This window comes from Pogona vitticeps, chromosome 6 (genome assembly GCF_051106095.1).
Source record: "Pogona vitticeps strain Pit_001003342236 chromosome 6, PviZW2.1, whole genome shotgun sequence".
NCBI classification, from domain to species: Eukaryota; Metazoa; Chordata; class Lepidosauria; order Squamata; family Agamidae; genus Pogona; species Pogona vitticeps.
Window position 1 is genome coordinate 106,415,606 of NC_135788.1, and position 123,196 is coordinate 106,538,801.

The 123,196-nt window shown below is 43.8% G+C and overlaps 8 protein-coding genes and 1 long non-coding RNA gene across 22 annotated transcripts; 4 read left to right on the top strand and 5 right to left on the bottom strand.

Annotated features, from left to right (window-relative positions):
- Window positions 1–527: 527 nt before the first annotated feature.
- LOC110078534 (uncharacterized) lies at window positions 528–9,110 on the bottom strand. Of its 2 annotated transcripts, none has more exons than XM_020792821.3 (7): window positions 8,973–9,110; window positions 8,699–8,832; window positions 8,253–8,310; window positions 8,033–8,171; window positions 3,924–6,409; window positions 3,648–3,841; window positions 528–3,532 (listed from the first exon to the last, which is right to left on the bottom strand). In XM_020792821.3, exons 1-7 carry the CDS (start codon window positions 9,015–9,017, stop codon window positions 3,469–3,471), a joined length of 3,120 nt encoding a protein of 1,039 aa, XP_020648480.3. In that variant the 5' UTR covers window positions 9,018–9,110; the 3' UTR covers window positions 528–3,468. The 2 variants fall into 2 exon arrangements, with proteins under 2 accessions (XP_020648480.3, XP_020648479.3); XM_020792820.3 differs by having other exon boundaries at window positions 8,033–8,186; window positions 8,973–9,097.
- Window positions 9,111–13,543: 4,433 nt separating this feature from the next.
- Window positions 13,544–25,184, top strand: CLN3 (CLN3 lysosomal/endosomal transmembrane protein, battenin). 3 transcript variants are annotated; one of them, XM_020792852.3, is made up of 16 exons: window positions 13,544–13,664; window positions 13,794–13,879; window positions 13,967–14,051; window positions 15,054–15,156; window positions 15,941–15,994; window positions 16,083–16,162; window positions 17,434–17,519; window positions 18,279–18,351; window positions 19,904–20,047; window positions 20,375–20,505; window positions 20,980–21,029; window positions 21,741–21,809; window positions 21,904–21,959; window positions 22,411–22,504; window positions 23,094–23,234; window positions 24,493–25,184. In XM_020792852.3, the coding sequence occupies exons 2-16, from the start codon at window positions 13,831–13,833 to the stop codon at window positions 24,610–24,612; spliced, it is 1,335 nt and encodes a 444-aa protein (XP_020648511.3). In that variant the 5' UTR covers window positions 13,544–13,664; window positions 13,794–13,830; the 3' UTR covers window positions 24,613–25,184. The 3 variants fall into 3 exon arrangements, with proteins under 3 accessions (XP_020648511.3, XP_020648512.3, XP_020648513.3); XM_020792853.3 differs by having other exon boundaries at window positions 13,568–13,606; XM_020792854.3 differs by adding an exon at window positions 14,800–14,921 and having other exon boundaries at window positions 13,576–13,879.
- Window positions 24,799–27,653, bottom strand: LOC144583378 (uncharacterized). Its single transcript, XR_013537120.1, has 2 exons — window positions 25,397–27,653; window positions 24,799–25,297 (listed from the first exon to the last, which is right to left on the bottom strand). It is a non-coding gene; the product is annotated as an uncharacterized LOC144583378 (long non-coding RNA).
- Window positions 27,654–29,522: 1,869 nt separating this feature from the next.
- Window positions 29,523–45,423, top strand: LOC110078502 (eukaryotic translation initiation factor 3 subunit C). 6 transcript variants are annotated; one of them, XM_020792767.3, is made up of 21 exons: window positions 29,523–29,661; window positions 31,320–31,464; window positions 31,845–31,910; window positions 32,144–32,333; window positions 34,208–34,333; window positions 34,854–34,908; window positions 35,016–35,125; window positions 35,468–35,598; window positions 36,961–37,117; window positions 37,260–37,363; window positions 38,602–38,743; window positions 38,917–39,042; window positions 39,378–39,471; window positions 39,648–39,835; window positions 40,590–40,814; window positions 41,783–42,146; window positions 42,939–43,098; window positions 43,581–43,646; window positions 43,982–44,069; window positions 44,503–44,665; window positions 45,240–45,423. In XM_020792767.3, exons 2-21 carry the CDS (start codon window positions 31,364–31,366, stop codon window positions 45,323–45,325), a joined length of 2,742 nt encoding a protein of 913 aa, XP_020648426.1. In that variant the 5' UTR covers window positions 29,523–29,661; window positions 31,320–31,363; the 3' UTR covers window positions 45,326–45,423. The 6 variants fall into 6 exon arrangements, with proteins under 6 accessions (XP_020648426.1, XP_020648427.1, XP_078233115.1 ...); XM_020792768.3 differs by having other exon boundaries at window positions 29,533–29,661; window positions 35,471–35,598; XM_078376989.1 differs by having other exon boundaries at window positions 29,649–29,891.
- Window positions 45,424–50,082: 4,659 nt separating this feature from the next.
- Window positions 50,083–60,727, top strand: PRODH2 (proline dehydrogenase 2). The gene is made up of 10 exons (XM_020792681.3): window positions 50,083–50,920; window positions 52,047–52,240; window positions 53,906–54,026; window positions 55,637–55,720; window positions 56,024–56,104; window positions 56,256–56,402; window positions 56,587–56,753; window positions 58,438–58,548; window positions 60,085–60,173; window positions 60,321–60,727. Exons 1-10 carry the CDS (start codon window positions 50,684–50,686, stop codon window positions 60,488–60,490), a joined length of 1,401 nt encoding a protein of 466 aa, XP_020648340.3. The 5' UTR covers window positions 50,083–50,683; the 3' UTR covers window positions 60,491–60,727.
- Window positions 60,728–63,202: 2,475 nt separating this feature from the next.
- CABP5 (calcium binding protein 5) lies at window positions 63,203–76,002 on the bottom strand. Its single transcript, XM_020792676.3, has 6 exons — window positions 75,022–76,002; window positions 73,358–73,388; window positions 71,745–71,888; window positions 69,567–69,676; window positions 67,752–67,899; window positions 63,203–63,595 (listed from the first exon to the last, which is right to left on the bottom strand). The coding sequence occupies exons 1-6, from the start codon at window positions 75,082–75,084 to the stop codon at window positions 63,570–63,572; spliced, it is 522 nt and encodes a 173-aa protein (XP_020648335.1). The 5' UTR covers window positions 75,085–76,002; the 3' UTR covers window positions 63,203–63,569.
- A 2,968-nt stretch (window positions 76,003–78,970) lies between these two features.
- On the top strand, window positions 78,971–89,627 carry LOC110078576 (protein tipD). Its single transcript, XM_020792882.3, has 10 exons — window positions 78,971–79,211; window positions 80,046–80,130; window positions 81,364–81,499; window positions 82,536–82,725; window positions 82,844–82,952; window positions 84,713–84,744; window positions 84,912–85,011; window positions 85,346–85,411; window positions 86,425–86,517; window positions 87,902–89,627. Exons 1-10 carry the CDS (start codon window positions 79,087–79,089, stop codon window positions 88,022–88,024), a joined length of 1,059 nt encoding a protein of 352 aa, XP_020648541.3. The 5' UTR covers window positions 78,971–79,086; the 3' UTR covers window positions 88,025–89,627.
- Window positions 89,334–104,013, bottom strand: LOC110078575 (ADP-ribosylhydrolase ARH1). Of its 2 annotated transcripts, none has more exons than XM_073004532.2 (8): window positions 103,996–104,013; window positions 101,750–101,979; window positions 100,266–100,364; window positions 99,078–99,183; window positions 98,909–98,988; window positions 97,410–97,593; window positions 89,740–89,954; window positions 89,334–89,626 (listed from the first exon to the last, which is right to left on the bottom strand). In XM_073004532.2, the coding sequence occupies exons 2-8, from the start codon at window positions 101,940–101,942 to the stop codon at window positions 89,463–89,465; spliced, it is 1,041 nt and encodes a 346-aa protein (XP_072860633.2). In that variant the 5' UTR covers window positions 101,943–101,979; window positions 103,996–104,013; the 3' UTR covers window positions 89,334–89,462. The 2 variants fall into 2 exon arrangements, with proteins under 2 accessions (XP_072860633.2, XP_020648539.3); XM_020792880.3 differs by lacking the exon at window positions 103,996–104,013 and adding an exon at window positions 103,679–103,835.
- A 2,972-nt stretch (window positions 104,014–106,985) lies between these two features.
- On the bottom strand, window positions 106,986–120,340 carry LAT (linker for activation of T cells). Of its 5 annotated transcripts, none has more exons than XM_073004534.2 (14): window positions 120,226–120,340; window positions 116,107–116,321; window positions 115,912–115,939; window positions 115,376–115,428; window positions 113,770–113,812; window positions 112,700–112,762; window positions 112,302–112,348; window positions 111,893–111,919; window positions 111,595–111,643; window positions 110,706–110,764; window positions 110,169–110,222; window positions 107,656–107,709; window positions 107,436–107,503; window positions 106,986–107,277 (listed from the first exon to the last, which is right to left on the bottom strand). In XM_073004534.2, the coding sequence occupies exons 2-14, from the start codon at window positions 116,213–116,215 to the stop codon at window positions 107,239–107,241; spliced, it is 693 nt and encodes a 230-aa protein (XP_072860635.2). In that variant the 5' UTR covers window positions 116,216–116,321; window positions 120,226–120,340; the 3' UTR covers window positions 106,986–107,238. The 5 variants fall into 5 exon arrangements, with proteins under 5 accessions (XP_072860635.2, XP_072860634.2, XP_072860636.1 ...); XM_073004533.2 differs by having other exon boundaries at window positions 107,436–107,546; XM_073004535.2 differs by lacking the exon at window positions 112,700–112,762 and having other exon boundaries at window positions 107,436–107,546.
- Between the last annotated feature and the right edge of the window lie 2,856 nt (window positions 120,341–123,196).

Consider the following 123,196-nt stretch of genomic DNA (forward strand, 5'->3'; position numbering starts at 1 on the left):
TTTTTTTTATAAGAACAGATCCTCTTTATACAGGTCACTAGCCTTGCCTGTAGGGCTTCAGTGTGGCCACAAATGAACAGTGACTCTGTGATACTCACCGTCCTTTTCTGGTTGTACAGTGTAGTGGAAGATCAGTAGTAAAGGGCAAGGATTTGGCACAAAACCTGGTCAGGCATCATCTTCTGTTGTGGCACTCTGATTACAGAATGCCCTACCCTTGGGGGCAGGACAGATGCTGATGTTGGCCTCATTTTGGCTAACTTCCAAACTGGCCTCTTTACCAAAACCTGCGGTGTGGCAAACATAGCCTGACCAGATTTTAGATTTCTATTGAAAATATACAGTGTATGATATTTAAAATTGCTTTAAAGTATTTTAAATCACCTAGAGTTTTTTTTTGTGTTCTGCCCTGAGACCCTTGGACATAAGGTTGTAAATATTTCAGAAAATAAACTTTTATGCCTTTGGTGAACTTAGAGGGAAGAACTCCTGACGACCCTCCAATGACATGGATTGACAATGACTGCTTTTATTTTATCCATTTATTGAGAATATTTCAATGCTGATTTTCAGCTGAAGCTTTCAAGAAAAAGCAAGAACAGATTATATTAAGATAACGATTTTTAAACTCGCAATAAATTTAACATCACAGGCTGCATGGCAAGAGTATCTGAAAGCCAAACTAAAAGTAGCAAATGTCAACAATAAAATTGACATAACAGAAATAAAATGTTATCACAAAGTGGGCACTGACCCAGTGCCCCTAAGGAGATCATTCCCCAGTTAGGATGTCACACCATAAAGTTATTCTGCTTTGCCACCACCTACAAGACATCTGGATGTTAACTAAAGAACCTCTGATACAGACTGGAAGGAATTTAGCAAGAAGGCCAGTTATTTGTAATTTATGAATATTTCTTATTTATGAAGATCAGTATTGCTTATCTGAAATATCTCATTTATACATACAGTACTTATTTGTTCAACTGAAAGGCACAGTGTTCAACTGACACTTGACAGCAGAAGTTGCCGAAGGCTCACTTGAGGTCAATATGGCATTTGGATATGTGGATTGGGCCAAATGGCACATCACTCCTCCCCTCAAGTCAAGCACTCCTATTTAGACCACACCAGCCCACACCAAAAGGGCTTGTGCAGTCGCACAGTAAAGTTGCTAGCTGGCCAGAAAACCTCCAGAGGCAGCATTCATGCCATAAAAATAAACATGACTGCCCACTGGTGTCTGGATGTGACATGGTTGGTATAAGAGCACTACTATGGTGGCCACCTAAGAAACTGACATCACTAACTCAGATATGTAATATGCATACTGTATACATTGCTACCAATCCCATTTGTTTAGCAGAGAGTTCTGGTCACACAAGCCTAGATCAAAAACAGTGGAGTGGAAAATCTGGGGTGGGGGGGATGATATAATAGAGACTATATAGTAAGCATGAAACATTTGGCTCTTAAAAAATAAATGTTTAGGCAAGAAGTGGGACATCCACATAAGTAGATAAGCCTGTTTAACCTATTGATTATCACATGGAACCCTTTGTTAAAGAGCAGGAATTCACCAAGCTGTGAAGAAAGGAGGCAAGTTGAAAATGAGGGCAGGAAGGCTTAAATTGCCCTCTCTAGGTCATAAATCCTGCTTAGGAAATACAGTCCATATCTTGCTGTTATTAATGAGCACATGAGCTTGGAAAAGTTAACACTGGCCATTGTAGCTGGGGAACTGTAATTAATAACAATAATTTTAAAAATGACTACCAAGCTCTATCATGTACTTTTTGCTCTGTTCTGTCTTTCTCATTCATTCATTCATTCATTCATTCATTCATTCATTCATTCATTCATTCATTCATTCATTCATTCATTCATATGTCACCTTTCTCCCAGGATTGGAATTCAAGACGACTTATAAACTTGGATTTGCAAATGTTACAACAGAATAAAATACTGTACTATCACTAGGAACCGTTTGGCCAGGGGATGAATGAAATGAAAAATGGGGCAGAGGGAAATGAGGAAAAGATCTGTGCTTGGAAATCCAAGGGGGGAAAAAGCTCCTTTGGTTTGGACATTATTTAGCAAGTTACCGTGGAAATTTCAGGATTTCCTAGTTGAGAGAGGCATGCTGGAAACAATGTGTTCAAACAAGCAAAGAGACCAAACTGTCTCAGACACCCTGCAAGTGTTCATTATGCGTGTGATTTTCCCTCTTTGTTTCTTCAACACTTTTGCTATCTTTTTTCTCACTCATGCAGGCCGATTAAGAAAAAGACACAATACTTTCACTATACCTGTTAACTTGCAAGTATAAAGAACCCTCCATCAGCCATAGAACCGATTTGCAGGTTGTTTCTTTGGGGGGTGGAGAGGTTGCCTTAAAACACAACTGGAGTACCAGCATATCCAAAGCATTACTAAGATTTTTCAGGGCTCTCATCCCTTTAAATAGTAGCTTCCTTTCTTGTAAAGTAAACCATGCCTTCCTCTTCACTTACTTCATTTCTGGATTCCTGAATTCTAACCTTCTTGCAGGAGCCTTCGGTCTCTTAAAATTGCTTTGCAGATAGTGTAACTGCTCATTGCCTTTTAAAAAGGTAAAGGTTCCCCTTGACAATTTTTGTCCAGTCATGTTTGACTCTAGGGGGCAGTGCTCATCCCCGTTTCCAAGCCATAGAGCCAGCGTTTTGTCCGAAGACAATCTTCCGTGGTCACATGGCCAGTGCGACTTAGACACGGAACGCTGTTACCTTCCCACCGAGGTGGTCCCTATTTATCTACTTGCATTTGCATGCTTTCGAACCGCTAGGTTGGCGGGAGCTGGGACAAGCGACGGGTGCTCATTCCGTCATGTGGATTCGAAGTTAAAAAACTGACCAGAAATTTGCAAGTGTGATAATTAAAATAAATGTACAATTGTTTTTTAGATGTAACTAAAAGGAGGAAAGTACGAATTAAAGCGTTGTGGGGTCTCAGCATAAAGAAAGGTAATTGATGTAACTAAGGGACAAATCAAGAATGCCACAAAAAGCAACTTATCAGATATATTAAAAGAGAAAGACAAGAAAGGCTCAAATAATAAAAGGAATAGAGGAAGACCTTTGCCGAATAAGAATTCTTTCTGAGAAAACATACAGCAGAAACTTGCCCATGAGGCAAACATTACTGGATTTTCACAGGTAAGAGAGTGATATTAAGCTCTGGAATGAATGTTTTAATTACACTTCCAGATGTTTATAGAAAAGCAATGCCTTAGCATTGCTACAGAACTCTCCTGTCAAAATCACCTTTGATATCAATGTCATGGTAGTATACTTTGCACTAGAATCTCTTCCATCCCATCTGTGGAAAATTTTATGTGCTTCACTTGGCTCCCACAATCTTTGTCAAGGCAGTCTGACTCAAGATAGAGCGTGTATGTTCTTTACCCCAGAAACACCTCTGAATTTGTGGTTACTGGGGTTTGCGTAGGCGTATCTGCAGTTCTGCCATCATGTTGGGGTGCATAGGTCCAAACCTGAAGAGGCAGAAAGAATGTGCAGAGTGAGACAAAAAGCAGGTCATGGATCCCAATTTCTTCCTGTTTCCCCCTCAGTTCCTAGCAGGCAGTTGGACAGAACATTCATATTTACCCAGAATGCCTCAGGATTGGCCTGCTTGTTGCTTGTGCTGGAGGTGGAGGTGGAGTGTCCTCAACGCTTTGCATCTCCTGGGGTGAGCTCTCAGTGGGCGATCTCACTTTTTTCATGCTAGGTGCCCGTCGGATGGAGCTCTTACGACGCAGCAGCACCCGTTCCTTCTGAGCACTTGTATCCAGGGGTGCGACCTACAGAACAGAAGTGGGTTGGATGAGGGCAACATCTTGACTCCCACCATGTTGCCCTGCTTTCCTTCTTTGTTATGCTTACCTTGGTTGGGAAAACTCTAGTCTCTGCCAGGTGGTCTTCTTCAAGGGAAGGACTGTATGTCACAGGTTCAGGTTGTGGACTCCTCTCAGCCTTTTCTGGGTCTCTTGTAATTTCACCCAGCGCTTCTTCATCAAGGCCATGAGCTTCTGCCAGTCTCTCCAACTCTTCCCTTTGTTCAGTCTCCAGAATGGCATCTCCTGTTTGCTTCTCCTCTTCTTCTCCTTTAATGTCTACCCTATTTCTCTCAGATTCCTCTATTTCCTCCCCTTGGTGTCCTTCTAGTTCTTCTGCCCCTTCCAATTCTCCCTGGTCATCTTCTCTGAGGTCTGCTACTTCTTTTGGCTTCCTGTCCTGATCTTCCAATGACCCCATTTCCTCTACCTCCTGCTGGTGGTTCCTTCCAACTTCCTCTCCTTCTACCACCTCATTTTGTTCTCTTTCAACCTTTGCCTCAGAAAACATCACTTGCTGGACTGTCTCCTTCACTGCCACCCCTTCTTTGTCTTCTGCCTCAGCTTCTTGTTCCTCTCTCTTTTCAGCCTCCAACTGTGGGTTCTCCGTTATTTTGGTTGGCTCCTCCAGCTCTCCACGCTGAAATCCTTCAGACCCTGTTGCCCCCTCTAGCCCGCTCTGCTGTTCCTCTAGAAACTGCCACTGGTACGGCTCCTCTTGCTGAACCTCCATATTTGATGACAATCCCTCCTGCTCCTGCCCCACTTCGCTCCCTTCTGGCTCTTCTGCTTTTTCTTCAAGCTCCCACTGATGGCATTTTGCAATCTCATGTTCCCCTTCCATGTCCTCCTGCCACCCCACCTCAGTCTCTGCCTCACTCCACCCTGCTTGCTGAAGTCCTTCTTTCTCTACAATCACATCTGGCTCCTCCTGGTAGATCTTTTCAGCCTCGGCTTCTTCTTTCTCTGCTTCCTCCGGCTCCAACTGCTTGCTCTCCACCATTCTGTCCCAGCCCTCCATCACTCCATGCTGAAGTCCTCCATTCCATGCTGCCCCCTCTAGCCTTCTCTGCTCTTCCTCAAGAAGCTGTGAGCCACCCTGAACCCCTCCGTCCCACGTGGCTTCCTCTGGCCCTTTCTCCCGACAGACTGTGGTTCCTTCTGCATCTTTTACATCCCACTGATGGTCCCTCCCAACCACTTTTTCTTCTTCTAACTCCATCTCCTCCTCCATCTCTGCTCCACATAGTCTTGTTTGCTGAAATCCTTCTTTCTCTGCTGCAATATTGGGCTGTCCCTGCCAGCCTTCATCTGCCTCCACGATTTCCCGTTGCTTCTCTTCAGCCTCAAACTGCAGGTTCTCCACTGCTTTGGCTGCCTGCTCTAGTTCTTTATTCTGCAGCCCCTCTGTCCATGCTGCCTCCTGTAGACTTCCATGCAGTTCTTCTGTAAACTGTGCCCGAACTGCTGCCTCTTCCTGAACCCCTTCCTTCCACGAAGTGCCCTCCAGCTGTCTCTTCCATCTGCTGGTCTCTCCTACTTCTTCTAATTCCCTGCCGGTCTTCCACTGATGGCTCCTTTGCCATGGCTTGCCTTCACCCTCCAACGCCTCTGGAATCTCTGCTCTGCCTGGCATTGCTTGCTCACTTCCTTCTTTTATTGCCAACATATCTAATTCCTCCTGCTGGCCCTTTGTAGCCTCTACTAGTTCTTTTTCTTCCATCTTTGACTCTAATTCTTGGCTCCCCACCATTTCGTCTGCTACTTCCAGCACCTCATGCTGAACGCCCTCCAGCCATACTGCCTTCTCTGCCCCTCCATGACATTGCTCTACAAATGGGACCCAATCTACTGCTCCCTCCTGACCCCCCTTGTTGCACACTGCTTTCTCTACTTCTCTTTCCTCCAATCTGCTAGCCTCTCCTATTTCTGGTTTTTCTTTTGCCTCCCACTGATGACTTCTCCCTGTCTCCTTTTCCTCTTCTAGTGCCTCCTCCTGGTCTCCCAGAGTCCCTACATTATCCAGTATGGCCTGTTGAATGTCTTCTTTCACTACCACCATGTCAGGCTGCTCTTTAATGATTTCTTCTTCCTGATATTTCTCAGATTTCAAGTGCTGGTCTTCCATCATTTTGCCTACCTCCTCATGATGAAATCTTCCAGGCTGTTCTGTCTTCCCTCGCTCTCTCTCCTGTTCCCCTAAAAACTGTGCCAAGTTTGAGGACTCTTTCCAAACCTCCTCATTCCACAAATTTTCCTTCAGCTCTCTTTCCTGACCCACATTGGTCCCTCCTTCCTCACTCAGTTCTCCATGCTGTTTGCCTCCAGCCAATGGTCCAGCTAGTTCCCACTTTGTATCTGCCACCTCTGCTTGTACTTCTTTCTCAGGTGCATCTGCCCAGATAGTTCTTCCTGCATCCCATGGATGGATCCCCTGAGTCAGGGCTGACCCCTTCAGGTCTGTCTCTTTGACGCTGCCAGTCACTGTTGTTGTGACCATTTCTTCTTGGGCATCAGCTGGGATCCGGCATGTCTCTGTGGAGGAGAAACAGGAGGGGAAAAATGGAATAGATCTTGGCACCACCTTGAATAGACCCAATCTTGTCTGTTCTTATAATTCCCCACATCTCAGACCCAGGCTGTAATTATTACATTCAGAAATGCCTGTAGGGAATTCACAGCAACTACTGTTGCTGCACATGACACAAGCCCTACTGTGGTTTAAAAATGGTGCCAATGCACATCTTTGTAAACTGCATCAAAGCTTCCATCATTGGCTGACCAGTGCTGGAAAGCCTTCCAGCTACTGACAGAACCAGGGTCACATCAGCTAGTTCTTGCTAACTCAACATGCAACAGAAATTGAGTTGCTGGAGCTGTCCTTCAGGCAAAGACAGTGTTGCTGCCTGGTCACTTGCCAGCTGGTGACAATATTGGAGATGGTGGGGGTGGAGCGCCACTTTTACTGGATATAAAGCAGGTAAACTGCTCCCCTGACCCCATGTGCTCTGAGTCGTGGTGGGAAGCCTCTCAGCACAGGCCGGCCAATGGGCTAGTGGCTGGTCCTCATCCTGCTTTTCAGATAACCTGCATTAAAAAGGGGTACCAGGGATACTGGGAATCTCCAGGCAAGGCAAGGAAGAAATCTAGACTCAAACCCTGAAGGGCTGCTGCCAGTCAGAGTTGACAATATTAGACTAGATGGACGAATGGTTTGATTCAGAATAATACTGCTTCAATTTCCCATGTTTTCCACATTTTAGCATCCTATAGAATTTACTCACATGCTTTCCTACAGATTTTCTGTGCTCCTCCTCATGAAACAACCCACCTATTTATTGGTAAATATTTGACACTGTCATTCCTTTGAAAGTTCAAGATCTCTAAAAAATTCAAATTAACTATGTAAAACTCAGATAAAATGCAAGTATAAAAAAGGGGAGTACAAAAAAGCTGCCATAACACAGTAGCAGGGAAACAGAAGGACTATTTAAAGTTCTAACATCATTATAGATTTTTTCCCCCAAAAAGCTACAAGAAGACATTAGCACACATTTACAAGTAGGCACAAGCAGATAAATCCAGAGGTATAAATATATGTGTCTCATGCTTACCCACGAACCTTTAGTCACAATTACAATGGGCCAAACATCATCTAGTCCCAACTTCAAAACCTTCTCAAGTGGCAGAAACTACCGCAGAAATATAGGGAGAAACTAAGATGGAGGTGACTTTTTTATATGCAGAGTGCCTGACATTCACAACTGCATAATCACAGTCACTTGCAACACATTTCAAGACACAGACAGAGTAAGTATGGGGGACCTCTGGTCCATGGCTGAAAACCACTCCACCAGCCTTCTCAATCTAGCATACAGTGTCTTCTTCTCCTCTGCAAAACCCCTGATCCCTTGCAGAAAGGAGAAGACCCAGGACAGCTGCTCTCACCTGAGCCGCCACCTCAAGGAGCATTCTTGGGGTAATGGTTAGTTGGTGTCACTCCCTCATAGCATTTGCCCATGACAAAGGAACTGGAGTTGGTGGGAAGCAAATCCCAACTGAAACGTCCATTAAAAACAACTAGGTAGCAACCAGATCCCCTTAATCATCACCATCCCCCACAGTGTTTTGTAAGTACATTCTATAACCTTCCATCACCTGAGGGCTTCTCCTTTGACTCTTCCCATCCCTCATATCTGGAGGACAATTTGGCAAGTTCAAGAATGGACTCGGTAGATTGAGTTCCATGGACAGCTGCTTCTGGTGTTACCTGGATCTCCAAGTCAGGTGGGATCTCCTGAAAAGGAAAAGCCTTAATAAAAGAGAGATGGCACACAGATGGGTCTTTCAGCTCCACTTCCTCCCCTCCAACACCTACCTTTGTGGCAAGTGGACCTTCAAAGATCTCCAGATGTTCCCTTGGAGAAATATCTGTGCTGGAAAGAGTTGGAGAATGGGAAAGGATGAGACCAATTATGTAACAATTGTGTGACATCCAGTCAATTCTGATTTATGGTGACCCTTTTCACAGTTTTCTAAGTAGTTAGTACTCAGAAGTAGTTTTACCATTCCCTTTTTCTAAGACATCCTGGGACTGTGCAGCTCGCCCAAAGCCACACAAGCTGGCTTTACTCCCAGGAAAAGCAGTGGGGAATTGGGCTCCAAGCCTTTGGCTTTACAGCCAGATGCCTAGCTCACGGAGCGATCCAGCCAGTGAATGCAACTATAGAGGTAGATTATTGGGCTTCAGAGGCAGAATCAAAATGAAAGCAAAGCAAATCTCCCAGTGTTAACAGCTCCGCAACATCAGATTAAATGTTTTACCCGTTGCATGTTGTCTCAACTTCACAGTCAGGACAGCTGCCTTCATGCCTTCTCTCCCTCGCATCTCTTGAATCTTCTGCTCCTGGATGAGGATCATCTCCAAGGAGGTAGGTGGTGAAGGAGGAAGCAAAACTCTGAGGGTGAAGTAGAGAGGACGAAACATTGAAAACAGAGTAATGAGCTAGGAATCCAGCTGACTTCCTCTGGAAAAACCATGGGCCCTGGATCCCACTCAAGCTAGACTGACAACCCAGAGAAAGGGGTTTTTGCTAACCACTGCCTGTTGCAGAGCCCCGAGCAGCCGTTGAAGGTACTCCATCAGACGCTGGGATCAGGTGGAGATAAGGTAAAAAAACAGCAGCTTCCCCTTTCTCCCCAGGGAGGGAAGTAAACATCATCACAACTTTTCACCACATGCTCCTCCTCTTCCTTGCAGTCATAGCCACGGTCCATTCTGGCTTTACACAACTGCAAAAGCAGCGACAGCTCACCACAAAGCGGACGGAAACAAGAAGCCTTTGGACAGTCAGGCAGCGTCAACTATTGGCTGAGTCAGCCTCAAATGAGAGGAGTGCAAAACCATCCCCAAAACAACATCAGTCGCGCTATTGAAACCACTGAAATGTCCCTCAGAAGCTTTTTTGTTGTTGTTGTGCCAGCAGGGTCTCTTCAGATTAATTTGTTTCTGTTTCCTGGAAATATCATGGCAACTTCATCTGAAATCTACGCTGGCCTGTGATGAACTCTGACTGAAAACCCACCTACAAGCAAAGGACAGAATCTGTTGTGGACTTCAGGGTCAAGTTTGGCCTAACTGGGAAACCCAGCACGGCTTTGGGGGTCACAGTTTTCTATTCTGCACAGAACTATTTATTATTATCATGTTCTTTACTCTCAAAATGGGGACGCTGAAGGCAGTTAACAGCCATAATAATTTTTAATGGCTTAGTTTGAAAAAAAGGCAGAGGTCAAAATAAGCAAAACTGTGCATTGTACACTGAAGAAATACAATTTCATGCACAAATTGTCTCGGCTGTGAATCCATCCAGTTAAATGGTGCTGGCTTTTTTTAAAATGTTTTTTCAACAGAAGCATATGTAGAACTCACAAGTTCAAGATTTCTCAGATGTTCAGTACTTGGAAAAGTTACCTTTTGTGGATGGCAATTCTCCAAATTGGGTATATACACTTGCAACTGAGTATGTGGACACAATATTCTCAGAGTAAACGTTGCCCTTTCACTTTTTTCTAGACATTTCCTTTTGGGTCACACAGCACATCACCCATGGATCATAGAACACTGAAGAACGGAAAACAGAAATCTTGACCATATCCTTTGCAATTATGGAGAAAGTTTTGACAAAACTGCTGAGCCGGAAAAAAATGGAAAAACTTAAGATCATAATATTCCCCACCTTAAATCTGGGAATGAATTACAAAAGTAGAATAATAGCCATACAAAGCAAAAGCGTGCTGCTTATATACCGCCCCATAGCGCTTCAAGCACTCTCTGGGTGGTTTACAAGTTAATTATGCAGGCTACACATTGCCCCCCCCACCCAGCAAGCTGGGTACTCATTTTACCGACCTCAGAAGGATAGAAGGCTGAGTCAACCTTGAGCCGGCTACCTGGGATTGAACCCCAGGTCGTGAGCACAGTTTTGGCTGCAGTACAGCGATTTAACCACTGCGCCACGAGGCTCACAGTAATCTATTTTGATGAACAGTGTCATTGAAGCGACCAACATAAATTTGACCAAATTCCGGGAGGCAGTGGAAAACAGGCGGGCCTGGCGTGCTCTGGTCCACGGGGTCATGAGGAGTCCGACACGACTTAACAACTAAACAACAACAAATCTATTCCATAGGAAAACAGTATGGTATAATATGCCCCATAGGAAAAGTGTCCAGAGGTCAAGGTAGACGTTAATTTAATTTCTCAACATTGTGAAGAGAGCTACTTCATGATATGGCAAATTAAATACTTTCTCAGCTCCACAGAGGGGCTGAGGAAGTTTTTTAAAAGATAAGGGTGTATTAGAGCTGGTAATATGTATATTTCATGGCTGAGTGAGAACTTGAACCCAAGTCTCTTGAATCCTAATCTAACACTCTAATCATTACACCACAGCGATTGTGACATTGGCAGTGGGTCACAGGCACGAGCATGGAGACAAGACTGGGGGAGCACAGTCCATAAAGTGGGAAACGAAACAAGGTACAGTATTACTAAGAGAACAAAACTGACTTATATTTTGAATATAATATATTCTCAATATAATTATAGTCACAGGACAAACTACTGAATGTCTGCAGACTTACCAATGAAATTATGTCCAACTTACGGTGCAATCAGACACTATGAAAGGAGTGTGGCAGATCACAGGGTTTGGTACGCCTGTCAAATATCCAGGCAAAGCAGCGGATTGGACTTGATGGCCTTCCAGCGCAATTATTCTAATACTGTATACAAATTAGTCCATGACTCTATGATTGCACTGGAAAGGGTTGCTTTGCTGGGAATAATCTCCCTTAAAGTGTCCTTTCTATTCCATGTATATTGTTTGAACTTCGGGATATAGATCATACTGGACTACACCACAAGCGGTCCATAATGTGAGATATTTCCTTGTGTGATCACATCCTGAGGGTGCGATTGCACTGGAAAGCCAAATTGGAGCTATTCAGCTTTGCTGCGATTTGATTTACAGCCTGTTACTCTGTTTCACCAAAAATAAGACCTAACCTGAAAATAAGCCCTAGTACGATTTTTCAGGATGCTTGCAATATAAGCCCTACCCCAAAAATAAGCCCCAGTTAAGTGAAACCCTGCCCTCCACCATTGTGCAGCTATGAAAAGAAGATGACATTACTGTATTTGAATAAATGTACAGTAGATTGCTGTTGAGGGGTAAGCGATGACAAACCTAGACAGCATCTTAAAAAGCTGACAAAGGTCTGCATCGTCAAAGCTATGGTTTTTCCAGCAGCGATGTATGGAAGTGAGAAATGAACCATAAAGAAGGCTGTCCGCCAAAGAATTGATGCTTTTGAATTGTGATACTGAAGGAGACTCTTGAGAGTCCCCTGGACTGCAAGGAGAACAAACCTATCCATTCTGAAGGAAATCTACCCCGAGTGCTCACTGGAAGGACAGATCCTGAAGATGAAGCTCCAATACTTTGGCCATCTCATGAGAAGATTCAATGGAAAAGACCCTGATGTTGGGAAAGTGTGAAGGCAGGAGGAGAAGGGGATAACAGAGGACGAGATGGATGGACAGTGTCATCGAAGCTACCAACATGAATTTGACCAAACTCCGGGAGGCACTTAGATTAGTGCTCTAATTCTGATGTTCTTATTAGAATTCATATGTTGTTCTGTTGATCTTATTGCTTGGCTGTCACTGGATTAAGCTTGTTAATATTATTCCATTACTTGTCTGACCTCAGTATCACAAATTACTCCCTTTGCTGAAAATTGTGTAAGAGGAACAGCCAGCAGATGGCCATTTCAAAAGAACAATGTGTTCTTGTTGAGCTGCAGAAGATGAAATGACATGTAGGCATTCAAAAAGACATCCTGGCTGGTCAGACCCAAGACCGTTTTCCAGCCTGATCCATCAATAGCCCTTGGCTGACAAAACAAGTTCTAGAACTCACTGCATTCTCAAGAGTGGTGTGTGTACGTGTACACGGAATCTCCATGTCCCTTTACATATGGGTCATTATACTCACTAGGGGAGAGTCTTCCATTTTATTTTTTTATTAAAAACAAATTTAACTTGTCTTTCTCCTTAGAAAGGACCCAATGTGGCTTACAACAATCCAAAGACCATATTTAAGTTAGTAGCAATCATACAATACTAAAAGGATCTATGAATACAATACCAGAAAGCGTAAGCAAGGCCAAATTCCATTCAAAGCAGTAAAGTACAACAATGCATTATAAAGACTCCACTTGGCGGCTCAGGGAAAGCTTGCCAGAAGAGAAAGAAAGGTCTTCACCTTTTCTTCCACTGTTCTGCAGATGGATGTGTGGTGATCTTTATACTGTAAATAAGCAGCAAGGAGGCGCTTATTTATAAATATACTGTAAGCACAGAGACAGGCACTCTGTATTACAGTGGATGCTTTTTCCACAATTCAAGGCTGCGCATCAAGACAGAGAGGCAAAGATACTGCTTTCTTACCACAGAATCCTACATGTATCAGGGAAATGCACGCACAGAGAGGCATAAATGCACACAACACGGGCTGTGTGCACAAATTGTGGTAACTCGGGGCAATGCAGCGCCTCTCCCTGCCCCACCCGGAGGAAAATGTCTGTGGATACTCCGGTTTGGGTTGGTACTCTTGCCCTCAATAAAATCAACTCACTGCTAAGTTTTGACACTTTTCTGCTCTGCACAGTCTTCGGGGGTTAGTTGTGATTGTTTTATCATGTTTCTGCTGGTTTATTTTGTGGAGGTTCCCCCGCCCCGCCCCCGCTGCTACGGATATTATCATGATGATGTTTATTGTAAGCTTATTTGAGTTTTTACTTGCATGTTTAAAACCTCGTTAGCTGCTCTGGATGGCCAACAGGCTCAGAGAAATCAGGCAAAAGTTTCAAAATAAAATAGATAACAAGGAAAATTTCCGATGGGTTTTAATTTAAAGGCATAACTTTTAAACAGCTGTCGGCGTGTAGCTGTCAACCGTTTGAAGCAAAGCGCGCTCAAGTTACTGGATACAACAGGATATACATCGGGGACGGGAAAAGGATATTAGAGGGTCACATAAGGGAGGGCACTGGCAGCAAAGAAACGGCGTCAAACCAGGAAGCATCGTCACGTGGGGACCTGCAAGGTCACATGACTCCCGTTTCAGGAAGACGCGTTTGGCTCTCGGTTTGCAAGGAGAGGAGGTGGCATTTCCAGTTGTGCTTTAAAAGGATAGAACAAACCCTTAGGAAGGGGAATTATGTATGTGGGAAAGAGAGAGAGTAGAAGACAGAGACGTATTATCCCAGTGTGGTTATGAAGCTTCTGGGATTTCTTTTTTGCTCATCCCGACCCTCCGCTATTTTTAATTACTGTATCATTATTATTTAGGTAGTCTTCCTCAGTACCCCGTCCTCTCCTGTCTCCGATGGGGCCTATATGGGGTGGATGGCAGGGCATCTCGTCTGATCCTGAAGGTGAGATCTGCCTCCCCTTTCAAGTCCCCTCTCCTTCTATGTCCCCTCCATTTTATTGACCTTGCTTCTCTTCCAAAATAAAAACAGGAGAAGATGAAGATGTACCCCGTTCTGTGGAGCCAGCTACCAACCCGGATGCCTGCAGCCTTCGAAGGAACAATTTGGGCTTCTGGTGAGATCCCTTTTGCTTTATTTCCATTGTTTTCCTCAAGGTGCTGCTGCTGGCATGAAAGACAATTCTCTAGGATTATCTGATTTCTGTTGGGTTCTTCCTGTCACTGTTACAACATGAAGTCACTCTTTCTATCCTTTGTGCATGACTTCTTTTGCCTTAGGCTGAATGCACTCAATTAGATTTATATTTAATTTTCTAGGCTTTCTGCTTTTTGCAATTGCCACCTTTAATATATATTCCTTTCCAACATATCAGAACTCTCTGGTGCTGCTTACTTACAGCCTTGCTTGTTTTATCTCTCACACACTGTTTGCTTGGGTGCTGGAGGACTTTGGGTATGGGAATGATATTGTAAAGAAACTGTGGTCCAAAGTGATGACCCTGCATCCTTGGCATGTGGCTGGACTCCCAAGTCTTACCATCCCTGGCCATCATTCATGCTGGCTGAGACTGATGAGAGTAGAAGTCAATCAATCTGTGGATCACAGATTCCCCACCCATGGTCTAAAGCATCTGTGGTCTTTAGCCCTCCAGATATTGATTAATAGCCATTGGCCAGACTTTGGAATAAAAACTGAACATCCTAAGGGTCCTGTGTACCCCAGCTGTTGTCTAAAGAAAGGGTGGACAAAACACAGCCAATTCAACTTCTAAATAGATCATTGGGTTTACTGGCATGGTTTAGCACCCTCAGATACTGAATGTTCAAAACTCAAATGAACATCTGATTTTGTTCTTATTTTAGGGGGGATTTTTGGCAGTCTGTGCAACTCCAGAAGATCCCAGGGCCAGAAAAGTAGCTGTCAGACACACCAAATCTTCCCACCCCTTGTGGCAGTACACCTGGTCCTTGGCAAAGTGATGGAAGTAGGAGTCTGATTGGTTTCTGAGTGGGAAAACTGAGAGCTTGGGAATCGGGGGCTTTACATGCACCCATTTCAGCTGCAGTATAGAAAATGTTTTAAAAATGAATCAGATGCCATTGCTTTCATGTCACAGGTTACTGGGACTCTGCAACAATTTTGCTTATGTGGTTATGCTGAGCGCTGCCCATGACATTCTCAGCCATCAGAAGGTGCCTGCTGGCAATGGGACTGGACCGGTGAGTGTGCGGAGCAAAAAAAAAGCAGACATGCGCAGCTGTGTCTGTTGTGCAAAAGGGGACAAAAAAACAAGTGGAGATTAGGAAATGTGTCTCACCCTGCAAAAGAACGTGTAAACAAAATGCACTTGCTTAGAAGTGGGGAGTGTTGCACACCTGGATCTGAGGAGTTCTCAAGGAGAAAAGGAAAGCCATAGCTGAAAGGTGAAAATGCAGTTCGGTGAGGGTGCAACTGGCTGTGCAGAGGGTGGCACAAGCACTGGGACCTGCTTAGTCTGTGGATATTTGATAGGCCCACCGAACCCTGCAGAAAGAGTGCATTTCAACTGAGCATTAGGAAACTTACTAATGGTAAGAAAAATTGGCAAGGGAGTGAGTTATATGGTGGGGGCAGAGGCTGTCTCTTGCTGGAGGTCTTCAAATAGAGGCTAGGAAGCTTTTGGGATGGAAAACAGTCACTCTGGATTTCTTTCGCCAGGCAGGAAGATGGACTAGTTGCCATTTAAAGTCCTCTCGGACTCTGTGCTTCCTGGATGGTGATCCTCCCTGCTTCTTTTTATACTGGAAAAAATGTCCCTAAGTTCAAGGATAGAATGAATAAAAAGCAAGTAAAGTCACAATCGGTTTATCCTAAAGACACCAGGATGTATGACAAAATGAGTTGTACTCTCACACAAAAGATTATTGCATGGAGAAATCATTAAATAGTTGGTAAGACAGAATGAGTGGTGGTGTCCTCTCCAACATCTAATCTTTGGTTTCTGGTGTCTGATTCCTCCCACAGGTGCCCCACGGTGCTAATGATTCTCGCTATGACTGCAACCCCATTTCTACAGGGGTAGGTACGGGGGGGGGGGCAATGGGAATATGTTTGATAATTTGACACTGACTCTTATTCACCATTGTCTCTTTGGTGTGCCCTACAGGCCGTGCTGTTAGCTGACATTCTGCCCACTCTTCTGATCAAATTCAGCGCTCCTTTTTGTATCCATTTGTTCCCATATGGGTGAGTTGGCAAAGTTCACAAGAAGTAATGATGGCTCTGGACTGAACTCTTTTGAAATGTAGCAAGCAATAATTCATTTACATAGACCTGTAATTTGACATACACACCCCAAAAATGTATACTCCATAGAGAAGACAACTAAGGTTCCATCTCCCCTGCAAACTTGTGATCTTTCTGATAATGTATTTCTTTTAAAAAAGAACATTTTATTCAGAGCAGCAGGAAAGCAGAGCTGGGATGTAGCTAACTTAACATGTTATATTGTTGCTTTAAATATATCATTTTTGGGTAACAAGTAATATAATAAGTAGTCACTGAATTGAGTTTAGATATAACAAGTGATACCCAAGTTATTTCTAAGTTACTTAGAATTGTCAGGTAACACCTAACTATCTTCAAAAGCTACTTTTCAATGCATTTTAAGATATCTTAAGAGAATTTTTAAAGGAAACGTTCATGTTTTATGCCACTGTCTTATCAAAGCTAAGTGGCAAGGTAAGTACAGTATTCTTTGGCTTTTTGGCTTTCATATTTTTTGTAAATATTTCCAAGGTGCAATATCAGGACATTCCACTAGGGAACCAGAGGAGTATTTCCTCATTTTTTCTGGCCTGTTTGTCTAGACGGGCAATGGCGAACCTATGGCACGCGTGCCACAGCTGGAACACTCTGTGGGCATGTGAGCCATAAGTCGCCATCGAGAAATACCTGTCCTCTGATCCTGAATTTTGGCATTCCCCTCTGCTGGTGCAGTGGTCCAGCGGAGGGGTGCAATGGCGGCCATCACTGTTGTAGCCCGATGGGGGATTGGAGGACCAGTAAATATTTATCTGTTAATACCGTACCTAGGAGAAAAAAACCAAGCATTTAACCCTTGCAGTGCGGGGGCAATTGTTTTTAAATAAGTTGATTTTGTGTTGCAGTTTGGTCACTCGGGCTCAAAAAGGTTCGCCATCACTGGTATAGACAGTGGAACTTGTTGAAAAGAGGCAGTGCAACAAATTAGGGGTAGTCTTGGAATAACTGCCAGGGAATAATGATCAATAGTTCTTTACAAAACTGTAATGTTCCAAGCTCCAGGGGAAAAAAGGGGTCTAAAAGGAATCGTGCTTCTGTAATAGAGTTAGTAGCCATTCCTTACTCTCCATCTAGAGTGCCTGGTTATTAAGAGACATTCAGTTGCTGTGAGGAAGGGGAGAATATTCGTTGTCATGAGGGAGTTACTGCCGGTGGTAATTCCAAATTGTTTTGTTTTACTCCTCATCTCACAGCTTGCGTGTGGCCATCTGCGTCCTCACAGCTTGGGGCAGTTTCTTGCTAGTGGCCTTCTCAACAAGCACAGCCCAAAGTATGGCAGGTAGGTGCTATCCATGTTGGGAATTTATGAGGGAACAGATAGTCATTGTTGTCATCATCATCTTAGAACTGCTGAGTTGGAAGAGACCAAATGGATCATTGAGTCCAGCCCCTGTCAAGGAGGCACAGTGGGGAATCGAACTCCCAACTTCTGGCTCCCTAGCCAGAGACCTAAACCACTGATCTATCCAGCAGTTCTCCAGATGCAAGGCAGTTGCCCCCCCCACCTTTATATGGTGTCCTCTTAACTGCTGGTTTTAGAAAGCTGTAGTGGGTGGGGACATGATTTGACAAAAAGGGAGCAGGGACTCGGGGAAGAGGTGTGTGTATTTCATGAAGACCTCAGACATTTCTCTCGACCATGATTTGAACACATGCAAGTTTAGATCCAAACTATGTTAATGGAACCTTGGTTCCCTCAAAATCAGTGCGGCAAATCAGTCATGACGTGACTTGAGACCCATTGATTTTTGGTAGGCCTCGGGTGCAGCTTAGCTAACATCTGAATGGAAACCAATCTCTAACCTTAGAATCATCCCCTTTCGAAGCAAACTTAACATTAAGTAGCACTTATAATTGACCAACAATTAGTACTTCAGATAGGATTAGCTTCTCTCACCCTGAGGAAGTTGCTCTCTGTAAAATTCCATCTTTTATACAGTCCATAAAACACTACATTTCTGGCTCATGTAATGTTCAGTAGCACAAGAGAACAGACCGTAGTTGGATGATGAGATTTGTTTCCTTCCCGTTGCCATAGGTGTCGTGCTGGCCAGTATCTCATCTGGCTTGGGTGAAATAACGTTCCTGGCACTCACATCTTTCTTTGACAGGTAACAAAAAGGGGGAGAGTTTGTAAAGCTGTCGCTTGGGTTGGATGGTGCTTCACGTTTGCTCAGAGAATAAGGTCTGTGGCTTTTCAGACTGTTGCTGAACTTTATGGAGGCAAAACCTTGCTGTTTGTCTCAGCAATGCTCATCTGGGTAACTGCTTTTAATGAGAAAGGCAAACATTGTTTTTCCCAGAACAATGACTGTCATTGTGTCTTTCACTTAAAAAAAGTAGTAGCAGAAGCAGTTCTGCAAGTTTTCAGCTTACTCTGTTGACTCTGGGAAAGGTAGATCCTGTGGTTGAAATCCTGCTGCTTAGTGTGGCAAATCACAACTGAATAGTGGGCCCGCTGAATCTGTGACGATTTTGGAATCAACTCCTCTCCAAGTCCCTTTTGTTCAGTAGACCTACTCTTGTTGCTAAGCAGCAGGATTTTAGCCTATATGTAAGAAGGTGCTAATGCTGTGTTGTGTTACCAAAGAATCTCCCTGTGCAATCCACAGAGCGGTTGTACAACATTTTTAAATTTATTGTACTGAATCCAGATATAATTGTATGCACAGTAGCCTTGTTGATTTGGGGGGGGGGAGTCTGTGTTTAACTAAACCTAAGTCTACCCATTTTGTTTGTCTGCCTGTTTTCATAAAGATGGATGTTTCTCTAATACATGCAGCATTTCAAATAACAGTGACGGGCAGTCAGCTAGCCAAATTAATGCAGTGAAAGACAAGGCTGATCCATTATTGAAATTTTTTTGTCATATACCACATCACAGATCACGGCACAGATCAGGGTTGCTTGTGATGGAGTTGATGTGAAGGAGAGAGGCACCATCTCTTGAGTAAAAAAAATAATAACAACAGGATAGAGACTATTTGTCTCACAGCTTGGAAATACTTTTTGTTTGTTTGTTTTGGCAGCAACTCCCAAAATTCTCCCAACTGCACAGCCACTGATTTATTTCATTTTATTAATTTCATTACTTTATATACCACCTCATCGGTGCGAGGCACTATTCTGGGCAGTTAACAGTCGATAAAATCAAATACGTAATAAGGAAAGGACCAGTGAAAATCCTGAAGACAAAAGTCAAATCATGTCACGTTTAAAAACCAGGATTGTGTAACATATCATAATAAAATGGCAGGGCAAGAGGTGAAGAAGCTATTTTGTCTAGAGATTCTAGAGGTTGTATCCCAAGAAGTGATTTTTCCAAACAGTAACGGAGACAGTAGATGGTTTTTGTAGGTTTTTGGGCTGTTTGGCTGTGTTCTGAAGCTTTTTCTTCCCAACGTTTCGCTAGCCTCTGTGGCTGGCATCTTCAGAGGACAGGAGTTAGAACTCTGTCTGTGTTCTGGTGTAGTGTGTGGGATAGCTGCATATTTGTAGCTGTAGGATCAGATTTTTGTCCTTTTCAGGAGATTGGGTGATTATGGTGATCAGGGTGTTTTTTTTTTTGTTATGAGTGTATTGTTGTGATAAGGAGTGGGGAGATGGTCTGTCACTGTGACTGATGGCAGCAGAACTCACATTTTTTGCTTTTCTCTCCTCTAGCACGGTGGTGTCTGCGTGGTCCTCTGGGACAGGAGGGGCTGGCCTGATCGGCGCCCTTTCCTACCTGGGGCTGACAGAGGCAGGCTTGAGCCCTCGACACACCCTCCTCATCATGATGGTTGTTCCTGTGATCATGCAGGCCAGGTGAGCTTTGAAAGCAGGAGGGGAGGGAGTGGGCTTAGTGGTGGTATGGATGGATGTGAGTGAAAAAGAGGAGCAGCGATTGCCAGGGACACAAGGGGGTGAGGTAGGCCGTCAAATTCTGGGGGATCTCATTCAAAAAAACACACACCTCCACACTTCTCAAGGACAATAATCTCAGAGAGCCCCATGTCCCTGATTAGAAGAAGGCATTTCCATTTGAGAGACATTAGGTACCTGCCTAAAGCAGTCAACCTCTTTTGTATATTGTGTTATTCCACAATACAGCAGTCCCTTTGACCACTCCCCCCCCCACTTCATTCTCTGTAGCTATTGCTTCCTGTTGGCTCCACCTCCTCATGCCCCCCGCTGCGGCTGGAGTACTTCCACACAGAAGTCTCAGCAGGCCTCTTCCATGTCTCAGGAGCCACTCCTGGGGCGGGAAAGCACACCCCGGAACAGTAAGTGATCCTTATGAATTTCAGTAGTGAGATCCTTTGCCTGGATTAGTGTAAAAACATTGAGCTTTGATCCCTCAGCAGACGAAATCCTCTAATAGCAACCTGGATGCATCCGAGGGAACAACCATTTACCTATAAAGAAACTTTTTAGCTAAAGATTTACATTCCTGCTTCTTTACCAGTGATGCCCTCTGCTGATGCCGAGGAAAGAAGGAGAATTTTAAGAAAAGCCACGCTGGATTAGACCAAAGGGCTGTGTAGTCGAGCACTCTGTTCACACAGGAGTCTGTCAGTTGTCCATGGGAAGGGCACCAGCAGAATAAGTCTGCCTTGTGTTCCCCAACAACCAATGTGCAGTTTTGTCATTGTGTATTCATTTCTGTAACATTTCACAGTGTGCCAAATGCTGATAAGCCAATTGATAATTGTTTTCTTTATCCTTTCTTATTTTAAACCATTTGCTCCCACCTCCAGACACAAAAAGCTGTCGTCTGAGTTTGCAAGAAAAGGGGAAGGTGGTCAAGGTAAGCATCATGCACAAAATACATGTTTCCAGGGAGAAAATGGAACAGGTTGGGGGGATGGATTTAAAGGTGTCTTTACTTTAGAGTGTGTGAGATGGAGTCCAGTGCTTGATTGTTAACTTAAAAAATGGAGGCAGATAGGACATAAAAATAATGAAAAAAGCCACAAAAACAAAGAATTGAACTCGACCACTTCTCTTGGGTATTTAGAGAAACGTTTTTACAAACTGCCAACTCTTTTATTTGATTTGATTTTGCTCAATGCGTTTTGAAGTATGAGGCCTTTTCTCAACAGCATTCTATAACCAACTACAAAGAATAAATGGCCAGAAGGAAAGGTTCTGACTGAGTGCCATCACTCTGTAGTGAAGGTGATCTGAACATTCCCAGAAAAACTCTTTTAATAACTATTATGACTGCTCCTGCTTTCATATGTTCTACAGCTTTGGACTTGCACTGGGAGCAGATAAAACTCTTTGTGATTGTTGCATGAGATATTTCTTCCCTAAAAAAGAATTATCTCTAGTGTTCATACACCATTGCCTTCAGAGGAAAAAAGTATTGCCCATGTTGGGAAACAGGCATAAAAAGCACAGTTTCAAGGGCTGTATTTCTTGAGGTGAAAATGTATCTCATTTCTTCTGTAGTGTCATGGTTTCATGTAAACATGTGGCCTTTGTAGGATGTGCTGACACCATTTCTCTCCCTCAGGGTCTACTGAAATATCTGATCCCTCTAGCGATAGTGTATTTTGCAGAATATTTTATCAACCAAGGGCTGGTGAGTGGGAAGGGTGCAGAGATGGCTTTGGTGATCATTCCTTTAGCCTTTCCCCCCTTAACCCTTTCTTTTCTCTCCATTCTCCTCCCCTCAGTTTGAGCTGCTGTATTTCCGAACAGCATCTTTCGGTCATGCCCAACAATATCGCTGGTGAGTATGTGGGCTGGGCAGACAATAAAAAGGAGGCTTCGCACTGCATTTGAGCTGAGTAAGCATTGGTAGGCTAGAAAAGAAAAGAACTGGGATCCTAAATGATCCCTGCATTTCTCTATCTGAAGGGCGGGCCTCCCTTTCTACCCCAAAGACTTAAATCATTGCCTAATAAATCTTTGTGAACTCCATGGCGGGAGTGTACAGAGCCAGACAGAAAATAATTATATCAAAGTATCAGTCTTAAAAAAAAACCCACTCAAATCACTTGCTGACAGTAATTAAGCCTTAGGAGAACTGTTCTGCCTTTTAGAATAGAAGAGACCCCATATAATTGCTTAAAAATAAATAACGGTGTTGTGCAGAAGGGAATGTGGCTCATTTGGGGGTATGGGAGGTAGATTGTGATCCTCAGGCATGAGATTCCCTACCCTCCCTCTGTCTCCTGCAGGTACCAGATGTTGTACCAGGCTGGTGTTTTTATCTCGCGTTCGTCTGCCAGCTGCATACGGATCCGGCAGATCTGGCTCCTTGCAGTGCTTCAGGTAAAACGTTCCCTTCTCACACAACCTCTCTGCCCATAGGTTATTTCTTCCTGCCTTTCTGGGATGCATAATTCCCCCTCTGCACATGATAAGCTCTATCCTTTTATCCAGGCTGCCTGGCCTTTCCTCTCTCCACGTGTCCTCTGCTATTGAAGGAAGGAGGACCATGCTGTATATGAAGTTAGACCATTGCTTCATGTGGCAGCTTTACAATCTGAGATCCTTTTAACTACAGATACTGAGAACTGAATTTGGGACCTGGGCATTTCTTCAGTAGTGGAAGCAGCGGGATACTGGACTGTGGCTTAGTGGGTCCAAGAACTGGAACTTTTTGCTTAATAGGGAAAACTGTGTCATTTACCATTCTCTTTTAAGCTTCCCAGTTCTTTCTAAGCTTAACTACATCCCTTGCCCAGGAAGTGAAGGAAATATCAATTTTATTATCAGTAATAAATTATAGTGAATTATTTCTACTGTAACACAAAGTACTTTGAAGTGGTTTGGTTCTGAACAGGCAATTAAGACACATTAGCACTGCAAAAGACCTGTTTCTTTCATTGTCACTAACTGCCTTCTTCTCTCCTCTTAGTGCCTGAACATGGTATTCCTCTTGTTTGCGGTGAGCTACATGTTTTTACCCAGCATCTACTTGGTTTTTGCTCTGATACTCTACGAGGGTTTACTAGGAGGAGCCAGCTACGTGAATACCTTCCACTGTGTTAGTGCAGAGGTGAGCCTGTGAGGGGAAACTAGAGAGAGAAGAGAATGTGAAATGTATTAATATACTATCTGTAAGGACAGGGCTGTAATTGAATGCTTGAGTGAGTACAGGAAGGTATCTTGGTATTTTTGAAGGAAATAAAATACAGTGGTGCCTCGCTTAGCGATGTTAATCCATTCCAGGAAAAACGTTGCTAAGGGATTTCGTCACTAAGCGATTTTTAAAAGCCCACAGAAACACATTTTCGGTGCCTCTAAAGCAAGGCAAAACAGCGGTCGGCATTTTGTTTTTCCGGTGGCCATTTTGGAACCGCCGATCAGCTGTGCAAAAACGGGGGCTTTGCGATGATCGCTTCTTCGGGATCATCGCAAAGCCCCCGCCAATCAGCTGTGCGAAAATGGGAGCTTGATCGGAAAATTCACTTTGCGATGATCGCGGGGAAGCGATAATTGCAAACACCCCATTTTTGCACAGCTGATCGCGGGGCCTTTGCAATGATCACTTCCCCGCGATCATCACAAAGTGAATTTTCCCCATAGGGGCCATCGCAAAGCAATCGCTCTTGCGATGGCAAAAAGTCCATCGCAAAGCGATTTCGTCGTAAAACAGAGTGATCGCTATGCGAGGCACCACTGTATGGGTCCAAATATTTGGGGTTCAAATTCCCAGAATCCTTGACTGTCAGGCATTCTGGGAACTGAAAGCCAATAGGTGAAATCATTAAATGCCATAGACTCAGAAATGAGGCACATTCTCACTTTCCCAGGGAAGGTCAAAACAGGGCCTGTTGATGAGTATGAATTCTTAGGCCCAATACATGACATTTATTTATTTATGCTGGAGTAGCAGAGGATGCTCTCCACTCACTCAGGCCAAGGTATGTAATCTACTCTGAGCCAGCTAAAATATTATTGTGTAGAAGACACACATTTCCCCCAATACCACTGCCCATTTCTGGCGATAAAAACACAATAAAATACTCCTTGATGTCCAGAATCTGCTGCATGAAGTGGCCATGTAACTCTGGACTACTTATTGCTTTCATGGCCAGCTTGTTAGTCTGCAGTGATATGTCAACAGTGCTGAAGATTTATTTATTTAAACACAGCACCACATTTTGTGTGTCTGTGTACCACACCAGTAGTGTGTTATGCTCAGAATAGTATCTGGTGGATCACATGCTGCTTGAGGAGGAGTTAGGAAGTAAAAGTCTATGTAAGAAGATAATTACTGTTTAATTTAAATTTTTGTCTTCCCTGAAATACAGAGCCAGCCAGAGCACCGAGAGTTTGCTATGGGAGTGGCCTGTGTAGCCGACACATTCGGTATCTCGCTTTCAGGTGCCATTGCCATTCCTGTCCATGACTACTTCTGTCGACTCCCTTGAGGTCTGCATTCCAGAGGGACCAAGGGATGCATTAATATGTGACCATTCTGTTCTGAGTGGTCCAGCATCTGATATCAAGGAGGGGAGAAAAACAAGACTTTTTGCATATACCCTCCTGTGACTGTGAAGCAGAAAGGAGGCAGATCTGAGATTCAGCCTTTGATTTTAATTTCCCTGCCATTTTCATTTTGGGGATCCTTCTGTTTTAACTGAACTTTGGTGGGTGTCTTCTTTTGCATGTTACATGGGGCTGAGGTGGCAGAATCACAGCACATAAAATTACACTTGAATAGGGAATCATGTTAAACGGTTTTCAGAAGAGAAGTATTTTAATACTGCACGTGTGACTTGCAGGACATATTGTTATAGTGGGAAGGGAATGCACAATAGTATTTGGCATGAGGATCCACATAACCTTAAGAGATATCAAGTGTAGGTATCATTCATTGGTGACTATAATGGGAGGCAAGGAAACGGATTTAGGTCAGACATGTATCCAATCATGGAAAGGGGGAAACAATTTTGCAGTGTGGTCAATATCTGTCTCAAACAATAAACCAGCCTTTGGAAGAGTGATTGTCTCTCATTAAAGTATTGCCACTTGTCAAACAAACAAATGGGATATAGGCTGTAAGCTTGAGTTTGAAGATCTAATTTGCTGCTCGAAGTCACTGATTAAAGAACTCTAACTCCGGGAGGCAGTAGAAGACAGGAGGGCCTGGCGTGCTCTGGTCCATGGGGTCACGAAGAGTCGGACACGACTAAACGACTAAACACACAACACACAGTTGGCAACTAGAGTTAATGATGGCAATTGGAAGGGAGCAAAACAACTTTCAAACATTTGAAAAACTTCTGAATTGATTAATTCCACAATGATCCATCATGGTCATAGACATGCTCACATCTTGAATAGATCTCTCTTTATTCAAGTCTTTGCTTCTGTGCAGCAAAGGAGACACCCTGGTTTTAGCTCCCAGACTTTACAGTGTTTTGATAAACAATACAGTGGACCCTCAACTTACTGATGGCTCGACTTACAGACTTTTCGAGTTACAGACTTCTCTGGCCGCAAAATTTAGGTTTGACTTGCAGCCTGAGAATCGACCTACAGACCAGAAAAAAACCAAAATGGAACAAAAAGGAACAAAAACAGCCAGTTATGGATTAATCGGTTTTCAATGCATTGTAGGTCAATGGAGACTCGACCTACAGACTTTTCGACCTGCAGCCACCGTTCCAATACGGATTAATTCCGTAAGTAGAGGGTCCACTGTACGGGACAATTGATGAGATGCTCACTTTTTTTTATTCTCATCTCTTTGCCTTACATCTATTTTTGTTCCGTTTCTGCATTATTCCATGAATTGTCATTACTATGTGTGTGTATTTTTGTTCTTTTGGAAAAAGCAATAAAAAGCTTTTTAAAAATAAAGATGAACTTCCTAAGGGCAAATTGCTATTCAACAGAGGAACAAACTACCTCAGGTGATTCTTGGCTTGCCATTTCTGAAGATTCTGTCCTTTTACAATCCTCATAGAGACCCAAATCCAGATGTTGGTGTTTTGTTTTTTTGTTTTTTTTTTTACATTACAACTCCAATAACCCCACACTATGTTGGTTTGGGATGCTGGGACCTGTAGTAAAAAAGTAACATTTCCAAGTTCTGGCACAGGAGTGGAGTAGATGGCCTCCAAGATTTACTCTAGCCCTAAAATTCAGTGACTTGTACTGTATGGTGCCAAGGTTTTTGTTGTTTAGTCATTTAGTCGTGTCCAAATCTTCGTGACCCCATGGACCAGAGCACGCCATGCCCTCCTGTCTCCCACTGCCTCCCGGAGCTGGGTCAAATTCATGTTGGTAGCTTCAGTGACACTGTCCAACCATCTCATCCTCTGTCGTCCCCTTCTCCTCTTGCCCTCACACTTTCCCAACATCAGGGGCTTTTCCAGGGGGTCTTCTCATGAGATGGCCGAAGTACTGGAGCCTCAGCTTCAGGATCTGTCCTTCTAGTGAGCACTAAGGGTTGATTTCCTTTAGAATGGATAGGTTTGTTCTCCTTGCAGTCCAGGGGATTCTCAGGAGTCTCCTCCAGCACCACAATTCAAAAGCATCAATTCTTCGGTGGTCAGCCTTTTTTATAGTCCAGTTCTCACTTCCATACATCACTACAGGAAAAACCATAGCTTTGACTATGCGGACTTTTGTTGGCAAGGTGATGTTTGTGCTTTTTAAGATGCTGTCGAGGTTTGTCATCGCTTTCCTCCCAAGAAGCAGGTGTCTTTTAATTTTGTGGCTGCTGTCACCATCTGCAGTGATCATGGAGCCCAAGAAAGTAAAATCTGTCACTGCCTCCATATCTTCCCCTTCTATTTGCCAGGAGGCAATGGGACCAGTGGTCATGATCTTAGTTTTTTTGATGTTGAGCTTAAGACCATTTTTGGCGCTCGCCTCTTTCACCTTCATTAAGAGGTTCTTTAATTCCTCCTCACTTTCTGTCATCAGAGTGTTATCATCTTCATATCGGAGGTTGTTGATACTTCTGGAAATCTTAATTCTGGCTTGGGATTCCTCCAGTCTGCCCTTTTGCATGATGTATTCTGCATACTGAATACACTGAATACGCTTATATTATTGATATTATATTGGGAAGCTTTGGGAATTTCATCTCCTTAAGAACATAAGAATGTATAGGAAGAGCCCAGGCCAAGGGCCCATCTAGTCCAGTTTCCTGTATCTCACAGGGGCCCTACCAGATGCCTCTGGCAGCACATGAGACAACTAGATACCTGCCTCCTGATACCGTCCCCTGCAGTTGGTATTTGGCGGTACCTTCCTTTTAAGCCTGGAGATTATACATCCCCATCATGGCTTGTAACCTCCGATGGACTTTTCCTCCAGGAATCTGTCCAATCCCTTTTAAAGGCATCTAGGCCAGATGCCATCACTACATCCTATGGCAAGGAGTTCCACAGACTAACAACACGCTGGGTCAAGAAATACTTTCTTTGCTCTCTTTTCACTCTCCCAACACTCAATTGGAATGGATGTCCCCTGCTTCTGGTATTGTGTGAGAGGGAAAAGAGCTTCCCTCTAGCCACTTCATTCATCTTCTGCATAATTTTATAGTGTATTCCCCTTGTGTCAGTAGGTGTGTGAGTTCACTGGCTGTCACTTGATTTCAGCATTTTGGTAAGGAAGCAATTTGTACAGGTATGCATAATACACTACATACGTACAAATTCTGACATGGGGAGGGAACTGAAAAACATGGTTTCTGAATCAGAAAGCACAGTCGGAACCCCATATCTGCGGGGGATTGGTTACAAGCCCCCCCACGGATGCTGAAAACTGTGGATAATAGTGAGCACTCCAATAATAAGTAGCGGGATACATTTATAGGCCACTAATAAAAATATTTTAAAAAATCATGCAAAATGCAAGTTTTTGTGGGTGAATCACATGATCAGAGGGATTGTTGACATCATCTTCAGGACTCAGCCAATCCCGAGGGTGCTAGTGCTGCTGCGTGGGAACCCAATCCCTTTTCTTGTTGAGGTCTTGGTGACCTCACAGATCCCCACCTCTCTGCTGGCAGATAAAAGGGGCTTGCTGGGAAGGGCAAGAGACCAGAGGGCAGTCCAGCAGAGAGAGCCGGGGTGGCTGCTGCAAGGGACCCAGCCCTTCTGCCCAAGGCAAGTTCTCTCACCAAAGCAGATGAACTTGTTAAGTGGGCTGGTGAGTTAACACCTCGAGGCTGGCAGAGATCTGTGGCTTGAAGCTGGCTGATGTTGGCGGAGGACCCGGGGGAAGTCGGTGGACGTTGGCAGACAGAAGCTGGTGGAATCTGCTTGCGGATGGAAAAGACGAACAGGTGGATATTCCTGGTGGAAACCAGTGGATGTTGGCAGGCGGAACTTTGGGCTCAAGTTGCCAGAACATTGGTTGGTGGATACGTCGGGGTTGAAGCTGGTTGACAGCAGCAAACGACCTTGCCCCTTAGTTTGTTTTTTCTCTCTCTTTCTCTTGCAGGGCCTGAGGATTCCTCTTCCCCAAAGGGATGCGAGTGACCAGAAGTCAGGCGTCCTGCTGCAGCTGAATCAGGCTGTTGTCTCCGCTGAAGATACCAGTTTAGCCTCTTTTCCAAACCCAATAAAAGTATTTTTCTGGAATGGCTTTGAAGTGTTGTCTTGTTTGTCAGGGGCTGTCACGGGATTATCTTCCCCATCCCTTCATTATATCTGGTGTATGAAATTAAGAGAATAATCTTGTTCATACTGAACAACTGCTAGTCAGAAATATTTGCCTATGGATTACAAATTACCCAGAGATATACCAGTAAAGCAAGGAGAAGTTGGAAGTTTGATTCCCAACTTGTGTCTCTTTGACAGTGCATTAAATAACAGTTTCCTAAATCTAGGGCACAAGGTAGAAGCACACATGCCTCTGGCAACATCTGGAGATTGGGATGTCTTAATGAATTTCCATTGAAAGAGAATTTCAGTTGTCGTAGAGGTCCCAGCAATGTCAACTAGGGCAAGAGACTGATATGGTACGTGTTCATAATTATTTCACAAGTACTTAATTTTGTTATAAATTCAATTAGCGTCGCTTGTGTGACAAGGGATATTGATAACTCAGTGGGTAACCCAAAACGTGTAAATTTTAAATTTGCGGCTGCAGTGGTGAATATGCATATTGATACATATTTTCACAGGAAATAATTCTGGGGGAAAAAGTCAGCCAAAGGTGGCGCCCTCTCTGGACAGCAGAGAAAAGAACTGCACACACTTTTGCCAGGGAAAACTGGACACAGTAAAAACCAAGTTTGAACTGTCTTTAAAAAATGTTGCCGCTCTGTCCCTTAGGAACTCTATGCTAAAAAAAAATCCTCCCGGCATCACGGACCGGAAGTAGTCATCAGAAGGGCGACGGCGTACATGTGACTCTTTTCCTCTAAGGGTAGGCGCGGTGATGAAAGGCTTTGCGCGTGCGCTTTGAGTGCGTGAGGCGACGCTGCGCTTCTTTTATTTCCAGGGCCGGTCCCGGTGAGCGCGTGTAAAGGGGATGATTGCTGGGTCGGCGGGGGAGTTCTAAGGCTAATAGGCTTTTGGGAGGGAGTGAATGTAAGGAGTTGACAGGAATAGGTGGAATTAAAAGGGGGGGGTAATAAGTTTCTGGTCTTCTTTCACTGGGGGATCTAATCAGAAGAGTGTTGTCTCTACGGTTGTGTCTTTATTTGATCGATCCAAATAATCGGATTTTTTTTTAAAAAAACGTAGGTTTTATTCAAAGTTACAAATTTGTGGGTGTCTCTGTTTAGGAGCCTTACTTCATGTTTTGCTCTACAGCTGTGTTGGACTACAGTGGCCATCATACACTGCTTCCTGCCTGGGGGGTGGGAGTTGTAGTCAGTCACATCTGGAGAACCTCTGGTCAAGAGAGAGTAAGGTGGCAGGTCATACTGTAATTCAGATATCAAGAATGCTTAAAGCTGACTAGTTCTTTCCCTGTTTGTCCCAGTGCTGCCCAAATTGCATCATCTCCTCGTTTATGTAGTATTATCCGTATGTGTGGTACTTTGTAGAGTAACAGGTCACTGGCTTCAGGAACATACAATTTAAAATTCAGCACAGGGGACAAGAGAGAAGGAGCATGTGGTGGCATAAACAGTGAGGTAATATGTGGCTGTTTCAGGATTTGAAAAGGAGATGTAGAAAACCAGCTATGTTTAAATTGTATATGCTGCAGTAGATAGAGCAGCTCTTCCCAAGCTAGTGCCTTCTTGACATCTTTGGCTAGAACTCCTGCTATGTGTCAGGAGCTTGTAGTGTAGTTCATTGCATCTGGAAGTCACCAAGGTCTTAATTGTTGAATTAGATTCTTTACTATAAATTGGAGTGGCCTGAATTAATCTTTGCACTCTGCCTTGAAGCCTGCTGGATGACACTGGACCAATCACATCATCTTAGCCCAGCATAATTTCATTGTGAGGATTTAAAGGTTTAATTGAAAGGAATTAAGTAAATTAGTCTGTTTTGACCAGTCTTCTACGGCAGTCTCCAGGTCTGAGCTCCTTGAAAGAAGGATTTGATGAAAACGTAAATAAATTAATTTTGGTCTGTTTTATTATTTGACAGAATAACTATAAAAAGGCAGACACATTTACTCCACAGTCTGTCACGCAAGAAGCATTTCAGGAGTGGGGAACTGGTAGCTCTCCAGATGTTGCTAGACTCCCATTAAAGCCTACAAATCCCCTAACCTTGCATTGCAAGGAAAGGAGGTAGATGAAGAGAATGCAGAAAGCAAGTAAATTTGACTCAGTTATGTGTACTCAGTGTGGTGCAGTGGATAGATCAATGGACTAGAACTTCAGAGGCCTGGGTTCAAAGCCGTGCTCAGCCATGGAAACTCCCTGGGGTAGTAGAATGGGTAAAACCACTCCTTAAATGCCCTAAGAGGACCTTGAAAGCTCTCTTAGGGTTGCTATAAGTAGGTTTTGACTTGATAGCATACAACAACATTTACATAGGTTTAGTTTCATTGTGGCATGAGGATAAAAGGACTGTAGCAATGTTGATATCAAAGCAAAAATTTGCTGATATGCAAACATGAGTGTTCAAATGAACAGATGTAGATTTATATAGATTTAAAATAGTTGTTAAACCTGCTGGGTATTTGAATTGTTATTCTCACCACCTAGGATCCAGAGTGGTGGGCAACTGAAGATCGAGAGCCCCCACCATCATGTCGCGGTTTTTTACTACTGGCTCAGACAGTGAGTCAGAGTCATCACTCTCTGGAGATGAGTTGGTGGCCAAACCTGTTGGAGGCAACTATGGGAAACAGTAAGTATGGCCAGTGGGGAAAATTAGAAATAAACTAGATAAAAGGTGTTATAGTGTTTACATGGGTATATGTGTGTGTGTGTACACACACAGGTCCATGCAGAAAACCATTCTCTGGATAATTCTCTCATAACATTGGTCAGGACATAAACTATGCCTCAGAGGGTTTTTCTTTCCTTTCCTTCTAATCCAGTTGAAGGCAAAGTAGATGCTCTCCATATGCTATGTACTATAACTCCCATAACTTCCAGACAGCATAGCCGGCAATTGAGAATGATGTGACTGGTAATTTCGCACCAGAACCCAAACCATGTTTTGCCTATCATTGCTAGAATCATTGATGCAGGGATCCATTGTCTCTTTCTCTCCCTTTCCCATAGGCCTCTATTGCTGAGTGAAGATGAGGAAGATACAAAGAGAGTTGTACGCAGTGCAAAGGACAAAAGGTAATGATGCAGGGGCTTTATTCACAGAGGAAGAGGACATCCCTGGTTTCCAGAGGGTTGGTCCAGGACTCTTTCTCATGAAGTGCCTGCAAATCATCCTATCATGTTCAGCAGCATTTCACTGGCTGCATTTCATTGGCTTTCATGGCACAGTGTCCTGGAGGGCCTGTCGCCTTTACTGTTGAGTGATCCAGATATATGTACAATATATTACCCTTTTCCCCCTGTCCCAGGTTTGAAGAACTTACCAACTTAATCAAAACAATCCGGAATGCCATGAAGATCCGGGATGTCACCAAATGCCTGGAGGAATTTGAATTGCTGGGCAAGGCTTATGGGAAAGCCAAAAGCATTGTCGACAAGGAAGGGGTGCCCCGCTTCTACATCCGTATCCTAGCAGATCTTGAGGATTATCTCAATGAGGTATTGATGGGCAAACAGAGGGCTGATGATTCTAAAAGCTGAAATATATGCAGTATTTCCTTACCAAACCTAGATTTACAATATTATTTTGAAGAGTAACATTTATTATTTCTAACCTAGTTACCAAATACAAATGTGCTTCTGGTATATTTATGAAATGGACTGTGCAATCCCTCATATGTTGACTTAAGCTTTAGATCTGTTAAATATTTCCTGCATTTGGTAGGTTTGCAGCTTCAAAAGCTCCTTCAAAGCTTTAAAGGGATTACTATTTTAAAAAAGCTGTAGATCAGAGTGAGGAACTATCGGGTGTGGGGGCCAGTTTCTCTCCCTCCCATTCTAAGGGGACATTACCATCATCAAGCTTGTCATGGTTGCAGCTGAAATCAGCTACATTGTCAGTAAGGTCAAATGGTGACAAATAGTTCTGTAGCCTCTTCCCCCACATCATAGAGCCCTGCTGGACTGCCTGGTGGAGGAGACCTTGTGTTCTGGAAGGGAAGAGAGAATAAACATGGTGCAAAATCCATCAATATGGAGGGTGCTGTTTATTCCATTCCTCTCAAAATGATTTATTATTTGTTGTCCATTTAAGACATTTTTATTTCCCTGCATCAAGGAGGCTTACAAACCAGATTTAAACTGTATGTAGTAAAATAACTGTAAATTATACTCAGTATACTAATATTCAAGACAAGTGCACATACACACACAAACGCCACAAAAACTAGAAGTAACAGTCCAATAACATTTGGCTCCCACAAAGTCATTTGAGTAAATCCACTGTTCCTAGCTTCGGCTCATTGGTGCTGCCATCTGGCCAAAAATCAGGTAACTAGTGGCAGTGAAAGAAATGGTCTCTCCGACCCCCACCTCTGAATTCATGGCTGCTTAATTGGGACTAAGTTTTGTCCTAATTCTTGTTCTCCGTGGAGAAGGAGCTGTCCAGGAATGGGCCAATTTCCACTCTTGCTGAGGCAGGAAAAGAGGGGTGGGCAATCTCCATAGGTCCAAAAGCATCCCGTGCACATAGAAATATACACAGCATATTAATGTGCTGATTCTTGTGCCCTACCTATCCCAAGAATATTTTTCTTTAAGAAAGACTTTTTTGAACATTGCAGAAGCCCCTCCCACATCCTCTGGTCCCCAGTGTATGTGTATTTGTTGTGTATACATGCACAAACATGGATGGGTGGAAGGGCTGGGAGTAGGTGAAATATAGCAAAATTGCCTCTTCTGCCAAGAGCACAGGGAATCTTTTTGAGCAGTTACAAAAAACACTTCGTAATTAGGAGTGGCTGCAGTTTGGCCTCTGTGTCTTTGATTCATATTTCTTCCATCCGTGGATCATATTGTCAGTGTCCTGTTGAGCGTTCAGTTAGCAAAATGTCCTGCTGGCATATTAATGCCAGATTGTACTACTAGTACAGTACAAATGTTGCTGTTGTCAAGCAAGGGGGGGGGTTTGAGGAAATAACTGCACGCACAACAGCAGTCCTTGTGCAAGTGGCCCAGTGCCAGTGACTCAAAAAGCCTGCTGGCCTCTATCTCTATAATATACACTCTTTAGCTTATCCCTCAGTTCTTTCCTCTGCCTTAGTGCCAAAAAGCTGTGCTACAGGTTCCAGCGATTTTAATCCACTGCTCTGGCTGCTGCATGTTGCTGGCCTCTTCTACAACATCTCTGTAGTGAAAGACATGGAAATCAGTCAGAAAGGGACTGACTGGATGCAAGGATTTTGCCAGAGAACCAAATGGCTTTGCTGCATAGGTTCTCCTTGCACAGTTTCCAGACAGGTTGTTGTGGTTTATGGAGTGAATAGCCACACACCATATTTAATTCTACCTGCTTTTTCACCTTTTTGTCTTAGCTGTGGGAGGACAAAGAAGGCAAAAAGAAGATGAACAAGAACAATGCCAAAGCCCTGAGCACCCTCCGTCAGAAGATCCGAAAGTACAACCGGGATTATGAGACCCAGATCACAGGCTATCGCCAGGTATTAGACTGCCACGGGATGGAGGGCAAAGACAGCAACATTTACATGAAGGCAGGACACAATCTTAAAAGCAGGTGCAGAACTGATGCACTTTAAATGGCTTGAAAGCAGCAGGTGACCAAGAACTGATTATGGCTTTTCCAAAGCGTATCAAAATAATGGAATAGTCTGACCTTGTGCTTGAGTTTTACAGGTTGGTGAGGGAGGACTCTGTTATGTATACTTTTGGCTGTTGCATATGAAGAAGGAACTCCAGAACAGCTTAAACTTAGAACTGTTTCATATAAGACTGGCTGTTTGGAGTTTGATAGTTAATAGTCAGCACTTTGAGAAAAAAAATTGGCAGCTAATGTGACGATGGGTGCAATGTGATCAACAATACACACAAGGAAGCCTTCTTTACCAGTTCCATTTTCTTACAGTCTCCAAGGGCTGCCCCATGAAAAGTTTGTTGCTGTGCTTGATGGCAAGAAGCAGCACTATGCATATCTCACATCACAGTATGTTTTTTTCCTCTCAGAACCCTGAGCAGTCAGCTGATGAAGATGAGGACAAGAAAAGTGATGATTCAGAGGGTGAGTAACAGTATAGGTGCAGTGGTATATTTCTTTTCTGGGGGTGCCTTTGGGGTTTGTTTTTGTTTTTGGTGTATAAAATCTCCAGAAAGGCTTTCTGTTTTCAGGATCCTCCTCTTCAGATGATGATGATGATGAAGGAATGAGTGCTGCCGCTTTCCTGAAGAAAAAGGAAGGGGCAATTGAGGGACGTGGCAAGTTCCTCAAAAAGGTGGAGGTGAGAGCTGCAGGAAGGTGTGACATGGCACCCCTCTCCTCACTGTCTCCGCTGTCGTTCCCAGTGCATCTCCCTTACTGGTGGCTGGAAAAATTTTGGTGACCGGCAGCTTAAAGATTCATGGCTTAGTTGAAGGGGCAGAAAACCAAGCATTGGTGATGGGTGGAATAGATTGGAAAATTCTTCCCAGAAGCCTTGAAAGCAATGCCAGATGTAAAAGTGGTAACCACATATTTTCACCGCTCCGTAGCCCTTCACTTGTTTGCTACTCTCCCTGTGGATGTGCATGAACTTGTCATGTGGTTTGCTATGTACAGAGGGTTTTTAAAAACTCTTCTTTAGCAGGATGAAGATGAGGAAGAGGAGGACTCTGATGATGACGAAGACTGGGGCTCATCAGGTTCAGAATCAGATTCAGAATCAGATGAAGATGAGGGCAAATACACGTCCTTGGCCTCGAAATTTCTTAAGAAGTAAGGAGACAGCCTCTCTTGAACAGAATAGGGGGGGGGAGCTCAGAATTTAGCTTTGTACCCATATCTGCGGAATCAGGATTCACTGATTCACTTATTCATGTATAATATTTGTGAGTATCAAAAATACAGTGGTGCCTCGACTTATGACCATAATCCGTTCCAGAAGATGGTCGTAACTCAAAATGGTTGTAATCTGAAGCGCAATTTCCCATTGAAATGCATTGGAATGCAATTAATCCATTCCAGAAGGGAACCCCCCCCCCAAAAAAAAACATTGCAAGCCCCATAGGAATGCGCTGGAGCGGCAAAATACAAAAAACCCAACCAAAAATAAATAATGGAGCAAGCCCTGAAGGTACTGGGCCTTAGAAAAAAAAAACCAAACCAAAAATAAACAGCAGAGCAAGCCCCATCAGAAGGCACTGGGGCTGCAAAAAAATCACCAAAAAACAAAAACAACACAGCACAGAAACGTGGCTGCTTTCCTAAGCCCCGCGGGGCTTTGCAAGTGGGTAAAGCAGCCATGAAAGGGCTTCAGGATCAAAGGGCTGCGATTATGCAGCCCTTTCACAGCTGCTTTACCCGACGGGAGCCTTTCCTTCCTTTTTGCTAAGTCCCGTGGCTTCACAAAAGGCAGGGAAAACGGTGGTCAAAGGGAACCCTTTGATCCCCGCTTTTCCCGTCCTTTTGCTAAGTTCCATGGCTTAGCAAAATGAATGCAAAAGCAGGGATCAAATTTTCTAATTTGTCGTTAGAAAAGGGAGGTCGTACATTGGGTCATCTTATAAACAGAAATTTACGGTATAGTAGCATTCACTATAATCTAAAATTCTAGTGATGCCATCCAAAAGAGTAGCATTTCCAAACTCTGTTTCTGGGTTTGAATTACGACTATTTTTGCTGTAGTCACTCTAAAAATGTAGTGCCAGATTGCAACAGATACTGTGCTGTGCTAGTGATCTTTTTTGGCCTAGAGATAGTCATCAACATTGAAAGGACTTTCTGGGGCTTTGGCTGTAATGGAGAATGGAATTTCAAATGTGATGACTGCCATTTCTTGTCTAGGTGCACCTGTTGGGTCATTCTTTGGGGCTTGGCCCATTTATCCAATGTTTGGAAGCAATGCTATTTGAAGAAGTAGATAGATCTTAAGGGGGGAGGCTGATTGGTTTGCTTGGTGAAGTCTCTATAGTGTGCATTTTGGATTTGGTGATTGCATGGACTTGGTTCTGATAATTCATTTTCTTAAAGCCAGAGTCTCTTGGTACAGGGCTTGAGCAGGTAGGTTTTGGTGGTTGAGCTAGCTGAGGAATCCTGGGCTGGAAAAATGATGTACTTGTTTTATACTCCCCCAACAAGACCTGGCACTGAAGAAGAAAAAAGGGTCATGGAGAAGAAACGAGAAGAGAAGGCAAAGAAGAAGCAGGACCGCAAGTCCAAGAGATACGAAGATGATGAAGAAGACAACGAGGGCGGCGAGTGGGAGAAGGTCAAGGGTGGCGTCCCGCTGGTCAAGGTGAGGCACAGTCCTTGTTCCCAGCAGCCAGGTAGTACCCTGGCAGGGATGTGGAATGAATTGGATGATGCCACAATCTTTTTTTCTTGTCCCCTTTCCCCAAATGTGGCTGGAGCCTAGTTAAGCCCTTCTGTGCTTGCAGGAAAAACCCAAGATGTTCACTAAAGGCACAGAGATCAACCATGCTGTGGTCGTGAAGAAGCTGAATGAGATCTTGCAGGCCCGTGGAAAGAAGGGCACGGATCGGTGAGACTTGAGAGAATGGGCTGGTTGGAGGGGAGGTTACTTGGGAGCCCTTGACCGACTGCAGGTTGTCTTTGAACTCTGTGTGGCTGCGTTACTGCCAAGCAAAGGCAAATCTAAAGAGTCTCTGTAATACTCTCCAGTTTGCTGGCAAGGTGACTAAATCTCTCTTGTTTGCCTCTTGATGAATTCAGGCTTTTGTTTATTACTTACATTTCTATCCTGCTTTTCCTCTAAAGAGCTTGAAACCAAGTATGTGGATCTCCTCAACCCCATGTTAGCCTCAGACCAAGTCTGGGGTTCGTCAGGCTGATTGACGATGGCCAACCCAAAGTCAACCAAGGAGGTTTATGACTCTGCGGGGCCTAGAAAGGGAATATCCTGAGTCCTAGTCTTTCACTCTTAACTGCTACACAACACTGGTTCTCCACTGGTTCTTCAGTGTAAAAGGAACAAGCCTTGGTGACCCTCAGGTTCATTCTCTTACCTCTGTTTCTCAGCAGAAATGAGGAGGGAATAGAAAGCCTTTTCTTCTACTTTAGAATGATTGTACCTTGTCCTGTCATCCAAACTGAAGGAGTCCAACAAACCGTCCTAGCTAATCTGAATTGACCATTGTCTGAAATAGGACTTCGAAGCAATGAACTAGGAAGCTGGCTTGTTGCAACAAGCCATAGTTGGCACGGAACTTAGTTTGCTCTTTCCTGGTCTAAAGATGCGTTCTGCCTTCCATTATGGTAATGTGAGCGCTGCTGGCATTCTGACACCAAGCACAAAAGGAAATAAACCATTGACCCAAAGTGTTAGGAAGGCTTAGCGTGTCTGTAGAAGAACGGGTTTGATTGAACTGTTTTGTATTTTTATTGTACTCTGAATTTAAGGCATTAAAAATGGGTGCTTCCTTCATCTTATTTCAGCAATATGAAACGGGAAAGACTATTAGATGAAGTTAGACTTCCTGTGGATAGGTCATTCTCATCATCTGCTACTATAGCCTTGTAACTGATGAAACAAAGAACTGAATTGGCACTTCTGTCTGTAGAGTGTGTGACTTTCCACTGGGTTAAAGGTGGCTGCATCATGTGTTTTCAGACCATGCCATGTTGTTTCATGTTTCACATTGTTCTGCTGCTGGATAATTTCTAGGAAAATGGCGGCAGGGGGGTGCAAAAGAATTTTGGTCCTCACTCCTGTCTCTCCTAACACCTTCCCGCTGATCTTCTCCATTCCTTCCACACCAGGGCAGCACAGATTGATCTTCTGCAGCTTCTGGTTGGAATTGCGGCAGAGAATAATTTGGGTGTTGCCATGGATGTCAAAATCAAGTTCAACATTGTTGCTTCGTTGTATGATTATAACCCCAATCTGGCTACATACATGAAGGTAAGGAACTGTCACACAGAGAAAGGTGTCTCTGTGTGTGTGTCTGTGTGTACTATTTTTTTGTCAGCCAGATATTCCCTGCCCCTGCGGAAACTCATGGTGTGACCATGGGAGATCAGCAGCTTCCTTCCCTGAATCTCACTGGCTTCCTGTTTGCTTCATCCCCTGTACAGCCAGAGATGTGGCAGAAATGCCTGGAATGCATTGATGAGCTTCTGGACATCCTCTTTGCTCAGCCCAACATTTTCATTGGTGAGAACATTGCGGAGGACTCTGAGAACCTGTCCAACAGCGAACAGGTGAGTGTTCTGGATCCTTGTGGTCTTCGGGTAAGCCACTGCAGTCGCTTTTCTGTTCTTAAAGTTCACTTCAAAATCTACAGGTGGGAGGTTAAATGCTTTATGAAGTTGGAGTGGTGGAGAGGAATGTTACTCTATGTTTTTTCTGCTTTCCTTTCCCATTTTGTCATTCCCCAGATGCATTTGACCCGTCATCCCCAGTCAATGGCATTAAAGATTGTCCTGATGGGAGTTGTAGTCTCTGCAACAGGTGGGGGGGGGGTCAGGCTGGGGGAAATTTCTGTGCCCAGTGGTTTTTCACCCCCATTTGTCCCTTTGTGTCTTATCGCGGCCAGCCCTACCGCATACGTGGTTGCATCCTGACCCTCGTGGAACGGATGGATGAGGAGTTCACCAAGATCATGCAGAACACAGATCCCCATTCCCAAGGTAAATATGTGTGTGTGTGTGTGTGTATCATGAGAAAAGGAATCTTGGAGGCAAAAGCAGAAGAGGAATTTGGGTTAGGACTACAGTGAATGGAGGCAAAGAGTTAGTGTAGAGTACCCAGTGTGTTTTAATTTTTTGCCTTGACAAACACTTTGTGCTTGTTTTTTTCCCATCAGAGTATGTGGACCACTTGAAGGATGAGGGCCGAGTATGCAAAATCATCAACCGAGTACAGACCTACCTGCAGGACAAGGGGACCACAGAGGAGATCTGTCGTATCTACTTGCGCTGCATCCTCCACACCTACTATAAGTTTGACTACAAGGCTCACCAGCGCCAGCAGGGGCCAGCAGGAGACAGCAAGGTAGGCCAAGCTCTGCGTCAGTGAACGACCATCCCGCCCTCCGGTCCCACTCCATCGGGAACTGGATGGCCTGGCAACTGACCCTTCCAACACAAGACACTAGGGATTGAACCCGGGAGCTGCAGAGAAAGCACTTGCTCTATTGCTACAATGCAGGTCCCTGGATGACGTTGGGACAGTGTCTTGTCTGCCTTGATAATATTTTGACAAGCTGGGAGAGCACGGAGGGGTTAGTCTTGGAAGAAATGGATGTTGTACAGATGCCAGGGGATGAACACCAGTAATATTTGGGCTTGGCTGTATTTTTAGCCTAGTGGCCTTTGGTTGAGCAATTACAGCCTCCTCCAGAAGATACTGGATACTGATGGAAAAGAATCCTTCATAGAGAAGAGTCATTTCTTGTTGTTGACCTGTAGTTTCCAGCATTCTTTGGTCAAGATAACAATAACTGAGCAGATTTATAACTGGCTTTGGTTTGCATTGTAAGAGATGCCTTTAGTATTGACCTAATTGAAGAAAGCAGCAACAGTGGAGGAGTGGTTGATATACAGAAACCATCCTTCCTCATCCAGATGCCTTTCAGGTGTGCTGGATTATAAGATCTGTCATTGAATTCTCTGTGGACTGGGATGATGCCAGTCCTAATAATCCTCTGGAGGGTGCCTGATTGGGGAAAGAGGCATTGTGGAAATAACACTTGCCTAGGAGGGAGCATCCCTTCTCTCCTTACATTGCGTCATCTGTTTGCCCACAGTCCGAGCAAGACCAAGCGGAGAATGAAGCTGAGGACTCAGCGGTGCTGATGGAGCGTCTCTGCAAGTTCATCTATGCCAGGGACCGGACAGACAGAATCCGAACCTGCGCCATCCTCTGCCACATCTACCACCATGCCTTGCATGACCGCTGGTACCAGGCTCGAGATCTGATGCTGATGAGTCACCTGCAGGACAACATCCAGCACGCAGATCCTCCAGTGCAGGTTAGAGAGCGAGACCCGGACTGGACGGGAGTTTGGCAGCTTAGGTGGAGCTTGGAAAAAGAAGCAGTCCTCCAGGAGCGTTGAGTTAGTGGTTCATAGTGGATGCACAGAAGCCTGTATGAATTAAGTGGTTTGAAATGGAAGACAGCCCCAGCCCTGCTACCTGTGGACCATGTGCCTCTCTGGTGGGCCCCACCACAGCCATCCTTTGTGGTTGATGAGGCTTCCTTTTCTGATCTCAAGCTGCCTCCTGCTTCCCTTTCAAGAAGCAGGGTGAAATTACATACACTGTGCTGTTCACAATTGCTGGGAGAAACAAAGCACAAGCACAGAAAGCCGGTGTGGGTGGGGACAATATGGGGTGTTTGGGGAAGTCGTGAATAGAGAGCAGAGTTGAAAAAGTGAGTGGCTTAGTACAGATAGGAAGGGGCGCTGCTGGCGCTGGCCTGACTGTGAGGGAGGCTGAGGCTGTCTGAGGCAGAGACACTGGAGAGCTGTAGTGAGAGCCCCTTAAGCATTCTTCCCAAGCCCCTGCTGTTTCTTCTCTGTTAGGGTTAGGACAGAGCGGTGTTTGCCACTCAGTCTTTCCTGTCCTCCCAAAACTCACTTGGTTGTCCATGAGGGCAGTGGGAGGATGCAGTCTCCTCATCGCCATCGAGTGACATTCAGCTGCCTGCCCAGTGCATTTCTGAATGTGGCCTGGCAAGGCTACCCTCTTGTCCTTGGCCTCCGGCAGCAAAAGATCATAGGCTGGCTGTGGAGCAGATAACATTGCCTTTTTTGGGAATTTTGTGTCTGGCCATTCTGTATGAGAAAGAAACTATGGCAGGAAATATGTAGTTTAAGTGATTTCCTTGGTCTTGCTTGGAGACTTCTGGGGCAGAAGGCAGATTGTTGCAGAGTGGGGGGGATGAGGGAGGTGCAGTGCTGGTGCATCCCAACCAACTTAAACCTCTTGGCTTTTTTAGATTCTGTACAACCGGACGATGGTGCAGCTAGGAATCTGTGCTTTCCGCCAGGGCATGATTAAGGATGCCCACAATGCCCTCCTGGACATCCAGTCAAGTGGGCGAGCCAAGGAGCTGCTAGGGCAGGGCCTGCTCATGCGCAGCATGCAGGAGCGCAACCAGGAGCAGGAGAAGATCGAGAAGCGCCGCCAGGTCCCCTTCCACATGCACATCAACCTGGAGCTTCTGGAGTGTGTCTACCTGGTGTCCGCCATGTTGTTGGAAATCCCCTACATGGCTGCCCATGAGTTTGATGCCCGTCGGCGCATGATCAGCAAGCAGTTCCACCATCAGCTTCGTGTAGGCGAGCGCCAGCCACTACTTGGTGAGCAGTCCTGGAATATCTTGGTTTTAGTCACTGCAGTGCAGTTCTGACCATTATCCGTATGCAAAGCTCCTACTACTGGGGTCTTTCAAAAGTCTTAGACTACAACTCCCATAGTCCCCAGCCACTCGCTAGTTTGAAACACCTTTTTAAATGTTGCCATTCATCTTATTGAGGAGGTTTTTAAATGCTGTTTTTAGCAAGTACTTCAGGTGGCAGTCTTTGTAGAAACATTGTCTCCTGTATTTGAAAAGTTTGTGAGAGGAGGGACTTTTATTCTCTTTTTAATAATAATAATTACTATAAATATTGTCAGAAATGCCAGACACAGTCAATCAAAATTGTAAAAACATTGACTGGTATCATATAACAGATACAAGTTTTAACCAAAAATCTTAAGTTTCTCTTAAATATCAGCGTAGTATGTATGCTGTTCTTAATGCTGTGTGAAATTTCTTGATATTGTTCCCAAAGCCCCAGTGACTATGGGGACCACTGAAAGTGTATTTCATCCAAGAAGAAGAAGAAGAAGAAGAAGAAGAAGAAGAAATTGTTGTTGTTGTTATTGTTGTTGTTGTTTGCTGGAAGGGGGAAGCCCTTTGGCAAAAGTTACTTCTAATTTTAAGTTCATGAAGTTCATGGACTGTGACATTTTCAGAATACCATTATGCAGTTTCTATACATGTGCAAGGACCTTGAAGGACCTTCAGTTAGCCTGGCTAATTGAAAGCCTTTTCATCAAAAACACTTTCCTGTCTGATAGTCCCTGTTTTGCTTTTCCTCTTGCTTCAGGCCCTCCGGAATCAATGAGGGAGCACGTGGTAGCAGCATCCAAAGCTATGAAGATGGGTGACTGGAAAACCTGTCACCGTTTCATTGTCAATGAAAAAATGAACGGGAAAGTCTGGGATCTGTTCCCGGAGGCTGACAAAGTCCGCGGCATGCTTGTCCGGTCAGTTGCTAGAATTGTGATGGAGGCGTTTGAATCCTTCTATACCTACTCCTTCAACAGGGAACTAAGAACTGGGTTATAAAAGATAATTGTCCTCAGAAAAGTAGCAAGAAGGAAACATGGGAAGAGCTTGTTAAAATAGGAAGTGTCTCCTGGTCCCTCTTGCTGAGGATTTCCCACTTTGGTGATCCTTGGCTCTTGATCACAAATCGTCTTTAATGGGAGATGCTTGTCTTTTGAGAAGACAAACCCACTGTATACAAGCCACTGACGTAAGATTCCCCCTTGGGGTCTCTTTAAAATAAGAGGATGGAACACAGGTGGAGTGTGCATGTCAGAGGTGCATGGGGAGACCAGGGTGACAAGGAGCTTGGAGTTGTTTGGGGACCAGCAGCCTAATTCAGGTCATCTAAGGAGCTAACCCCATAGCTTTTTTGACATCATACTAATGGCTGCTTTTTTCCATGGTTTTCTCGCCACAGGAAGATCCAGGAGGAGTCTCTCCGGACCTATCTTTTCACTTACAGCAGTGTCTATGACTCCATCAGGTATGGTTGGGGGTGGGGGGACAGAAGAAAACAGTCGGGTCTCTGACTCTAGTGCTCAAGAACGGGAGCATTGGCAGCCTCTTGTCCAAAGTGTGGGGTCTGTTTGGTTTTATCGATGTGACTGAAAATGCCTTGGGGGTGCGTAGGCAGTGTGCATCAGTATGTTCTCCCTAACAGTCTATCCCTTGCGTTAGCGTGCCTTTAATTTGGTACCTAATAGCACAGACTTTGTCTACAGGGCAGGCTACAGATGTACCAGCTCATTGTAGCTAAATCTTACCAACTTTGCTTTTTCTCCTTTCTTTTCCTGAAAAAAAAAATGTCTGTTTGTGCAGCATGGAAATATTGTCTGATATGTTTGAGCTGGACCTGCCCACAGTGCACAGCATCATTAGCAAGATGATCATCAATGAAGAACTCATGGTGAGACTTTTTAATGTATTTGTTCAGATGGTGATGGCTAGTGAAGGTAAAAATAGGGAACTTTGCCGTTTTTGGGCTACATCTCTTAGAATGCCCATTGAACTTGTAGTTCAAAAAATTACTTTTCCCATCTCTTAGTGGAAGTGACAGAGAGGGAGGGAAAAAAAGAGACAAAAACATAATAGATTGCTCTTGGAGAAACCATCTCAGAGAATAGGGGCCTGGGGGTTGTCTGTGGTCTTGCTTCCTCAGCAGTCTCAGCAAGACAGAAGTATGGAAATGCTGAAGCGCTCTCAGGTTTGAGAAAATCGAGAGGCTATTTGGTAGGAGCGCAAGACGACATCTTTTTTTTCTGCTGAAGAGGTTTTGAGCAGGCATAGCGGAGTCTCCCTTGCTTGCGTGTGTCTGAGCATTTCCAATCTCACCTCCCCAGGCCTCCTTAGATCAGCCAACCCAGACGGTCGTGATGCATCGGACAGAGCCCACAGCCCAGCAGAACCTGGCGCTTCAGCTGGCCGAGAAGCTGGGCAGCCTGGTGGAAAACAACGAGAGGGTCTTTGACCAGAAACAAGGCACCTATGGGGGTTACTTCCGGGGTAAGCTGGCATTCTAAATAACTGTCTTTAAGCACAGGGTTGTTTTTTTCCTGCTTCCTTTTATGTTTTTTTCCCCTATGTTTTTAGCTGCTTAGAGCATAGATACATTGTGGAGAGACAAGTGTGGGTACTGCTTATACGGTATTCACATATTGCACTTCTGATTGAAATTGATGAGGAAAGTTCTAGCCCTCATGATGCCTCAACAAAAATCTGGACGTGTTTTTTGAGCACTTTACATTGATGAAAAGTGCCTTCCCTGGCTCAATTGCAAGGTTCAGATTTCTAGCTCCAACGTTTAGTCTTGTATTCAGGATTCATAATCCTTTCTCCCCTTTTATATTTCTGCCAAGCAAAAAATAGGCGGACTGCGCTGAAGAATTATGTCCTGTTTGGGGGCGGGGGTGGGGAAGGTCCATAGTAGCCACTCAACCCACATTTACCTTGGCATCCTTGTGCTGGTCCCATTTTCCTCCAAGCTACCCACCAAACCCATTTCTGACAGGTTTTGCTGGCACCCTTTTGGCTCCTAGCTGGTTTCCTTCTCATCCCCTATATCTATCTCACTTTACAGACCAGAAGGATGGCTATCGTAAGAACGAAGGAGGCTACTTGCGGCGTGGAGGGTATCGGCAGCAAGAGCGACAGAGTAACTATTGACCCTCACTGCTGTATTTGGAGTTTTCTCATAGGGAGATTATCTTATTCCAGTTACCATGTTTCCAACCCACTGAATAAAGATTTTGTTGGAGCCCTGACTGTGTGTGGTGTTTTGGAGGCAAGGCTGGGGTGTGGACGATAAGGAGTGAAAGAAGAATTTCTCACGCATCTGTTGTCTCCCCAGCCTCATAGCAACCTATCAGTTCCTGAACAGGCAATGTAGGTGACAAGGAAATGTGGATGCATGGACAGTATGAGCTCAAATAAGGGTGGATGGCTCAGTGAGTTAGGTATCTGGTTGCAGAATCTGAAACTCGAGAGTTTAATTCTCCACTGTTGTGTCCAAGATGAAGAGATCCAGCCTATATAGCCTTGGTCAAGCTGCACAGTTTCAGAGCACCCCACACACATGGTTTACTGTGTCTGAGTGCTGTACGCCTAGAAAACTCTGGAAAGGGTTGGAATCATTACATACAACATGACAATATGTAACTACGGTAATTAACTAAGAGGAGAGAACCTATGCCCCCCCCAGCTGTTGTTGAATGCCAGTTCTCGTTGTTGTTTAGTCGTTAAGTTATGTCCGACTCTTCGTGACCCCATGGACCAGAGCACACTAGGCCCTCCTGTCTTCCACTGCCTCCTGGAGCTGGGTCAGATTCATTCTGGTAGCTTCGATGACACTGTCCTTCCATCTCGTCCTCTGTCGTTCCCTCTTGCCTTCACACTTTCCCAACATCAGAGTCTTTTTCAGGGAGTCTTTTCTTCTCATGAGATGGCCAAAGTATTGAAGCCTCTGCTTCAGGATCTGTCCTTCCAGTTCTTGTTAGTCCCAGCCAAACTGGCTGTTGTTGAGGTATGTTTGGAGTAGACATTCATCAACACCTGAAGGGCTGGAAGTACCACTTCCTGAGCGAAAATTTTCTAGGTGAAGTTTCAGTTTGACTGAAAACAGACTTACAGATACAAGAAGCCAAGAAGTGTAGATGCACCCTCCATAAGTATGAGAGAGTTTATTAGAGACAAAACAGACTTGTATTTGTATCCTTTAAAAGAAACACTCCTCTTTAAGAAAGAGACCTGGTACTGACATCCGCCATGATTTGGAGGATGCTCATATGACTTTCTGCACTATCCACAACATATTGGTGCACTGCCTGATGAAGATCAGTGTACATGGAAAGCTAGCTCTAGCCAGTATGTCAAGATGTGAAATTTCTGGGCATAACAAGTATGGCAGTGGCAATGCATTATGGGAGTTGTGTTCCAAAACATCCAGAAGACCAAGGATCCCCCACGACTCATTTCTTTGTATATTTAGCAGGTGTCTCAAAGGAGCCTTTCTGTCCAGAGCAAATACTCTCCTCAAAACCAACTGCATTGTTATAAAATGATTTCCAAATTGGAAGTAGCCATGCTGGTCTGTAACAATTTCGTGGCACATGAAATGCTAATACATTTTATTTGAGGTGATGTTTTTGTGGGTAGGTGCTCATTACACCAAAGGAAGCTCATTTGTCTTTGAAGTGACAAGTCTTAATGGTTATAGAATGTGGAGCAATTTCATTTATTTGCCATAATAATATGCTACTCATTGGCCCACAGAATGTGGGAAAACTGCTGCTACGTGAAAATAATTAGGGCTTTAGAAAGTATTTTAACCTTTACACCACGGTATTTTCTGAGTCACAAGTCTGATAAGTGTAGGCTATTCTGCTTACAACGACCTCTTGTGGGTTAGGGGGTTACTTGTCATTGCTCTGCTCACCTCAGAGGTAACTGAACTCCCTGACATGAGTGGAGAACCCCTCCTAGTCATAATTTTTTGCAATATTTTCCCTCACAGTGAAGCTGGATGGCATTTTACTGTTGCTCTGACAGCAATCCTGTGTAAAAATATTTGAATATTTTGTTAGGTTTTAGGTTGATTCTTATGCTTGCGGTGATGCATGAGCAGAAAACTGAAATGAAAGCAAAGGTCCCCTCCTGGTGAGTGAGCAAACAGAAGGTAGCCATGCTGTGAAGGGAGTGTGAGAATTCCCTCTCCCTGTGCTTCTTCCTCTAAACACTGGTGCAAATTGTTGTCCTGCCCTCACCGGCCTCCCTCACCGGTTGCCTCCCTCTCCATGTCCACTGTTGTGCCTGTTCTGGCTTACCTGATTCTTTCACAGAGTGAAAGGTGGCCCTACCATTAGAAAAAAGTCAAGTGGTTGCCTCAAGTAGGGTAACAGATGTCTGTGTGAGGGGGGTTAGCCATAAGGTGGTGGAGGAGAAAGGTGTTCCCCATGCTGTATTCAAGCCTGCCTTTCCATGTGGGTCAGTTTCATTTGGGTGAGGTGGCGAAAAGTTTCCTCATGGCCAGAGCTGAGGATGATTTAACTCCCAAATCACTCATGTTCTGTGCATGGCATAGGAAGAAGGTGTCGTTGTGTTCTTCAGGCACGCAAATATTTTGGCTTGGCCTTGAGAGTAAAAGAAGTGAGGTAGAAGTAAGGTGTCTGCTTTAGAGCAGCCCAGAGCTGGGTGATTTTGGCCATCGCCCCACTGCTGAGTAGAAAAGAGAGGGTGGGGGCAGTAGCTGTCCTGCTCTCAAGTACCAGACCTTCCTTTCTTTGTCTGCTCTCCATGGTTGTCATCACTAAGAATTCAACGTTTTCCCTCCTGGCTTCAACGAGCTTGTGTACACATCAAGGCTTGACATGTTATCATACTGAGCAAGACTAATTTCACACAAGCATGAGGAGCTTCACCACACCGTTGCCAAGTGCGTTGTAGTGTGAAAGGTGAAGAATTCATACTTGCCAGCTACCAGGAGGTGGGCTTGAGCACACAGTGGCAAAGTCTTCAGAAATGGACCTCATACTACTATTGGGGGAAAAAATGAGTTATTCACAAGCCCTGCTCTGCCATCATATCTGTCTCTTACCATGGAGTTTATGACCTGGGTAAGTACCTGCAAAATGAACACAGATTAAAAATGTATTCTCCATATTTGCAGTTGTTGACATTAGAGAAGAGGCCATTTTATCCTTCTTTGAGATATCTATGCTTTAAATCTGCTGGCTAACATATATATTATTAACTCTGGGCCATCATGTTTTCTTTTTGACGGTTGTGTTTTCTGTTCTATCATCTGTTTCCTTTTTGGTTTCTAAGCAAAAGGAGCCTGACTGGCGAAACTGAACTGAACTGAGTATTGAGAAAGGACTTTGGTTCTGAGGACAAACTCCTCGATTTGTGGGTCTTTACCGCAGGAGAGTGGCATGGAGCAAAGCTAGTAATTAACCTGGTAGAAGTGCTTGTGCAACCAACAGTCCATAGAAAAAAACTAGCAGAGCTTTCCCATTTCAACAGTTTACTGATATCCATTTACTTGATACATTTTTATGCTGCTTCTTGACTATGTTCTGCAAGGGTGAGGGTGAGAAAAAAATTTAGCCAATGAAGTGCAAAACATTATTGAAAAATGTAAAAATCAATTTAAGGGATATTCAATCCACAGCTTCCTCAACTGTAATTTTAAAGCAACAGCTCCAGTGAGCCTACATCTTTCTCAACTTACATCTAAGAAAAATGGCTGGCAAAATCCATCTCATCATTAACTTTTGGAACTCTTTAAGTTCTTTACAAGCCTGACGAACTGGAGGGTCCTGATCTGTGAAAGTTAGCAGATTGTATGAATTTTTTAAGTGGTTTATAAAGTTACCACCTATTCTTGCATTTGTAACATCAATACAGTATTGCCCAATCAACATCAAACTAGTATAAATTAGTGGCTGTGTGTGTTACCAAGGGTGTCTTACAGCACATAGAACTGTGTGCATACATTCAAACATGACTAAAATAAAAACTAATTTTGTTTCTGCTAGACTACAGAAAAGAGAGGTCGGGGAGCAAATTGTGTTCTCTGATGGCAATTGCTTTTGCTGAACTATAGATTAGGGCTTGCCCAGTATGCTAGTGCTCAGCCATGATGGCATCCTTTCTTAGTTGTGTTGACATCAGGACTGTCAGATGCTCCCAGATGAGGTTTTGTTGTTGATCTGCCTTAATTGCATAATTTTATAGTGGGTCCAGATAAAAACTTGGAAGTGGTGCATTTTTGGGACCACAACTCCCAGAATCCATTAGCCAGGCATGCAGGTGGGGAGTGCAATCTTTAAAAAGTAAAATTTCAAGGCTCTAGTCCAGATGAAGTCTTCCATTTTGTAAGCTCCATGTCTGTGGTGCCCAGCCTGATGAAGACCAGTACAAGGTTTCAAGCTAGCTAACATTTGTGATTTTTAATGATCTGATAAAGGTACTGTGCACCTTTGCCTTCAGCTTTTTCTATAGAGAGCACACTGTTTTTTTGTTAAAGGGAACTAAGATCCTGTGGTACCAGCGTGGTGTAGTGGATGGAGTGATGGACTAGGACTCAGGAGGCCTGGGTTCGAATCCCCTGTCAACCACTGGAGAGTGGAACTGGTGAAACTACTTGTCACTTCTAATTTGGCAGCACATAACAAGAAGACACTGTAGGAAGAACCACTGGAAACGAAGGCAATTCAGAACGTGTGGGAAGAACCACAGCACTCCTGCAGAACAGAGTACCAAATCTAGCCTTCTAGGTTTCCTAAGTTTTAGGTCAGACTTAAGACTTGCAACTGGCATTGTTTGTGCTTAAGGGAGTTTTGAAGAAGTATAATGTTAGCCGACTATAGGAGAGAAGAACCCACTTATTTTTCAGGAGTGGTACCAAGTGTTTATGGAGAAATAGCTAGTCATCTCTCCTGCTCCATGATACTACTTGGCCAAGGCAGAAGGCAAAACCCACGACAACTTCTTTTGCTACTTCTGATTGATAGCATAATATTGAATCATTCCTGTCAAAATGCATCTTTCAATGCCCATTAATGGGAATTCTGAATGTAACTAGAATGATTACATCAAAAAGTAACTTTGTAACTACATGCTATATTACTTTTCGTATCCCTTTGTAACTACTGGTCACATTCCTTGTTAAAGCAACTAGATGCAAGTTATTTACATGCTCTTGGGGAGACCCTAAAGTGTGTAGGAATCAAGAGACAATGATTGTTCTGTGAAGAAATGGAATCAGATGGGATAGAGCTGTAAGATGAACCAGGAGACCTGATGTTAATAAGTTACTTTTCCTCCTCAGCAGTTTTTCTACTTCGTTGAGCCTCTGTCCCATCTTAGCCCCAAACCTGCTGACACAGCTCCTCGTTGGGCTGGTGTCGCTCCCTAATCCCAGCCTCCGACTGTTTGCTGTTTGATCCCCAACCATTGTGGGATAAGCACCAGATGTTGCCTTTCAGAAGTGATGGTCTGTGACCTTTCAGCAAAGCTAGCAGCATGCTGAAATGTGGGGTTCGCTTGTTGCGCTCTAGGGTCTTAGCCTCCTGGGGGCCCCAGCATGCTTCTTGGAAACCCTCCCACCTGGCTGCGGCAAAGAACCCGTTGCCTGCCCATCTTTCGCTGCGTTTGGATGATGGGAAAGTTTTCCGCCTGAAGAGCAACTGGGAGCTCACGCGGGGACTGCTGGTCTTCTTCCTCTGTTCTTCCCCATGGCTGGTTCGGAAAGCACCCCTGGTGAGACCAACCTGGCTGATTACCAGCGCGTGGAGGAGCTAATTATTATTATTAGACTACAGCTCCTCAATAGTTTTGTAGTTTAGGTACCTGGCTGCACAGCCAGAGGTCAGGAGCTCGATTCCCCACTGAGCTTCCTGGGAAAAGAGCCAGCCTGCATAGCCTTGGGTAAGCTGCAAAATCCCTGGGTGCCCCCGGAAGGAGAGAAGGGTGAACCACTTCTGAGTACTCTCTCCCTGGAAAAATCCTGAAAAGGGTTACCATAAATCTGAATCCACTTGACAGCACATTATTATTATTATTATTATTATTATTATTATTATTATTATTATTATTATTATTATTATTATTATTATTATTATTATTATTATTATTATTATTATTATTATTATTATTATTAAACTCATAGATTTCCCCAGTCAATAGCTGTATTAGTTTCTGAATACTGGGATCCAAAAAAGTAACTTTTCCAAGGTCTCCCTTTAACCCATTTAACTAGTTCCTTCTCAGTCACCACCTGCAGCTGATAGGGTGACATGGAAAGGTTCTGTTGGGGAATAACAGAAGTGTAGTTAGATACATAATTTCAGAGTCTGTATTTAAGGGTTCTCTGGGGATTCCTCTTTAGATGGTAATAAGGCATTTCACTTTATTTTAAATGTGGTAACTCTGCTCTGATGCATTTCAGACTTCCTAGTCCTTCTGCTAAGGGATGCCCTGAATCCTTGTGGTTCTTGGGCCAAGCTGTGGCACATCAGTGTCTTAACCGTGTGCAAAAAGGACTCTCCTATTGCCTCAAAAACTAGAGAACTGGTTATAATTTGTGGCATATGGTTTTATAGATTACAGTCCCCTGCACCAGACCTATGAAATATCTCTTAAATTGGCAAATATGAGAAGAAATAAGGTTGTTGTAGGTTTTTCAGGCTGTTTGGCCATGTTCTGAGGGTTTTTCTTCCTAACATTTTGCCAGTCTCTCTGGCCAGCATCTTCAGAGAACTTGGTCTGAGAAGAAATAATTTCCCTCGAGCCCATCAAAGCTTATGCCACAACCAGCTTGTTAGCCTGTAAGATCATACAATGTGTGGTTGTTGTAACAGCCCACCTTTCTCTCTATCCTTCCAAGATCCTTTCGGGCACCCGACGAGTTCTGGGCCGGCGGCTGTGGAGTTCAGCACTCCGCCTTACGCTGTATGGACAGTTTGTGGCTGGCGAGACCCACAAGGAGATCAAGGACACTTTGCAACGGCTCCAAGGTTTGGGGGTCCGCCCTCTCCTTGCAGTCCCAATAGAAGAAGATGTGGGTGAAGCCAGGAAAGGGTGAGTATCAATCGCATGAGTTGAAAGAGTGGGGCTGATGTTTGGCTATAAAGGAAATGGAGGCTAACTGCCTGAAACTGGAGGTTCTGAGATTGAATTATGAAGTGGGCAGGAATACAGCATTATTCTCAATCATGAGTCTAGGTCTGGGTCTGTTCTAGAAGGAAGGGTGAAGAAAATCCTTCAAATCTTCAGTGGTAATTCACTTAACTTCAGATTTTATAAGCAGGGATGGGGACTGTAATCGTGGGACTCTCTGTCAAGTTGGACTTAAGTTATACCAGTGGCTCAACTTCGACTTGATTTGGGGTGTTGTTTGTTTGGTTATTTTTTTCAATGACTTGAACTTGACTTGCAACTCGGAACCCAGCCACCCCTCCCTTTTTTTCCTCGGGGGGGGGGGGGAAGCTTGTTTTTAATGGGGACTCTGACTCAGGTTTGGTACCAAAGACTCTGAGTAGGACCTGGAACTCAGACACAAAGACTTCCCAACATCCCTGTTCATAAGCCACGAGAGACATGGTGTGTTAGCAAAAAGTGGACACAGTGAATGGATAGAGCTAGGATTGTCTTCCTGAAATTGCCACCCTCTAGATGTGTTGGATTATAATTATAATTTATAAGAGAAGATGATTTATGCTGTAGTCCATCCCATCTGCGGGTTGCCCATTGAGGGAAAGCTGGGATGAAAAAAAAAACTATGATTCCAAACTTGTTTCCCACTGCGCCCGCCCCATGTCAATCTTCGAACCATTGCTTTGTGCAGCTGCACAGCTTAGCGATAAGTAGGAGTGAATTTCACGTCCTTTCTTTATTGGTTACCGTTTCTAGCACTTTGGTAATAGTGCAATGGCAAAGGTCTCTTTGTTCGTAATGGGACAGCTCAAACATTTGCCCAAATGTGTGTGTTCAACAGGGGAAGATGACTCATACATCTTCTTCTGGTCTTTCCTCACCATATGCACACAGATGTCTTCCCACCTGGGCTTTAGTTTCAGGAAGTGGTAATGCAGATGTCAGGTGTTAAGAGTAGCATCTCATTATTTTTACACAATGCTTGGGGAACCATGTGAAATGAAGCAAGACCAGAATCAGACATTCTGAGGTCACTAAGCTATGCCAAGTTCAAAGAGTTTACATATCATTGCTTAAAAAAAAACACGTTGCGATACTATTATTCTAACAGAAATTTTGCATTGGTTTGTTTGTTTTTTAAAATTGAGAGGCCCATCATTGCCTGTAGCTGTAGTGTATTCAGTTTATTTATAAATCCAGGAGAGAGAGAGAGAGAGAGAGAGAGAGAGAGAGAGAGAGAGAGGTCTACCTACTAGGGTTCAGGGAGTTGTAATTGAAAACTTTTCGAAGCTCTGCATAGCATGCAGCCCTGGCCTTGACAGAATAACCGCCAAGGGAATGTGGCGCCTGAGAAATGGCTATCCACCACTATCTTCAAGGGAACCAACCAACAGCAGAGCGAGCGCCTAGATCAAGAAACGGGAAAGGTGGAGAGCAGTATGCACAGTTGAACATGGAGATGGGGAGTGTATCAAGAAAGCTGGAGGGTATTTTACTCCATTCAAACATGATGAGCATTTTCTTGTGAAGGGGGCAGTCCATGGAAAAGATTGGGGAACAATGGGAACCCCTGCTTTGTGTCCTGACCAGGGAAGCATGGTATGACAAGAATACCAGCTCGATGCTTACTTGCCTGGATCTGTCCGTGGGGGTTTCCACTAACCCCATGATGCAACTGAGGATAACAGCAATGATGGCTGCTGAACTCTGTGTAAGTATTGTTAGGATGGCACAGGGTGGGGGGGCTGCTGGAGCTTTGTGGGGCAGGTAGCTTCAAATAAATTAGTATAGATCTGGGCAGGGAGGTTTCCAGTGGTTCTGAAACCATCCTCTGTCCTTTTAGATATTGTGATTTGATAGAGAACTTGAGGCCTTGAAAATTGTATTCGTGAAGGCTTTCACGGCCGGGATCTAATGGTTGTTGTGGGTTTTTCGGGCTCTTTGGCCGTGTTCTGAAGGTTGTTCTTCCTAACGTTTCGCCAGTCTCTGTGGCTGGCATCTTCAGAGGACAGCACTCTGTGCTCTAGCCACAGAGACTGGTGAAACGTTAGGAAGAACAACCTTCAGAACATGGCCAAAGAGCCCGAAAAACCCACAACAGCCTTGAAAATTATTTGCTTTTTTAAATTATAAAGATTCTACAAATGGAGTCCTCATAATCCCCTGGAAGTTGCATTGCTTTCTCCATGTACATTCCAAGGAACTCAAGGAGCCTGTGTGGCCCGCCTTCTTTTTTATTTCACAACAACCATGTGAGGTAGCTTAGACTGAGACATAAGTGGTGCAAGTACACCCACTGAGCTTCACGGCTGAGTAGGGATTTGAACTTGGGTCTCCCCAGATACAGTCCATCACTTTTTACATATTCTGGCTCTTTATTAAAAAGCCATATTTTTAAAAACAAACACACAATATACTAAATCATATTGCATCACATTAAAGCTAAATTAATCATAATTAGTCAATGGCTGAAATCTCGTAGTAAGTCACAACTTGAGTAGGCCCATGGAGTCACTGGGGATTTGGTGAGTCAATACCTAAGTAAATTCCATTGATTCAAAGGACCTACTCAAGTTGTGACTTACTAGAGAATTTCAGCCATTGTGACTAATTTAAGTCCCTGTTGATTTTAGTGGTACAAAAACACAACAAACTTTAGTGTGCATCCCATAAAACATGGCTTCATTTAGTAACAAGGTTGTGTGTATTTAAAAGGGATTTTCAAAAATGTATCTTCTGGAGAATATGTATATGTTTAAATAGAATCACAGAATAATTGAGTTGGAAGGGGCCTATAAAATCATCGAGTCCAACCCCCTGCTCAGTTCAGGAATCCAAATCAAAACTGATCTGACAGATGGTTTTCCACTTCTCTCTTAAATGCCTTCAGCAATGGAGTGCTCACCAACCCCTGAGGCAATTGGTTCCATTATCGTACTGCTCTAACAGTTAAGATGTTTTTCCTGATATTCAGCCTAAATGTGGCTTCCTGTACCTTGAGCCCATTATTACATGTCCTGCATTCTGGCATGGCCATGCTGATTGCTCTTAAGGATGTAATCAGCTTGAAAGAGTACAGGGAACAAAAATTCAAAGAAAAAAGCTCAAAGACATTGAGAAGAGAAAGCAGGGTTATGCTCAGCTCTCCTTCTCATTGATGTAGGTGGAGAATGTACTTTTCAGTGAGCATCATGAAACCATTCTAGCATCTCAGCATTCTGTCACTTAATTCTGCATGTGTTGTGTAGACCTAGTGCTTTTCCGTTCTGGGAAGGAAGACAAGATATTTGGAGGGATCTGGTTTTATTTTTTATTTTGCAGAAGACAATCACCCTGCGCCTGAAAGAGCAGGAGGGAAAGTCGGACCTGAGCATAGAGAGAGTAGTAGCTGTCATGAAAGGAGAGGTGAGATTTCTTCTGCCTTTTTACAATTGTAGAATAATGAAGTTGGAACGGGCCTATAAGGCCATTGAGTCCAACCCTGTGCTCAGTGCAGGATTACAAATCAAAGGAGATCTGCCAGGTGGTTGTCTAAATTTCTCTTGAATGCTTCCAGTGTGGGAGAGCTGACCAACTCTTGAGGTAATTGGTTCCATTGGAAGGGAAATGGATCCATCCAATCGTCCCTTCTGCATCTTGAATTTCATTTTTTAGCCAGATACTTAGTTTTAAAAGTACACTATATGTCTTTTCTCCTTCTACCACCAGCCACTGAACTTTAGCTGCCTGAACCAAGAAGAGAACCAGCATTTCCAAAAATCACTGCGTCGGCTCAATTCAGTAGCACAGGTACAAGGATCCAGGGTCATTTCACATCTGATGTTTAGATCAGACTGGGTCATGATACTAATGCACAATAACCCATTTGAAGGGAAAGTGTATATCTCGAGTTGCGATACTAAATACACTTATGCGGGAGTGTCTCCCTCTTCCTCTGCAGTATGCTGTGGAAAAGGAGGTCCGTGTTCTGGTGGATGCAGAATACACCTACATTAATCCAGCCCTGACACTTGTCACCCTGGCAATGATGGCTGCTTGGAACAAGGAAAAGCCCTGGATTTGGAACACCTATCAGGCTTATCTCAAGGTACATGGAGGGCCATCTCCTCCCTCCCTAAATAACCCTCTTCCTTCTACTAACTACATTTTCTAGAAATAAACAAGGATCTACCCTAACTTTCTGAAGTTGTTGGTGTTTTCATGAACAGCCATCTTACCTCTGACTTTGATTATTATTTGTTTGTTTGCTTGGTTGGCCTTTCTTTCTCCAGGACACTCTGGAGCGGATGAATCAGGATTTGGCTCTCATGGAGCATTTGGGTGTATGTTTTGGAGTAAAGCTAGTCCGGGGGGCTTATATGGAGAAAGAACGGAAACTGGTAAAGGAGAAAGGTTACCTTGATCCTGTGCAACCCAACTGGGAGGCTACCAATAAAAGGTGAGACCTCTCTCCATGGATCTGTTCCGCACCTCTGAAAGAGATCATAGGCACTGGTTGCTCTGGGTTGTTTTGGTATTTTGTTGTTGTTGTTGCAGATTCAGATTTGGATAGATCATATTGGTACTGACATCCACATGGGAAAGATATTTGTTACTGGATGTACTGGAATGCACTGGATTGTCCCAATCCCCTGTCCACGCACATTAGGAATTGCTCAGTGATGTCTCACTCCTAACACTGATTGCCATCCTCTTTGCTTCTCTTTGCTGTCTTCTCTGTTCCGACTTCACTCTGTCCTCTATTCTCTCCTTTTCAATCCATCCACAATTCTCAAATATTCCTGTTCTTGCTTTTGCAGTAGTTTTCATTTTTGCATTATGGTGCAAAAATGATAACATTGCTAAAAAAAAAAATTTAAAAGCAGAACACAGGAAAGGTTAATAACCCAAGAAAACTGAACAAAAGGCATGAAGGCATGGGAGGGTGGCGATGGACGAGCAGAAAAAATGGCCATTGGGAATTATCATCAAATGACACACATCTCACAAAGTACATGGATCAGCACACATCACTATGGTACCAGGGTCTGCACAAGCAGATCCTGCACCAGAGCAAATCAGAGCAAAGAAGAACAGAAGTACACCATCACCTGGCAGTGGCATTACAAAAAAACAACAACAAAACATGAAAGCAAAGGTTTATCCCACGTTGACTTTTTTGATAATAGTTTCACCCTGGCATCATGTTGACAATGGGATGAAATACTAGTATTATTGGTGAAAGTACAGTTGAACAGACACCTAGTATGGGTAGGCCCCAAGTCCTGAAAGCCAAGCATGAGGAAAAATGTTTTTTTCTCCTCATGCCAGTTGAAGTCTTCCCATGTCTGTATGTAAGCAAAACCACACCAGACCCATAGAGAAGAGGTGTCACAGACTAAGAATAACTCTGAGTACTCTTAAGAAAAGGCAAAAAGCTGTCTCCAACAGTCCGCTAATAATGTTTTGGTGAATTGTGGTGGGAAGTGACCGCATGATCTAGGTACAGTAAGACCCCCTCATCCACGGGATCAGTATCCCCTGATTCATGTATCCATGGTCTGAAAATATTAAAAATATTAAACTAAAAATCTTAGAAATACACATTTCTAAAGGTGAGATTACCAGAACTGGCCACGAGAGGGAGTCAAAGATCAAGCTACAGTATGTATGACAATCACTCTATAAGACACATTTTTCAGCATCAGCAGGAATGATGTCCTACGGTAATTGTTTTCAGATTCAGAAACAGGCTCCCTGGGAAGCTATTCTAAAATGCTCTCTAGGACCCAAGTTAGGTCTTCCCATAGGCATCAATAAAGGAAATAAAACTTTAAATGCAGCCACGACTGGGACTCAGCACAAGTGTATCCTCTCCATCCCAACCCCAGGAAAAGAAAAATCCCAGCTGGAGGAACAAACTGGGATCAGCCCACCCGTAAATTATTTGCTGGGAGACTTCTGCTATGTTACACTTCTTGTGTCTGAAGAAATGCAGCATAAATACACTGAAATGTATTTGTTAGTGTTTGAAGTGCCATTGCATTTTATCTTTTTCTTTCGTTGTTTTTCCTTTCCCACCCTATCGTTTTGCCAACTTTCTGCCATGTTGTCGCTCATCCCCTCTTTTCTATGCTTTGCAGCTACCATCGCTGTCTAGATTTTGGCTTGGACCAAGCCTTTCAAGCCCAGGGAAGGTTTGAGATGATCGTGGCCACTCACAATGAAGCCTCGGTGATGCATGCTGTGCAAAGGTATTTTGGCTGCCAAAGCCATGGCAGTGACAGCTTCTGTCTGTGTTTAAGCATCTCCCAATAATCCTATGGTTCTGGCAGTTGTCAACTAGGAATGTGGAGAGGGAAAGCTTTCAGTTTCTTCAGTAAACCCGAAAGGACCCAAAAGGACTTTCATTTCAGTTTTCCTTATTTGGGTCTTTAGTGCTGGATCAAGTTAAGCTGTACAGAACCTTCAAAACTACTTTTTAAAAAAATCGAGAAAAGGCAACAGACAATCATCTGCTCCAAAACCAGGCAACAGAACAACAGTGTCTGAGAAACAAAAATCACCACCAGATTCGTGCAGCAGGCGTTTACCATCACATCAAATCCTGATCAGCATTTTCAGCAGGAAATGGTACAGATGAGAAAGAGAAGCATTATCAGACTCAGCGGATCTCATAGCTTTCAGTGGACCTGTGATCTTTCGAATGAGGAAATCCCAATGAAATACAATTATTTCCTTATGGAATCCTAGATCTGTTGTATTTCAGAGGCTGTCCATCACAAAGTCACGAAAAGAGTCCAAAAACAAAAGAAAGTGCCTCTTTTATCCCCCCCAACTCATCCTATTCAGGTAATTTCTAAAATCCCATGCCTTATGTCCCTTTCCTCCTCTTTAAACATTCTGCCAAACCAAACAGAAGAGGTACTCTCTGAAAGCCAGGAGGGAGAGAAAGTTTCAGGAGAACTTTCACTTGGGAAAAAGTCCCCTCCCCACACAGTACAACAGTCACACTGCCTTGCCACCTAAGCCACCAATACACCAATCCCCATGCAATCCGTCAACGTAACCCAGGCTCAGGACTGCCACTGTAAAGAGAAAAGAACAACAATGGATGTACCATAATCATGAGCCATCAAGTTGATTCTGACTTAAAACGACCCTTTTTCAGGGTTTTCCAGGCAGAGAGTATTCAGAAATGGTTTACCATTCTCTTCTTCCGGGGATGTCCTGGGAATGTGCAGCTTGCCCAAGGCCACATGGGCTGGCTTTAATCATCAAACTCCTCATCTCTGGCTTGGCAGCCAGATACCTCTGCCTGGCCCATGGCAGGCACGAAGCCATCAATGATCGCCACCTTGCTAATAATAATTAATAATTATACCATTTTTCTTGGCAGTGCTGTCAAGTAGATTGTTGCGGCTGGAGGGGTAGCAGCAAATGGAGTCACCCACCCCTCCACCCAAGTTAAGGTGCTCACAGTCAGCTGAGTTATTTTGGCACACTTCTCCTTCCCTTGCATAAAAATACAGTATGACAATAACACATGAAATGACTAATAATTTGCTGCCATGTCATGAAATCCTGAATATGCTATTTAAAATGACCTTGTACGTCAGTACTATTATCCCCCTATTGCCAATGAAGGGAAGCAATAGCCAGGTTTCCATAAATGGCGTTTGTGGTTGACCTCGACTTTCAACCCATCCCTCATCGCTTACAGCTTATGACTTTTGCTGCCATGCTACACACATACTTATTATTGGAACTATCCTTGTGTTTATCTCAAGGATGGCAGAGATGGGCTTAGACAAAGGTACCGGACCCGTCAGCTTCGGACAGCTGCTGGGAATGTGTGATCAGGTGTCCTTGGCACTGGGTAAGTCTGGGACCCATTTTTGGTCACAAGCTTTAATCTTTCCCTCATTTTATCCTTTCCTTCTTCCTGCAATATTTTTTACCACTTCTGTTTCCCTCTGTGCCTCCCTCCTTGTTTTTCCTTGCCTCATCCCTTGCCCAAACATAGGCCAAGCAGGTTATGCTATCTATAAATCCATCCCCTATGGATCTGTGGAAGAAGTGATCCCCTACTTGATCCGCCGTGCCCATGAGAACCAGAGCGTCCTCCATGGAATCCGAAAGGAAAGAGATCTGCTACGCGCGGAACTACGCAGACGGATCCAGAGGAAGACTTGAGGGAAGCTAAACATCCTGAAGAAACTACCCAATCTCCCTGTTTTTTCCTGGACTAGTGGGACTAGGCCTTTGCGATAGAGTCTCTGTCCCCCCTCATGGTGTTTCCCACATGATGTTCAAAAGTGTCACCACCAATCCCTTAGATTGCCAGATCACCACAGGACCCCAAATCAAGACTCATGGGGTTTAGTGGTGTCTTGAGTCGGTTATCTTTTAAAGCCTTTTAAAAGACTACAATGTAGAAACTTCATTATTATTATTATTATTATTTTACAACAACTTCCTGAATCCCCATGCTTGCTGAGGGTTGTGGGAGTGGCAGACCAAAACAAGACAGCTGCAACAGAAGAAAGAGAGAGGGAAAGTTTCCCCCTTTTTTGATAAGAGATTTGGGATTAGAGTTAGTGGGCAGCGAAGAACAACTAGTTTTATCTTTGCTACGCCCTGAGCAGGGCCGGCCCCAACACTGGGCAGAGTGGAGCTACTACTTCAGGGGGTAGATACTCGGTCAAGGGGATAGCATCAGTCTCCTGATCATTTTTTGTGAATGCTCATGGCTCCCTCTGTCTCCTAAAGCTGAGTGCCCCACAGACCTCACGCCCTAAACTGCTGCCCACGGGTGGGGTGGAGAAAGCTATCTCATTGCCCGTGCTCAATTCAGATTCAACTGGGAGTCCAGCCAACCTCTGGAGGAGGTTGCCATCTTACTCTTCATTACATACAACAAAACTTCTTGAGCCAAACATGAACCTGAATATGTCTGGTGCAGAGTCCTTCTCTCCTGCTAGCCTGTATTTATTTTTGTTTACATCCACTCTCCTTTGTGAAAATGAGTATTTTCTGCTCACTGCATATACTGTATTAATTCTCAAAGTGTGTGCAGCAGAGTGAGGGGTTTGTTAAGTCAATCATTGGGACTTGGCGCTTCATTCCGATCCAAGGCCCAGCCCTGTCACTTGGTGGATTGAGGCCTCAGCTTCAAGGCAGCAGATCTAGGATGCTATGAAAGGGTGGCAAATTGTTAGTTGTTTTCTTTGTTTATTCACTCTGCAAGATGGTCTACTTCATGTGGCAAAATAATTTGATTGGCTCTCAGTACGAGGTGTACTTTGACCGGGGGCATTTTTTCTTCCACCTCAGTCCACAGAATATCTACAGCCAATCCTGGTTTGGCTCACTGCTCCCGAGCCCAGCTTATGCAGTTGCTGGGGTAGTGGGTGTGACCGTCTCAGATTTGTCCCCACACCTCCTGACTAGCGTGAGTGGTTTGATTTTGTCTGGACAGCGTGTGGCGGAATGGCAGGAGGAATGAATGGGGAGGGAGGGAGGGAGGGGGAGCTGAAGCTTTATATAATGGGTTTAACGTAGTTTGTATATTAGCACGTTGGACTCCTGCACATATGGTCAGGAAAAACTGGATTAAAGCCAGCAACATAGCTAAAAATTACCACAGGGACTAGACAGAGCAAATGGGATTTTACAAAAGGGTTGCCTAGCAGTCTGTAAGGTTTTAGCAATTTCCAGAGAGAGAGAACTGGGAATCTGGAAAGAGCGTTTGGAAGGGTGATCACAGGGTTAATCCTTTTTTTTTTTTTTTTTTGTATCTACCTCCTTAGGTAGGGACATAGTGGTGCTGAGGGTTAAACCACAGAAGCCTCTGTGCTGTAAGGTCTATAGATCTGTAGCTGTAAGATCGAATCCACATGACAGAGTGAGCGCCCGTTGCTTGTCCCAGCTCCCGCCAACCTAGCAGTTCGAAAGCATGCACATGCGAGTAGATAAATAGAGACCGCCTCGGTGGGAAGGTAATGCGTTCCGTGTCTAAGTCGCACTGGCCATATGACCACGGAGATTGTCTTCGGACAAACGCTGGCTCTATGGTTTGGAACCGGGGATGAGCACCGCCCCCTAGAGTCGAACACGACTGGACAAATTGTCAAGGGGAACTTTTACCTTTACCTCCTTAGTTTTGAAGTGGGTGATGGGTGGAAGGCTACACAGGAAGCATTTTTAACTAAACTTGGGAGAATTCTCCTGTTCCCTCACCATCCCCACCAAATGTCTTGATAATCCAGGTACTCATACAGAGAGGGGGGATTTATGGCTTGGATCAGAAGCAATGACAACTTTGTAGCGGAAATGAACATGTATGCCCTCAAATGACCTTGGTGTGTCTTTGAGGTCTGGTCTACTTCTCTTTCTCCCCTCCCACATCACACTGCCAACAACAATTAGGGAGATGAAGAGGTAGCTCAGCTGCTGCTGCTTCAAACTCCCAGGGCTTTTAATCTTTAAAGGGTCATGAAATGGAAGCTAGCAGGCCTGGGTCTGTAATCCTCTGCATGACTCACATTATCCTGCAAGCCAAGGGTTCTCCCTCCCAAACCCTAATCCTGCCCTGCCCCCCACGACAAGCTGGACCTACACTAGATTCCCTGAAATTGACGATCAGGCCCAGCTGCTCTGATACGTGCGGAGCCCATTTCTCAAAAGTCTGGCTCCTCCTCTTCCTCTTGCACAGCATGGCCCCGTTTGCTTTTTAATCCGTTTATTTCTGCCCATATGTTGTTCTTCAGAGCGGCGGCGATTATGAAGCGGATAAGCTGCTTTCGCAGGGTGGGACTCAAGAGCCGTCAAACTGTTTCTCTGACCTCTGCCAAAGTCAGCGGGTGGCTTTAGTTGTTGCGCCACAAGAAAGTCGTCACACAGATCCTGAGACAATCCTATGCAAGGAAATCTTTATTGTACGTTATTGCCGAGTGTATGGACACAGAATTTCTGGGGAAAGTTTAAGATGCATCCACAAGAGTCAGCAAGTTGTTTGTGACACAGATTTCATGGATGAGGAAAGAAATACCTGACAGTGCCTTGACCTTTTCAAAGCAGACTGCTGGCCCTCCCGTTAGGGAGACAGTCCAAGAGTACGCCCCTCCCCCACCCTCCCACCAATCTCTTTTATACACTGAGATTTGATTGCATCTTCCAGTTCTGATGGGGATTTGATGTTGAATTCCATGGACTTTTCAAGAAGCGCTGTAGGTAGCTGATCCTTAAAAGCAGAGAAGTGTGCACGATTCCATCAGCGTGACATCATCCTCACAAATTCTGCAAGGCAAATGTATGAAATAGCATCAGTCTTGGTGGACTAGCATCAAGAAGTGGTGGGACCATCAAGGCAGGATGTGGGGACAGGCAGCTAGGGCCCCACTCGGAAGAATGAGCAGCAGACAGCTGTATCAAGCCTGGCTCACCATACTTTACAAGCACATATGAGGTTATGAGGAATAAGATTGTTAATTCCTAGTGTGAAATTATCTGACTACATTGCTGCTAGCGGCATGGTTCAAAACATTGCTCAGCCATGGACCTTGCTGAGTCCATTTGGCAAGTCACCCTTTCTTATCTCGACCTACCTTATAGGTTGCTTATGACAGTGGGAGAGGAATGATTTTCTGGTCAGTGGCCAATGTAGTGTTCTGTAACTTGCACCTGTGTAAGGATGATGTCAGTAGTAAGGGGGAAAATTTGTTATTTAAAGAGTTCCTATTTCTGTCCTGCAGCATGTCCAAACCATGCACAATCATTCTCATTGAACTCAAGCTGTGGGAGCCTCAGGACACAAGGAGGAACTGATTACTTATTGAAAAATGACCCCCCCATGACATCATCTCTCTTGTGCAGACACAGAAAAAAAATTAAGCACAGGATTTTGGATTGTGTTTGCAGCCTCCAGAATCTGCTTTTTAAAAAGTTGATTTAATCTTGTTGACAAAATTATGTGCAACAAAACTTCTGTAACAAGAACAAAAAGGACTGGTACATCCACTGAAGCTGTCAAGCAAGGAGGGATGGTAGTACCAGGATGTAAAATGGGTATCGATACTTTATTCAATGATAAGCCCAACGTGTTTCGGCTATTGCATTTTAGCCTTCTTCAGGGGCTATAATATAATAAATAAAACAGAAAGAGCTCATATATGAGCTACTTATTTGGCTGGGACAACATATAAGACATTTTAAAAAAACATCTTGTGCACAAAACTTCTGTGCATGATTGTTAGAAGTATGGATATGCCACTGACATAAATGGTAACCATGAGTTTTCCAAGCAAGAATATATTATAATTGTGGGCAAAGTGTAGTTGTTGCTGAAACAACTAGCATTTCTCCCTATTAGCTATGCTTGTTAAGGCTGATATAAATTGCAGTCCAAGATCATCTGGAGAACCACATCTTATCCACTGCTGAATTGCTACATCTGGAAAAAATGATTTGGTGTTATATATGATGACCAGAATCCAAATGAACACGAACACTTGCATAAATACAATGCCATAACTCTGAATGGTAAATAGCTGTTTATTAGTTAATCCTTGATTGGATTCTTAGCTATGTGCTCACACAACTGGCACATGACTAAGAATTCAGCTGGAGACTCATTAATTTGCATATATTCCCTGCTTCAAGTTATGCCATTGCACCTACACTGGTTTAAGTATTCAGTTGTATTTTGGTGATGCAAGAAGACAGGAAAGACCCAAAGGCACGACATCCAGCTATCAGGGCCAAGAACAGCCTTTGTGAATATGGCGCCTTCAAGATGAATTTGCAGGGATGGGGAATCGAGGACTTACTGTCAAGACGGACTTAAATCACACCGGCTACTTGACTTGGACTCAACTTGTAGTTTGTTTGTTTGTTTGTTTGTTTTAATTACTTGGATCCGACTTGCAACTGTGAATCCATCCACCCCTCCCTTTTTGCTGGGGTAACAAGCTTGTTTTTAATAGGGACTTGGGATTTAGGACTCAGCATCAAAGAGTCAGACTTGGACTTTCTGTACCAAAGACTTGAACTTGGGACTCAGACCCCAAAACTTGGCCAACATCCCTGTGTATGGGACCGCAAATCCCATTAACCATTTGCCACACTGGCTGGAGGCAATAGGCATTGGAGTTATAAAACGAAACATAGTGAAGAAGAAAAAACAATTGTGGCTGGAAATTTACTTTTGCCACAATGATGATGATGATGATGATGATGATGATGATGATGATGATGATGATGATGATGATGATGACAGTGATTACTGCCGCTGCTGCTGCTACTATTAATAATCACAACAATAAATGTTTCAAAGATAACAGGAACGGCAACTTGTAAATAGCAGCTATTGGAAGCATCAAGGAACAGGAACCCATGATTCTTTGTCTAGGAAACAATAATTAAAAAGCAGGAATTGACACCCCCTGGCTTACCCGAGCTGCCTGTATGGTTAAGTTTCACACCAGTTTACACACCTCCACTCGCAATGGGACAGGCATCACTGTTGGAATACCTTTATGCACATTATCCACCTCTGCCCCATAGATGACCTATGCCAGAAGCTGTTGCTCTCACCTTGCTCTGGTTGATATTTACAGGCTCACCAGGTAAATGATAACCAGACAATGGCACAACCATGTCATCAACTTCACACAGGAGTAAATTAAGCAACAGGCTTTCATCCAGTTTGGGAACAACCTCAAAGGCAACTATGAGTTGTCTGGACCAGGTAACCTATTAACAAGCTCTCACATATTGTGCAAAGTTCTCTGTCGTGAGCAATTTGGATCCAAAATATGCCCTAAATATTTGGCTGCCTAAGGCTAGCACCATATGATGCTCAATTGAAATTTACCCAACTGAAAATGTATGTAATAATTAAATCAGATAGTTTGGTAACAGAGACAGAACATCTCTCAAGTCTCTCAGCCCCTACTTGGCAGTAACAATAAGTCAAACGACAATCTGTTCCCCATTCATAGCACAGAATCCTTCAGTCAACACAGCCATCATGCTGGCTAAAGGATTCTGGGAACTGTAGGCAAAAAAAAAAACCCTCCAAACTCTGCCATTCCGTTGTATCCTTTCCTCAAAGTGAACTTTTGCCTAAACCAGAACCGGGCTACTTAACTAGAGCTATACAATTTCTTTTTAATCCACTATCAGAAACAAGGCCGCACAGTTGAGGATGATGGGCGCTCACTCTAGTTTGAGGGCCATTGAAAATACAATATATAACCAATAGAACAAGGATTTGCCCAGCTATAAACACAGGAAGGCTGTGATCCTTGAGATAAACTTTGAGGTCTTATATATCCCTTTTTAAAATCTCTAATATTTTTAACATATAACGGTGTTATAATTAAAGTCCTAAAAGTTTGTGGGTTTTTTACCCATACTGCTAGGGACAGAAGAATTTATCAGTTTCGGTTTCCTGTTTCTGCTCATTTTTATTAATTGATTGATTGATTGATTGATTGATTGATTGATTGATTGATTGATTGATTGATTGATTGATTGATTGATTATTTATTTATTTATTTATTTATTTATTTATTTATTTATTTATTTATTTATTGTCATTGTAAGTATATACACAGTATACCCATACAATGAAATTTACAGACACCCAGAGACCAGACACATGCACACACACAAAATTCCCCAAACACTTCCCACCCACTAAAAAATCCCCCAACACTCTCCACCCACTAAAAGTCCCCACTAAAAATACAAACATCTACACCGCAGGCCAAGTAACACAGTCCAACTAACTATTCACTACTGGTGGTCTTTAAGCTCATTATTAAGTGCAATTATAGCTCTGGGATAAAAACTAATTTAATTTGAATGCAGTCCTGTTTTATTTTTGTAAGCAGTTTGCGCCATTTCTTTAAAAAATAGCTTGAAAATGTGTATGGCTTTTTGGTGCATTTCCCTTCATATACCCATTTCTGCAAGTAATTTCCTTAATATAATATTGTTTCGCATGCATTGCATTAGTCAACCCATTTCAGCATGTCCATTTCTCTAATATAGTATATGCTTTTTTTGTAGCGACATTTGAGTGGGGCCAGTGCTAATAATGAACTGGCTTCTAGTTTGTTCCTGGATTCAGGAGGAATAAATTTGATAAATATTGAAACAAGAAGGGACTGATACAAAATCCTCACTGCCCTACTATAGGACCTTAGCCCTTGAATCATCAGGAGGATGGAAGGAATAACTTCCTACAGTCCTGAGCTATCTCTTTGTCACTGAAGTGGTCTAATAGCTCTTTATCCTATTATCCAAGCCTATTTAAACCTGCCTCTTAACACTCTGTGCTCCTAAATCCTCTCTCCCTAGACGTTCAGTCCCTTAACCTTTCACCTTATATCCTCCTAAATTTATAATCTCCAGCCAACAATCCTACATTCTTCCAATCACCTCTCACCTTCAAAATCCACTGTTCCATCTCCGTTGACATCGGCTTCTTTCACCACATCAGAAATCTCCCTGGAGGTCAAGCGCTCACCCATCAACTTCTGCATGGCCTGGTGCAGTTCATCCAAAGTGATTTCCCCGTCCCCATTTGTGTCAAACTGGAAGGAAAGAGCAGCATATAGTTACATAAAATAAATAAATAAATAAATAAATAAATAATAAATAAATACATTGAGCAGAATACAGCAATTTGCTTTAAAAAAGAGAGACCTTTATACAGTAGTTCCAATTCCAAACCCTCCCTCTGAAAGTAGTTAGCTATCATCAGTGACAGCTACAATTTTAAAGTAACTATGTACGTTGTCATTTGTCAAAAGAATAGGTTGTTCTTCAGTTACTTTTTAAAATCTGAATGGTACAAGTGACTAGCCTGTGATACAAAGCACACTGTCCCTCCTGTCCACTTTGTTGTGCCTTAGGGGAGATCCAAGACAAGCCGGCACTTGAACCAAGCAATCTTCTGTCACCTTTTAGTGCTACCACACCACAGTAACTACAAAAGAAACTACAAAGTTACAGTTTCACTCTAAAAGGAGTGAATTTATTCTTCATAAACCCAGCAATAGTTATGAGACTCAGTAACGCTTCAATTGTGGGCAAATGAAGTAACTATAAATACCTCTCTGAGAACTGCCAAGATCCATGATGAGAAGAAATGAAGGAGTCAGACCAGAGGAAAAACAAAGAAACAGAGGAAGAGAGAGTCTAGTGGGTGGATTTGTCCTTGAGGAGACTGTGCATGATCAATGTACTACAATACAAATTATGCATGGGAAATTGTGCATTTGTGCATTTCCAAGGTCATGTCTCTTTGCTTGTGTGCATATGTTGACATATTATATCGAGGCGAAATGGGACTAAAAGGGAAGTATGTTATTAGTCAGTTGCAAAAAATAATCATTATTGTAATGCCTTACAGATTAACACATTTTATTTTGTGCAGACTTTTCACAGACTGTAGTCAACTTCATTGGATACCAGAAAAGACCTGCTTTACACAACACAGTTTAAATACTTAAAATTAAACGTAATTTATTTAACTTCTGTTAAATTCTCTGTTGCAAGATTGTGGGCATTTACTTTGATCAGAGTAGGCAATTTATAACCCCCAGATGTTCATCTGCAACTCCCACCAATGGTCGGGTCAGGGAAGCTGCAATACCCTGGCTTAGGTAGCTACCAACCGCAACTAGACAAAAGGAACAAAATTAATTAACTGAGGCAGCCAGGATGGTGGACCAAGTGAATCCTTGATCTGATCAAAGAAGTTCATAAGTTTTCATGGATCAAAAAGTGAGAGAGAAAGGCTGTGACTGAGGCAGGTCCAGTATTAGCACCAGAGTTACACTAGGTTGCACCACCACCACCGACAATTATTTCAGGCCCTCTGCGCTAAGCAGCTGGGGCTGCAAGCCTCCATTTTAATTTCCCAGAATGCCCTAGAGTGAGACTATGTTAGGAAAGGATTGTAAGACATTAAAATTTCACTGTCAGGTAAGACCAACATCAAATAGGGTCCACCAGAGGTCATTTCCCCCCTACCAAACATGGTCCAAAGATTGCTTGCTACTATTGTGAATGAGAACCTAGTTGACAAGATTGTGGGAACAAGAGGTTTTTTGTTTTGTTTTTTTAAAGGAGAAGAAGGTAATTTGTAGCAAGATTGACTGACTGGTTGTAATTCTCTGCCTTTCTTCTAACAGGGAATTCAAGATGGCCCAATATTGGGGAACAAGACTCCTAGGCCTGTCCCATCCCATCGTACCTCCTTGAAGGCATCCCTCATCTCCTGAAGTCCTATCATGCCTGCCGTCTCTGCCAACAGCTTGGGTGTCATCATCTCCACAAAGTCATCAAAATCCACACGCCCTCCAACTGTAGTGAAAGAAGTTGGGTTAATGGTTTTGAATAAGCTTTTAAACCCCTATAACTCTAGGGCATGAGAACCAAGGTGGATTGACTTTTTCAAGTTCCTTGATGTTAAAACCTATAATTGTCCTGAGAGGACCTTGAAGAAGAAAAGGTGGGGAAAATGCAGGTCAAACGCAGCTCTGCAATGCCACCTGGTTAATTGTTTACATTAGTTACATTCAGATTCAGCCTTCCTTCCATTATAGCACACATCAAATACCACAGGATTTGCTCCAGTGATATAACAGATGAATTTAAATTATTTTTGATTGATCACAGAGTGCAAAGGCCAGTTCGAATCAGTCCGGCCCTTTTTAGCTCCCGGCACATCGTTTTTTCAAGTTAGAACAGTTTGGATGGGCTTTTCCCTGTGCGGTCACTGTTTTGTTCTGCAAAAGGACAGAGGCATGCCTGTGGGGGTGGGGGTGGTGTTGTGGCAATGTAGGCCATTGGGGTGTGATGGTTAGGGACTGCAGGAACACCCTCTTCTGTGATCTGTCCCCTGAATGTCCCTGATTTAAAAAAAAACATTAAAGTCTAGCACTAAGTCATTGTATTGATACACGGATATACTGATTTAGCACTAGATCACCTCAGCACAGAAAAAAATATTTTTAAAAATTCTACAAAATAGAAACAACCTTGCCAAACATATAGAAGATTACATACATTTCTGCCATATGTGTGTTTCTGTGTACATCATGAAAAACTTTGGAAACCTCCTGCCTTTTCCCTAATCCTGTGCAACCCTTTGGAAACCAAGTGGCTTGGCAGTGGACCATAAATGGATTGGCAGAGGAGGGAATGGAAGAAAGGGAGGCTGTGGGTTAAAATGTGATTCACACAATACGCATGTGTGGACAATGGCCCCAAATCAATCCACAGCTCCGCTGTGATCACCAACTGCAAACTGAAACAGTAGATATGTAGGCTGCAAATCAAACTGCAGCCATGCCAAATTATTCCAATTCAGCTTGCCAGACTAGTCACAGGTTTAGATGAGATTCTTCTTTTTTTTGGTCAAGATTATAATAGAAGACAAAAGAGTTAAGTCCTCTCCTCTCCATTGGCAAGCTGCTCTTTGTATTTTACAAGACTGTTCTCTTGGTTCTGCATGTCTAGAAGGGCACTTGTAAATGAAAACTTCTTTGTTCCTAAGAGATACTGACTGATATACTGTCACCTCATAAAACGTTTTTTAATCTGAACAAGGTTGGCTCACAAATGGTCGGGGAGAGTGGCTCACCCTGAAATTATGGGGTAAACACCACCCCCACCCACCCTGGTCCTCAAGCTACTGCTGGGTTTAAAAATAATTAATAATTTTGTGCTATAAATGTATTCGCGAAGGCTTTCATGGCTGGGATCTAATGCTTGTTGTGGGTTTTTTGGGCTCTTTGGCCATGTTCTGAAGGTTGTTTTGCCAGTCTCTGTGGCCGGCATCTTCAGAGGACAGCTGAAGATGCCGGCCACAGAGACTGGCGAAACGTTAGGAAGAACAACCTTCAGAAGACGGCCGAAGACCCCGAAAAACCCACAACAACCATTGTGCTATATATATTGCTAAACAAGTCAGTTCCGATTTACAGTAGCAGCTCTTTCCAGGATTTTCCAGGTACTGTACAGAGCACCCAGATGAAATTCACCATTTCCTTTGTGTCCAGTTTGCCCAAGGCTACACAGGTTGGCTCTTCTGGGAGGCAAAGTGAGGAATTGTCCCTCCCAGGAGAAGACACCTCCAGCCAGGTTATTAACTTAGTGAGCTGCTTTGATTTGGATTCCTGCGTTAAAGCAGGGAGTTGGACTCAGCCTTATAGGCCCCTTCCAACTCAATGTATTCTATTATGATTCTTTATCCAAATCAGGATTGGGGAAACCTGCAGCCCTCCAGGTATACCTGTAACAACTAGCTGTGCGATAGGAAGAGATTTGGAGCCTAACAATATCCGAGTGGGGGGGGGGAGTCACAGGATCCTTTACCACCTGGTCTAAGTGTTCCTCCACATTGAGTTCTCAAGCAACTTGCACTTACGATTCATGTTGATCTGCTGTGACAGCTCTATGAGTTCCATCTCTGTGGGCATGTACCCCATTGTCCTCATGAGGTGGCCCAAATCTTTGCAGCTGATATATCCATCTTTGTCCTTGTCAAACTCGTCAAAAGCCTCACGGAGTTCTGCTTATTGCATAAAGGCAATAAAAATGACAATGCTTGTAAGTCATAATGGTGGTGATAATTAAGCAATCAAAGTCACTAATCTGACTAGTATTTGCACACATGGAAACTCAGTCTGTGGAAGTTGTCACAACATGCCGGGGATGACCTTCACAGCACTCAGCCAGCACTGTGTGAGATCCCTGTGGCAACCTCCACAGAGCACTCTGTGCACATAGCTGCAGTGTATTGAACTGGAGCTAGTTTAAGTAAAACATAACAACATGCATTGACGCAGGGTGAAGCATATTCAGCCTGCAGGCCTAATCCAGCCCACAGAGGATAGGGACCTGGCCCATTGGAGTTGCAGGGCCACACTCCAGGCACAATCAAATTTGCAGCAGGCTGGAAGAAAGGAATCTAATCTTCCACCCCAACTTGGTGCTCCGTTCCTCTGTTAGACAAGACACAAATCATCGTTTGCTTCTGTCTCGTCATTTGAAACCTCAGCGTTAGTGGTTTCCCACATTTCTACCTCATAAGAGAAGATGTTCAGTGTTGATGGTTCTGCTGCAACCTCTGCAACTGAATCTCTGTGCATTGTGGAGGGTTTTGAGTGTGTTTTAAAGCAACCCTCCCCAAACCAGCAGCTACTCTCTCCAGACATGCTGGGGATCTACTTTCCATGATCCCCAATTTCATGGGGGTGACTCTAAGAGATCAGGGGGGTAGCAGGTGGGGAGGGGGAGCCTGTGACATGTTGCAGCCAGTCATTCCTTTTCAACTGCACCACGAAAGGCATATGGATGAAGGCAAACAAATGTGTGTTTATGGAAAGCCTACTTTATCTATCACTGACCTATGTATGTATGTATGTATGTATGTATGTATGTATGTATGTATGTATGTATGTATGTATGTATGTATGTATGTATGTATGTATGTATGTATGTATGTATGTATTATTTTTTAATTTATTGCTAGTGCTATATATATTTTCCCCCCTTTTTTCTGGTTCTTAATGTTGCCATCTTGGATAGTATTAATTATAATAATTGCATTATGCTAGTTATTTTCTACATTGTTTTAATGTGTTTTAATTTTTGTAAGCCGCCCCGAATAGACGTTGTCTAGAGGGGCGGGGTAAAAATTGAATAAATAAATAAATAAATAAATAAATAAATAAATAAATAAATAAATAAATAAATAAATAAATAAATAAATAAATATTGCTACACTTATTTATATATTGCTGAAGCGCTATTCTGGGTGGTTTACAAACAGTTAAAATAGAACTGCAGCAAAGCAAAATACTAAAATATCACACCAATAATAAAAGTATAATCTAAAAACTTTAAAAAATGGTGCAGTCAATTCACATTGAGGAGATCCCTCGTGGATTTCCAAATTACCTCAGAATTTTACAGAACAAGAATTTGAAGCGTTATTGTTCAAGATTACAAAGGACACCGATACAGGTCCATACATACCTTCAATTTCATCCGCACCCAGTTCCCGCTCCTGCAAACGAGAGGCAAAGATTTTCATTGCCATTCAGTCAAGTAGAAAGACAACTTACAAGTCCTGCTCACAGATCTAGGCCCCTTGAGATTGCTCCTTTCCTCAGAGGTGAAGAAACACAGAATTCAGAAGCTGTAGGTCCTAAACTGCCTCCCTACCCCAGTCTTACTGCACTCAGTTCCTAAACAAAGCCTTCTCTCCCCTGAGGCTGACTGAAATCACTGCATCGACCTGCAAGAACACAGCCTTGCTCCAGCTGGAGACGGTTCAATATTTGGAGGCACAGAGAGAAGGACAAAATGGATCCCACTATGACAGGACACTCTGCACAGAATGACAGAACTGGCAATCGCTGGGAGATGGAGAATGAAAGAAGGAGACTCGACAGATTTCCTGAAATCCGGCAACCCAACCTCAAGAGAATGGAGGAGCACATACCGTATCTCCCCGAGAAGGTTTAGGGATGGAAAGGTGGAGACCATTTCATCCTGCTTTTAGACCCAATGATCCACAAACAAGCTCCTGAGGAAAACTCCCTCAAAAGTTCAAGTAAATAAAGGTGGGGAACAGTATCAGAGGTATCTACCATCTACCTGCTCAGAAATAGAGGTGGTTTGGGGGTGGAGGGAGGAGGAAGATTCAGGAGAAAGCCAAACCAACCAAGCCCAAAGCAGACATGATTGAGAGTGGAACTGCATGATGCCCTTTCACTAGGGCTGAATTCACGTTGAAGCTGCATGACTTAGGGAGGCTTTCCTTTATGAGAAATCAAACGTAAAAACACAAAATCTGTGCTGTTTCACTCCTGAAGACCAAACAAAAAAAAACACAAAAGCAATTGATACAATTTAAGAAAAGCCTCCACCATGACAACAAAATGCCCATTACCAATTAAAGAATCTTTTCCACTCAGGGACAGGATAGATGCCCGCTCAGTGATGCAAAAAGCATTGGCCCCTTTCTTAAAGACATTGCATCCAGCCTTCAGGCCCACCGGAGTCTTCAGGTGGAAAAAAAAAAAAACAGCCCTGAGAGGGAGAGAGGCCGAACAAACAGAATGGGTGGGAGTTGGAAACTCCCTGTTTAACCGAGGCATAAGTGGCAATGAGGGCACACCCTGCCAACAGCCGTGTTTCTTTCCAGCTGCCTTCAACTACTTACAAAATGATTTCTTCTTCATCATCATCATCATCATCATCATCATAGAATTGGAAGGGACCCTATGGATCATCAAGTCCAGCCCTTATCAAAGAGGCACAATAGGGAATTGAACGGCCAATCTCTGGCTCCCCAGTCAGATGCCTAAACCATTGAGCTATCTAGCAGTTCCTCGTGCAGAGAACCCAGAACTTCTGGACTTCCTCTTGGACCTCACTCTAACTTGCCACCCTCTTCTCCTCAGAATCTGGTCCCCAGGATTCATTCCTACACCATCCCAGACGGCAAACTGCCCTTCCTTGAGTCAAAGCTGGGCACCTCTATCCTGCTACAGCTGAGTCTGGATTAAACCCCCCACCTTCCCAGAGAGAATGGAGATCTGGGCTTTGTTTTGGACCTTTAGGGGTTCCGTCCTGCCTCTTTAAGGGCTGTATAATCCCACCCCCAGCTTGCTCCAGCCCTGGGTAGCCCATACCCCCTGCTTCTCAGCAATGCCCTTGCGCAGAAAGATGCAAGCCGGTCCCAAGGTGTTCTGCATGGTGCTCTTCTAGTCCAGGGTCTGTGGCACTCACTGCAATCTTCCCGATGCCTGTCTCTTTCAACGGAAGAGGATTGGTTTTTACAACCAGGATGATTTATAGAAGAGGGGTGGAAGAGGGATTATCTTTCCCCTCACTTCTGATCTCCTCATCCATCTAGGCGTTTTTGTCCTCTTCCTGGCTGTGACATCTGCTGAATAAATCCTCCTTCCCTCCCTAGATTAACAGCTGCCACATGATAAGAGATGGCAGCCAGAATGGGTATGCTGGGATTATAGTATTTGGTCCTTGCACTGGCAGAGGGTGGTGGCCTACTGCTGAGCTTGTGGCTGTTGAAGAGAAACAATCACTTGGGAGATTGATAATTGTGGGAGGGGGAGCCTTGAGAAAACTTATTGGACCCTTAATACTGAACTCTATGAATGTGGGTTTTCTGTCAGCCATTTTTCTAACTAAAAATGGAAGAGGGAAAGGAAGGAGCAAACTCAGACAAAAAAGAAAGCCAATCTACATGTAGATCTAGAAGAGAAAAGAGAGGGGAAATACCTGGGCTATTTATTTGCTACCTGTTTCACCCCACTGGTACAGATTACTTGTAGCAGGAATTGGAAGTGTAATCCAACAAGACGGAAAAAGCTGAAGGGCTCTTAAATTAGGCTTTGTGTAATGATACGACGGTGTACAGATGTGGTTCTGTTGTTTTGGAAAAGGGCTGGGAATGCAGTGAATACATGAATTGGAAGGAAGACATGTGGTGAATTTGCCTGAGAACTTACCACCATTCTTGCTCCTGGTCCATCAAGTGGCAATGAGCAGGTATTGGCTCAGTCATACTTCAGGTGGATGTGAGTAGGGTAGTCACGTTTGTATCCCACAAAAAGAGGAAATGCATCACAAAATACATAAACAAAACAACAACAAATCCATAAAATATGTATGTGCTGATGTCTATGTATAGATAAAGATCTAGAAGTACTTGGTAGGCATCCTTCAGTCTCGGGAGACTATGGTAACATGCTCTGAATTGAGAACAGCATCTAGTGTGGCTGAGAAGGCCAATTCGAGAGTGGCAATCCCTTCCACTCTGAGGACAAATACAATTTGTCCCCTGTCCAGCTCCCTGATTTGGCTGGTTTCAGGACTGCCTCTTTGCCTCGGCTCGCTGAACAGGTGTCTCTTCAAATTGGGAGAGGCCATGCTGCACCGCCTGCCTCCAGGCTGAACGCTCAGGTGTCAAGGTTTCCCATCTCTGGAGGTCCATTCCTAAGGCTTTCAGATCCTGCTTGCAGATATCCTTGTATCACAGCTGTGGTCTCCCTCTGGGGTGATTTCCCTGCACTAATTCTCCATATAGGAGATCTTTTGGAATCCGACCATCAGCCATTCTCATGACATGACCAAGCCAACATACTTAATATAATTAAAATAGAAATACTGTATAATTTATCTCACTATCACAGGTAACAGCCTGATGGGGGGGACCCGTGTTTCCTCTGTCTTGGTGCTTACAAGCAGCTTCCAGATCCTTGCTCTCCTGTTTTATGATGACTTAAAGTTTAAAACTTGGACTATACAGCCCGTCAGACTGAGGGTTGCTGTCCAAAAGCCATTCAAAGAGACAACGACCCATTTAAAATAGGACTTATCATGGCCAACCCCTGATGCTGGGGAACAACTTCCCGATAGCTCAGAGTTGGGAGTTCGATTCCCTATTGTGCCTCCTTGACAGGGGCTGGACTTGATGATCCCTAAGCACCCCTTCCGGCTCTGCAGTTCTAAGTTTATTAGATTATTATTAATTTTAATGCCTCTACAGAAACACCACTGGCAGTGATGAATATCTAAATAGGATTTTAAAAATTAGTTCCTTCTTTATTCCTAGAAAGTGACATGGTGGCGCTGCAGGCTAAACCACAGAAGCCTTTGTGTGCTGCAGGGTCAGAAGACCAGCAGTTGTAAGATCGAATCCACGCAACGGAGTGAGCTCCCGTCGCTTTGTCCCAGCTCCTGCCAACCTAGCAGTTTGAAAGCATGTAAATGTGAGTAGATAAATAGGTACCACCTCGGTGGGAAGTTAAACAGCGTTCTGTGTCTAGTTGCGCTGGCCACGTGACTACGGAAACTATCTTCAGACAAACACTGGCTCTACGGCTTGGAAATGGGGATGAGCACCGCCCCCTAGACACTAAAATCTCAAGGTGAATCTTTACCTTACCTTCTTTATTCCTACACCAATAGGTAAGGTAAACCCCTGTGGAGAAGGAAAGTCAGAGTGCTCTACCTAAAGTCTGCAGATGTGTGAACCCAAGGATCTGGTCTGTAAGGTCTCTGAAGCCTAATCTAAACCAAACTAAGGTCTGGGCTCACCCGTTGAAATTATGGAGTGAATGGTGCCGCATTTCGTTGGAGTAGGATATATGGATGGGAAGGGAAAGGCAGCAGTAAAGGGCTGGATTCGGGACACCGAGGTTCTCTCTCAGGTCTCCAGATGTTATGGTGAAGGAATCAGTTTAGAGGGCTGGGAGGATGGGATCCTCTTCTCCTTGAGAACCTTCAGCCTCCTTTTGCTAGTGCCATGGTGACCGGCTGGGTTCTTGCTTCTTCATCATTGGTTGCTAGGAGCTGATAAAGAACCAGAGAGAGAGAGAGAGGAAGAGGGGAAGGGAGGGGAGGGGCTAGGGGAGGGATAAGGGGCAGCAAAGTTTGGCAGTAGATGAGATCATGAAATGTGGAAGTGATGGGGCAGGAAAGCATTTGCCTTGGAAAGGATTACTAAATGGGGATTAAGGATTCAAGTGCAGAGATAGAGTGAGGAGGGGGAACAAGCAGTTGTGCATTTAGGTAATTTTAATCTCTGGAGGGTGAGATTTTTTTTAAGCAGTAGTAACATGTATTAAATTATTTATTCTGGATTCAATAAGGCAGCCCTGCTGCTCTTGTGGACACAGTGCAATCCCAGACTTCTACCCCAAAGTGTTAATCAGATGCTACCACTTCTAGACAAACAACCTCTGGGAGCATTAAATGTTAGGAATGTAGAAAGCTTCAGCTTACTAGGAAGCATGGGAAAATTCCATTGGGGGGGGGGGGTTCACAACTTCCAGAAATCTGCTAGTCAGCATGGTTGTGGACTATAGTGCCTGGAGGGTTCTGTCTGGGAGTTGTAGCCCCAAAAGGTAAATTATTCAAGGGGAGGGATAAGGGGCAGCAAGTTTTGGCAGTAGATGAGATCATGAAATGTGGAAGTGATGGGGCAGGAGAGCATTTGCCTTGGAGATTGTTACAATTGATGATGTTATTTATAATACATTAAGGAGGACTGAGGAGGGTGGGGCCAACAACCTTAGTTCCTGGATAGCATTTGGCTGGGAGTTTTATTCCCCACTGAGCCTCTTTGAGAAGGGCTGGACTGGATAATCCATAGGGTCTCTTCCACCTCAGCAGTTCTAAGATTGTTTTTATAATGTTTTAATGTATTTTATTTGGAAACAACCATTATCCTTTGCTCGTTATTTCTCAGTTGGCTTTCAAAAGGCCATTGGGATGGATATATGTCCATATTGCTCCTTTAAATTGTTTTGTTTTTGTATTTTGAGAAATATAAAAATGATTTTAAAACAATCTACTGTATTAGTAACTTGTTGCTGAGATGTAATCTGAAAGCTAGCACTGATGTCAGCATGTTTCGAAAGAGCAGAGTAATAGATAAACAGTAATACATAACCAGTTTACATAACAATTCCAAGTTCTGTATTGACTCCTCTGTCTAGCAGCGACCTGCGTAGTTTCCGGCAGAGTTCTTTTCCCATCGCTTTGTAGCTTTAATGAATACGTCAGAAACTGGACTAAGGGATTTAGTGCACTGAAAATATATACTGTGTCCTCCAGCTTTTGATTGCTCTTCATCCTTTTGGAAAAAAAGAGGAGAATGTGAAAAGAAAAACAGACAACACACTTAACTTTGCTTCTTGGTCCTCTTAAAGATCTGCACCCCCCAAGCCATGCAGACTACACGCCGGAGCCGGCTGACCACACCACCGGGGACAAGCAGTAACGTCCCTGTCCCCCAAGATACCGTCACAAGCAGCCCTTCTATCTCTGGCGATCTTCGGCTGCTCCACACTATGTAGGTAACAACATATGGGGAGGGTGGGGGTGATAGGGCAGAAGATGCAGAGATGTGCCCTGCTTCCCACAGAATTCACCCAAAACCTTAGCAGCTTTTGGTTCTTTTCAGAGCACAATTCAAAACAGGGAGTATCCCCGTTAAAGCAGTAGGAGTCCAGGTCATCTTTACCCACCTACCTTCTGGTGAAGACCTTCCAGAAGGATGTTGTCTGTTGTCCCACCTTAATCATAGTTGAGGCTGGGAATGTGAGCTAGAACAACCAACAGAGAGTTTGGAAAAGCTATGAATAGGGGACTACATCTCCCATGATCCTTCAGCCAGCAAGGCTTCTCCATGTTGGTTTGCGGGTTGTGGAATGTGTAGTCAAAAATAATGACTATTTCATCCTCTGCTTCTTGGTAGCAGAACCTTCCCATGTGAAGATTCCTCTCCTTCCCACACAGTGGACTATTTAGCAGGTGATCCACCTGTATGATTTCATCAGACTTTTGTGAGGGGAGAGAAGCTTAATTAAGCTATTTGTCTATTGTTTCTGCTTTATCTGACAGGTCAACTTTCTGTTTTGTTTTTTACATCATGTTGTTTTACTTTGTTTTGTTGCTGGTTTCATATTGTTGTCATTGGTGCCTTTGTTAGGTGTTTTGAAGGTCTCTCTGTGTATGTTCTGTGCTGGCATGTCAGAACCAACCCTAATAGGCCTTTCAAGGAAAACAAGAGATTTAAACAGTGGTTTTAAGGAGTGGCGAGTTTCCGTGGCCAAGTGGGTCTACAGATTTAAAAAACAGCTTCAAAAATACTACTATTAATAAATGCAAATATGTAATCCTATAGAGACTGTGGAGATCAGCTGCTTTCTTGCCAGTTCAATAATGATGGGACACGGGTTGCAGCAGGATTACGCACTGGCACCATTAAGGTCAGTCTCACAGACAGTGAATAATGATCTTTCCTCCTCCTATACAAAATACTCGATTGATACTTCTTTGGCCACATAAGAGCTGTGACTCCTGCCCTATCGGCATCCTTTTAGCTGCAGATATGAATGGGCATCAAATGATTGTGCCATCTATATTTTAGCACCTTGGGTCAAAGCCCAAGCACCCCAGACTATTTATCGTGCAGCAGTATTTCCCAACTTTGGGTAACCCAGGTATCCTTGGACTGCAATTCCCAGGAGCCTTCACCGCCAGCTGCGCTGTCCAGGGTTTCTGGGAGTTGTAGTCTAAGAACATCTAGATTACACAAGGTTAGGAAGCACTGTTCTAGTGCTTGGTGTTAAGAAATGCCTTTCGGGTTCAAGGAACTACCATATTTTTCCGTGTATAAGACATCCCCATTTTCTTAATACAAAATTAAGAAAAATAAGTGGGGCTTAGCAAGTGTAGGGGGAAAGGGATCAAAGTGCTGCAGGATCACTTTGATCCCTGTTTTGCCCTCCACTTGTTTTTGTTCTCTCCTCAGCTTACATCCGTGTATAAGACAACCCTCAATTTTTAGTCTAAAGATTTTAGACAAAAGTATAGCCTTATACATGGAAACATTCGGTAGGCTGAGTGGGAATAAGTCATTTTGGATAGAAGCTAAAATTCATGTTATTATATTTTTAGTAACCCACCATCATTTTACTATGTTACATCAGAACATTCAACATCAGTGCCTTTTCTCACAGGCTAGTTTACCACTCACTGTGGATTATGTTGTGGGCAGGGCCTTATAGACATTATCATCCCATGGACAAGGCTGACCACAGGCAGCTCATAATTGCATTTGGGAATATGCCTCACCCTCAAGTTCTGGGATACAGTATCCCCCTGCTCAGATCAGGAAGCAACACAATGCTGTTCAGGACGAAACACAACATGCCATGTTTTTGAATTTCCATCCATTAAAATTCCAGAAGGACTCAAAAGCTAGCCTGGTTTTGAGATACTAGTAGTCCAATATAAGGGCATCACCCACCCTTGTTCTGGGATTTTGCACAAGAACCAAACTCCTTTTATTCCGCCCCCCTCCCCATTTAAAAGCTTCAGTATTTTGTTTCTTGGCAGAGCCCAATGGACTTCTCTGTTTATCATTGTGCAGTCAAATCACACATAGTCGGTTCTTGTGAATGCCTTTCTTTACGTAAGTCCTCTCTCTTCTGCTCCAGGTTTTTTCAGTCAGTGATGGCTCCCTTCACCATGTTCTTGCTGACAGTGAAACTGTGACCCAAGGATTACCTATCACCTCCCTGCGCTTTATGCCCCGTGGCCCCGCCCACAATGGAGATGTCTTGCTTGCCACCTGTAAGTGATGTCATTCGTTTAGGCTGAAACTTGATATTTACTATTTGCTATCCGGAGCTTGCATTTGTGAAGAGAAGCAGATATTAGAGATTGCCTTTTCATAGAAGAGAAAAATCCTTAACTAATTCAAGCATCTGAGTGTCACAGCATGAGTTTCTCTCACCTTTAAGAAAATGCAAATTAGCCTGCTTTGTTTGGTTACTGTTATCCTTTGAAGTCTTTTTCATCTGAAAGTACTGCCTCGGTCATCTCTGGACAATATTAAAAATGTTTTTAAACATGTTTTTGCAAGCATCTGTTTCCAGCCTGTTTCACTTCCTTACTCTGGCTTTGAGCAGGAAAAAAATGCAGTAGCATGTGTGTCTCCTTGAGTAACTAGTTGTGTAACGAACTATGCAATGGACTGGGCTACTGTGCCCACAGAACTGCTTCCTGGATAAGACCTTCCACAAGTTGCACAACTTTAAGTTATGCAGGCATAGCTACACAACAGGATTTGGGTCATTAATTGATAAGCAGAATTCTCAGTACCTCTTTGACTTCAAATTATAGATCAACTATCCCAAAGACTACAGACACCTTTTCTATTTGTTATAATTGGGATGTCTCCATTCCCATTCCAACAAAGCTCTTCAGATCATGGCAGCCTCTTAGCCATGTACGTATGTGACCTTGCTACATTTTTCAGATTTCTTAGGGGCTATTCCCACTTGGCTTTTAAATTAACATATACTTTGCTTCTTATTTAGAGATGAACTGAGTTTGGAGAAATTACTTGTTTAGACTAAAATATCTAGAGGTAGATGGGGGTATCTGGGAGCTATATTCCTTTAAAGTAACTTTTCAGCCTCTCCAAAGAATTTAAGCCTATGATTCTGTTAAAAATCTAAACAAAATATCTGAAAAATTAGAGGACTAATGAAAAGATGGCTGAAAAGCTATTTGTTCCCCTTACTTTCTATATGGAAAACACTGTTGTTGGTCTCCCCTGCACACAAAACCATAAATATATTCCTGGATTCTTTTCCAATGGCAGATTCTGGTGGGAAGCTGAAGCTATGGCATGTCCCTTCCCGCACCTGTGTGCGCACCTTAGCGGAGGATCGCCAGACAATGATCGCTTCCTTCAACCCTTCTGGCTCCAGGTTCATCACAGGTGGAGCAGGACCAGGCATTTACATGTACGACACACAAACCTGGGAAAAATTGCAGAATTTTCAGCCAAGGTGAGCTGGTGGGAGCAGGATATTAGCAGTAATATTAAACTATTGAGTCCTGGATTTAGTAAGGTGTGCTCGGGTTGGCTTTTGATCAGCCTAAGCTGCAACCCATTTCTTTTTCCAGTGATTCCCCAAATGTGATGGATGGGCACATGTCCCGGGTCTATGCGCTGACCTTCTTCCCGGAAAATGATGAGCGTTTCGTCTCTGGAGGATGGGATGACACAGTACAGGTGATGGTGTTACAAGGAGCAGAGCTTGGAAAGCTATTTTAAAGAAATAATGGGTTCCCCAAATGCTCTTTAAGTGTAAATGTTCACCTAGAAAACATACGCAGGACCCCAGTGAAGTCCTGCTAGTTGTGCTACCGGTGAAATATAACTTCATCACATGCTTATTATCCAAAATGTAGCAAGTTAAAAAAAATACCCATAATTATTTATAACATTTTTTTTAAAGTTTTGATAACAAACAGGACTAAAGTGAAGGCAAAGAAGAAAAATGAATCTTGAGCTAGGGTTGGAAAGGAGCAGTGAAAATTGACAGGCCAAAAGAACAACAATAACAACAGAAACAACAATAATAATGGAGATGCCCTGGGACTGTGCAGCTTGCCCAAGGCCACACAGGCTGGCTGTCCTCTCTCAGGAGGCACAGTGGGGAATCAAACTCCCAACCACTGAGCTATACAGCCAGCTCATTTCATAGAATGTGGCTGCTAAATTGGCCTGCACCTCTTGGTCGTGGTGGTGAACTGTTTCTCAGTACCAGGGCTGGTTCAACTGCCAGTCTAGTAAGCTCCCATACACAAAATGGAGAGGGCCATCTGGTCCTTAGCATTAGCCAGCAAAATGTCTTGGCCCAGGTCTCTACAGGACCGGTCAAAGGAGCAATGATAAAGGCATCAGTTTGCACATCCTGTCTCTTCCCTTTTAAGGGGGCCTGCTGAGAGTTTCTTGCTCTCACACTCCTACACGTGATGCTGATGGTGCCTCCAAGAGGATGCTCTCTCCATTTGACAGGGAGGAATTTCAAATCCTAGCAGGCTGGCTAGTTCCCTGTCTGAACTCAAAGTGCAACCTAGAACTTTTCACAATCTGTTGGGTTTCCAAGAGCAGACCAATGACTTCTATTGGGCTTCTCTGGGAGCAGGAACTTTAAAAGGAAAAACAATAACAGCCCTCCTTCCATGTGAGCTAGGTGAGGAGAGTTTATTAAACGGGTATTAAGTCATAGTGGAACAATCTGTCTATGGAGATACACCTGGCACCCTTGTTGAACGGGTAGAAATGAGCATTGAAAACGTGGCTCTTCTGTCAGGCTTTCCCTGAGCATTAAGTTGCTGATATTTGTGCTTCCCTTTTATTATCTTTTTTGCCATCATTTCATCCTCCTTTCTACCATCTTTATAGCCAACTGTTTAATCTATATTACTAATTATTGTATCTGTTGAATGTTTGTATTACTGTATTTTATTCTTCTTGTGTTTTAATACAGTGGTGCCTAGCAAGACTAAAGTAATTCATTCCACGAGTAGCGCTGTCTTGCGGAATTTTCGTCTTGCAAAAAGCAGTTTCCCATAGGAATGCATCGCAATGCATTCCTATGGGAACCTCGCAAGACGAATGAATTATTTTCTCCTTGGGAGGCATCGGCCTTGGGGGGGGGAATTGTCTTGTGAAGCACGGCCATAGAAGAAGCCGTCTTGCGAGGCACCTCAGCAATTGCAAAAACCATTCGTCTTGCGGGTTTTTCGTCCCGCGAGGTGTTTGTCTTGCGAGGCACCACTGTATTGTGTTGTTTGTCTTGTTGTTGTTAGCCGCCCAGAGTGGCCTGGCTGCCAGATGGTGCGGGGTATAAATAAATAAATAAATAAATAAATAAATAAATAAATAAAGAAAGAAAGAAAGAAAGAAAGAAAGAAAGAAAGAAAGAAAGAAAGAAAGAAAGAAAGCGCCATCTAACCTAAATTCTCTGGTTTCTGTTCCCCCAGTTCTGGAACGTGCAGACAACACATTCTATACGGTATGCATTGCCAGGGCACCCTCCCCTCGCTTTCCACCTTCTTTTAGTTCTTCTTCCTCTGCTGTGTTTCTTGCTCTGTTCCCCCACTTCCTTCCCACCTGGGCTTTAGCTCCTATCTTCCCATCTCCTTGCTCCTTTCATGAATTGCCCTCTTCCCCTGCTCATAGGCGCATCTCTGGACCCCATGTCTGTGGTGATGCTGTCTCCATAGACAAAACTGGGACACAGGTTCTGACGGGCTCCTGGAGGCGGAACAACACATTGCAGGTGAGAAGCCTGTCCAAAGTTGATTCAGAGTTTCCTACAGCAGTTAAATTATCATTGTTGTTTACATGGATTGTTTTATTACTCCAGGCAATATTCAGGGCAATAGCCCTTACTACAATTTAAATTGTTATAATTCTCACCAGTACAAGTCACCCACTCCTTTGTGTTATTTCCATAATCTCCAAAGCAGCAATGAATTAGAAGAAGCAAAACAGAACCATAAGAGGTCTAGTGTGGCCTAACAACTTCTACTTAAATATCTAGACTATAGCTACACGTACTGTTGATAGTCCTATAAAACAGCAATGCAACTTTTTCTTCCCACCTGGAACAGATCTGGGATGCTGAAACAGGTGCCAAGATCATGGACATTCCAGAAGACTTCCGAGGTCATTCACAGGTTGAAGATCACCTTTCCGAGTCATTTTGAAGTCCCAGTCCTTACTGTAACAATGCCTCTCTCTCTCTCTCTCTCTCTCTCTCATTATACAGTACTTTAGAGATAGACATATACATTAGAATTTAGTGATTATATAAAGATAGCTAATATATTTCATATGTATAGCAAAGCCCAGCATATAGTATTCCTCAATGAACCATGAGAAAACAGCCCTTGTCTGAAATACAGTATGTAAAGTCACATACCTTCCCTAAAATATAAAATAAAACAATAAAACAAAACCCAGGCTTCTTCCTGAAAGACTTTCAAAGGACTATCACTTGGAAAGGAATTTCTTCCTAGGAAAGGAAATTCAAAGGAATGCCAGTTTAAAATACTCTTTTTATGGCCCTTTGTGTGTATCCTACTGTATGTATGATCTTTGGTCCTACAGGCTGTTTTTACATGCACTGCTGTTATGTGGTCGTCTCTGCTGGCCAGGATGAATAAATGCTTTCCTACACCCTCAATGCACCTCAATACAAATTCTTAAGGGAAAAGGGCTCCACATCCCAACCTGACACTCTCTGGATGAATTGGACTACAAGTAACATAACTTTCAGCCAGCATGTCCGTGTTGGCTGGGGTGATTGGACTTGTAATCCAATACAGGTAGAGCGTGTCAGACTGGGCAAGGCTGAATGAGGTACAAAGAACCTTTTACTGTCTAAAATCCCACCTCTAGCACACTTATTCCTAGAAAGAATCCTACCCCTCTATTTCAGGTTTCTCTTTTCTCACTTAAGATGTGTCAGATGCATGTCAGTGATCCTGAGGGGGATTCTGTAGTCCAACAAAGTCAAATCATGGTATTGTAGTTAAAAAAATATTTCCAAGGAGTTTCAGAATCCATGGGTTTGTTAATGAAAGGCTTGTTTCCCTGGGTCTGTGTGATAACAAACTCTTAATGTCTTCATTCTGGTTCCATCCAAATCTCCTAATTCTCCTTTCTTTTTAACCCCTTCCTTTTCCAGATTTATACTTGTCACTTACTTGGCTCTGACCACATTATAGCTGGTGGAAGTCGGAACAACTTATGTCGGCTCATTGACAGGAGAATCCTCATGGTACGTACTTTGCTTAATTAGGGTTTCAGGCTGTGGAAATGAAGCTATAGCAGAGTGGTAAAGTATGTAGGTTGTACATTCCAGCTGCATTCCACCAAGAAAGGCTATCACATAGGCTGAGGGACTTAATGCCAAGGGAGGTCCGGAAGGAAAGAACGAGGAACCGGGCCTTCTCGGCAGAGGCCCCTTGTCTTTGGAACAACTTGCCAGTGGAGATCCGCCTGGCTCCCTCTCTGGGTGTTTTCAGGAACAAACTTAAAACCTGGCTATTTGGGCAGGCTTTCCCTCCTGCCGTATCTCAATTTCTTATACTTTTGCCATCTTGGATTTATATATATGCTTATTGGTTTTATTGTTTTTAAAGTTGCAAACTGCCCAGAGTAGACCTTTGGTCTAGATGGGCAGGATAGAAATCAAAATAAATAAATAAATAGCACGTGATGAGAAAGGCAATTATAGTGAAAGGTCAGATGAGACAATGAGCAGAATTTATGCAGGGTACATATTGTACCTACATATTACGTAACCGTGAAGGATGAGGATCTGCTCAGGAAAAAAAAATAGTTGGCAGCCTTAATTTTGTACTAACGCAACTGAATACAGTATAGAGGGGGATTCAAACAGGGCCAAGCACTCAAAGCCCAGGCCTGAATGGACAAAAAATGGTCAGCTTCAACTCCTCCAACATTTAATTTGTTTTAAATCTCCTGCTATGATCTATACAGATTGATATACAGTGGTGCCTCGCTTAACGATTTTAATTGGTTCAAAAAAAATCGCTATGTGAAAACATCGTTAAGCAAAACACAATTTCCCATAGAGATGCATTGAAAACCGGATAATCCGTTCCAATTGGAATGGATTACCATCCTTAAGCGAAAATCCCCATAGGAAAAAACGTTAAGCGAAACCCATTGAAATGCATCGAAGCCTATTTCAATGGGGGGAAAAAATTCACAAAAAATCAAAAAGACTCAGAACAAAGCCAAATTAAGTTAACGAAGGTTTTATTAGGTGCACTAATGATTCCAAGCATTTTAAACATTTTTAAACATTTTAGAATATTTTAAAAATAGCAAAAACGGGGCTGTAAAAAAAACGTTAAGCGAAACAAGGGGACCTAAAACTGTCATCGTTAAGCGAAGCATGATCCCGAAATCGTTAAGCGAAAATCGCCCATAGGGAAAATCGTTAAGTGAAGCACAAGATTGCTCCGAAAAAGCCATCGTTAAGTGAATTTTTCGTTGTACGAAGCAATCGTTAAGCGAGGCACCACTGTATTTGGGTCAAACTGAACTGAAAATTCTCACTCAGCCCCATGAAGGACACATGAGCGCATTCCGCCTTTTCTCTCATTCACCGTTTTCTCTCATTTCCCCACCAGAGTACAGGGGTGCTGAATGATCTGCCCGGGGGTGTCTACAGTACTCACATCAGTACCCGTGGTGTCTTGGCTGCCACTTCCAGCAACACTTTATACCTTGCACAGACGCCAGTGAGACCCTGAACCCTTCCTTTGGAGGCTACCATCAAGAGTGATGCTCTCAATGACTTCCCCATCATGGTACACTAATTAAGGACATGCCAATGTGTGCCTGATGGCGTCTTAGAATCCTCTACTTCGATGAGGAGAAACAGAATCATGGACAAGGGATGTGTGTCTTATTGGATGTGGCCAGTCCCAGTATGATCTGCTTGCTTACCTTACTGTTTTCTCATTATGTTTTCCTGCTGGCAATTGTACCACTGTGCCCCTAACATTCCTATCATGGTTTCCTTCCCATTTGGATCCTATCTCAAGCTCACCATGGTATCACAGCATTCTCTTCTTCCTCTATAGATGCCCTACCACCTTTTTTTCCCTTTTACTTTTTTACTGCTAGGGGAGTGTGACCAACCCCGCCGCTCCTTGAGACCCTAAGCTTAGTTGCCCATCATCTGCTGCTACAATATGTTTGGCATGTGACAAACTGGGGCTGCTCCCAGTAGCATCATGGGTTTGAAACAGTTCCCATAAATCCATAATGCAGAAAATCAGAAGTTAAAGGCCAATCCCATCACCTTCTGGGGCCAAAGCTGCCTTCTAATTAGAATGTTTAGATGGAAAATCCTTGGTATTCTTGCATGTTTTTGCCATCTCTGCACAGGAGCTACAATTACAATAATGTGTCTCTCTCCCTCTCTCTTCCACCACCCCGCAATCTCTCCACAACGTTGCACACATCACAGCTTGGCTATCCAAAAAAGAAAAAGCCTTGGTACCAAATTAAATCATTTTGGCCGGGCCTCTGTGTGTCCAGGACTCCTCGGTTCTTTGGGAGAGAAAAGGGATTCTAGCCATATAAGGGAGAGCTAGAGATGCTTCCAGCTGGAGCAATAATTTTGTGCAATAAGAAAAAAAAAGATGAAAGCACCCTTCTAAAAAACTTTAGAAGGGTTACCAGTGGAAGACCAAGTGTTCTTGATTCCCACCCGCACCCTAAAATTCTGTGAATCGGGAAGAACAACGGCACATTGAAAGCCATATCTGGAAGGATCCTACAACTCTTCCATTCTCTTAAATGGTGGAGAAATTAATCCAGTATTATTTTTGGCCCAACAGGGTTAAGGCATGGACTACGTGAAACAATAATAATAAAAGAGAGAATGCTTCTGGACATGTGCAGAGTGCATTTCTCTCACCATTAAATAATCAAAGTACTTCTCCAGACTTTTGGAACCTGGAAGCAGGGAAATTTCCCAACAAAATAGGGATATTTTTCTTAGGAGCGCTTAGAAATATAGGACCTGAAACTTTTCCAAGGCAGAAGCAGAACTGCAGATGAGGCTTAACTTTATTCTGCAAAAAAGCATTTTCCAGCTGGTTACAAGCTCCCCTCAGCTCCCCACCCCTCGCCCAGAAATTTGAGGAGGAGGTCTGGTTTGCTAGGTAGAGGCAATGCCTGTCAGACTGGTGCCTGCTCCCATGCAAGGTGATAGAGGGAATCTGCAGCAGCCACCATCCTGTCTCGGTACTCAAGCTCTGCATGGTTTCCTTCTGGGACACCTCGGAATCCATGAGCGAGACCCCAACAGCAGGCAGCAATCACCCCAGTGGAATCGCTGTCCCCTGCGGAATGAAAGGGAAGAAGTACAAAGAAGCCTAGTGAGCTTCAGCCAACTCTTGGGCAGAGGGCTTTTTCCCCAGAGGGATGGAGTAAAGGAAGAGGCTTCCTGACTCACCCCCATGAAACATGGCACGGCTGCAGAGCTCTTCCCAGTTGTCCCCAGCCGCCAGCAGAGCATCATAGGCGATCATGGGAGCATCGTGTCCACTCCGCCCAGCCCACCCATCCAAGCTGAAGGTCTTGTAGATGACATCGCGCTCCGTGGGACCATAGGCAGGAGGGAACCGAGCGGGGCCCTGGCCCTCAGCAAGGCCACGTTCTGAGAGGTACCTAAATTCAAAACCATGGGAGGAATGGGGAGAAAGGGAATGGAAAAACCTGAATAGACACTCAGACTGTCATGACACAGTTACACTAAGGGAATAAATTGGGTGAGGGATTGGGGGCTTTGAATTTAGTTTGAAGTCATGTTGTAGCTACACAGGTTTTGTGTCAGTGTGCACATACTCTTGGGAAAACATTTAACCTGTCTTTAAGCTGCATTGTATATTGGTTGAGGGGTTGACATGGGCTTTTAGAATTGTTGCATTTGAGGCTTTGTCCTGTGCATGCCCGCCCTCACGCTGGCTGCCTCTCACAGCCACAAGCAGCTGTTGCTGTTAAGTTTACTCTTTTTAAAATTATTATTATTATTATAATCTGGAATAGCGATACAACATAACGACAGAGAGAAGAAAAATTAAAATAGGTTTCCTTGCAGCCTCTCTCTCTCTCTCACACACACACACACACAAGGAGTGGAGAAGGAAAGGTAGCAAAGGGGGCTGAAATTGTCTGGAGACATTTTGACCACTGTGAAGGTGTGGAGAATAAGAGTGTGCCGTCCGCAGAAGTAAAAGTGGAAAAAGAGGATGAAATAAAGAGTCAACGAGATAGTGGCGAAAGTAAAGAAGAAAAGGGAAAGGAAACAGAAGAGAAAGAGGGGGAGGTAAAGATAGAGGTGTGTTTGGCAGACGAGGAGTGGGAGGAGTCTGAAGTGACAGTTGAAGGGGGGTATAAGAACGAGGAGGGGGTGGTGTGGTTCAGTTCAGTTGTGGAGGCTTATGAGAGGAAGAAGAGGGAGGACAGACAGAGAGCTTTCGAAAGGGTCCGCTACCAGGGGTTGTTAAGAGATTTTCCCCATTTAAAGGAAGGTGGCTTATTGCCCGATCCACCTACTGTAACTGAGACTTTCCTGCGTAAATTAGTGAAAGAATGGAATGTGATTGTGGCGCCCAGAGAGCTGGAAATTCAGCGTGAACGTGCCTGGATGACAGCTGAGGAGCACGAAGGTCCCGACGAGAGAGGATGGTACCGACACAAGTGCTGTGGGACCATTTGTGCCATGAGGAGTCTCCCTCCTCCTCAGAAGGAGCCGCGGGGATCTTGTGGGATCCGCCGCCTGTAACTCCATGGGAGTTTGACCAAAGTTTAAATGTTGTTGAAAATGGCCTGTTGCCAAGTTTGAAACCGTTGAATCCTTTTAAAGATGTGCAGGTGGGAGAAGAGATGAATAAAAGTTCCAATGTTAATGTTATACGGACTCAGTCTGACTTATTTTCCGCCGAAAACAAGGGGCTGCCTGAAGGAAAGGACCAACTTTCTTGCAGTGGCGCCCAACGTGGGGCAGCCCCTAAAGCGGAAAATGAAGAGGTGAGCGAGCTACGTCGGACTATTCAACACCAAGCGAAATTACTAGAAAATTTAGCCGAGCAACAGACTTTATTAACAAGGCAGTTATGGCAGTTGAATTCCGGAGAAGAAAGGGTTAAGAATGAGTGGAAAGAGGCAAGGAACCCCTGGGTAGCTAACCCAACCCCCATACGAATGCAGAAGATGAGTAACACTGACGATCCTGAGGCATATCTACACACTTTTGAAAGAGTAGCCACAGCAGCCGGGTGGCCTAAAGAACAGTGGACACTGATTTTAATTCCATGTTTGACAGGCGTATTACAAGAAGTGATTGACACATTATCTGTTCAAGAAGCCGCACAATATGAAATAGTAAAAGGCGCCATTTTACAGACTTTGAACTTAACTGAAGAAGCTTATAGAAAAAAGTTCCGGGAGTTGAGATTCAAATCAGGGATGCATCCGCGCCCAATAAGCCAGCGCATGAAGGCCAACGTAATTAGGTGGATCAAACCCGAAGATAAGACAAAGGACGAAATTATTGAGACAGTAGTGATGGAACATTTAATCTCAACATTGTCTAACAACATGAGGAGCTGGGTTCAAAGAAATAGACCGAAGAAGTTAGAAGAGGCGATTCACCTCATAGAGAATTATTGCGCGGCGGAGGAAGGAAGTAAAGAATATACAGGCGGAAATCCTGACAGGGCACGCCCACCGGACAAGATGGCGACCGGAGGCAGCAACACACCGCGTGGTCCGATGTCTTTCTCCGCGATCGGCAGAGGCAGACCCGCTAACTTCGAGCCGATGCGTCCTAAGCCGACTCGCCCCATCACCTATGATCAGAGGTTGTTCGAGCCTGGCACAGGACTGAAGGAGGGCAAAGATGGCAAGCCCGTGTGTTTCGACTGCGGCCGCCCGGGCCACGTTCGGCGGCAATGCCCTGGGCTGGATTGTTCGTGGGTAGGCCAAAATAATGAACCGGTTAAGTTAATGGGGTCTGAAAGAGAAGGTTGGGAGGTAATGGTGTTGGTTAACGGACATGAAAAGAGGGCATTAATAGATACTGGATGCAGTAAAACGTTGGTGCGTCAGTTAGAAGGAACCGAAGTAGCAGATGAAGTGTCGGTGAGATGCATCCATGGGGATTCAAAAAAATATGCGACGGTTTGGGCTAGCGTGCAAATTGGGAATGATTGTCGAAGGATGAAAGTTGGGATAGCCCCGGGACTTTCAAGGGAGATGTTGTTAGGACGTGATTGGGAAGGGGCTAGTGAATTGTTAAACAAGAAAGAGGGCTTGGTTGGGGAATGCGAACTAAGCCAAATCGAAACTGATTTTGGGAAAGAAGTTTCTAGAGAACAAACAAGGATGTGGCAACAAGATGACTCTACATTACAAGAGGTATTAAAGAAAGCACAACCTACAGGGACTATTATTCAGGGACAGGAGGGATTTGAACTGGAAGAGGGATTATTGTACCACGTGAATCGAGAAGGTGAAAAACAACTGGTGGTACCAATGAAATGGAGGAAAGATGTGTTAAAGGTAGCTCATGACGTTCCTACTGCAGGTCATTTGGCTAATGAAAAAATGATAGCTCGAATATCTCATAGATTTTGGTGGCCGGGAATGCAAAAAGAAATACAACAATTCTGTAGAACGTGTAAAGAGTGTCAGATGACCCAAATGAAACCTAGACCAGGAGCTCCTCTGGTGCCTATGCCCCTTGTAGATCATCCCTTTGATAGGATAGGAATTGACATAGTAGGGCCTCTTACAAAATCTGCAGGAGGACATACTCATATTCTAGTGTTAATTGATTATGCAACAAGATATCCAGAAGCTATACCTCTGAGGTCAACCACAGCCAAAGTAATCGCGAGAGAACTAATGCAGGTGTTTACTCGGTTAGGTTTCCCTAAAGAAATATTAACAGATCAAGGGAGTAATTTTATGAGTTTAACATTGAAAGAAATGTGGAAATTATTGGATGTAGATCCAGTACACACTTCCGTCTATCATCCTCAAACAAATGGATTGGTGGAGCGATTCAATAAGACCCTGAAAGGGATGTTACGGAAGTTAGTAATGGAAAAGCCTCGCAGATGGCACTTGTTAGTGGCTCCCCTCATGTTTGCAGTTAGAGAAGTACCACAAGCATCCACTGGCTTTTCGCCATTTGAAATGATATATGGTTGGAACCCCCGAGGAATTTTGGACTTAATAAAAGAAAAATGGGAGAGTGGGTCAGACAACGCACAAATCACGGTAAAACAGGTCCTTGAGATGAGAGAACATTTAAGAAAGGTGTCTGAAATGGCAAAGGAACATTTAGGACAAGCACAAGCCGGGCAGAAAAGGAGATATGATTTGAGGGTTTCCCCTAGATCCTTCCAAGCTGGTCAAAAAGTGTTGTTGTTATTGCCCACCGAAAATGCCAAGTTGTTTGCAAGATGGCAAGGCCCATACGAGGTAATTAGACAAGTAGGAAAGGTGGATTATGAAATTAAAACTCCAGATAAGAAAAAGAAGACAGGGATATATCATGTAAACCTTTTAAAGGAATGGCATGAGAGGGAGGTGTTATGGGCTGAAGATATAGAAGAAGATCTAGGGCCTGAATCCTCAGTGTACAGAACAGACCAGGCAGAAATCCCTTTAGGGGATTGTTTGAATCCTCAACAAATGAGACAGATAAGGCAAATTGAGCAAGAATTTAAAGATGTATTTTCTCCCAATCCAGGCATAACCCAAATAGTCGAACATCGCATTAATACTAAGGAAGGAGTAGTTATACGTAGCGGAAGTAGGAGTTGGCCATATCACATGAAAGAAATAATCAACAAAGAGGTAGAAGAAATGTTAAAGTTAGGAATAATTGAACATTCACACAGCCCGTGGAGAAGCTACCCAGTGGTAGTACCTAAACCGGATGGAAAGATCCGGTTATGTATTGACTTCAGAAAATTAAATGAAGTATCTAAATTTGACGCTTACCCCATGCCCCGTATAGAAGATTTATTGGAGAGACTAGGGGGCGCTATTTACCTCAGTTCATTGGATCTCACTAAAGGTTACTGGCAGATTCCGTTGAGGGCTGAGGACAAGGAGAAGACGGCTTTTGTGACTCCTAAGGGATTATTTCAATTCCAAAAAATGCCATTTGGATTACATGGAGCTGGAGCTACTTTTCAGCGATTAATGGACAAAGTATTAGAACCAGTAGAGGAATTTGCGGGAGCATATATTGATGACATCCTTATCTTCAGCCCCACATGGGAGGACCATGTAAGACATAGAAAATTAGTATTGGAAGAATTAAGGAAAGCTGGGCTAACCGTAAATCCTTCTAAATGTAAAATAGCTCAAGAGAAAGTAAAGTTTCTGGGCCACGTAGTATGTAAGGGAGAAATACAACCCTCGGAAGAGAAAATTGACAAATTGTCTGATTGGCGTATACCCAAAACCAAAAAAGAAGTCCAACAATTTTTAGGTTTGGCAGGATATTATAGGCAATTCGTGCCTAATTTTTCGGGAATTGCGGCTCCTTTAACTGATCTTACTAAGAAGAAAATAAAAAAGTATATTAATTGGGGAAGGAAAGAACAAGAAGCGTTTGACAAATTGCGGTCTATTTTAAACGAATTACCAAAGAGGTATGCACCTGACTTTTCCTTGCCATTTATTGTACAAACAGATGCATCAGATAGGGGGATAGGAGCAGTTTTGGCACAAGAAAGAAATGGTATCGAATATCCCGTTATGTATTTAAGTAAAAAACTGACACCTAGAGAACAGAAATATGCAACAATTGAAAAAGAAGCATTAGCGGCCAAATGGGCAATCACAACTTTAAAATATTATCTATTAGGAATGCCTTTTATATTAGTAACTGACCATGCCCCATTACAATGGCTGAACAGAATGAAAGACGCCAATCCACGTTTGACCCGATGGTATTTGAGTTTACAACCTTTTGCATTCCAAGTGAAGTATAAAAAAGGAAGTAACCATGCTAATGCCGATTATTTCTCACGACAGGGTGAAGGGGATGCGCGCGATGACAACAAGCGGACGGCCCACTCCTCCGGGGGGGCGTGTGAAGGTGTGGAGAATAAGAGTGTGCCGTCCGCAGAAGTAAAAGTGGAAAAAGAGGATGAAATAAAGAGTCAACGAGATAGTGGTGAAAGTAAAGAAGAAAAGGGAAAGGAAACAGAAGAGAAAGAGGGGGAGGTAAAGATAGAGGTGTGTTTGGCAGACGAGGAGTGGGAGGAGTCTGAAGTGACAGTTGAAGGGGGGTATAAGAACGAGGAGGGGGTGGTGTGGTTCAGTTCAGTTGTGGAGGCTTATGAGAGGAAGAAGAGGGAGGACAGACAGAGAGCTTTCGAAAGGGTCCGCTACCAGGGGTTGTTAAGAGATTTTCCCCATTTAAAGGAAGGTGGCTTATTGCCCGATCCACCTACTGTAACTGAGACTTTCCTGCGTAAATTAGTGAAAGAATGGAATGTGATTGTGGCGCCCAGAGAGCTGGAAATTCAGCGTGAACGTGCCTGGATGACAGCTGAGGAGCACGAAGGTCCCGACGAGAGAGGATGGTACCGACACAAGTGCTGTGGGACCATTTGTGCCATGAGGAGTCTCCCTCCTCCTCAGAAGGAGCCGCGGGGATCTTGTGGGATCCGCCGCCTGTAACTCCATGGGAGTTTGACCAAAGTTTAAATGTTGTTGAAAATGGCCTGTTGCCAAGTTTGAAACCGTTGAATCCTTTTAAAGATGTGCAGGTGGGAGAAGAGATGAATAAAAGTTCCAATGTTAATGTTATACGGACTCAGTCTGACTTATTTTCCGCCGAAAACAAGGGGCTGCCTGAAGGAAAGGACCAACTTTCTTGCAACCACATGGGTGCTTCTATGCATGTGAAGGAGGGAGACATGGAGACGGAGCTGAAACTGACCAGGAACATGAATTCAACCATGAATTTTGCAGTTTTGATTTCTTAAAAGATAACGAAATCAAAATAAATCCTGTTGCATTTCATGTTAACTGGCCAGAACCTATCCTATACAAAGCACTTTAAAAAAACCCTGGACTTCTATTGTGTCCATAAAGGGGGATACAGCAGTGGGAAAAGGATATTAGAATGAAGTGTGCTATATACCAACATGAATTTGACCAAACTCCGGGAGGCAGAGGAAAACAGGAGAGCCTGGCGTGCTCTGGTCCATGGGGTCACGAAGACTCAGACACAATGACTAAACAACAACAATGCTATATAGATCTAAATTTTGTCACAGAATTTCAAGTTCTCCTTCCTCCAAGATTCTCTGGATAGTATTTCACAAGCAGACATACTATGGGCAGCACCAGGGCAGAAGTGCAAATTAGGGTGAGAGAGTGGCCAGTTCAGAAGAATCAAAAAAAATTTAAAGGAAAGGAGAGATTTGAATCCAGGCCTTCCTGGTTTTAGGCCAATACTATATCCATGTATGGGCAAGTTTCAGCCTTTCAGATATTGCTTGATTATAACTCCTATCAACCTTAGCCAACAGAGTTCACGTTGAAGACTCAAGGTAGTTGATTTCAACAACATTTGGAGGACCACAAATTCCCCTCTCCCTGCTGGAACCAGTTCTGTGTGCCAGCTCTCCCTTCTTCACAGCATCTGGCTCAGAAATTCTGCTGCTTGTTCTAAACAGAAAGCTTATAGACTTCTGGCAAAGGATGATTGTTAAAAACCAGGAGAGCCTTGTCTGAGGGTCAAACTACTGTATATGAGATGTTCAGTTCTACATTTAGAAAAAGTGCTCCCTTAACTGGAAATTGTCACCACCCAAAAATGCTCTCCTCCACAGTTTGCAGCCCACTTTTCTTTGTTTTCTGGTTGGCCTTTGGAGAGGTAAACACAGGTCTCATTTGCAAATCTGATTCCTTTGGCAGCCAAGGAGTATAAACACCTGCTAGTTATGAGCTCAGTGTCTCCTATAGCTAGAAATTGAAAATGCCACAGTGACTGCCATCAAAGTGAAAACTTTGCTCTCCTAACATTTCTCCTCCCCGCCCCCCAGAAATCTCTTATTCTCCAAAATTCCTCCTGAATATACTTACCATTCCCATTTCTCTGGAAAATAGGTCCAGGCCCCCACATTGGCTTCACTCTCAAATGCAGCAGCACGCACATACTCTAAGGCAAGAGGGAGGGTCTTGAGTAACCCTACACCCCAACGCTCAAGGGGAAGGCCCTGCACGGCATATGCCGTAAACAGGGCAGAAGCCAGAGCCCCAAGATATCCTAGGGAGAGAGAAATAAAGGCAGGCAGAATCATTACCATTCATGCGTGCAGCTGATCCCTTTTACCATCATAACCATCTGCACAGTGGATCAGGGTGGGGAGTGGAGGAAAGCAAACCCAGCTGTTCTGGACTATAGCCCTCACGGTTCCTTAGCACTGGCCACGTTGGTTCAGGCTTCTGAGAATGGAAGTCTCAGGAAGTCTAAGGAGGCAGATTCCTTGCTGCTGTTTTACAGACTTTCCCAAGGTTTCCCAGGATGGTTTATGGTTTAAGCCGTGATCTGAATGAAAGCTAAACTTGCAGGAGCTCTTTGAAAGATGTTCTTCCACTTGATTAGTACAAGCATAACTCCGCCCCCCCCGGAATGGTTCAGTTTGAATCTAAGGGAAACTGATGGAGATATCCTTAATGCACAGTGCTCTTTTTTAATTCATACATTAACCTGTCAAGAATTTTGAAAACTTTAACCAGCAAATGAAGAAAAAGTGTTTCAAATGTGTCTATATACAGTACATACATATATGCATATGCAAATAGCTTTAGTTTATTTAAAGCAGGCAATGGTGGGGTAAAGCCAGTTGGATCCAAATGTAATTCATTGTCTCTTATCTCTGCAAAGCATTAAGGTGAAATAAGCATGACAAGGACCCATAATGACTACTGTTAAAGTGTGACATTTGCCTTCACATTTAGCCAGTCTAAGGTTAGATCTAAGCAAGTACTGTACTGAGGTTAGATCTAAGCCTGAGGCACTGGAATTGACTGTACCAAGTTTAGACCATAAGAAGGCAATAATAATTTTGGAAAAAAAATACACTTCAGTGAGAAAAAAAGCGGTCTAGCTCTTTATATATAATTTGTACACACACTATATATAATATATTATATAATATATAACATATTATATAATATATAATATATTATATATATTATATACACACACTTCCTACTTTACTATCATTTTATTCCTAAACAACCGTAGTCATCTTGCCCTTTGCTAAGGCAAGAAAATAAAATTAAATTAAAAACTTGGCTAGTCCTGAGGTAGCATCAAGCTGAAGACCAAGATATTTTCATTAATTACATTTTTACTTTTTCACTAAGAAAGGATGAAGCCAGCTAACAGATAATTAAAACAAACAGTAAACTCCATTTTAGAAATCACAGCAACAAAACAGTTAAAAGTTTAAAAGGCCAGAGAGAAAAAAAACATGAGTCATCTACCAACAACAACCCGCTTTCATTCAGTCAGTCTTATTCTAAATACAAGAGACATACCATGTTGGGCTTACTGCCTCACACGCCCCCTTTACCTGTGGGGTGGTGATGTGTCATCCGGCCACTTTCTATGCTGACTTGGATCAAAGAGTGGAGATCGGAAGGACGAGGATACCTAGACGAGATGTTGGTCATGGTGGAGATATACCTGCCCATCAGCTATGCTGCTGTTGCCCCTTCTCAGCCCTATCCCACCCCTGTTACCTCAGCCCGATACACATGGACCTCATGGCGGCCCCACAGCCTGTTGCTTGGGGGTTGAAGGGAATGCGATAACCCTTTGGCTCCCCAGGACATAACTGAGATGTTCCTACAGGAAGAAGAGAAAAGAAGGAGAGGCATTAACTTCTCCAGGGATAAGCTACATGGGGTACATGTCATTCGTGCTAGATATTTCATAAGCTGCCATCTTGATTTGTTTATAGCATTTATAATGGCTTCCACATCCAGGTTAACCTATATAGTAAATTAAAACAAGACAAAACAAATTAAAACAAGTGCTGACCCATACCTAATTTCAACTGTAATTTCACAGAGTGGAAGTATCCTAATGAAATACACTGAAGGTCATACTCCTAGTGGCCTCCAAATGGATTGAGTCCATGGGTCCCAAAAGACAGTCCCTTCAGAAGACCTCTATGACCGGGCAGGATAATTAGAGAAAAGGTGTTTCCTCATGTCTCATCATCTTAGGTTGCTCGGACTCTGAATCTGGCCCGGAATATTGAAACTACGTAGCATGGTAATAAATAAATATCCAATGTGGAGACCATGGGAGAGGGATTTGATACACAGGGAACAACAATCTCAAGGGAAGGAAAACTATAATTTTCCTTATCTGCTACAGCAAGGAGTAGCTGCCATCCCACATTCCTCTGGATTAATTGAAGGAGTAAAGAAACCAACAACCAAAAAAGATGAATCTGGGGGTGGGGGTGGGGGTGGGGGTGGGAGAGAGAGAGAGAGAGAAGGTGGAGGTTTTCTAATGGAATTCTACTAATGGATCCCTGTCTATATTCTACAGTTGAATTATACATTATAAATAAAACATCACCCAAAGCTGAAATAGCATTAATACTCAAAAATGTGATTCTGGGAAATCTTGGGAGTCTGAGGAATCGTATTTGGAAGACCAATCGCAAATGATTTGCTCATTTGCAAGCTGCGGGGGTTATGAAAAGCTTGCTAAGACAATCAGATGTTTTCAGCATGTAAGGAATTCCATTCTTCTAATGATATTCTCTCTGTAATATACACTTTGTCTTTTAGATGGCAACCTCCTCATAATAATTTATTCATAATTTTTAAAGAACACAGATGAGCTTAATACCCTTAGTCTCTCATAGGATAGGGTCTTTGTAACTGGCAAAAGGGACCGCTGAGGTACATTACCCAGAATGCTTGTAGGCCCAGGCTTCCTCCCTTCCATGTCCTTCATGGCTTCAACGTAGCGCCTGCCTAGCTCCTGGAACAGGGGCTCCCCATTCTTCCCTATGTGGCACAGAAGGAAGACACAAATGTAACAATGGTTTAAAATAATTTGAAAGCCTTCCTCTTCACACAGCTGCATCAGGCCTTTCATCACCAGAAAAACCTTGCCAAACCCACCAAGTTCTTTTCCCTCCATCATTTTCCAAACTAGTCTGCATGTCTCAAGTCATACAATTCTGACAGTCAAATATTTAGCAGCAACCCCTTAGATGCATGAATGGATGGCGCCATTTGGAATTAGTCAAGTCTGCTATCAGTTCACTGTTCTGCCCGTTACTGGGGGCTCAGACTTTGCCACTTTCTGAGGAACTGAACTGAACAGGACACAATTTTAGCTCGTGTCAACTCTGCTCTAAAAATCATAATGGCCTTTCCAGATGCATTTCATCCCTTAAGTCAGTGTTTACCAACCATAGATAACCCAGAAGCTTTTACCACTAGTTGTGACAACTGGGGTTTCCGGGAGAACGAATGACCGACCGATAGGTTTGTTTGTTTTTTGTTTGTGTCGTTTGTCTTATTTATAAGCTACTTTTTTCCCAATAAGGGGACTCAAGGCATCTTTAAAGCACAGTGAGATATACATTTAAAAGCAAACTATAAAACTGGTTAAAACACATGAATAATTAAAACAGGTAACGTGTTAAAAACTATCTTAACTTTAAAAATGGCCACTCAGAGACTCAGTCATGATTGCTAACAGCCTGCCTGAAAAGGCTGGTCTTTAGCTGTTACTAGAAGGATCAAAGGGAGGAGGCCAATGGTTGTTCTGGGTTTTTCGAGTTGTTTGGCTGTGTTCTAAAGGTTGTTCTTCCTGACGTTTCGCCAGTCTCTGTGGCCATGGGCATCTTCAGAGGACAGCAGAGGAGGCCAACTTGACCTCCAGAAGGAGAGCATTCCATAACCTGGGAACAATCACAGAGAAGGCCGTCTCTTGTGTCCCCATCAACAGGACCAAGAGGAAGGCCTCCTTTTTATGATCTTACTGACAAGGGTCACATGGGGAGATACTGTCCTTTAGAGTAGCAGTTCAAAAATACCTGCGTTACCCAACATTGAGAACTACTGTCCTAGGTAGACTGCAAAGCCATTGATAAAACCTAGGGGGTGGATTGGGCTGCCCCACACCAGTGCAGGAAACATAACATACTGACTTATCCACCACTCCTGATCAGAGAGATTCTATTACGACCACCAGGGAAGCCCAAATAGACCAATGATGCAGAATGGCTCCAAGCAAGAAGACTGCCTTCTCAAACCTGGAGCCAGTCCCGCTTGGGACTAACCCCTCTGGACATGCTAGAAGACAGCAACGTGATCCACCAGGGAATAAGAGCATGTCAAGCAAGGCCATGTAAGCCTGGCTAACGTCGTCTTCTGCTCACCTGTGGCTAGGGCCTCAGCGGTCGCCAGGTGCAGCACAGTGTCGTCACTGACAGGCCAGTCAGGGAGGGCTGCACGGATCTTGCCCAATCCCCCCATTTCTTGGAGTTCCTGGTGTATCTGGGGGCCTGAAGTACAGTATTCCCAGCGCTGGTTGCGATATCCAAGGGCATCACCTGCCCCGGAGAGCACCATTGCCGCACGATAGGCTTCCTTGGAGGGTGCTTTGAGACTGCAAGGCAGTGGACAAACAGCGAAGAATACACAAGGTGACCTATTCAGAGTTATTTCTTAGACTACAACTCCCATAGTCCCCAGGGGACTCTGGGAGCTGTAGTCCAAAAAATGCTTCCAAGTTCTACATATATATATATAAAAGACAAAACACAGGTAATACAAACCAAAGGGGAGATGCGGAGCTTTTGTTTTTAAAGAGATGCAGCACGTTATAAAGGTTTTGGATCAATGAATTATGATTCAAAAATCTGGCTCTCTGTGTTAACTAATTAGCTGATTGGTCTGCTGATAATGCAACTTTCATATTGTTTACATGCAGCACAGGGGAGTTGTTATGTGTCAAATTCTCCATGCTGCTGGAAATACTAGGGTGTTTGAAGATGTTCAGCCTGAATAGAAGCCACCTTGGGGGTGGAGGTGGCAATGGGAACCCTGTAAAGATGGGGTTACCAGCAGGGCAAAACACACACCAACCCAAGTCGGCAACAGTGTGAAACACAAGAGACATAGCATGCTACATTTCTAAGCCAGTTGGGGGGTGGATGAAGAGCTGTGGCCATCCAACATCGTTGGACTTCAATATATTTCACCACAGGCAGTGCTGCCAATGGTTCTTGCTGATGAGACTCCTCGCCAAAAGTATAGAGGGTCACAGGTCCCTCACATCAATGTAAGAATGCATGGGGAACTTACATATCTGTGTACCCTCACTTGCAAGTAAATCCCCACTAAACTCAGTATACATCCTGCCTTAATGGTTCTAAAATGGGTCCTATTTCTGATGGCCATGTGTATTTCAGCTGCAAAATACTATTTCTCTCCTTTCTTCATTTATAGGTGTTTGTATTTTTAGTGGGGGACTTCTAGTGGGTGGGGAGTGTTTGGGGAATGTTATGTGTGTGCATGTGTCTGGTCTCTGGGTGTCTGTGAATTTCGTTGTATGGTATACTGTGTATATACTTACAATGACAATAAATTTATTATTATTATTATTATTATTATTATTATTATTATTATTATTATTATTATTATTATTATTATTATTATTATTATTATTATTATTATTATTATTATTATTATTATTATTATTATAACTGCTATTACATTCCTAACATTTTCTATGAACAAATAAAAAATGAAGTTTGCCAACTCAGGAGCAAATTTGTGCAGTGTCATGTTCTAAATTCGTTAGGAGGACTCCATCTGGCATCAGAAGTGGATTGCGATCCAAATCTGTTAGCGTTTTTAAAGTGTGACAGTATCCACTTCGTATTACGTAAACAAGTAACGACAGGTTGGTATATTACGTTCATTACGGTAACGAGGACGGCGCCCATGATGCTTCTCATTCGTGTAAAGCCCAGAGGGGCAGTAGCGAGCGTTCAGAGAATACGAGAGGTAGTGCCTTTAGTTTAGGCGCGAGTATTAGGATTGTTACGGCCCACCCTCCCTCTCCTTTAATGCATTCGCAGCTGCATTGCAAAAAGCAAGGTTTGGAGGGGTGGAATATTAAACATTGAGCGCGTCATAATTATTCTTATGATTCTTCCACGTTTAAGAAAATTGTTACTGCTCCCCAAATCCGACAGCTAGTGACCATGCTGGGTGAGGTATTCTGTACTCCAATCACAACTTTCCCAAGTTTTGTTATGATTGCTATTAGCATTATTTTCATTGCCCGATCAGCTGCTTACCAGCCTTCCATGGCGGCGGGGGTGGGGGGGGCGCCGCGTGTATTCCGCCGTTTTCTTCCTCCCCCAGCGGGCCCCTCTTCGCCTCGCCCTCCGCTGACCGCGTGCAAATCCCCGGGGCCAACCGGTTGCACCCCAGCCAGAGTCCAAGGGGTGGATCTTAAAGAGAAAGCCCCTTAATCGAACCATCCCCCACCCCTAGTCTTGGTATTTCTGGAGCTCTTAAATTTCCTGAAGGACTGGGAGGAAGAAGAGAAGAGCCTGCTTTGCACCCGGGTGTGCAAGCTATTTTCCCCACGGGGTTTGATTTTATATATTACTTTTATATGCTGCCTTTCTTCCAGTGAGTTCATGGCAGTGTTGTCCTTCCCACCATATCTGCAGGACAGCCCTGTGAGGTGGGTCAGCTGAGAACCAGTGGTTGGCCCAAGATTACCCAGGCAGTTTTATGGCTCAGTGGGAAACTGAAGAACTTCCTAAATCCTAGATTGGTCTAACTCCTGTCTCACCTTGGCTCTCCCAGAGGTCCCCCGTCCAACCCAATGCCAGGATCCAGACTTGAGTTGGGAGATCAGAACGCAGGCTGCTTCTTGCCATGGAGTGTGGCCACAACTAGCCACATCTGGGAGGAAAAGGTGCTGAAAGCAGATGCAGGCAGCCTGATTCCCTTCGGATGTTTTGGACTACAATTCCCATGAGCCATAACCAGCAAAATAAGCAGTCAGGGATGATGGAGACTACAGTCCACACCTGGAGGGCACCAATTTGGGGGAAGCTGCTGTGTAATCGTGATTAGAGGATTTGTGTAGCTTCACTTCAAACATTGTGTGTGCCTGGTTGCTAGGTGAGGAAGGAGCCTCTTTGAGGCTTCCTTCTGTTCAACTTTTAAATACCTACTTGTTGCCATATTGCTATTGCACATGGAGCCCATTTCAACACTGCAGTGGACAAGATACTTATAGTTTATCCCGTCATAAAAGAAAAATCTGCAGCTATGAATCGAAGAAAACATGCATACTCTTTCTTATTATTACTTACATATGTTGTTGTTTAGTCATTTAGTCATGTCTAACTCTTTGTGACCCTATGGACCAGAGCACACCAGGCCCTCCTGTCTTCCACTACCTCCCGGAGTTGGGTCAAATTCATGTTGGTTGCTTCAATGACAGTGTCCAACCATCTCGTCCTCAATGACAGTGTCCAACCATCTCGTCCTCTGTTGTCCCCTTCTCCTCTTGCCTTCACACTTCCCCAATACAGTATCAGGTGCTTTTCCAGGAAGTTTAGGTTTATACCCTGCCCATTTAGTGGACAAGCCACTACCCTGAGTGGCTTCAATGACAGTGTCCAACCAGTTACTTATATATATGTTCCATTAAAAAACATTAACACTGAATATTGTTGGCCAGACTGTTGCTGATTGTTACCAGTTAGGTTTGTTTTATTTGCTCCATCTGATAAGTAGTGATTGCCGGCTCCTGCCTTCCATGCTGCCTCTTCCCCCTAACATCCAGCTTCTTGGAGCCAGATGTCCTACACAGCTTGGAAGTGTCTTATTTGGACTATTATTTCTAGAATTCTTCAGCTATTGTGTAACTATTCCAAGGTCTGAAGTAGGGAATTGCTGTTTCTTTTTTCTCCAGGCAAAATTCTGGTCATTCCTGTGGAGACGCAAACTCCTATATTCCGCTCACACGGAGCTAGGGCCTGTCTTTCAGGCTGTCTTGGGACCTACTTCCTGTACAAAAAAGGAAACGGCCACATTTGCATCTTGGGAACCCAAGGTCTTTGTGGGAAGTGTAGTCTTGCTGCCCATCAGGATACAGTGACCCTGAAGGACCTGCACCTTCCCCAAACACCTAGGCCTCCCAGAACAGTTTCCTTTTTCTTACAGGAAGTAAGCCTGAGACCACCTAGAAGACAGGCTGTGTTGCGTGGGTATCTCCAAGTGTGATCCTCGTCCACTTCTGCCCATATTTTATTGGGTTTTTCTTAACTTTTTCAATTTCCTCCTTTTGAGACATTGGTTTTATAATGGGCGCCATCCTGTTCACATTTTTTACATCATGTGCACTACTGGCTCCTACTTCCCTCATCCACTAAAACACTCCTGAGCTATATGCATTTTTCTGTGCAAAGCAGTCTTGCTTATAGCAATTGAGCAATATGCAGATTTTGGTATGCACAGTGTCTACTCTGCATGTAGTCTAGAGCAGTGGTCCCCAGCCTTGGGCCTCCAGATGTTCTTTGACATCAACTCCCAGAAATCCTGGCCAGCAGAGTTGGCGGTTAAGGCTTCTGGGAGCTGTAGTCCAAGAACATCTGGAGGCCCAAGGTTGGGGACCACTGGTCTAGAGGATGGTAAAATGAACTGCTGGAAAGCTCAGTGATTTCGGTATCTGGTTCTGGAGGTTGGGTCTTCAATTCCCCACTGTGTCTTCTGGACATGGGCTGGGCTCCATGATCTATAGGATCCCTTCCAGCTCTGCAGTTCTAAGGTTATTATTTTAAGGTTATCTGTGTAAAATCCCTGATGACACACATTTCACCCATCCCTACTTCATCCCCATCTTTCCCAACTGCATCTGTAGACAACTCTGGTTTTTCCAGGAGAGCAGAATAAGGCAAGGAGGACCAGCAACAAGAAAATGCCCATCTTCTCTTCTGGAGTCTGTCAGTGAGTCTTCTACAGTCAGCCCTCAACTTACAAACAATCCGTTCTGGAAGGAAGTTTGTAAGTCGAAAAGTTCGTAAATCAAATCAGCATTTCCCATAGGAATGCATTGAAAACCAATTAATCCATTCCGGCTGTTTTAGGTTCTTAGGTCGAGGGGCGGTTTGCAACTCGAATCATTAGTTCCCATAGGAACTAATGCAAAGCCGGTTAATCCATTCCTACCACTAGGGGCAGAATTCTTTTATATGTTTGCAAAACAAAGCAAATGTTACAGTTTGCACAGTTCAGTCCCCAACAGTGTGTCATCCCAAGAAACCAAACTACAGGGAGCACTGGCCCCTACTTAAGCACATAATAGTCATTTCCATTTTAGGTTGGAAAAGTTACTTTTTTAGACTACAGCTCCCAGAACTGGCCGCACTAACTGGGAAAAGTCTGGGAGTCATAGTCCCAACAAATATCTTCAAACTCTGATAGAAACCAAGTTTAGGATTCCCCCCACCCCACTTTCTTGTTTAACAACTGCCAAGGTTCATATTTTTAGCTGATCCTGCACACTCTTGTTAGCCTTCACCTCAAGGCTCCCACACCATATTTAACCTTGCATCAATTGCAACTGAAGTACAACAGTGATGGAATTCCTGATTTTTATGTAGCCAACAACAGATTGCTTGAGAGAAAAGGGGCGGAGGAGAGGAGATGACCAGATACACCTGGACCATCAAGTTTATGAATCTTGCTGCCAAAGACAATGGGAAGTTCTCAGGACATGTCAGACAAAGTGCAAAGGAAGGCAATAAGTTATGTTGACATCTAGGAGGAAGACTGGGGAATAGGAATCCTCAGGTTGCCAGGCTCAATGGAGATCCACCTTGCGCATCGATATTTAGAGCTCCCGAGGATTGCTGCCTTGAAATGACTCCGCCTAGGGTGGAGAAAAAGACATGAAGCTCAAGCTCTACACATGCTCAGAGGCATTCTGCTACTGCAATACATGCCAGAAGCCACGGATGCCATTAGCGCAAACAGATTAAGCCCTTCCCAGCCCTCTTCCTGAAATCCAAGTACTGTACTGTACTGTACCTCAAACTCCAGAGCAGACATTCTCATAGTCTGGAGTGTCCTCTTCACTCTCTTGATCACTGCTGCCCCTTTCAGGAAGATGGGAAGCGTCAGATTGCAACAGGAGAACATCTAGACAGAGAAAATGTTGATTGGGGGGGGGGACTCATGGGGAAATGAGAATATTGCTGAAGGGGAGAACTTCCCACTCTGATCCCTACTGTAGGTTTTCCTCACTCACCAAAACAAGGATCTAAGATGGTGGCCTCTGGTTCTAATACATTGACATAGTCACCTGTAGCAGAAAAAAGGAATGAGACAGAGAGAGAGAGAGAGACATTCACATGTAGTTTCTGTAATAAAACAGGAATGCCTTCTGATCCCACCCCTAAAAATCATGATAATATGGTGTACTGCAGCTTTCCCAAGCCTGGACTCCTGCAGATATTTTGGCATCCAGCTCCCATTATCCATGGTAGATGGGGAGAATGGCATCTGTAATCCAAAAAATTCTGGAGGGACCTCATCTGGACAAGGCTGGTGCAGAGGTGGGGTCATGTGATTTAACCAGACCCAATTTCAGTCCTGTGTTCAGCCCTGAAATTGGTTGACATAAGCTTTGCAGTACACCTGTTGAGCTATGCCAGCAAAGCCACCCAATACAAATGTGGGAGAAGGTGATACCTTTATAGGCCACTAAAGTGTTTATAAAGGTATCACCTACTCCCGCATTTGTATAGTGTAATGACCACGTATGTGGCTTTCTTTTATTTTAAATCTATGCAAATTATTCTATAAAAACAAAACTGTACCAGACTTATCCAAACCAATGTTTAACATATCTCACTTACAAGAAATTCAAAAAGACACCCAGCATTGGTTGAATATTTCGGCTTACTACTTTTCTTTGCTCAACATTCCCTGTGGACTAAGCCTTACTAAACATAATGGCTGGAATCCTGTTGGTGATTTTCCTTATGCAGGTGTAAATCACCAATAGGATTCTGGCCACTGGTGAGCATATCTGCATATTAGTGTCATTTGCTGTCTGCAATTATTTTCATAATTTTATCTTTATGAATATACCTTCCGTTGCTAATTTTGTATGCTGAAACATCTCCACATCTGTTAACTTCTGTTTTTAAACATTTTACTTTGGTTATAGGTGAATAATTTCACAGAACTCAGTTGTGTGGTACTTTATATCCTGCATACTATCCAGGCCCACGTTAACACACAAACAACAACACAAGCACACAGCATACACAGCTTCAGTGGCAGTAGTGAGTCATGCAGCCTATGTCTGCCACCAAGGCAGGAAGACCAGTTTACAGCTTTTAAGACTTGTGTTTAATCTCTTTAAAGTCATTTCCAGTCCAAAGCTCCAACATTTTGTTGTCTGGTAAGACTCTACAGATGAAAGTTAATCCTGCATCTCTTAATCATGTGTTTAGAAAACCATATATATTTTTAAAAACATCAACATTAAAATGTGGTAAAGCGGTAATCCCTCTTTTCTCGTAATCCTGGGTTTTTTTTTCTGCAAATGACTGAAATCTAACTGCATCCACAAATGGAAGACATTTCAGAATATAAAAATAGCGAACTAATTTAACTTAGGAAAACTCACCCTACTCTTAAACTGTAGCCTGGCCTATAAATTTCCCAAAATACCAATCTTTTTCCAAGCAGAGGACTAGCACATAGGCCGACCATCTGTTCTCTTTAAAAATGAATAGGCCTGTACTTGTGGGATTCATTTTGAAAGTATCCTCTATTAATGGAAAGGTTCCCTTATCCCAAGTCCAGTGTCAAGAGAAATAACTAGAGGCCTTGGAAGCACCAAGGGCATGAGCCATTAGCACCCAGAGGGGTGATGGATCGGGTAGGTAGACGGGTCCCCTTGCTGACAGTCTTCCCTCCTAGAGTGAGAAGTGGGTGATATTTCTGGCTATATTAATTGCTTCTAAATTTGCATTCATGCACATACAGTAAGTAGTACATGCAAATCTCTCCTTTTTGGGAATGTGTGTGCAGCCATCTCGCACACAGCAGAGAAAAGGGATTTCTCCCAGCTCATATCATTTTGCATTCCTTTGCTGATTGCAAAACTATGTAAGGAAATAAAATAAAATAAAAAACAACAAAACAAGACCTGCTCTACCATTAGGCAGAATGAGGTGGGTACCTCATGTGGCAGATTCGAGGCTTCATGAAACATCAGCTTATTAGTGTTCATGCTGATGTTTGTATAAATACTGCCAGAGAGTCTAGAGGGCTGCTTGTGGGATTTTGCTGCCTATGTGCCAAAGCAAACATGGCTAGCTTTCAATAATACAAACCTAAAATAGGTCTGGGGGAGTTAATAGCCTTTCAATAGGTGACTGTATCTCTGGAAGTCTTCATAAACATTTTTGGGATGAAAAAAAAGAATTTTTTAAAAAAATATTTCAATGAATATTTTAATGACATTAAGATATTTTTGTTTGGGGGTGTGTGGGAGTCCTAGTTGGCTACACACTTTCCACCCTGTTGTACCTTGATTTGGGCAAGTGCAGATTCCACTTGCTGCTTCTTGGGTGGCAAAATATCTTGAGCCAGCTCTGCAGGGAAGCATTCACACCAATCTTCCCACCTACAGGCTGGAAGGACACCGTCCATTCTGCCGTCACCTGCCAAAGATGCCCTGTCAGCATCTTGTGCCCTCTTTGATAGCCAAGTAGCACACTTAATTTATCTGTGTTCCCTACTCACCAGGCGAATGCCGCTCAGATTCTGGCATATTCTCATACTGATCCACTACAGAATCTACAAGACAGAAAGAGAGACTGAGGGATGGTAGGTGTTTGTTTAAAGCCCTTAGTATGCCATGATATAACAGTGTGATCACAATTAAAGCATAGGTATCTTGGGAAATATTTTCTGGAATCATGAAAGATTTGCATAATTTGCTCCAGCTAATTGTGGCTACTAGACTAGGAGGAGGAGCACATTTTGGTTGCACAACTGGGCGTATGATCAGGCACACCACGGAGACCTGCTGTGGCACCTCATCAGTTGATCACAACACGTTATGCACACCTTATGCGAACATCAGTACAGTACTGTAGAATCCTGGCTGATGACTTTTCAATAATGGACGATGATTACAAACCATCCATTGCCTATCATCGTATCTATGATACAGGTCTCATCACTGGAAGAAAGTGACAAGGGGCAGGCTAGCTCTGTACTCGTTAAGAAGGCATCAACAGCCCTGCTAGAAGGGGGACATCCGTTAAGCTCACTCACCTGTGGAAGCGTGATCTTCATTTCTCTGGTCTACAATTGGAACATCTGGTAGCACCACACTGGTGGGAGAAGAAAAACACATTCCAAAGCTTGATAAAGATTACTTTTTTAAAAAATTAAAAAAATATATCCTAGAATCTTCCAGTTACGTTGGGTGCTAAATTATGTCAGTTATACACTGAAAAAAGTAACTTCCCCAAAAGCCTTTACAGTGGGGTCTTGACTTGAGAACTTAATCCGTATTGGAAGGCGGTTCTCAAGTCAAAAAGTCTGTAAATCAAGTCTCCATTGACCTACAGTGCACTGAAAACCGATTAATCCCGTAACAGGCCGTTTTTGTTCCATTTTGGTTTTTTTCTGGTCTGTAAGTCAATTCTCAGTCTGCAAGTCAAACCTAAATTTTGCGGCCAGAGAAGTCTGTAACTCAAAAAGTCTGTAAGTCAAGCCGTCTGTAAGTCAAGGGTCCACTGTATTTAGCAGATAATAGCTCCCTTATAATTTTGAATCGGATCCACTGGCCCATAGGTACCTACATAATGTAATCTGACTAACCAAAGCTGTCTGAGGCCGGGGATCAGTATGGTTGCTCTTCCCTAGGTTAAAATGTCATAGGGTTTCTCCTTGCCTGCCTTAAATCTTAATTAGAATTAAAATGCAAACGGCCTTGAACACAAACGGCCTGGAACAGACAATATGTAATGACACAGAAAAACTAAAAAATGCAGCCATGCGTTGTAGATGATGCTGGACTACAACTCACATTATCCGCACCCACTGGCCCTGCCAGCTGGTGTTTTTTTAGCCTGACAAGCACCCAGGTATCCAGTGTTAGAAGGGAGATTACACTGCACTGACTTTGATTAGCTTGTCCCTTAGCCCCAGGACTTACATGTATCCAGGGAAATAGTTCTCTTCATCGTCAGTGATGCAAACCTGTTCTGGATGCGGAGATACAAAAAAGAAACATTCAACTTTCTGCATCTTTGGAACTGCATGAATTGGGAGGCTCTGATATTAAACCATAACCGTATAGAAGCTCATAAAGACCATCCCAAGCCCTAACTCGTGGTGTCTTGCACCTAAGACCAGAAAATATGATTCAAATAAGCAAGCTAAGTTACATTTTTCAGAGAAAAGGTGGTCAGGACAGGACGGCGAAAAGACCTTTAATTCCAGATGCTGCTTACCTTGATTTTCATAACTGGGAACACTCTCTGAAAAAAAAAAGGGACGTGCCAAAAATAAATAAAAATCACAGTTCAAGACCATCAAGTCTGTCTAGTGTCCAAGGGAGCAGCCCACACCACCCTTTTTCTGCCTCAGCCTGTCAAAAAGGTTATTTATTCCAGTAGCTGGGATTACCATTTCTGAGCAGTCAGGGGCAGGGAGAGACGTCTCCCCCTTTCTAAAAGAATAGGGGAACAACGTGGCCCACCAGATGAGTTCAGACCACAGCTCCCATCACACCCTATGACAGAGCCAGTGTAAAATGCAGTCCCATCTGGAGGACAGCACCCGCCCAGATCTAAGAGAGGCCCTGCTACCTAAGCTATCCCCTCCATAGTCTCCAGTCACCCATAAATGCTAAGAACTCACCGTCATCTCCTTCAGCTTGGAAGAATGAAAGCGATTGATTGGGAAGACTAAATGGAGAACAGCAAAGGGAGGAAAGGAGTTAATACTCGTGCAAAAGCACCCAGTAGACCAGCATGGTGAGGGGAACGGTAGTGGTGAGTCTCACGTCCCTAACATAATACTTACAACCACCCAAAATACACACATACAAAGCTGGCCCTCCTTGTTCTAGCCGGCACTCTCTGCCCCCCCCCCCAATACCAGTCCATATGTGTTCCTAGAAGTGGTGAGAAGGGGCAAGACAGGGGGCTGTAATGAAACAGCTGGACATGACTCTGGGATATACGGGTTCAAATCCCCACCAAGCCATGAAAGTCACTGGGTGACCTTGAGCCAAACATTCCCTCAGCCTGACCTACCTCACGGGGTTGTTATGAGGAAAAAATGGGGTGGAGAAGAGCCACGAATGCCGCCCGGAGTTCCTTGGAGGAAAAGCAGGGCATAAATTTAACTAAGCAGCTCACTACATTCTCAGCTGGAAAGCTTGTCTTGTCAACTGCCCTTTGGGAAGAAACTCAGAACACAAAGACCAACAATAAATATCCGATCAAAGAATTTTGCTGCCTGGGTCAAAAGATAAAGTTACAGGACCACATCTTGCACTGTACTCAAGAAAAACAGGCAAGCTTCGGGCATTCAAAGGCACCCAAAGGCTGAAATTTAGTACAGTAGGACTGCCTTATCTGCGGGTTCAGTATCCACTGATTCACTTATCCACGGTCTGAAAATACTAAAAATATTAAAGGGAAAAATCTAGAAATATATATTTCTAAAAATGAAGTTAGCAGAACTGGCCACTAGAGGAGCCAAAGATTGTGACTTGTACAGAGTACAGTACAGTATTGCCTTCACTAAGGAAATATATTTCCATGGTGTCCTTACCAGAACTGGCCACCGGGGGGAGCCAGAGGCTATCATCCCTGTTTTTCAGCATCTGTGGGTGCGCTAGTTGGAACTGATCCCTCATGGATACAGGGGACCTACTGTAGTCAGTCATAACTAGAATAGGCCCATTGGATCAGTGGGGACTGGGTGGAGTCAACTGCTCCATTTCCACTGATTCAATGTGCCTACTCTAGTTGCGACTGACTACTGGATTTCAGCCACTGTCTGATACCTTCCAGGAGCTACCAGCACCTGTCATTTGAAACATCTTCCTCATTCTACCTAATGGTCAGGCCAGCCCTGCCATGCAATTTGATTTCAGCTGGGTTGTTTTTGCTAGAGTTTTGGTGTATGGTTGGGTGGGTATGCCTGCAGGATCAGATCCATACATCATGTGCAACTTCCGTAAGCCAAGAAGACATGCTGGAGTTTAAAAAAAGTGTTTGCTCATTCATAGAAAACAGTCTTATCTGCTCCTACAGAAGGGTGGGAGGGAGAAACAGCCAAGAAGCAGTTCACACAAATTTCATGCATGATTGCTCACCTCTTCAAGTCCGGCAGGGAGTGGTTGGAAGAAAAAGATGGAGCTGCAAGATCAAAGGGAAAGAGTGAAATGAAGAAAAACTGTCAAGGCAGTAGGACTGGATGAGACGCCAGCCTCACAGAACGAGATGGTGGGAATAACCAAGTACAGCCAACTTTAAGATATATTTAGGCAATATGTTGAGAGCTAAGAGTTGTGTGGAGAAACAAACACTTTATGGCCACTAAACTAGGAATTGAATGTTGAAACAAGGTTTATTTAGGTCAGGAGCAAGGAAAGAACAGGCCTTGAGATTTTCCTGGACTGCAACCTTCATAGCTATCTGTGAGGACTTATGAGGCTTGCAATCCAGCAATATCTAGGAGATGTTTTGTTTTATCATCCCCCCAATCAGGGAAGCCATTTTTCTAATCCAGAAATGGGCAGCCTACAGCCCTAAGGCCACCGATGGCTCTCAGAAGGATATCAGTGACTCTTGGCCCATCTCAAAAGCCCAGTTGCAGCCTATTAAGTGGAGACATGGAGAAAGAAAGAAGGAAATCATTCAGCAGAAGGCAAGAGATGGGGAAAATGTCTGAGCTCCTGATGTACAGTATCCCCCTGGCCTAGTCCACCACTAGCACATAGCTCCTAACAAATTACAGTGGGGTCTCAACTTACAAACTTAATCCGTATTGGAAGGCAGTTCTCAGGTCGAAAAGTTCTTAATTCAAATCTGCATTTGGAATGCATTGAAAACCATTTAATCCGTATCTGCTCTTTTCGGCCATAGAAACTAATGGGAAGCTGCTATTCCGCCTTCTGCCACTAGAGGGGGATATTTTTTCTTTTTTCCTTTTAACCTAAGATGACTTAGCTTTAAAAAAAGGAAAAAAAAGAGTTCGTAACTCGAATCTAAGTTCGTAAGTCGAGTCCATATATTCCTATGAGAGCAGTTCGTAAGTCGAAACGTTCGTATGTCGAGCTGTTCGTAAGTCGAGACCCCACTGTATCTGCAAGGGGATACAGCTCTTGGCCGACAAAAATGTGGCCCATCCCATTCAAATCCCATAGGCTAGGTCCAAACTAAATTAGTTGCATTCATTTCCCACCAAAATTTCTGGAAATGAAATCATAGCTAACTTTTCCCACTCATTTCAATCGCACTGGGAACCAGCTTAGCGTCAGTGACATCCACCCAGTTTGCCCTTTTTAAAAGAACAGAATATTGCCCATGGAAGATCCAGTTGGACACATGTAACTACAAATGTGTGGGTGCACCACTTTGATGCAGGAGTGAAGGGGGAGTACTCGGCTTCTGGGGAACGTTTTTCCCTTTGGGACAGGGAAAAAGAAAATCCCATGCTTTGAATTTTAATCAAGAGTGGATGCCTGATCCTCTCAGGGCTGGTGTCTAATAAGTTTGGACATGGCTGAGGGAATGAGAACAGGGAAGGGTTCTGAGCCCAGGGCTACTGATTCCCAAGGAAGGCCACGCCGTGGCCATCTCCTCTTCTCAGTGTCTCCAGCAGCAGGGAGAACCAGAGAGGAAGACAAGAGCAGTGTAGGCCATTTTCCCCACACAAAAGCCCAGATTCAATGAGGACAAGTGGAGACAGCTACTCACAAGGAGGACGTCTCAGCACCCTGAATGTCTGGGGGCGAACAGTAGTGGGAGGCCTGTGGGAAAATGAAAATAATAATAATAATAAGCCCAGGCAAAGGTATTTGGACAAACACGCATACATGTGCAATTGGGGAAGACTGATCTATGCTGGCTGTCAGTAGGCCTTTAGGGTTTCAGAAGACCCTTTGCCATCACTGATCCCTTTAAAAAAAGATGAAGACACAAATTTCATTGTACGACCCATGCGTGTGCTCTACCACTGCACTATTGTCCCTACCCTGTTTTGGTGGTAATTTTACCGACATTTGGGTAAGTTCTAAGAATGCTTCCAGCAAGGGGTGGTAAGCAGACCACAAAGTAGATGAGGACTCTTATCCCTTTCCTACTGGGTGCAGAAAAGAAACCTTAAGAAAATATTAGGGAACAGAAATTCCCTCCTTTGCATCTGACACAGAGGTCATCATATCTCTGCTATTCCTCTCTCAAGTTTCCCATTCTACCCCCGCTTTGCCCCAAAACAAGACAGATGGACTCACTTTTCTTCATAATCACCAATAGGTGGTGCTGTTGAAAAAAAAAAGAGATATAAACACCAGTAAGATTAAGAGATCTCTTTGGTGTCACTGGCATGAGAGGAATGGATAGAGATGTCAAAGAATCATTAGCCTCTCAGGAAATAAAGTTTCTGGGAGAGGGGTAGAAGAGTGGACAGAAGGCATATGAGACTTAACTGTCTAATTCCGGATCTCGGCAATCAACACAAAGGGCAAGAAGAACCACCAGAACTGGGACAGTCAATGCCAATATCCAGAAGAGTTCGCCCATTTGGAAGGCATCCATGCCACCTGCAAGGAGGACAGTAAAGGTACCGTGGACCTGGGACAGGTGCAGATGCTGGGGTGGAAAACAGCATCGAGCGGGCTAATGGTGCGACACATCAACAGCCCTGTAAAGAAACAAAGTGTGCATCCAGTGCTTTAAAACATAAAAAAGGAACACAACTATTTCACAAGCCCCTGTTTTTAATTCATTTATAATACTTTATTCAGCATTCATATTTTTTTAGAGTTTTTTAACAACCTCGCATACTACCTTGAGGAGGTGTGGCTAGGAGTGACCTTTCTGAGCTGGGCTAACTGTCAATCTATCCAGCACTAATCAATCGTTCCTTCCCTGCCTCTGAATTCAAAGAAATCCCTGCTTCTCCGCTCTGCTGTTTCCCCCCCCCCCTCTTTTCAGTCTGTTGAAGTCTATTGCTGAACGGCAGCCACCTTTGTCAGTTTCCTCTTCCATCTGTTCAGTTGTAAGTATGAAACCTTTTATTCTTTCTACTATTAATGTCTCCGAGTGAGTTACTGAGACTGTAAGTGCCAGTTAATGTGAAAAAGGGCAGGACTACTCTGGGGAACGTGAATCTATTCTGTTCTGGGAATTTCTGCACTTCTGCTGCACAGCTACCAGAATTTAACCAACAAAATTCAAAACTCTGCAACAATATTTATTTTGGGTAGCATTGGGATTCTTACGGGAGGAGGAGAAGAAAGAGGAAGAAATACAAGCTATAGAGTCCCCAAATGGCTCCAGAAGAAAGGAATAGTGCTTCTCAGTACTCTGTACCTAAGCAACCCTGGGAAGGGACACCCTTGTTAGAACTGGATGACAGCACATAATTAATTGTTTAATTGGGCATAATTAGAAAAGGAATGAAAGATTTTGGGGGTCCCTGGCAATGGTTGAGCTTGCATCCATTCTGAAGGGAAGCATTTTAGGATGACCCTCTTGTTTCTTAAGGACGGCATTCAGGCCTCTGGAGCCTAAGCATTTGGCTTGTCTGCCTGAATTAAGGACCTTCTTATCACTAAGTAATAGTAGAAGAGCAAATCAGCACCGTGAAAGGGAGCCTGCTTTAAGAAAAAAATCATCTGGCATCGTGGATGTTAGCCACTGACAGTTCATAGAGTTCTTTGCAACGCCTAGAATCAGAGCAACAATGCAAGCAAGCAAGCCCCACAAGACAAAACCCCACTGGAACATTCTAATGATCATCCATACTAATGGATGATTGACTATTGCAACAAGTCAGATGTATTCTATTGCACTGGCAGACCTGTGGTGGCAAGAAAATGGTGTACAAATTTTGGGTGTTGCCAGTATGAGAAAGGAGGAGGGAGGGAAATCCATTTAAGAAGTGGACCTGCCACTTCAGGATCAGCTTTTTGTCCTTTTCACCATAATCACCCAATCTCCTGAAAAAGACAAAAAGCTGATCCCACAGCTACAAATATTCAACTGTCCCACACACTACACCAGAACACAGACAGAGTTCTTACTCTTGTCCTCTGAAGATGCTCGACAGAGAGTGATGAAACAGTAGGAAGAAAAACCTTCAGAACACGGCCAAAGAGCCTGAATAACAACAATATAAAGAGATTACACCATGTGTTATCCTCACACCTATGTGAGACAGCTGAAGCTGGAGTTTGCTGGTGGCCCCAGGTCACCCCTTGTGTGCATTTTTTCATGTCAGGCTTCACTGAGGACTACATGAAGGATCTCCTAAACCTCAGCATAACATTAATAACTCAAATCACCAGTTCTTCTCATCATCATCAATTCACATACATGGGTCAAGGTAAGAAAAACTGAGAGAACTTATCTGGCCCAACTGGTCTGTCAGTCTTCTGATTGATTTCCTATTAGTATTAGGCAGAACAGTAATGGAGCTAATCTCCAGGCAGATAGGGCTGGGTAAATTTTAGAGTTGTGTAGGTTAAACCTACAGAAGAGTTTTGTAGATCAGGATCTGCAACAGCCTGATCACCAAAGGTCTACCAGCAAGATTTTCACTGCACTTGGGCACTGGCATGTTGTGCCAAGATGGTCTCTGTTTTATTAGGCATGCCTCCTAGAAGCACAAGAATTGGCTTCATAATAGGTCAGATTGTTTCTCAGGCCACTCAGCATCATCTCAAGATATTTTGCTGCCTGAGACGAAGATCGTGCCCCAACACTCCCCCTATTACAGCCACGGAAGTTGAGCAGACTCACAGCTGAGCTATGCTTCAACACTGACCCTGAGAGAGGGCCCATCACACCTGAACCAGTGGGTCAGTTTAGAGGGTGCGGGACAAATTGTAGATCATACAATTCAGGCAAATGGCCAGGGGCTGCTGCCCAGCATTTGCCAGCCGAGATGGCTGCTTCACTCAGAACTATCTTGCATAGATTGGCAACCGCTCTTTTCAATTCTCAAGTCGAGACCTTCAACATTACCTGCTCTCTGATCTTCTTTACAGAGGATGCTTGGGATTAAATTCAAAACCTTCCGAATGCAAAGTGCAGACTCCACTCCTGGAGCTTAGGCTACCTTGCAGCATTTGGACACATTACTTTTCTTTGACTACAATTCCCAAGAATCTCTCCTCCCATCTCACTAATACAGCCCCTGCCCATGATGGATAGAGAACTGAGAACTGAATTGGAAAAAGAAAAAGAAAGAAGGATGGTGCATATAAAAAGGAGGGGAAAAGCAAATACTTTGTACCATGCCATGATCCAGACAGAAAAAAAAGTTTTTAAAAACAATTGGGAGATAAAACCCCAGGGTTATTAAGGAAGGGTTTTGTCCCTTCCCTCCCCCAGCCACTAAAAGTGTGGGAACAGCAGATAGAGCGGGATGAGTCACATCAGTGACAGCAACCCACAGCCGGATTCGGGCGCCTGCAAACAAAGCTCACTCTGTGTTGTGGGTACTGTGGGAGAGCGTGTGCAGCTGCAACGTTGCAATGGCAGCCTCTTCAGCATAGCCGGGCTCTGGAGAGGAGGGTATTGAGACACCCAATTCAACCACTCGGAAGGACTTTGTAACAGCGTGTGGGGTGCTTGCGGGGACACAGAAAAGAACAGACTTAGCAATACATCCAGAATTCAGCCCTGGGTTCCTAGGTACAATGCTATATTCTGTCTACATGTACATAGCTACACTCCACATCTACTCCAATTGATAGGAGCTCTGGCAAGAGGCCAAAGGAACCACAAATGACAGGTTCTGTTCCAGGGTGGACAGTGGCACCCCGGGGGGGGGCAAGAGCTTGTTGGAGGGAATGTGGGCAAAATGGAAAAGTAGGGAGCGGAGGAGCGACATCAGCTCCCTTCTGACTCAAACCTGGAGGAAGAAAATTGTGAGGATCAATCGCCAGTCCCTAGGATCCTCCACTGAAACACAACCTGCTGCTTTTACAACCCTGCGTAGCTCAGTGGCATAGGCATCTGGCTCCAGAGCCAGAGTTTGGGAGTGTGATTCCCCACTGGGCCTTTCCACAGGAGAGGCGCTTAGACAAGTTGCTCTGTCCCCAAGGTGCCCTCAGAAGAAGAAAACCCTGGAAAGAATTGCTGTAAGTCAAGAATTAACTCGATGGCAGATGATTGCCTCCTTCAAGCTCAACTCAAGTTTCAGAGATGGACAACCAGCAAGCGAGAGAGTGCAGAGATGACAGGAAAAGAGAGAGATTGTATCAGAACTGGGGGTGGGGAAGGCACCCAGTAAGAGGAAAAACGATCTGTGCAATGGAGAAAAAAAGTTTGTGGCTGTTTTATTCCCCCCCCCCCCGTACAAACCTTCTCCGACTGCTGTGCCATTTGCTCCACCACTCCCCTGTTTCTTGTCTCTTGGCCCCAATCCATCCCATTCACAGTTTTGGCTTCTGCATCCCTAAGGACTCAAGAGAATACAAACCCAGTAGCCTAAGATACGCCACTGCCAGGGCACAGATCCGCCACTAGTTACCCCTCTCCCCTGCCACCCTGCCTCCAGCGCCTGCTTTCTCCAATTCGTATTTGTACAAACTCACATCTGGATTTCGCCACCTAGTTCCATCCCTGGATGAGGGTTTTCTCCGCCGTGGCACCGATGCTCCTGCCGCCGCCACCGCTGCTACTGTTCAGTGTGTCTTGGGCAGGAAGGAAGCGCCACAGCCTCCAGCAGGAAGTCATAGGGCAGGTGCACTAAAATATGACACGGACTGTGAGATTGGGGGGGGGGGGAGGACAAGAGGGAGGGAAAAGAGAAAGAGGAAAGACAAAACGCACCACAGGACAGCTTCCTCCTTCACAAACTTGAGGGATCATAGCCAGGCATGAAAGGAGCTTTCAGGAATTCATCAGAGGTTTTGCTGCTTCTCCAAAACAGGGGCACATCCTGTGTCAGCCCCAGTTATCCGCTCCCAGGTCCAACGGGCTTCTTTCCCTTTCCCTAGGCCGGGTGTAACTACCCATCTGTCGAGGCAATCAAGGAACTTCAGGCCACACTGCAGAGTTCCCTGGATAAGGTATGCTTGGTCATTCAAGATAGCTATTTCCTTACAATCAATACAAAGGGTCTCAATGTAACAGGGAAGGCAAAGATTTCTCCCTGTCTTTTAGGTGGTTCTAATGAGAGAGAGGAGACTCTGGAGGAGACTCTTGAGAGTCCCCTGGACTACAAGGAAAAAAACCTATCGATTTCGAAGGAAATCAACCCTGAGTGCTCACTGGAAGGACAGATCCTGAAGCTGAGGCTCCAATACTTTGGCCATCTCATGAGAAGAGAAGACTCCCTGGAAAAGACCCTAATGTTGGGAAAGTGTGAAGGCAAGAGGAGAAAGGAAAGACAGAGGATGAGATGGTTGGACAGTGTCATCGAAGCTATCAACAGGACTTTGACCCAACTCTGGGAGGCAGTGGAAGACAGGAGGGCCTGGCGTGCTCTGGTCCATAGGGTCACGAAGAGTCAGACACGACTAAACGACAACAATGAGAGAAATGTACTTACATTGTATTGCACAAAAGCAGATTAATTCATTTTTTCCAAATCCACCCTATTGACTAGTAACATTTGTGGTCTCATTGGCCAAGCAGGTCAGTTTATTGTACGCCAAAGGTATGCACAGCTGGATAGCTCAGTGGTGTAGGTACTTGGCTGCAGAGCCAGAGGTTAGGAGTTTGATTCCCCACAGTGCCTCCTGCACGTAGAGCCAGCCTGTGTGGCCTTGGGCAAGCTGCACAGTCCCAGGGAATGGTAAACCTGTGTATTCGCTACTTAAAAACCCCTGGAAAGGTTTGCTCTAAGTTAGAATTGACCTGATAGCATGCAATTAACTGTCAGAGAAGTATGGCAGTAGAATGGAGGCATTCAAGAGAAATTTAGACAACCATCCTGCAGATATCCTGCATTGAGCAGGAAGTTGGGACTTGATGGCCTTCCAACTTCATTATTCTATGATTCTATGAATTACTATTATTATTAAAGGTAAATTGAAGGAATAATACTAAGACATTGTCTGCTTGGGAAAGCTTATTCCAAAAATATATTTGATCAATAAACCCTGTTCAGGGAGCAATTCCACCCTCTCAAGTTCTCAGTCCTCCACATTTTCCTGATAGTTGTCTCATTTCCTTCTAACTTTTCATACTGTTCTATACATTGTGCGTATATGTGTAAGGGGGTGATACTGGCTGGTATAGGCAGCACCAAGGGACTAGTCCTCACTCCATGTCATGGTGGTAATCAAAACCAGATGAATCTGACAGTTTTGCTTTGTCTACATTTTTTTCAAACCTCAAGTTTTATCTGTGAAGTTGTCTTAGAACCCCATGAGGTTTTGGAAGTAAAACACCAACACCTGACTAGAACCTAAAGTTTTCACCATACACTCTAGTCAAATTCAGCAAATCACAGAAAGTACCATGCTGTGTATGGCTTCCTTGAAGATGTTACAAATGAGACACTGTTCAGAGCAAAAACGAAATGAAAACAGAGGCATCAGCCCTAATTTATCACTATTCGTGATTCATAAACCAGATTTTAACAGCTAAGCTCTGAAACTGCTGTGCCTGAGCATGAGAATCCGTTAATTTCTGTTTCTCTTACACAAAGAATATTTAAAGACCTCAAATTCTATAACATTTATTAAAAATGTAGCCAATTTTGGAAAGTTCTTATGAAAAAGACAAACCACATTCTCACCCACCTCATCTTGACAAACTAAAAACAGTTTACAGGAATTGCTACGTAGGTTAATTGGCCAAAAACAAAATAGAAGTAAAAAATGAAGAAGACAAAAACATTGTGACACCTTAAAAACTAACTGCTATATTATAATGGGAGCTTTTGTGGACAAGTCTACTTCCTCAGGGATATTGTGGAAATGCTCTATTGCTAATTGGGAGAATTTTTTTTGCATTCTGAAGAGGGGCAATGTTTAAGGATAGGTTCTTTGGGGAGAAACATATGCCATCCAAAGGAACCTTTTGCACAAGGAGAGAGAGCTGAGAATTCAGAGACACATGTCCAAATGTCTAACCTTGTTCAAACAAGGATGTAAGAAAAGAAGGTAAGATTACATGATTACCAGAATCAAGTGGTATGGCTTTTTCCTGGACGTACCATTTCAGGAGGGGGAGAGCAGCGATAGATTTCAATATCCTCCCCACACCCTTAAAGCAGAACCTTTCCAATGAGCAGGCTGTCAGAGTCAAAACAGATACGTATAATGGGGAGTCTGCCTTGCTCGTGTATATGAAGGAAGGGATTAATTTTTATGGGGGGGGGCGGAAGACCAGAAACCCACTTTCTCCTTTCCTCCCTGCTAATTGTTTTGAGCATCTTGAGGAAGGATTCCCACATCTCAAACTGTTTTTAATATAAAAGCACTCCCTCATTCTCAATATATTTGCACAGGAGGAACACAACACTCTTCCCTCCACTTCCACTTTTGTGAACAGAAATATTGGGACTACTCTTCCTTCAACCCTGATGTTCTGCTGTATGCATGGAAGTTTTCA

Excerpts from the sequence above, each read along its gene's own strand:
- LOC110078534 (XM_020792820.3), bottom strand. The coding sequence starts at position 9,017 with ATGGAGTACCTTCAACGGCTGCTCGGGGCTCTGCAACAGGCAGTG. Across the intron at positions 8,833-8,972 it reads GGGCTCTGCAACAGGCAGTG|AGTTTTGCTTCCTCCTTCAC; the intron begins GTTAGCAAAAAC and ends CTTCACCCTCAG. Across the intron at positions 3,842-3,923 it reads CTAGAGTTTTCCCAACCAAG|GTCGCACCCCTGGATACAAG; the intron begins GTAAGCATAACA and ends TCTGTTCTGTAG.
- CLN3 (XM_020792852.3), top strand. The coding sequence starts at position 13,831 with ATGGGGCCTATATGGGGTGGATGGCAGGGCATCTCGTCTGATCCTGAA. Across the intron at positions 16,163-17,433 it reads ATCCATTTGTTCCCATATGG|CTTGCGTGTGGCCATCTGCG; the intron begins GTGAGTTGGCAA and ends CTCATCTCACAG. Across the intron at positions 20,506-20,979 it reads GGAAAGCACACCCCGGAACA|ACACAAAAAGCTGTCGTCTG; the intron begins GTAAGTGATCCT and ends TCCCACCTCCAG.
- LOC110078502 (XM_020792767.3), top strand. The coding sequence starts at position 31,364 with ATGTCGCGGTTTTTTACTACTGGCTCAGACAGTGAGTCAGAGTCATCA. Across the intron at positions 37,118-37,259 it reads GTGGCGTCCCGCTGGTCAAG|GAAAAACCCAAGATGTTCAC; the intron begins GTGAGGCACAGT and ends CTGTGCTTGCAG. Across the intron at positions 39,472-39,647 it reads CACAGATCCCCATTCCCAAG|AGTATGTGGACCACTTGAAG; the intron begins GTAAATATGTGT and ends TTTTCCCATCAG.
- PRODH2 (XM_020792681.3), top strand. The coding sequence starts at position 50,684 with ATGCTGAAATGTGGGGTTCGCTTGTTGCGCTCTAGGGTCTTAGCCTCC. Across the intron at positions 50,921-52,046 it reads TGGTTCGGAAAGCACCCCTG|ATCCTTTCGGGCACCCGACG; the intron begins GTGAGACCAACC and ends TATCCTTCCAAG. Across the intron at positions 58,549-60,084 it reads GTGATGCATGCTGTGCAAAG|GATGGCAGAGATGGGCTTAG; the intron begins GTATTTTGGCTG and ends GTTTATCTCAAG.
- CABP5 (XM_020792676.3), bottom strand. The coding sequence starts at position 75,084 with ATGCAGAACACCTTGGGACCGGCTTGCATCTTTCTGCGCAAGGGCATT. Across the intron at positions 71,889-73,357 it reads GGGTGCGGATGAAATTGAAG|AACTCCGTGAGGCTTTTGAC; the intron begins GTATGTATGGAC and ends TGCAATAAGCAG. Across the intron at positions 63,596-67,751 it reads TGGAACAGTGGATTTTGAAG|AATTTGTGAGGATGATGTCA; the intron begins GTGAGAGGTGAT and ends TTTGCCTTGCAG.
- LOC110078576 (XM_020792882.3), top strand. The coding sequence starts at position 79,087 with ATGCAGACTACACGCCGGAGCCGGCTGACCACACCACCGGGGACAAGC. Across the intron at positions 85,012-85,345 it reads GGCGGAACAACACATTGCAG|ATCTGGGATGCTGAAACAGG; the intron begins GTGAGAAGCCTG and ends CACCTGGAACAG. Across the intron at positions 86,518-87,901 it reads TTGACAGGAGAATCCTCATG|AGTACAGGGGTGCTGAATGA; the intron begins GTACGTACTTTG and ends TTTCCCCACCAG.
- LOC110078575 (XM_020792880.3), bottom strand. Across the intron at positions 100,365-101,749 it reads CGCTGAGGCCCTAGCCACAG|GGAAGAATGGGGAGCCCCTG; the intron begins GTGAGCAGAAGA and ends TGTGCCACATAG. Across the intron at positions 97,594-98,908 it reads GACACATCACCACCCCACAG|GATATCTTGGGGCTCTGGCT; the intron begins GTAAAGGGGGCG and ends CTCTCTCCCTAG.
- LAT (XM_073004533.2), bottom strand. The coding sequence starts at position 116,215 with ATGGATGCCTTCCAAATGGGCGAACTCTTCTGGATATTGGCATTGACT. Across the intron at positions 112,763-113,769 it reads TCCCTGCCGGACTTGAAGAG|GAACTCCGGGCGGCATTCGT; the intron begins GTGAGCAATCAT and ends TTTTCCTCCAAG. Across the intron at positions 110,765-111,594 it reads AACTATTTCCCTGGATACAT|TGTGGTGCTACCAGATGTTC; the intron begins GTAAGTCCTGGG and ends TTCTCCCACCAG.